The sequence below is a fragment of the Aotus nancymaae genome, unplaced genomic scaffold (assembly GCF_030222135.1).
Source record: "Aotus nancymaae isolate 86718 unplaced genomic scaffold, 86718_ANA_hifiasm-v0.15.2.pri h1tg000108l, whole genome shotgun sequence".
NCBI classification, from domain to species: Eukaryota; Metazoa; Chordata; class Mammalia; order Primates; family Aotidae; genus Aotus; species Aotus nancymaae.
In genome coordinates, this window is record NW_026988523.1 from 35,919,897 (window position 1) to 36,045,476 (window position 125,580).

General features: G+C 48.9%; 5 protein-coding genes and 1 non-coding gene across 11 annotated transcripts; 4 read left to right on the top strand and 2 right to left on the bottom strand.

The window, feature by feature from the left end:
- Positions 1-17,996: 17,996 nt before the first annotated feature.
- Positions 17,997-62,609, bottom strand: IQGAP3 (IQ motif containing GTPase activating protein 3). 3 transcript variants are annotated; one of them, XM_021667349.2, is made up of 38 exons: positions 62,526-62,609; positions 59,508-59,595; positions 56,476-56,632; positions 56,123-56,200; positions 54,711-54,787; positions 53,862-53,929; positions 53,659-53,772; positions 53,240-53,418; positions 52,720-52,798; positions 51,991-52,154; positions 51,087-51,174; positions 48,899-49,062; positions 46,632-46,789; positions 44,504-44,625; positions 44,236-44,399; positions 42,752-42,842; positions 41,093-41,260; positions 40,870-41,009; positions 40,595-40,765; positions 37,067-37,150; positions 36,836-36,907; positions 36,665-36,734; positions 33,392-33,600; positions 32,537-32,689; positions 32,073-32,236; positions 31,508-31,732; positions 30,195-30,335; positions 28,128-28,212; positions 27,463-27,695; positions 26,977-27,109; positions 26,743-26,845; positions 25,952-26,078; positions 24,456-24,543; positions 23,438-23,650; positions 22,105-22,271; positions 21,698-21,799; positions 21,137-21,245; positions 17,997-19,490 (listed from the first exon to the last, which is right to left on the bottom strand). In XM_021667349.2, the coding sequence occupies exons 1-38, from the start codon at positions 62,560-62,562 to the stop codon at positions 19,377-19,379; spliced, it is 4,899 nt and encodes a 1,632-aa protein (XP_021523024.2). In that variant the 5' UTR covers positions 62,563-62,609; the 3' UTR covers positions 17,997-19,376. The 3 variants fall into 3 exon arrangements, with proteins under 3 accessions (XP_021523024.2, XP_021523023.2, XP_021523022.2); XM_021667348.2 differs by having other exon boundaries at positions 40,870-41,006; positions 52,720-52,807; XM_021667347.2 differs by having other exon boundaries at positions 52,720-52,807.
- On the top strand, positions 22,505-22,604 carry LOC135272393 (small nucleolar RNA U13). Its single transcript, XR_010340547.1, has one exon. It is a non-coding gene; the product is annotated as a small nucleolar RNA U13 (small nucleolar RNA).
- Positions 62,610-71,614: 9,005 nt separating the features above from the next.
- On the top strand, positions 71,615-77,308 carry TTC24 (tetratricopeptide repeat domain 24). The gene is made up of 10 exons (XM_012449970.2): positions 71,615-72,320; positions 72,487-72,690; positions 73,424-73,552; positions 73,717-73,829; positions 74,165-74,263; positions 75,266-75,363; positions 75,512-75,622; positions 76,071-76,189; positions 76,304-76,400; positions 77,113-77,308. Exons 1-10 carry the CDS (start codon positions 71,615-71,617, stop codon positions 77,192-77,194), a joined length of 1,758 nt encoding a protein of 585 aa, XP_012305393.2. The 3' UTR covers positions 77,195-77,308.
- Positions 77,309-85,953: 8,645 nt separating this feature from the next.
- NAXE (NAD(P)HX epimerase) lies at positions 85,954-88,503 on the top strand. The gene is made up of 6 exons (XM_012449815.3): positions 85,954-86,165; positions 86,264-86,372; positions 86,528-86,638; positions 86,722-86,835; positions 87,607-87,754; positions 88,086-88,503. Exons 1-6 carry the CDS (start codon positions 85,984-85,986, stop codon positions 88,286-88,288), a joined length of 867 nt encoding a protein of 288 aa, XP_012305238.2. The 5' UTR covers positions 85,954-85,983; the 3' UTR covers positions 88,289-88,503.
- Positions 88,504-88,698: 195 nt separating this feature from the next.
- LOC105715441 (G patch domain-containing protein 4) lies at positions 88,699-95,720 on the bottom strand. Of its 4 annotated transcripts, XM_064370810.1 has the most exons (9): positions 95,629-95,668; positions 94,457-94,591; positions 93,138-93,274; positions 92,623-92,696; positions 92,429-92,521; positions 92,235-92,321; positions 90,618-90,706; positions 90,315-90,365; positions 88,699-90,080 (listed from the first exon to the last, which is right to left on the bottom strand). In XM_064370810.1, the coding sequence occupies exons 3-9, from the start codon at positions 93,271-93,273 to the stop codon at positions 89,189-89,191; spliced, it is 1,422 nt and encodes a 473-aa protein (XP_064226880.1). In that variant the 5' UTR covers position 93,274; positions 94,457-94,591; positions 95,629-95,668; the 3' UTR covers positions 88,699-89,188. The 4 variants fall into 4 exon arrangements, with proteins under 4 accessions (XP_064226880.1, XP_012305236.2, XP_012305237.2 ...); XM_012449813.3 differs by lacking the exon at positions 94,457-94,591 and having other exon boundaries at positions 95,629-95,720; XM_012449814.3 differs by lacking the exon at positions 95,629-95,668 and having other exon boundaries at positions 94,457-94,779.
- An 11,826-nt stretch (positions 95,721-107,546) lies between these two features.
- On the top strand, positions 107,547-113,961 carry HAPLN2 (hyaluronan and proteoglycan link protein 2). The gene is made up of 7 exons (XM_012449812.2): positions 107,547-108,433; positions 108,868-109,048; positions 111,948-112,059; positions 112,292-112,645; positions 112,838-112,954; positions 113,087-113,269; positions 113,596-113,961. The coding sequence occupies exons 3-7, from the start codon at positions 111,972-111,974 to the stop codon at positions 113,877-113,879; spliced, it is 1,026 nt and encodes a 341-aa protein (XP_012305235.1). The 5' UTR covers positions 107,547-108,433; positions 108,868-109,048; positions 111,948-111,971; the 3' UTR covers positions 113,880-113,961.
- Positions 113,962-125,580: the final 11,619 nt, after the last annotated feature.

Below are 125,580 nucleotides of genomic sequence, written 5' to 3' on the forward strand. Positions count from 1 at the left end.
GGACCTTGCCATCTTGATTTATTCCCCAGCATCAAGCTGGGGGATAAAGGCTTATAATTGATGCTTTAAAAATGTTTTTGGAGGCTGGGTGCGGTGGTTCACACCTGTGATCCCAGCAGTTTGGGAGGCTGAGGTGGGTAGATCACGAGGTCAGGAGTTCAAGACCACCCTGGCCAAGATAGTGAAACCCTGTCATTACTAAAAACACAAAAATTAGCCAGGCTTGGTGGCAGGCACCTGTAATTCTAGCTACTTGGGAGACTGAGGCAGAGAATTGATTGAACCTGGGAGGCGGAGGTTTCAGTGAGCCGAGATTGCACCACTGCACTACAGCCTGAGTGACAGAGCAAAAAAAAAAAAAAAAAAAAATGTTTTGGGCCAGGCGCAGTGGCTCACACTTGTAATCCCAACACTTTGGGAAGCCAAGATGGGAGGATCACTTGAGGCCAGGAGTTCAAGACCAGCTTGGTCAACATAGTGAAATTTGGTCTCTATTAAAAAAAAAAGAAAGTTCTAAAAATGAAAGGGTGAGGCTTTTATTTGTCATCCCAGGTTCTCAGGGGCTGAGGCAGGAGGATCTCTTGAGCCCAGGAGTTTGAGACCAGCCTGGGTAACATAGCGAGACATCATCTCTTAAATAAAAATTTAAAAAATTAAAGAATATGTGAACAATTTCAGTATTCCCTGAAATTCGACCTCCAAACTCAGCTCTGAAGTTGTTATCCAAAGGAAGAAAACTTTACAAATACCCCTTTACCACCTCCTGTGCCCCTCCGTGTCCCAGGTTTTAGGGCTCTGTGGTAGTACCTCAAGGTAGAGTTGAGATTAATCTCTGCATTTGAACCAAAAGTACTGTATTATGCAAACAAGCCACAAAGAATTGGTCTGTGATCAAGACCTGCAGGGGTTGGGGTTTCCTGACCTCTCCTCATCCCCAGCTTAGCTACTGAAACCCTGTCCCAAGAAAGCCAGACTAGGCTTCTGCCAAAGACAGAGGACACTAAAAGAGAGCTGGAAGAGGGAACTTTTCATCCAGACACTAACCCACCTTCGAGCTTTTCTTCTCTGGAGCCTCATCTTACCCCGGCCCCCAGCCCATTCCTCTCCTGTCCCTGGCTCTGGCTCCCACTCTCCACCCCAACCTTCATTCCCTCCACAGCTCCCCAGTGGTTATAGTGGAGGGGGACAAGACCTCCTATCACCTGATTCCAGCTCCTTGGCCAGAGGAGCAGTAGCCACCTTGTCCTTGTTCAGCCTGTCTTGCAGCTGCTTATCGATCTGATTTGCAATATCTGTCACCATCTCTGAAGTAGAAAGCCTGACAGACAACAGGAGGGACTTCCTGCCAGGGGGATAGCTATGATCAGAAGGCAGTGAGAGCCCTCTTTTTCCTTGAGGAGGAGGAAGAAGTGGTGAGACCCCCCTCTGGCTGAGAGCAACCTCCTCAACCCAAGGAACCTTAGGGGTGTGGGTGGGTTTCCCCCACAGGAATCTCCCATCAGCCTTGATGCTAGCTCCGCCCCCCCTGCAGCGGTGGGGTGACACCCAGGAGCACTGTGTTCCAGAAAACCCCAAAATAACCTGCCTCACTGTCCGGCTGCTATTTCTGTCCATCTTGTTTAATTATTCAAACCTAAGTTAGGGAGTGAACTATAAAAAGCTCTCCTACTTGGGGACCCAGGAGAGCTGGGAGACTCGCCAGGTTGCAATAGCAGCAGACCACAGCGTTCGGGTGAGGTCGCTTGGTCCGGCCTCCTGCCTGAAAGTTCCATCTGCTGTGTGGCTGCTTCCTCTGCTGGAAGGCAGAACCCAGGCCTCTCTCCCAAATCTTCCTCATGCCCTCACTTCAGCATCCCTCCAGCTCCTATCCTGCCTGGGAGCTGTCCTCCCCACGCTTGACTCTGGCCACACTTACTCTCAGCTGTCCCTTTGCTGACCTGCTCCCTAGTTCAGACTTCTTAACCGACAGATAATATTAGACTCAAGCATCAGCAGTGGAGGGAGGTGGGATGGCAGAGGACTAGTTCGGTGGACACAGAGACAGGGAGATGGCAGCAGGCCCTTGGGTGGCATCACCATCAGCTGGGGGTGGAGAACACTGTTCTGGGTGGAGCAGTTCTCAGCTGTCACCAGTGCTGAGCCTCTTCAGGAGCTTCTCTTGGGAACTCTGACATGGTAGCTGAAGGGATGGAGGTAAGGCAGCAGGAAGGACCTAGTCCTTCTTTTATGGGCCTGGTCCTCTTCTAATTGGACTAGGCTAAAGTCCAACGTCAGTTTCCATTGAAATGGAAACATAGGGCAGGCTAAGTGAGAAAGGCTCGTTTCCCTGAGGGCCACTTCTGTGACCCTTCCTACCGCAGGCCTTTCCTAAAAAGGTAGTAACGGAGGGTTGTAGTCATGGTGGCTCTGGCAATGTGAGATTGTCACAGTGACTGGTCTTTGGGGGTGGGAATGAGAGGATTCTTGCTAGTGAGAGAGAGACTGGCAGTTACACAGCTTGAGCAGGAAGAAGGGCAAGGGAGGCTGTGGCAGCCACAGAGACCCACACGTGAGCAGGAGTTATAGGATGGACAGAAGGACAAGGGGCAGCAAAAGTGACACTTGAGCCCCAAGGAGGGAGAGACCCCAGGAGCAGACCCAAAGACTGAGGGCAGACAGAGGGGCTGACAGCTGAGAGCACAGAAGTGGAGTAAGAGGCCCAGCGTGGGAGGGGGAGCAGCAGCCTGGTAGAGCCGGGACAGGGGAGCATGGCAGTGCTTTCCAAGAGTCAGTGTGGGACCTGAGTATTTAAAAAGAGCCTTGGGTTTCACACTCAGGCCTATTTTGGGGCTTGTTCCCACACATCTCCGTCAGCAGCAGTGGCAGCTCCTGCGAGGTCCAGCCCAGCTCTCCCTTTCACGGCTGCTCCTTGGCTGCTGGGGGAGGTTGCTGAGGTATGGGGAAGAGGTGCGCCGTCGCTAAGCAACAAGAGGCTGTGCACCTGGAGGGCCTAGGAGGGGACCCTGGCACCGTAGGCATGGGGGAGGCAGGGAGACAGTAAAGGATAGACCAAGCTCAAGGCTCCCTCTCCCATCCTCCCCAAGACAGTTGCAGAGGAGGGATGGACCCATTGCTCAGGAAGCCTGTTGAGTTAGCTCTCAGTCCCCTGGGAGGCTGCGATTGTGTGTGCAACCCGTGCGACGCTCCGTGGACTGAGAGTTTTGGAGGGGGTGGGGCTAGGGCATGAAAGACAAGGGTGAGCATCTTTCACACCAGTCTTGGAGGAAGGTCGAGGACTTACTGTCTGCTAAATGGTAGGAACTTCTGTGGAAATCCAAAGGCCTGAGAGCGGAAACTTAGGGAGGTGACAGAATGAGAAGAGAAGCCCGTTGGAACCTGGGCCAGCCTCCCAGTTGCAGAGGCTACCGAGGAGCCTACACAGAAGGGAGGTGGCAGGACAGCAGGGGGCCCCGCACCCATCAGCCATCTGCTGGAAGTCTCAGTGTCCTCGAAGCTGAAGGGCTGCACTGTATGTCATTATGTTTGTTCCCATTTATTATTTTTTTCCCAGTGGACAGGAGTTTGAGTGAGGTAACGATCGAGAGGGAAAGACCCCTCCACTGACCCTGTCACCCGCCTCACTGCATCTCTAACAGGCCTGTGGGCCTGTAAATGTGAGGAGCAGCTAAGGGTGATACAGGACCATTGCCTCCCTTTTACTGTCACCTCCTCCATTGCCTCAACCCCAATCTGGAAGAGTGCACCTTCATTCAAGAAGCAAGGATCGAACACTTGTGACGCGCCAGCCAGGGTGCCGGGGAAGTGCTGAGGGGTGGGTGGCATGGTGGCTGACACCCAGCCCCTCCTCCATGGTGCCCGTCTCCTCGCTGGTATCTTGGCAGGCTCCTGCTCTCCCATCAGACGCTACGCTCACACGTGTTGCACATACTGGCTAATAGCTTCTTGCTGTCCATCCTGGCACGGTCCCCAAATTCCGCAGGGAACAGGGTGTGCTTCAGCCCCCTCCTTCTCTCACTACGGGCTAGGAAGTTTTGAGTCTTCCATCTCGCATGCCCCAGAGGCTGCATTTGCTGAGTAGACACAGGGGGCAATGTGAGGCCTTCTTATTCCTGACCCACGAGAAAGATGTCAAGATGGGGAAAAGAAGGCTACAGGCTTGTTTTGCTTTCATTCCTGCTCTATGCCAGGCACTCTGGAAGGCATTATGTGCACTATTTTCATCATCACACGATAGCCCATAATTCTTTGTCTGACATCTGACAAAGAATGATCAGCCTCATTTTACAGACGATGAAACTGACGCTCAGAGGGGTTAAGGAGCATGTTCATGTTCATACAGCACAAAGTGGCTCTGGGATTTCAACCCGTAGAGTGCAGTTGGGATAATACCCTCCCGAATTCAATGTTGAAAGTGCTACTGAGACAGAAGAGGGCACAGAAAGATCCAGCCACCCAGGGACATCTCAATTGCTCAGATTTGGAGAAGTCAGGGAGAGAAGATTGGGTCAAACAGACCTGAGATCCAGTCCCGGCTCAGTCATTTACAGCTGTGTGATCTTGGGCGAGTCACTCACCCTTTCTGTTTTCTCAGTGGTGGTATGACAGCAATGTTTGTGAGGTGCTGCCAACGTTACCGTAGATCATGTAAAGTATGTGCAACGTACTTCGTTGCCTTACAGCAATGGATGGCGCCTCTCCTTCCGTCCTCCACAGAAAGAGGAAGAGGTAACCAAGAGCAAATTCAAGACGGTGCAAATCTGTTGGTATAGAATCAGGAAGCCCAAAGCCTGGCAGAGGCTTGCGGAATAGGCAAAGGATAGCAAAAGGCCCTTTCTCTCTCTGTGTCTGTCAAGGTGGGAGGTGGGAGGAGGGCACTGGGGGAGGAGAGTCATTTTTGAAGCAAGAGTATCAAGAAAAACCAAAAAAGGGGTCTCTGCTGGAGCACGTAGTGGTGACAGATGACAGAGTGAATTGAACTCCCAACTTCTATTTCCTTCCCATTTCTCTCCAAGACAGATGTTTAAAGTGGAAATAAGACAACTGGAGTTCTGAAAATGTGAGAATCAAACCTACAGCCGCACTCGTTCAGTGACTTCCCATCTCCGCCCTGCGAAGTTCACCGAGGGAGCTTGCCCAGATGGTTTGGTGGCATTGTCCCTGGTGTGTGAGGAATTCTGGATAAGAGGTGTCAAACGACTCTAGACGGAAATAGGAGGTTCTAATCTTTAAGAGGGGAAAAGATATTTTCAAAACTCTGGGATTTCATCCCCACGACTGTTGTGGAAGGTTAGAGAAAAAAAGAGGGGCCATCAGGAGCAAGTTGGGGTTTGCTAATTAACCCCTGACTACTCCAGTGAGAATGGTCGTCACTGGGGAGGTTGTCAGAATGGCAAAGGATCCCGCTCCACTCCGGACCTGCGAATCACAGTTTGTACTTTAACAAGAGGCATAGGTGATTCAAACGTACATTCGAGACTGAGATGCACTGCGTAACCTGTTCTTTTCTTTTATTTTTGGAGACAGAGTTTCACTCTATCGCTCAGGCTGGAGTGCAGTGGCATGATCTTAGCTCACTGCAACCTCCGCCTCTGGGTTCAGGCAATTCTCCTGCCTCAGCCTCCTGAGTAGCTGGAATTACAGGCATGTACCACCATGTCTGGCTAATTTTTGTATTTTTAGTAGAAGTGGGGTTTCACCATGTTGACCAGGCTAGTCTCAAACTCCTGACCTCGTGATTCACCCACCTTGGCCTCCCAAAGTGCTGGGATTACAGGCGTGAGCCACTGTGCCCAGCCCGTAACCTGTTCTTGAACCCTATAAGTAGGTGAGTAATGTTAAAGGTGCCATGGAAAGCTAAGAGTTCCTTCAGGACCCTCTTTCTCCAGGAGAGGAGTGGAGAGGCACTGTGCGAGGCAGGGTTCTGCCTCTTTTGCCCCATGGCTTCGTTCATTTGTTTTACACAGTGGGCTTCCAACTAAGCTTTCCTTTGAAGAGCGGGGCCACAGCCAAAGATGTTTGAAAATCATCTGTACTATGTTATGGAACATCTGTGCTATGGAATGCTGCTCAGCCTTACGAGGCATGAACTGGATCTAGGCCCACTGACAGAATGGTCCCAGAGACAAATTGTTTAGTGAAAAAAGCAAGTCTTGGGCCAGGCATGGTGGCTCACGCCTGTAATCCCAGCAATTTGGGAGGTCAAGGCGGGTGGATCACCTGAGGTCAGGAGTTCGAGACCAGCCTGACCAACATGGTGAAACCCCCTCTCTACTAAAAATGCAAAAATTAGCCGGGCATGGTGGCAGGTGCCTGTAATCCCAGCTACTCAGGAGGCTGAGGCAGGAGATTCGCTTGAACCCAGGAAGCAGAGGTTGCAGTGAGTCGAGATCACATCACTGCATTGCAGCCTGGGTGACAAAGTGAGACTGTGTCTCAAAAAATAAATAAATAAATAAGAAAAAAGAAAAAAGCAATTCTCAGTGCAATCTATAGAATAGGCTACTTACGTAAATAAGCATGAAGAGGTATATGTGTATTCATCGACTACCAACACTCAGTGGCTTAAAACAGCAGTTACTGCTTTTGGTTTTGAGGACTGACTGGGTTCCGGCAGGTGATTCGCCCTTAGGATCTCATGCTGTTGCAGTCTGACAGGGCTCGGATCAGGGTTCTCAAAGTCTTTGCACATGTGCCACGGAGGCTGGGAACACTCAAGCAGGTGGCATCCAGGACAGCTACAGTCTCTTTCTGTCTCTGGTCTCTCCTTGTGGTCTTTGCGGTCTCTCCAGCACGAGGGCTTCAGGGTAGCCAGCCTTCTTACAGCGGGGACTAGGGCTCTGAAGGCATTATCCTGACATAGAGAGCCAAGGGGAATCAATATTGCTTTTTATGACCTAGCCTTGGGTGTCACCCAGCATCGCTGTCATGTATTAGTGGAGGCAGTCACAGAGGCCTGCCCGTGTTCCAGAGTAGAGGACAGAGCCTTCTACCTCATGGGGAGGCTCCAAACTTCAGGGTTTTGGAAGAGCTCGTGAAATGGGAAACGTCGTGGCCATATTTGGAAAATACATTCTGCCACACTACGAGCATATATACGAGGGCAAATGTATAGAAAGAAGGCCTGCCGGGATCTATACCAAATTATCAACAAGGCTTGTTTCTGGGGAAGATGCAGATATATTTTACCTTACTTTTGTATGTATGACTTGGGCCTTTTACATTGAGATGATATATACATTATTTTATTTGTTTAATGAAAAGGGAACTCAGAAAAGGAAAAATTTGCTGTAGGCTTTTTATAATAAAAGGGTTTAATAGATTGGTATTTCTGAGGAGTGTTGCATAATGCATCTGAATTTTATGAAAGCATTTCATTGGGTTGATTATGTTTTTAAAAAGATGCAGGAACGTGGCCAGCATTACGTATTCATTTAACCGATAGTCATTGAATGCCTACTGTGTGTTAATGGAACAGCTATACCCAGAAAATCTTGTTAATAAATCTGAGTCAGCTTGGAGAGATATCGCTGGTAGCTCCATCCATTGCCCTGTGCTGTTTAGCACTTTTGTGTGGAAAGAGAAAAGGCACACTTGGCAAGAAGGTGGCTCATTGGTGCAAAAAGACTTGAATATATGAGATTAAAACAGTGGCAAATGTTCAGACCAACTCTTCCATTTATCTGTTGCTATGTCACAGACCACCTTAAAACTTGGAAGCTTAAAACAACATTCTTTCATTATTATTATGGTCCTGGGCTCTACTGGGCTAAACTAGGCAGTTGTCACTTGACAGGTCTCTTCTGTGGTTGCAGACAGCAGCTGGAGTCATCCCAAAGGCTTCCTCGTGTGTCTGGTTGTCAGCTAGGATCTTGGCTGGGAAGGTCAACAGGAACATCACATAGATGCTGACTTCTCCAGGTGGCCTCAACTTCCTCACAGTATGGCAGTAGGGTTCCCACAGCAAATGGCCCATACGACCAGGTGGACGTTATTTTTTATTTTTTATTTATTTTATTTTATTTTATTTGAGATGGAGTCTTTTTTTTTTTTTTTTTTAAAGACGAGGTTTCACCTTGTTGGTCAGGCTGGTCTTGAACTCCTGACCTCAGGTGATCCACCTGCCTTGGCCTCCAAAGTGCTTGGATTACAGGCATGAGCCACCACACTTGGCCTTTGAGACGGAATCTTGCTCTGTCACCAGGCTGGAGTGCAGTGGTGCAGTCTCGGCTCACTGCAACCTTCGCCTGTTGGGTTCTAGCGAATCTTCCGCCTCAGCCTCCCGAGTAGCTGGGACCACAGGCGCGTGCCAAACGCCTGGCGAATTTTTGTATTTTTAGTAGAGATGGGGTTTCATCATGTTGTCCAGGATGGTCTCGACATCTTGATCTCGCGATCCACCTGCCTCGGCCTCCCAAATTGCTGGGATTACAGGCGTGAGCCACTGCGCCTGGCCAGGACCAGGTGGAAGTTGTAAGTCACATAACCTCACTTTCACTGTAGTTATAGGCCTTCCAAAATTCAAAGGGAGGGACCATGGATGCCACCTCTCAATGGGATGAGGGATAATGCCCCTGTAAGAAGAGCATGAAGGAGCCGAGGCTTTCTTATGGCCATCTTAGAAAATAAAACCTGCTGGATTGGGAGCAGTGGTTTACACCTGTTAATCCCAGCACTTTGGGAGGCCAAGGTGGGTGGATCATGGATCATTTGTGGTCAGGAGTTCGAGACCAGCCTGGCAAACATAGTGACACCTGGCTCTACTAGAAATACAAAAAGTAGCTGGGCATGGTGGCACACAACTGTAGTCCCATCTACTTGGGAGGCTGAGGCAGGAGAATCACTTGAACCCGGGAGGCAGAGGTTGCAGTGAGCCTAGATTGTGCCGCTGCATTCCAGCCTGGGTAACAGAGCGAGACTTCACCTTGATCAATCAATAAATAAAATAAAAAGAAAAGAAAGAAAAGAAAAATAATACCTGCTACATTCGCTAATTATCAAATAAATTAAAACTAATCAATGATGCTTCCCCTTCTTCAAAGTAACAATTGACTCAATTAACACAAAGTAAAAAAATCAAGCCTTTCTATGCTATGGTGGTAACCATCCCCCAAGTCTCAGTAGCTTAACGTAATAAGTGTCAGTGATAGATAGTGGCTGTCTTTCTTTCCAGGTTGCTACCAGCTGGTGACGGCCCATGACACATGTCACACTCAGGTTAGTAGGGGAGGCTCTGCTCCACATAGTCACTCAGGGACCCAGGCTGATGGAGCCTCTACCATCTTCTAGCTGCACCATCTGGAATGCAGATGCCACATCTGGGAAAGAAAGAGCAGAGAATCACATATGGGATTTTTATATTTTTAATTTTTTAATTTTAATTTTTATTTTAAAACAAAATTTTGCTCTTGCTGCCCAGGCTGGAGTGTAATGGCCTGATCTCAGCTTACCGAAACCTCCGTCCCCTGGTTTCAAGCGATTATCCTGCCTTAGCCTCCCGAGTAGCTGGGATTACAGGTGCGCACCACCATGCCTGGATAATTTTGTGTTTTTAGTAGCGACGGGGTTTCACCATGTTGGCCAGGCTGGTCTCGAACTCCTGACCTTAAGCAATCTGTCCACCTTGGCTTCCCAAAGTTCTGGGATTACAGGTGTGAGCCACCATGCCCGGCCACACGTCACTTGTTTCTTCTAACATACTAGAGTATCTGTCGTTTTCTGCTGCAACGTCAGCTCCACTACGTCATTGATCTATGTCTGCTTTGCTCAGGGATGAATTCCAAGTACCTAGGGCAGTGTCTGGCACACAGAGGGCACTTAATAAATAGTTGTTGAAGGATTAGATTAAAAAAAATCTTTGCTGCTGGCAAGGGTGTGGTTACACTAACACTTCCACGCACTTTTCTTGGGACTATACATTGGTGCAATACATTTTTTTTTTCAAGAGCAGTGGCCAGAAAGTACAATACATTTTTTAAACAAAACTTCAAATTTTGTACTAAATTTTAGATTTATGGAAAAGTTGCTAAGATAGTACAGTGAGTTCCTGTGTACTCCTCGAGCCTACCCTCAGCTTAACATCTTACATTACTGTGGTACATTTCTCAAACTCGGAAACCACTATGAACATATTGCTGTTAAATAAACTCCAGAATTTATTTACTTTCACCAATTTTCTATTAATGTCCCCTTTTCTTCTGTGCCAGGATCCAATCCAGGTTACCAAATTGTATTCGACAACACATATTTTTTAAATGTCCATGTTTCTTGCGGAGAAAGGGGCCCTCTTACGCTACCCTAGTGGAAAGGCAACTGAGAGGTTTCAGAAGCCCCAGCAGACACAGATTTGTGTAGATTTGCAGCAAGGTCAGTCTGGGCTTCTTTCTTGACTCCGGAGTACTGGCCCAGTAGTGTGGACCATTTTCTCTCACTTTCTGTCCCTTCTTTCTTTCTGTGGTTTTTTTTTTTTTTTTTTTTTTTGAGACGAAGTTTCGCTCTTGTTACCCAGGCTGGAGTGCAATGGCGCAATCTCGGCTCACCGCAACCTCCGCCTCCCGGGTTCAGGCAATTCTCCTGCCTCAGCCTCCTGAGTAGCTGGGATTACAGGCACGCACCACCATGGCCAGCTAATTTTTTGTATTTTTTAGTAGAGACGGGGTTTCACCATGTTGACCAGGATGGTCTCGATCTCTTGACCTCGTGATCCACCCGCCTCGGCCTCCCAAAGTGCTGGGATTACAGGCTTGAGCCACCGCGCCCGGCCTCTTTCTTTCTGTTAATTGGCACAGATTTTCTTTAGGACGTTAGGCCACATGTAAAAAGATCCTTTATAAAATGCATACACTCTGACTGAGCCACTTCTCTTCTAGACATAGAGTCCAATACAGCATTATTTTATTTATTTTATTTTTTCGAGATGGAGTCTCACTCGATTCCCAGGCTGGAGTGCAGTGGCGTGATCTTGGCTCACTGCAACCTTCATCTTCCAGGTTCAAGCAATTCTCCTGCCTCAGCCTCCCTAGTAGCTGGGACTACAGATGCACGTCACTGGGCACAGCTAACTTTTGTATTTTTAGTAGAGGCAGGGTTTCAAGCTGGTCTCAAACTCCTGGCCTCAAGTGATCCCCCTGCCTCAGCCTCCCAAAGTGTTGGGGTTACAGGCGTGAGCCATTGTGCCCGGCCAATATAGCATTATTATAATAAACTTAAACAATCTAGTTATTTTATAGTGGATGCATTAAGTAGATTATGTTGTATCCCATTTAATATGGGAAAAAGTTTATAATGATAAGTGGAAAAAGCAGGTTACAAAAGATGATGCATAGTGTGGTTCTAATTATAAATATAATTGGAAGAAGATGTTACAAGTGGTCACTGCTTGTTATGGTATCATGAATTATTTTCACCCTTTTAAAAAATATATTTTCTAAATTTCCCACAATATGTATTATAATTAGGAAAAAAACCTTTAATTTTTTTTTTTTGAGATGGGGTCTTGCTGTGTTGCCCAGGCTAGAGTGCAATGGCACAATCTCAGCTCACTGCAAACTCTGCCTCCCGGGTTCAAGTGATTCTCCTCCCTCAGCCTCCCAAGTAGCTAAGATTACAGGCATGCGCCACCATGCTGGCTAATTTTTGTATTTTTAGTAGAGACAGGGTTTCACCATATTGGCTAGGCTTGTCTCAAATTCCTGACCTCGTGATCCGCCCACCGCAGCCTCCCAAAGTGCTGGGATTACAGGTGTGAGCCACTGCACCCAGCCAAAATCCTATAATTTTTTAAAGAAGTGTATACTCTTCTAAATACCTTCTGTTCTAGTGTTCTATTCTAAGGAGTTAATTAGAAATGTAATAGAGAGCTGGGTGCAGTGGCTCATGCTTGTAATCCCAGCACTTTGGGAGGCTGAGGCGGGAGGATCACTTGAGCCCAGGAGTTTGAGACCGGTTCAAGCAACATGGTGAATACCCTGTCTTTAAAAAAAAATAAACATTAGCTGGGAATAGTGGTAAATACCTGTAGTCCCAGCTACTCAGGAGGCTGAAGTGAGAGGATCCCTTGACCCCAGGAGTTGGAGGTGGCAATGAGCCATGATCACGTCACTCCCTCCAGCCTGGGCAACAGAGACCCTGTCTAAAAAAAAAGAAAGAAAGAAATGTAACAAAGACTTATAAATTACTTATACTCGTGAAAATGGAAAATAATTCAATCTTGTAGAAATGTTAAGTACATATGGGCTGTATTACAGGCATTAATATTTTTGAAGAAATTTTAAGGACAGAGGAAAATATTTTTCATGGCTGAGTGAATAAAGCAGAATCTAAAACTGCATATACAATATGCTCTCAGCTACTCTCAACTCAAGTCCCTTTATTTTTTATTGTAAATTGACAAATTATAGTGCTATATAAGTCTCTTTAGTTTGACTCAGCAGTGCTAATGCATTCTTATATCACGTTATTAAAGTATGCCTCCAGAATAGTTCTCAAACTGTCTGTAGCGAAGAATGCATTTTTTAAAATTTCCAATCTTTTATGGAGTAATATTTTTGTGAAATACAGGACAACTAGTTACTAGAAAACTGAAGTTAAAAAGACCTATAAAACATAGGCCTCAATTTTTAAAATTATTACATGCTGATGGAAAATTACTGGCAGTTCCTATAAGCTTCTACGTGCTTGCTCTCAATTATTGCATGTATCTAGCTGTGAGCCAGTAAAGCCTGTGGAGCCCACTTTCAGAAGCACTGCTCTAGAACAAGTGGTATGCCACTCTGTCATGTTGCTCACATCTGGGCAACAGAGGGAGATCCCATCTCTATTTTTTTTTTTGTAAAGAGCAATATAAAAGCTTATTGTATTAATAGTACAAGAAGAGCCTTCCCCTCCTCTCTACTGTCCAAAAGTGACCACTGCCAAGTTTCTTGTGTATCAGTCCAAAATGACAGCTTTCCACACTGGCACACAGAGATCCACTTCTTTTTCCTTTTTTTTTTTTTTTTGAGTTGGAGTCTCCCTCAGTCATCCAGGCTGGAGTGCAATGGTGCAATCTCAGCTCACCGCAACCCCCACCTTCTAGGTTGAAGCAATTCTGCCTCAGCCTCCTGAGTAGCTGGGATTATAGGCACTTGACACCACGCCTGGCTAATTTTTTTTGTATTTTTAGCAGAGATGGGGCTTCACTATGTTGGCCAGGCTGGTCTCAAACTCCTGACCTTGTGATCCACCCTCCTTGGAGTCCCAAAGTGCTGGGATTACAGGTATGAGCCACCACACCCGGCCGATCCACCTCATTTTTTAAGAGACAGAGTCTCACTGTGTTGCCCAGGCTGGTCTTCTTCTTCTTCTTTTTTTTTTTTGTTTATTTTTTTAGGGATGGGGTCTCACTATGTTGCCCAGGCTGGCTGGAGTGCAGTGGCTATTAACAGGTGTGATCCCACTACTGATCAGCACGGGAGATTTGACCTGCTCCGTTTCTGACCTTGGTCGGTTCACCCCTCCTTAGGCAACCTGGTGGTCCCCCGCTCCAGGGAGGTCACCATATTGATGCCGAACTTAGTGCAGACACCTGATCGGCATAGCGCACTACAGCCCAGAACTCCCGGGCTCAAGCGATCCTCCCACCTCAGCCTCCCAAGTAGATGGGACTACATTTTTTTTTTTTTTTTTTAGATGAGTTTCTCTCTTGTTGCCCAGGCTGGAGTGCAATGGCACAATCTCAGCTCACTGCAACCTCCACCTCCCGGATTCAAGTAGTTCTCCTGCCTCAGCCTCCCGAGTAGCTGGGATTACAGGCATGTGCCACCATGCCCAGCTAATTTTGTATTTTTAGTAGAGATGGGGTTTCTCCATGTTGGTCAGGCTGGTCTCGAACTCTGGACCTCAAGTGATCCACCCCCCTCGGCCTCCCAAAGTGCTGGGATGACAGGCGTGAGCCACCATGCCCGTCCTCTTTTTTTTTGAGTCAGAGTCTTGCTCTGTCACCCAGGGTGGAGTGCAGTGGCACAGTCTTGGCTCATTGCAACCTCTGACTCCCAGGTTCAAGTGATTCTCCTGCCTCAGCCTCCTGAGTAACTGGGCTCACAGGCACATGCCACCATACCTGGCTAATTTTTTGTATTTTTAGTAGAGACAGGGTTTCACCATGTTGGCCGGCCTAGTCTTGAACTCCTGACCTCAGGTAATCCTCCTGCCTTGACCTCCCAAAGCGCTGATATTATAGGCCTGAGTCACTGTGTCCAGCCTTCCTGGGCCAGTCTTGAACTCCTGCATTTAAGCTATCCTCTGGCCTTGACCTCCCAAGTGCTGGGATTACAGGCATGATCCACATATTCAGCTTCCAGCTGATAATTTTTATTGGCTGCATAATGTTCCATTGTGTGGCTGCCTACTGAGTTTATTGCCATTGCAAACAATACTGCAACAAATGCTCCAGAACTCTTTGACCACATATCCAAGTACATCCAAAGGAAAAAGTCCTTGCTGGGTATGTGTACTTATATTAAGAAAAACAAACTTTATTGAAATATAATTCACAGACCATACAATTCACCCTTTTAAAGTATATAATTGTGTGATTTTTATTATACTCAGAGTTGTGCAGCTATCACCACTAATTACAGAACATTTTTATCACCCCTAAAAGAAAGCCCATATCCATCAGCAGTCACTCTCCATTCTCCACTTTCTCAGGTCTTTGCAATCACTGATCTACTTTCTGTTCCTATGGATCTGACTCTTCTAGACATTTCACGTAAATAAAAATATACAATATGTGGCATTTTGTGTCTGGCTTCTTTCACTTAGCAGTTGTAGCCTGTGTCAGTACTTCATTCCTTTTGATGGGTGAATAATTGTCCATTGTATGGAGATGCTACCTTTGTTTATCCACTCATCAGTTGATGGCCATTTGAATTGCTTCCATTTTTTGGCTGTTATGAATAGTGCTGCTGTAGATATTCATGTGCAGATTTTTGTGTGGACATATGCTTTCAATTTTCTTGGATAGATATGTAGGAGTGGAACTGTTGGGTCACACGATGACTCTGTGTTTAACATTTTGAGGAGTTGCCAATTGTTTATCAAAGTGGCTCCACCATTTAACCCTTCCAGCAATGTATGAGAGTTATTTCTCCTCACCAACACTGGTCATTGTGTCTGCTTTATTTTAGTCATCCTAATGGGAGTAAAATGGGATCTCATAGTGATTTTGATTTGCATTTCTCTAATGGCTAGTGATGGCTGGGCACAGTGGCCCAGGCCTGCAATCCCAATACTTTGGGAGGCTAATGTGAGCAGATCACTTGGGTCCAGGAGTTCAAGACTAGCCTGGGCAGCATGGTGAATACTTTGTCTCTACAAAAAATACAAAAATTAGCTGGGCATGGTGGCACACGCCTATAGTCCCAGCTACCTGGGAGGCTGAGATGGGAGATCACCTGAGCCCCGGGAGGTTAAGGCTTCAGCAAGCCATTATCATGCCACTGCACTCCAGCATGGGTGACAGAGTGAAACTTGCTTTCAAAAGAAAAAAGGCCATTTGTATGTATACGTTCTTTTGGGAGAAATGTGTATTCCAATCCTTTGCCTATTTCTTAATTGGGTTGTCTTTTTATTGTTATGAGTTCTTTATATAGTCCAGATATAAATCCCTTATCACATATATGATTAGCAACTACTCTCTCCCACTTAGTGGGTTTTTAAATTTTTTTAAAAAATTTTATTTTTATTTTTTGAAATGGAGTCTTGCTCTGTCGCCCAGGCTGGAGTGCAGTGGCACAATCTCAGCTCACTGCAACCTCTGCCTCCTGGGTTCAAGCAAGTCTCCTGCCTTGGCCTCCGAGTAGCTGAGATTACAGGTGCCCACTACCATGCCTGGCTAATTTTTATATTTTTAGTAGAAGCAGGGTTTTGTCATGTTGGTCAGGCTGATCTCCAACTCCTTGACCTCAAGTGATCTGCCTGCTTTGGCCTCCCAAATTGCTGGGACTACAGGTGTGAGCCACCATGCCTGGCTTATTTAAATTTTAAATATATATATATATATATATATATGTAATTTATTTATTTATTTATTTGAGATGGAGTTTCGCTCTTGTTGCCCAGGCTGGAGTGCAGTGGTGCAATCTTGGCTTACTGCAACCTCTGCCTTCCAGGTTCAAGCGATTCTCCTGCCTCAGCCTCCTGATTAGCTGGGATTACAGGCATGTGTCACCACGCCTAGCTAATTTTGCATTTTTAGTAGAGATGAGGTTCTCCATGTTGGTCAGGCTGGTCTCAAACTCCTGACCTCAGGTGATCCATCCACCTCGGCCTCCCGAAGTGCTGGGATTACAGGCATGAACCACCACGCCCGGCCTAAAATACATATATTTTTTAGAGATTAGAATCTCACTATGTTGCCCAGGCTGGTCTTGAACTCCCTGGGCTCAAGCAATCTCCCATTTTGGCCTCCCAAAGTGCTGGGATTGCAGGCGTGAGCCACCATGCCTGGCCTTTTTAAAAAGAGTTTTAGAGTTTTATCTCTTACAATTAGGTTTGTGGTCCATTTTGAGTTTATTTTTGTATATGGTGTGGGGTAGGGGTCCAACTTCCTCCTTTTGCATGTGGATTTCCAGTTGTCCTGACACCATTTGCTGAAAAGACTTTCTCTGTTGAATTATCCTGGCACCCTGCACTTAATTTTTTTTCTGCCACTTTGTCTAAGAAGCACTTACATTTTTGATGTTCCCAAATTGTCCTCCAAAGAGGCTACACTGATAGAGTTGCATCCATAGGAGCTAAGAGACTGTATCTCAGATTGGGCCCCTAAGGTTAGCAAGGACACTGATGAGCTCAAGCTTATCAGGGACACACAGCAGAGTGGAGTGTGGGAGGAGCTTCATAGTGTCATGAAAGGGGAGGTTAAGGAAGCAAAAATGTTTCTCTCAGAGAAGAGAAAAATGCAAGGGAATGTATATTTCTTCTGTGAGTAGATGGGCCTGAGTTTGAAGCCCTGTTCTGCTCCTTTCCAGCTGAGTAGCCTTGGTCAATTATCAGATCCAACTCTCCGAGTCTCACTTTCATCATGTTAAACCAAGATGGTGACCACAACCACCTTTGTAGGGTTGTTGTGAGGAGCAAATGTATGTAAATATCCCAGCCCACAATAGGTTCTCAATAACCGTAGCTATTGTGACATTTCTATATGTGGTATATGTGGCTGAGATCATGTGATTGTGGGGGAGAGTGGCAGCCATTTGGTGAGTGTGAGATTTTTAATCGTGACTGATCACATGTAGAAACTTGGATCTACTGGTAAATGTCACTGTCACCCAGAGCAAGGCAGTACTTGAAGTCTTTGCTGTGACATGTTAAGGGGGGGAGAGGCTGTGACTGAGATTGGATGTGACAGCGAGACAGATCCTGAGTGACAGAATGGAATGGAGTGGAGGGAGGCAGGCTGCACCAGGCAAAGGTGTGTCCCCAACAGGGGCTGCCTGGGAGTTCAGATGTCAGGGCAAGTGTCTGTACTGTCTCCTCCCCAGCAGACTTCCCTCCCTACTTTCTGAAAGCAAGGAGGAGAGGAGGGGGCTTTCTTCTTGGAAAGGAGATTTTGATCAGAGTGTAGAATCTACAATACCTAAGAAGTTAAGGCTTAAGAGCCTTGGTGAGTATCACCACCCAAGGCTCAGGAAAAGAACCTGCTGGTACTGTGTGTGAAACGGGTAGGGTAGAAGTTAGACTGGCTTCTCCTCTCAGCTTTAGTCTTCAGAGTGGCCGATAAAAACAGAATTGAAACCTAAGCATTCCTTCCTCCTCTCTGTCCCTTGGGGGAGGGAAGAGAGAATAAATGCCACATCTCATTAAGCTTTTACGAGCTCAGGCAGGCAGAGTGGACCCACACCGGAGGCAGGCAGGGGCTGGAGGACGCTGCAGAAAGGATTCCCCAGCTCTCTCAGGGAAGATGTGTTCCAGAACTTGGAGGCTGGCTCCACAGAAAATGAAATAAGGGTTAACAGATGTGGGAGTAACAGCTGCTTTTATTAACATCAGAAGGGCAACAGTACAGGAAGTTGAGTAGATGTGGGGACAACAGAGACTGTGACAGAGGCAGGACTGCAGATCTATGGAAATTGCCTGGAAGAGTCAGCTGCAAGGCATGGCAATCCTGAAGGTAAAAGAGAGAAGGGAAAGACTCCTCTTTGATCTTATGGAGCTGAAATAAGGAGATCTTAAACATGAGTGAGAACTCTGTTGCTCCAACCTAAACTGACTTTAAATCCAAGGTATAAAACACTGGCATGGGCCAGGCACAGTGGCTCATGCCTGTAATCCCAGCACTTTGGGAGGACGAGGTGGGCGGATCACTTGAGGTCAGGAGTTCGAGACTAGCCTGGCCAACATGGAGAAACCCCACCTCTCCTAAAAATACAAAATTAGCTGGGTGTGGTGGCGCATGCCTGCAATCCCAGCTACTCGGGAGGCTGAGGCAGGAGAATCGCTTGAACCTGGGAGGTGGAAGTTGTGGTGAGCCAAAATTGCGCCATTGCACTCCAGCCTGGGCAATGAGAGCGAAACTCGGTTTCCAACAACAACAACAACAACAACAACAACAACCCACTGGTATGGATATGAGTTTGAATAGGAAAAATGAGAACTCTCTCTTTGAGCTCAAAAAAAATCAAAGAACTAAAACCCTGATTAAGGCTGCACAATGATCCAGAGTGTAGGGATGGGAGAGAGAATAAATACCCTAGTGACCCACATATAAAACACTCAAACGAGAACAAGACTTGAGGTTAATGGAAGGTCATCTTGCCCATGCTGCCAGGGGGCCAACAGTGCCACAATGGCACGTGGACATTAACGCACACTGCATACCCTCAGTCCCTGCCTGGGTTGGAGGGTACACAGATCACAGCAGCAGAGCTGCCCAGACTCAGGCAGGCAGGGAACACCCGCTGCTGATGCAGTGGGAGGTAGGGATGGGGAGCCTGGCCCTGGCTTTGTAGGAGTGTAGAGAGAAGGAAGGCAGCGGGGAAATCAAGCCACTGGAGCAGTGCCTGTAAGATTGGGGTGACCATGGGAGGGCAGTAGCAGATACAAGAATAGTCGCCTTCCCAGGCCAAGGCCCATGCTCTACCATCTGGCAGGAAAGCCAGGGGTTTATCATGCATGATAAAAGCCACACAGTTGGACTCTGGGCAAGGCCCACTTTGGCCAATTAGAAGATACGCTGTGGCCAGGCAGGCAAGCTCCTCCCAGCTGGGGAAGGGGTGAGAATCCCTGGGCCTTGCCCAGTCCTGAGCTCTATGTGTCTGCAGAGAAGCGCAGTGGTGAGTTAGTGTTAAAGAAAGCATCCAGTGAGGCAAGAGGGGCTTGGGTAGCACCCTTTGCCTCTGTCACTTCCGCAAAAACTTCTTGTTGAGGAGGAAGATGAGAAGGTTGACATTGACTTTGGCCTTGTTGAAAAGTTTCATGACAGCCACACCCTCATACTGGAGCTGCAGGAGGTCCTAGGAGGGAAGAGGCAGGGAGGGGAGTTTAAGGGGTTCTGAATGTGGTCTAGCCAGACAGTGTACAAAACACTCACATCATGGGGGCTTCTGCAGTCACCAGTGGCACTGGCCACTGAAGCAGGGCACTGAAACCCCACTTCACAATGAAGAAACTGAGGCAAGAGAGGTACAGTGACTTGATCAAATGTTAATTCAAGCAGAACCAGGACTTGAAATCATTTTTCTTTTTCTTTTTTTTTTTTTTTTTGAGATGGAGTCTTGCTCTGTTGCCCAGGCTGGAGTGCAGTGGTGTGATCTCAGCTCACTGCAACCTCCGCCTCCTGGGTTCAAGTGATTCTTCTGCCTCAGCCTCCCAAGTAGCTGGGATTACAGGCACCCGCCACCATGCTTGGCTAATTTTTGTATTTTTAGTAGAGACAAATTTCACCATATTGGCCAGGCTGGTCTTGAACTCCTGATCTCAGGTGATCTGCCCGCCTTGGCCTCCCCAAGTACTGGGATCACAGGCGTGAGTCACCGCGCCCGACTGAAATCATTTTTCTTATTCAAAAGACAAAACACCAGAGCAAAAAGATTTGGATTTAAAACCACTGCTCGCCGGGCGCGGTGGCTCAAGCCTGTAATCCCAGCACTTTGGGAGGCCGAGGCGGGTGGATCACGAGGTCAAGAGATCGAGACCATCCTGGTCGACATGGTGAAACCCTGTCTCTACTAATACAAAAAATTAGCTGGGCATGGTGGCGCGTGCCTGTAATCCCAGCTACTCAGGAGGCTGAGGCAGGAGAATTGCCTGAACCCAGGAGGCGGAGGTTGCGGTGAGCCGAGATCGCGCCATTGCACTCCAGCCTGGGTATCAAGAGCGAAACTCCGTCTCAAAAAACAAAAAAAAAACAAAAAAAAAAACCACTGCTCAGCTGGGTGTGGTGGCTCACACCTGTAATCCCAGCACTTTGGGAGGCCAAGGTGGGCGGATCACAAGGTCAGGAGTTCGAGACCAGCCTGACCAACATGGTGAAACCCTGTCCCTACTAAAAATAATTTAAAAAAATTAACTGGGCATGGTGGTGCATGCCTGCAACCCCAGCTACTCGGGAAGCTGATGCAGAATAATTGCTTGAATCTGGGAGGTGGAGGTTGCAGTGAGCCGAGATCACACCACTGAACTCCAGCCTTGGTGACAGAGTGAGACTTCGTTTCAAACACACACACACACACACACACACACACACACACACACACAGAGTTTTCCTGAACACTGGCCTATGACTTAGGCCAGCTTCTTAACCTTTTTGCCTCAGAGCCTGTAAAATAGGGATAATACTTCAGAGCTTTGGAGAGGATTAAAAGAGGTAACATGTAAAGTCCCTGACATGTGATAGGGTTTCAAATATTAATCCTGCTTCTGACACCAGCGGCCTACTCCAGTCTCCCTGATGCTTGGTAGTGGGGTGTCAGGGTATGGGGAAAGGGGGCCTTGGGCTGCACAGACCCCCACCCTTCTCTTCAGGAACAGAAGATACTGATCGGGTGAAGAGCTGAGCTGGTGTCATCTGAGGACTAGGGAAGTGAGGCCAGCTGCTCTCTTCAGGCCAGCACCTAAAGCCCAGCAGGTGTCTTGCAGGTTCATGGAACTGTCCTCTCACCTGATAGTGAAGCTGGAATCGCTCCATGTCCACACCCAGGAACTTGGCATTTACTTCAAACTTTCCTGCCTCATCTCCCGGGGTGATGTCAAAGATGACGTTTCTGAAGCTGTCAGGAACCAGTTTCAAAACAGGAACCCCACTGCCTCTTTCCAGGGCTACAGCCACATTCTTGCACCCACTGCTCCTCATCCCGGGCAGCAGTGTCATCCGGAGCCAGCTTTCCCCTCTGTTACTCCAGAGGGCCCAGCTCGCTGTCTCCTCCCAGTTTTACTTCTGCTCCCGACACCATGTCTTTACCTGCCCCGCCCTACCGAGCTGTTTTTACCTCTCCAAAGCTTTCCCAGTACCCTCTGCCTCAGGGCACCTAGAATTGTGCTTGACCACGCCCATGGCCCTTCACGCTCTGTCTGGGCATGCTCTGTCTCCACCCATTCTAGCAGCTCCTCCAAGGCCCGGACCATGCTCCTCCTTCCCTTCCACCCGGTGTCCAGCCCAGAGTTCCACCCCCAGGTTAGAGGACAGGAAGGCGCTGACATCCTGCCCTCCAAAGACACCTACTGAGAGGCGGGAAGATCTTCAATTTCCACCAAGACACCCTTTTCCAGGAGCTGAGCAGCAGTGTAATGAAGAGAAGGCTGTTTCTTCCCCTTCCCAGAACTCCTGATTAAAAGAAGGCCCCAGAGAATTCATCCCACAAACTCTTTACCACCAAAGACACTCACTCCCTGTGGCTGGAAAGGAAATGAGACCCCGAGGAAGACTTCTCACTGATGGAAGACAGAGGAGGGGGATTGCACTTGAGCCCAGGACTTTGTAAGTGAGGCTCAAAGACCAGACTGAGGAAGGAACTGTGCTGTGCTGGGTGAGATTCCCCTTTCAAAGCTGGGAGATGGTGGCGCAAAGGTGACGTGGGCACAGGTGAGAAGTCACACACAACCTTCTGAGTGCAGGCAAGCAGCACCTACTTGGAGTTGGGGGCCAGGTGGTCCAGGCAGGCCCGGATGTACTGGCTGTAGTAGTCCCCCTGCTCCTCATAGAAGGTGGTCTTAGTGCTCAGGCCCTGTAATGTGGCCTGAAGCTTCACCAGCTCCGCTTTCCGCCTGTGCCTGTGTCTGTGCTGGTTGCGGATGTCCTGGGGTTGGGGAACAGTGGGAGGGATGAGTGGTCCTTCCTGGCAGGAGAGCCTTAGGGCCTAACACAGGCCCAAGAACTACACACTGTGAGGCTCTTCAGAAGAGCAGGCTTCAATGCTGTTTTCCTAGAAGGACAACCTCAAATCCTCAAAGCATGTCCTCAGGGCCTCTTCCCATTGAAGACTAACTGGTTTCAAGGCTCTTTGTTTTTTAGTACAAGAAAGTTGCAAGGATACTTTTGTAGGTCATAAGCAAAGGACTGGGTTTTCACGCTCATGTGTGAGGTCTGCCTCCCTCAAACCTTCTGATCTGGGCACATTACCTGGCTAATGTGGAAAAAAAAAAGAGAGAGAGAGAGTTGCAAGAACACCTCCTCCTTAATTTCAAGATCTTTCCTTCAGGGCAGGTGTGGTGATTCACACCTGTAATCCCAGCACTTTGTAGTAGCCCAAGGCGGGCAGATTACTTGAGGTCAGGAGTTTGAGACCAGCCTGGCCAACATGGTAAAACCCTGTCTCTACTAAAAATACAAAAATTAGCCAGGCATGGTGGTGGGCACCTGTAATCCCAGCTACTCGGGAGGCTGAGGCAGTAGAATTGCTTGAACCCGGGAGGTGAAGGTTGCAGTTAGCCAAGATTGCACCACTGCACTCCAGCCTGGGTGACAGAGCAAGACTCTGTCTCAATTAAAAAAAAAAAATTGGCCAGGCGCGGTGGCTCATGCCTATAATCCCAGCACTTTAGGAGGCTGAGGTGGGCGGATCACAAGGTCAAGAGATCGAGACCATCCTGGCCAACATAGTGAAACCCCATCTCTACTAAAAAAGTACAAAAATTAGCTGGGCGTCGTGGCACGCACCTGCGGTCCCAGCTACTTGGGAGGCTGAGCCTGAAGAATCGCTTGAAGCCAGGAGGCGGAGGTTGCAGTGAACCGAGATTGCGACACTGCACTCCAGCCTGGGGACAGAGCAAGACTCTGTCTCAAAAAAAAAAAAAAAAAAATTAAAAAAGAAATCTTTCCTTAAAAAATGACCCTGGGCCTTCCCCTGGCTGGTGACAATTTTGGGTGGGCACTCATCAGGGAGGGGCCTGCCAACACCATGGATCAACATGTACATGCACGCACATACACATGGGCACACAGAGCCCAGGCCCAGGTCGTCACCTTGGCCAGGTCGTCCACTAGCCCCTGGTAGCCGTTGCTGGCGCTGACCAACCCTAGGCCTTCAAGTCGGCGCAGGTTCCGCAGGACGCGCCGCTGCTTCTCTGCCAGTGGCAGGAGGGAGTGAGCTGTCAGCGAGCGGTGTCGTCGCAGTGGCTCTGGGGTCTGGGCTGCACAGGCCTGGCGTTGGCTCATCAGCTGCTTGTGGGCTGCTTCCTGGGGACACAGAGACGCTAGAGGGGTCTACCAGGCCCTACCTTTCTGTCCCCACACCAGGGAAGTCCCCAAGGGCACCGACAACCAAGGGAGGCCTGAACATTTTTCTGGGTGTCATTAAGAAAGTGCCCTAGAGCCCAGCCTCTGTAGGGTATAGCTGGGCAGGGCATAGCTTAGGAAGACAATAAAGGTATAACATCATAACACACAGTGTCACACATGGGAGGGCCTCATGGATCACCACAGGGGAGGAGTGGCCCAAAGGAAACCCAAACTGAAGCTGGGGCATAAAGGATTCTGGACAGACACCAGCAGTGACTTCCCAACAATGGACCTTTGTGACGGCACGGGGTGTTTGAGGCATTTCCCTTTCTGTTCTGTTTTGGGATATCCCTCTAGTGGCCATCCCCACCTTTTCTCTGGAAGAACCGGGTTCAGTCTTCACTCCAGCTAGCCCAACCTGCCCCTGGCCCCCACGTGTCTACCACCTTCTGCCTCCAGGCCTTCTAGCAGACCACTCTTTTCTGAGTGCAGGCTTTCCAGGGGAGCCTTCCCAGACCGCCTCTCCGCGCCCCCCATGGCCCTAGTGTTGGTGCTGGATTCAGCGTGTACAGTGGGGAGATGGGTGGGTCCCCATGACCCTGCAGCCTGAGGCTTCCCAAAGCCAAGGCTGTGCCCCTCACCCTGTAGGCCTCCAGAGTTCTCATTACTGGTGAACACAGATGTCTGCTTCTGGCCGACTGTGGGTGAGGTTCAGAGGAGGGAAGCAGCGGTGCAGAACCTGTGGGCTGGCCCGGCCACTCACCTGCTCTCTGGAAGCTGAGAAGGACAGGATCTCCTTGAGGGTGTCCCCAGGATGGAACTGTATGATATCCACCAACAGCTGCTTGGTGCTGCACAAGGAGGGCAGGGATGGAGGAGAGGTGAGGGGCAGGGGCAGGGCCCGGACATGGGACTGGCCAGGGTCTGAGAGTGAGTGGACCCTGCTTTATAGCATGGCTGCTAGGAGGTAAGGAGAGAGCATGAGGGATGGGGGATGACGTTGCCTAGAATACCCTCCACACAAACGATCTTCCTTCGAGTCCTTCAGCTGAGAACACATGTCCTCCCTGCCCAGCCATCACTTCTCCCTAGCTCTCAATGCACCTGACACCCATCGCCCTGTTGGTGGTGCTCTGACTGTTCAGCCCTAGCCCAACCCTGCTCTCAGGCCTTTGACGGCAGGACAAAGATGGTACTTGGCTCACTTGTTTATGAGTGAATTAATGGGTGGAAGGGGTTCCCTTGTTGGCAGGGAGCTTCAGCTGGTACTTTGGCTCCTGGTCTGCTCAGATGAGCAGCCCAGCCCTTCTCGCTTTTGCAGAACTGGGGAAGAAAAAGCTCAGGCCTATCTCCTAACCATCACACTCAACAAGAATGTGGAATTATGCCGGGTGTGGTGGCTCACACCTGCAATCCCAGCACTTGGGAGGCCGAGGCAGGCAAACCACTTGATGTCAGAAGTTCAGAACCAGGCTGGCCAACATGGTGAAATCCCATCTCTACTAAAAATACAAAAATTAGCCAGGTGTGGTGGCAGGTGCCTGTACTCCCAGCTACTCGGGAGGCTGAGGTAGGAGAATCACTTGAGCACAGAAGGCGGAAGTTGCAGTGAGCTGAGATTGTGTCACAGCACTCCAGCCTGGGTGACAGAGTGAGACTCCATCTCAAAAAAAAAAAAAAAAAAAAAGAAGGTGGAATTAGAACATGAGCTCTACAACCCACTGGCTGTGAAACTATGGACATAACTCCTGAGTCTTTCCTCAACTATGAAGAGGGGAAGCCACCATCTACCTCATAGCTTGTTCCTGAGAATAAATGATAACATATAACAAGCATTTGGGCCAGGCGCAGTGGCTCAAGCCTGTAATCCTAGCACTTTGGGAGGCTGAGGCAGGTGGATAGCTTTGAGGCCAGGAGTTTGAGACCAGCTTGGACAACATGGCGAGACTCTGTGTCTACTTAAAAAAGAAAAAAAGAAAAAAGCATTCGGTAAACAGTACAATATGCAAACACCTGCTGTTGCCAATATCTTTGCCATTCTTTTACCTTCAGGACAACACAGAGCAAAAAGCTGAGGATGCCAGATGGAAAAGAGCCAAGGCTGTTGCGAGGGGAATAAAGGGAGGCTTCAGGGAGAACTTCCTGGAGGATAAGGGAGCCCAGGAAGAAGGTGGAATGGGCCCCTCAGAGTAAGGCTATTTTACCGGCCTCAGGGCTGGGGAGCTCAGGTAGGGAGGCGCAGAGGCCAGTGTCACCCACCTCAGAAGCAGGCTACGCGTGTTGGAGTCATCAGCGTCTGCCTCTAGTCCTTCAAACTTGTTGGTCAGTGTCAGGGACACTTCTAGTTTGCTCAGGTCTGTGTGTCCACCTGCAGCAATGCTCTCCCCTGAGGTATGGTGAGGAATGAAAGGGAGACAGGCATACACACACACACACGCATACACACACGCACACCCCACCCCACACACACACACACCGAGGGGGGTCACGTTAAATCGGCTGCTCCACGTGTCCCTCTTCCAGGAAGTTTTCCCACACTGGCCTGTGGAACCACCCTGTGCCCGCAACCCTTAGCACTGATGGAAGGGCTGTTAACCAGAATACCCTTGCGTTACTGGGGCTGTGCCACCCCTACACCCTCAGCCCTGGGTGCTCTGAGGGTAGAGGAGCCATGCCCCCTGAGCCTGCAGCTCCTGGCTCTCTCCAGTCACCATCTTCATTCTGTCCTTCTTCCCAGTAAGTCGGCTTCCTCCTATTCCATGGCCTGGAAACCCCCCCTCCTCAGCCAGACCTAATGAGACCCTTATCCCTGTGTCTCCTGCACATCATTTAATTGGCCATTTACATGATGATCATGGGTCCCTCTACTGTCTACCTTCTCCATATCAATCTGTGTTCCTGTGCCCATGTCAGGATCAGAAAGAGAGTGTGGAACTAGCTGCCTGGCACAAGACCTAGACTGCATGGGCATGCTCCCATTTGGTGGCCTGCCTGTCTCTCCCTCCCTGCAGGCCCCCCAGCTGGCCCCAGCTGCCAAGGGGGGCACGCACCAATAAGGTCAGGGATGGTGGGCAGCTCCCCGAGGTCCTCTAGGAGCTCATGCAGAGGGTCTTGGTGATCGGGGGCAATGCAGTCCTGGTGTTCCAGCAGCAGCTGCAGGACGGAGGAAAAAAAAGGAGGTGCAGGGTCTGAGCCAAGCTCCCCCTTGGGCCAGACTACTACACCGTCATGGGCTACCAAACCCCCGCCCACCCAGCCAACACCCTGCAGATCACAGCCCTCACCCTGTGCGTGTTGACCAGCTCCCCCACGGTGATGTACACCACGGGTTTGGCCACAGCCACCATGTCTGAGTACTCGTCTACTGCAAAACGCTCCTCTGGCTCTGGCACCTGGCAGGCTCTATGGATGAACTTCCTGTCCGGAGGGAGGGCATGTGAGAGTGGGGAGGGTCAGCACCCCATACATGTTCTGTCTCCAACATTTCCCCGGCCTTCTCCAGCTACTGCTCAGGCCAATTCAGGCTCTCCAGTCTCAGCTTCTGCCCTCTGTCCTGCCCTACCTCCATCCCAGTGACCCCTCAAGCCAATCTCTCTTAATAGTCTCCCTTTCTCTCCACTGGGGAGTCCTGACAACAACCTATCCTCCACCCTACTCACTCCCCTCTTCTCCTCTATGCCTCTTGTCCTCATGGATTCTGGAGGGGAGAAGTGGGATGTCAAAGATGAGAAGAGGGGAGAAAGGGGACAGAGAGGAAAGGGATCCAAGACCTGAACTTGAGGTGTGTTTCCTCCAGATAGTCGTTCAGGACCCTCAGGTGCTGGCTCTGCCCAGAGAAGGCCTTGCCGGCCGCAGCGTGCTGCAGGAGCTGAGCCACAGCCCCCAGGGCATGGCGCTGGGGGGCAGTCAGGGTGCCACCAGCTGCCATGGCCACTATGTCGAAGGCGTCAGGAGCCACCACAGCTGGGTTCAGGAAGCGGTAATACAGGAGGTTCCCGACCACCTGAGGGCAGAGGAGAGTCTCCCAGAAGCCGCCGTGGGGCCGCCCTGACTGCTGCAGCCCCACATTCCCAGCTTGCTTGGCTGGAAGAAACACCTGGGCCAACTCCCTTACTTCAGAGAAAACAGGCCCGGAGCAGGCGGGCAACTTGCTCAAGGCCACACAGCAAACCGAACAAGAGCTGGGATGTGAACCCAGGTGTCCTGACAAGAAGCCTGGTGTTGCCCACTCTGTTTGCTTATGCCCCAGCTGCCTTTCCACCTGCCACCTGAAGCCCTGCTGGTGAGCCAGGCTCCATTTACAGGGGGTAGCATATTTCCTTCCTTGGATTTTTACGGCATAGGATTTTCTCTGTTTTTGTCTCAGTCTGGGGATCGCAGCTACCAGCAGAGCACAGGAGGGATTGGGAGGTGGGGGTGGGGAGACCACACTTGCCTTATAGACCTCGCTCTCCGTGGCATCAGAGAATTTCTCTACCAGAGTTGTCTTTAGGACTTTGGCCACATATCGCATCCCGTACCTGGGGACAAAGAAATAGGTGCACTGTGCCTGTGCCTCTTCCCATGGCTCTCTGCCAGAGCTCAGGGCTTGAGTGCCTGGCTTTCTCTCCTTCCCCAGGCTCAGCCACTCCAGAGTGAAGCTCAACTCCACTATCCACAGCCGGCCCCCTCCACTATCCACAGCCGGCCCCCTCCACTATCCAGAGCCGGCCCCCTCCACTACCCACAGCCAGCTCCCTGCTGCCTTCCTCCAAACACCTCTGGGCCTTCTCCCTTCTTCCTGCCCTGTGTCAGTAGCCAGGACCAGGGCCCTGTCATTTACTAAATCTCTCACATAGCCTCCAACCTGGCTCAAGAGCCTCTTCTTTGAGAATCTCTGGTCTCCCCTGCAGAGCACCCCTGATCACCATAGCCATCCCCTATTCCCCGAGAGACAGTGTTAGCCTAAAGTTTGGGTATCTGACACTCACAGCCAAAACCCTGTCCTAGGACAGCCCAGGTGGCTCCAAGGTAGTCAACCTTGTCAGCTATCACAGAGCAGGTGTGAGGGGCCTAGTCTGGGCTAGAGGCAGGGCCCCGAGGGGATCAATGAGCCTGAGCCTGGAGAAGCTCCAGTTTTGACTCCACCACCAACCAGAGATATCATCTTAGCCTATTTCCTCCCCCTTTGTAAGACTATCCCCTCGTCTAGAAAATGCAATGGTCGTTCTTGCCCTCTCTTCTCACAGGGTTTTCTGAGGATCAAGTGAAATTATGTCCGTGAGAGTAACGTATAATGGCAGAGTACTATTCAAATAGGCTGGACTTTATTATCATTACTATTCCTATTATGGATGTGCCTCCTACAAATGTAATTAAATTCGTTTAAAAGCAATTTCCGCCCCTAGGGTACCGGAGACAGAAGTTTACAGCTCATTGTGTACTTTCCTTTCTTAAGCCTAGACCAATCTTTTCTTACTCCTAATTGTAAACTCTTAAGCCACTTCTCCAGGTTTGGGGAGCAGGGTTATAAACTCTGTGGGTTCCCCCTTCCAGCATCCTCATCTTGCCCTGGGCATTTCAGCCTGGGCAACGGAGTGAGACCCTGTCTCAAAAATAATAATAATAAATAAAGAAAAATGAGGAAAAAAAAGAAGAATGAAATCTTGTCATTTTTGACAACATAGATGAACCTAGAGGTTCGTGTTAAGCCAAACACAGACAAATACTGCATGATCTCACTCATAGGTGGAATCTAAATAAGGTGATTTCATAGGAGTAGAGAGTAGAGTGGTGGTTACCAGAGCCTGGAGAGGGTGGGTGGGAGAGAGAGGATGGGAGAGGTTGGTCAATGGGCACACAATCAGTCAGGTAGGAAGAGTAAGCTCTGGTGCTCTATTGCACACAGGGTGACTACAGTTGATAAGCATGTATTGTATATCTCAAAATAGCTACAAGAGAGGATTTTGAATGTTCTCAACCACAAAGAAATAAATGTTTGAGGTAACAGATATGTTAATTACCCTGATTTGATCATTCATTGCACAATGTATACATGTATTGAAACATCACACTGTACTCTATGAATATATACAATTATTATGTGTTAAAAAATAAATGTAGAAAACTAAATTTATTGACTACATTTTAAGAAAACAGAGAACTATAAAGTACTTTATGGGCTTAAAATATTTATTTTTGATATTGGGAACTGAAGAGTCCCATTTTCTCCTCATTTGTGCTCAGATAATCAAGTGTCCCTGAGACCACTTTCGGGTCCCTCCTCTGGCTCCACTGACATCCTATCAGGCCACACACAGACCTGCACGCTGTCTTTCAGCTCAGCTCTCTAGCAGGAGCTTCGAGCATTCCCCACATCTCTCTAGGAACCCCTCTGAGTAGCCCTGGCTCCATCTCCCTCCCTGCCTTCCTCCCTGCAGGACTGTCACCCTGCTCTGCTCCCATGGTGGCCTGGCCCTCTTGAAATCTCACGTGTAGGTTGGGGTGGGGCTGTTGTACATACGGAATTTGGTCCACAGATGAGGTGATGGCTACAAGGAACTTATCAGTCATGGTGAGGAGGTTGCGTAGGGAGATGTCCAGTCGTCTCTGGACCTCGGGGTGGCTCAAGGCCTGCTCCGGGGTAACGTCATAGGGGAGATAGCTATGAGCAGAGAGAGACAAGATATAAGCAGAAGTCCCCTCCAATGGCCTCCTTCCCCAAGGCCCTATTCCTTAAACTCCTGTCCAACAGTAAGATTTGATACAGATGTGCTAAGGGGAGCCCAACATCCTAAAGAAGAAAGGGCCAGAATGAGAGAAAGGACTGGAGAGATGCAGCTGGGAGTAAGGAAGACAGTTGGAGTATCTACAGGGAAGCTGGAAGAATGTAGGAAGGAATGGAGAATCTGGAATCTATGGACACTTCTAAGGGGAACAGATGACAAGCAGGGGGCTGTGCTGCAAATAGTCTTTGGCAGTTTGGAACCATGGGGAGGCTGGGCCAGGGCCTTAGAGTTCCCTCACCTAAAGCCTCCTGTGCCATCCAGAGCAGCCACCAGGATTGCCTGCTGGCCTCAGTGGCTAGGTTTCCCTAGTACCTAGGGACCTGAGCAGTGACCCCAGGCTGTAAGGCCAACCTGTTTCTCCCATTATCTTATTTACCTATTCATCTGTAAATAGAGATACTCATCTATACCTCTATCAATAGGAGTCTAGATCCTAACTCCCAGCAAAATTTTTTTTTTTTGAGACAAGAGTCTCGCTCTGTCACCCACAGCTGGAGTGCAATGGCCTGATCTCTGCTCACTGCAACCTCCACCTCCTGGGTTCAAGCGATTCTTCTGCCTCAGCCTCCCAAGTAGCTGGGACTACAGGAGCGTACCACGATGCTCAGCTAATTTTTGTATTTTCAGTAGAGATGGGGTTTCACCATGTTGGCCAGGCTGGTCTCAAACTCCTGACCTCAGGTGATCCTCCTGCCTGGGTCTCCCAAAGTGCTGGGATTACAGGCGTGAGTCACCATGCTTGGCCCTACTCCCAGCAAATCTGACATATCATTTGCAAGCACTGACATAGCAATTAAGCACATTTGCATATTCATCTGTACTAATTTTATGTTAAGCCCACCAGGTCTGGAGTCATTTACATCAGTTTCATGTTAATTATCAGAGGGGGTCTAAAAGACTACCTTATTCATGCCTACAAAGCTGGTGTCATATTTGCATAAATCAGCATGCCCATTTATATGCCACCTTCAAAGTACACCCAAGCTTCCCCAGTAAGGTCCAAGACACAGCTGATCAGAGAGAGCTCTCCCTCTGCCCTTGTGCTCACCTGCGCTGCCCTGTCTGGGCCTCAGTCTGGTTGATCCAATTCTTATAGAGGTGGACAGGGTCTGTGTGGATGCTGAGCACTTTGTCCTCTAGCACGTCCTGGATAACCTTGCTCAGAATCTCCTGCAGGGCACTCTGTCCCCGCCCATTACGGTAGAATCTCACCACCAGCCTCACCACTGTTGGGTTGCCTGTCACCACGTCTTGGGGCTGCTCCACCTTTGACCTGTGGTTCAAGAGGTCATTGAAGCTAGTCTTCTGCCTTTGTGTAAGACAAATCATTGCTTTTCCTTTTTGAGATTTTGGCTCTCAAAGCCTGCTCTGGTGTCCCCCTTTTAAGGAATATCCTGATCTCTCTCTCTCATCCTTTGCGCTAGCATGTCAGCCATATCCTCCCATTGTGCTGTCCCAGGTGTTTTACAGTTTCTCCACAGGAGGTGGAGAAAAGAGGTCTTCTTATTCCATTTCTACCCTTAAACCTCAACAAGCTGTCATCTTATGAAGGAGTCAACAGGGGCATCTCTTAACCCATTCTCTCCCCATTTCTTTGTGTCTGGAGAGCCTACTTGATTTCCTCCTGGAGCGCTGTCTTGAACAGCTGGAGCAGGAGATAGGCCTCTCGGCGGCTGGAGGCATAGTTGTATAGGCTGAAAATCACTGCCTCCATGAACTTGGTGGTTTTGTTCTGTGGCATCTGAAAGATCAGCTTGGCCAGGTAGATGGGCTGAGTCTGCAAGCAAAAGGGGAGACAGGAATGGCTGACCATGCACCTTGAGGACTAGTGATAGGATAAGGAAGGGCTTTCCCCTGATGGAAACCTGGAATGGAGAAAGCACTATCACACTTTCTCTAGGTGCTAGTAACATTTCAGACAAGCAGGGGAAGAGCTGGTCTTTTTTCCTGGGGATAAGGAATTAAGATTACGGGAAAGGACACCTTGCATGGTGCTAAAGGCACAGACAAGAAAGCCTTGAAGTCTCAGACCCTCAGGAGATGGGAGAAACTTCTCCTTGGAAAGTCCTCTGCTAACCTGGAGCAGGTAGAAGAGGTGTTGGTATGCTTCTAGTTTCTGCCGTTTCTCTTTGCTCAGTGACTTTAATCCCTTCTGCTTGTCCAGAACCATCATATCCGACAGCTGCTCCTTATTCCTCTTGGTCAGTTTCTTGCAGTGGGAGACCACTTCCTGCAGGGGTGGAGGAGCGGGTGATACAACCAGCACAGGCCATCCCAGGGCACAGAACATGTGGTCTAGAATCAGTGCCTTGAAGAGCCAGGGTTTTCTGTTGTTCAAGGAATAGGCATAAGCTGGGGAAGAGAAGCAGTTCTAGGGTGAGGAAGGGCCCCTCCTAGTACCCTGAGACTCCATCTGGTTTCTCTCCTGTCATGGGAGTGAGTCTTCAAAGAGAAATGGGTTGCAAGGCTGAGGACTGTGTCTATTTGGCTTTTGCTATCATTTCTTATTAGATTGCTACACACATTTGAGGTGGAGATATCACTATATCACTACTACCCTGACACTGCATATTTGTATGGTAATTTATTATTTAAAGAGCTTTCATATCTATATTTGGCCTGGAGAGGTGGACATTCTCATTATTCCCAGTTTGATAATGAGAAAACAGACTTACAAGTTAAATGACAGCCCCATCCCTAGGAATCAGCAGAGCCAGGCATCCCAATTCTAGGTCTAGTGCTCTTTCTATTCTGTCATGGGTCCCCCAAAATGATTTATTAGAATGGCAGAGGGCCACTGGAACAAGGATCTGAGTCAGGTGATAAAAGCCACACCATTTTGAAAAAAATTGATTAGGAAGCAGAGAATGGTTAGCATCACATTTCCAGAGGCAGGCAGATCTGGGGAGGAGAGGACTGGTGGGCCCCTTACCTGCAGAGTGATGCGGTTCTTCACCAGCAGGCCAATCTTGATGTCCATGATATTGAGGTCCTGCTCCAGCTGCTGATTGGATCGGATCTTCCTAACTACTTCTTCCTGGAGCTTCAGCAGCTCTGCCTCAGCCAAGAAGTCCTGCTGGCTTTGATTCAAGAGATGGGCAAATCTGCGTACCACACTGAGAGGAGGGTGGGGTGCATGCACTGGGAGGAAGGGAGGAGGCATCAGGATTAGGATACCTCATCAGAGGCCTCCTGGCCAGCCCCTGCCCCAGAGTCAGCACATCCTAGTCCCCATTCTGCTTAGGATCAGGAGGTCCCCAACCCCAGTCCTCTTCTAACTGGTTCTGCTTACACTTGGAGGGCAGTGGGTAGCCTCCCAGTCAGGCCTGTCCCTGAGCTCCCTGTCTTATAACTGGAGATGACATAATAGCTGCTCTTCCCCTGCCTCTGATTGACCCCAGCCTGGGTCTATCCCAGGGACCTATGACACCAAAACCAGAGCCACAGCTCCCTCTGATGATCCTCCCAGACCTCCCAAGTCTACCCCAATTGCTACTCATTTCTGCTGGGCCAACCTGCTCCTCTTCCCCCTACCTGCCAGCCACAACTCAGCCCCACTTGCCCTCACAGTGCTCCTCTGTCAGGAGTTTCTGTGCATACCAGGAAGCACAGATGGGATGGACAGTGGGCTTTATAATATAGGGAACGTCAGAGCTAGCTGGTGATTCCCCTTGAATCACCTTTGGAATTGGTATTTGAGAAAAAAAGAAAGAAGCCTCTGAGCTAATTTATTGGAAATAACAACAAAATAGCAACTAATACATATAATGTTTACTATGAGACAGAAACTGTTCTAAGTGCTTTACACTTAAGACCACCTGTGAGGTCAGTATGCTGTAACAATCCTCTCTTACCAATGATAACTCTGAGACTCAGAGAAGGTAAGCAACTTGCCCTACGTTACACAGCTAGTAATAAATGGAGTCAGATATGGAAGATGAATAAAACTAGTCCCTGTCCTTAAAGGCAGTCTAGTAGGGGAACTAGACAAATAAACCACAATTCACTGCAATGTGGTTAGCGCTTTGAGAGAAGCATGGGGATCTTTGGGAAAACAAAAGCGAGTCATCCAATCCCACCTGGGGAGTGAAGAAACACTGCAAGGAGGAGGTAAGATCCCCTGATGCTGGTGAAAAGGAGGAGGAGAGGGTGAATGTAGGGAGTGCTGGAAGTCCACTGTATCTGGAACACAGTGCAGAAGGTGCAGGTAGTGAGGGGCAGGTCAGTGAGGTTAGAGGTACTGGGAAAGGCTAGATCACAGAGAGCCCTAAAGCTGTGGTTAGGAGATTGGACTTTATCCTCAGGGCAACAGGGAATCATGGTAAGTCTTAAGTAGGTGAGTGACAAGATCACATGTACAGGTTTAATGGATTAATCTGGGTATAGTAGGGGAACAATTTTTTTTTTTTTTCCCAGATAGAGTCTCACTCTGTTGCCCAGGCTGAAATTCAGTCCTGCCATCTCGGCTCCCTGCAACCTCTGCCTCCCTAGCTCAAGAGATTCTCCTGCCCCAGCCTCCCAAGTAGCTGGGATTATAGGTGCCAGTCACCACGTCTGGCTACTTTTTGTATTTTTAGTAGAGATGGGGTTTCACCATGTTGGTGATGCTGGTCTTAAACTCCTGACCTCAAGTGATCCTCCTGCCTTGACCTCCCGAAGTGCTGGGATTACTGCTGTGAGCCACCACGCCTGGGCTGCGGACAAATCTTTGAGGAGTGAGGAAGAGTAGAATCCAACACAATTCATGGCATCTTGGATTTGATTAAATACAGCATATTAAGTCATTTTATCCCCAAAACAGCCCTGCAAGATAGGTATTAGCATTATCTCCAGTCTATAAAGGAGAAAAGTGGGCAACAAGGAAGTTCAGTGGCTGGGCGCAGTACCTCATGCCTGTAATCCCAGCACTTTGGGTAGCTAAGGCAAGTGGATCACATGAGCTCAGGAGTTTGAGACCAGCCTGGGCAAAATGGGGAGACCCCCATCTCTGAAAAAGAATCAAAAGTTAGCCAGGTATGGTGGTGTACACCTGCAGTCCCAGTACTCAGGAGGCTGAGGTGGAAGGATCACTTGAGCCTAGAAGGTTGAGGCTGCAGTGAGCTGTGATCATGCCACTGTACTCCAGCCAGGGTGACAGAGTGAGACTCTGTCTCAAATAAATAAATAGACAGACAGATAGATAGACAGACAGACAGATAGATAGACAGAGAGACAGACAGACAGACAGATAGATAAATGTTAAGTAACTTGCCTAGGGCTACCCAGCTAGTAAATGGCAGAGCTCTGAGTAGAGTTTGGGTGCCAGTGAAGTCAGGAGACAGCACTAGGGAAAAACAAGTTCTTCCAGAAAAACCATGAAATGAAGAGAAGAAAAAGATATCAAGAATGGTCAGGACAATGGTATTAGTGTAACCAAAGAGACAAAATAGAAAGGGCTAGGCTGGGGAGAGAGAAGGAGAGAAGGGAGCTTCTTGCCAGGAAGCAGATGGCCTGAGTGTGTATGGCCAGAGAAGGGACAGGCAAAGCCCCTGTGGGCAGGATGGGACAAAGAAGGACTGGGGAGGTGAAGGAGAGGATTCCTAAGCAGGACATTTCACCAGAAGCTCAAAAGTGCAGCCTCAAGGCCAGGAAAGAAAGGGGCCTACTGCTTTAGGAACCCAGGGGGCTAGAGGTGAATGTGGAAATGAACTACTTACCAATTTCACAAAAAAGAAGGGGATGCCATTTGCTGGGCTTCTGAACTTGAAGTTCAAGGGCCAGAAAGGACCTCTTTTAGGCTAACGGGAATATGGAGCAGGAAGATGGCCCTCCCTTGAGTGCCTCTCACATTCCCCACACCACAGAATGGACTCTATGTACCTCACCAGGCCTTGTTTGTGCTGGGCCACAGAGGTTGGAGGGGAGAAGGTTGAACCCTAGGGAAAGAAGCAAGATCCTTTTCTTTTTGCTTTGGTGGTAGCAATAGGTAGATAATCTAAGCCTGGTACACAAAGAGCCTGTTAGAGGAACTTTCGCTGTGACAAGCCTGTGATTGGGACGAGCAGAGCGGCTTTTGTTACAACCCCTGTTCCACGTTTCTGCACAGACAACTTCTGACAACCTTCCCCTTACCTGCTGTGCAGTCCCAGAAGGATGTCTAGACCTGCCTGGCTCTATGGGGTCCTCTCCCTCTCATCAGCTGGGAAGGGTGGATCAGGCAGCTCACCTAATATCCTGTAGTCATCCCGGGCTTTCCTGGCTCGGAAAAATGCCTGGATCTTCACAATGGAGTTAACCTGCCATGAACACGGATGGGAAAAGGCTTGCTGGCTGCCCTTGCTCTAGTCTCGTGGGTAAAGGTTGGGTATGCGGGCAGGGGGAGCAAGGCGACACTCACATTCTTCTGGAAGTAGTGCAGACGCCTCAGGTATTGCCTCCGAGCTGCCCACATCCGGGCCCAGGCCTGGATCTGGGAGGAGAAACATACTGCCTCAGCTCCAGCCTGGGGCCCACCCTCAGTCCCAGGCCAATTCAGCCAAATCAAGAGGTCAAGAGGAGGTGACAGGACTACAAGATTGTTCTCAGAGGGTCCTTCAAGAGAGGAGCCTGCCACAACCACTGTAGCTACCTTGATTATGGCATCCAGGTTTGCTTTAAAATACTGCAGCCGCTGCAGGTAAATCTTCCGCTGTCTATAACCCCGCCAATGAGCCTACACATCAGGAGAGAAAAGGAAGTAACACAAGCAGGTCTCCTTTGGCCAGAGAGGCTTTTAGAAAAATCCTTGTCCTGGGCCCTTCAGGGAATGGAAGGGGGCAGCTAAATAGAAGGGGAAGGGGAAAGTGCCCCTGTTCCCAAAGAACTTCCAGTTTCATGGGGAAGACCAGATGGCTGCACATAGCCAACAATGCCCTCTGCCATACTCCCTGGTCCCAGCACAAACACCCACACACCCACACCCACACATCCCTAACCAACACCTTTTCACAGAAACTCAACTATAAGATATAGGCCGATAAGATAATAAAGCATACACCTACTCACCAACTTCACCAAAGTATGTACCATATCAGCCTAAAATATACTCATACACCCATATGCAGACCACCCACACCCTATCACACACTCCACCCTCCCTCATGTGCACAGAAAGTGGGCAGAGAGCAGTCTGGAAATGCATGCGGTTGTGTGGATGGGAAGTGTGTACAGGCACAGAGCCGTGTGCTCACCATCTTTGCCAGCGGCCACCTGGGCAAGAGGTCACTAATGCTCTCATAACTCACATTCTCTTTACAACACAATCCAGCTCCTGACCCTAGCTCTCAGCAAATCTTCCAAGGTTTCCAGTAATTCAGTTGTCAGGCTGATGGCCTCTCCCCTAGCTGACCTGCTGCAAACAGTCCCACTGACATCTTCACAAATCATGCCTCATTTGGTCTCTAAAACACAAACATCAAGGTCCTCTTCCATTCCGGTCTCCTTCCTAGGAGCCTTTTCCCTTTACTCCGAGTTCTCAACCATCTGACCCCATACTCCCTCTTTGACTTTCTACTGGCCCCCACCTTCTTAAGGATTCTAGATGCATCAGACTTTTCATTTTCTTCTAAACATGCCTTATGGTTTTCTGTCCCTGAAAATTTTACACCCACCCTTGCCCCCAGCCCTATCGCTACCCCCTGAAATCCTTCCCATTTTTTTCTTTTTTTTTGAGACAGGGTCTTGCTGTCACCCAGACTGGAGTGCAGTGGTTCCGTCATGGCTCACTGCAGCCTCAACCTCCTGGGCTCAGTGATCCTTTCTCCTCAGCCTCCTAAGTAGCTGGAATCACAGGCATGTGTCACCATGCCTGATTAATTCTTTATGTTCTGTAGACATGGGGTCTTACTATGCTGTCCAAGCCAATCTTGAACTCTTTGGCTCAAGCTATCCTCCCACCTTGGCCTCCCCAAGTGCTGAGGTTACAGGCGTGAGCCACCATCCTTGGCCCTTCCTGTCTTTTAGGGCCCTCATCTAGCATCCCCTAGTACACAGGCCTTGGGAGACACTCTACCACTGACATTGTCTCAGTTTGGTAAGACTTGGAAGCAACCCGTTTCATTCAGTTGCTCCCAGCCCTTCCTAAAGCCAGTTCTGCCAGCTTTCCTTCCAGGCTTACATGGCCCCTCTGTTGCGATAGGATGTAAAAGAGGATAGCTTGGTCCATGATACCAGTTGTCCATGTTGGAGTCTAGAGGCCAGGAAGCCCCATTTCCATGCCTGCCCTCAGGACTCTTTCTTTTCCTCCTCCAGGTACTACCTGGAAAGTTGCTGTGGGAAAAGGCAGAGTGGTCTGCTCTCTGCTCTTACCCACCACCCAACTTCCACCAGACTCCTTAAGGCCTCTGAATTGGTTAGAATACAGGACCCTGGATGGGGTTCTGGCCAGGGTCAAAGCTTTTAGCAGATAAAGTCTCAGTACACCCAGGCAGTCTCATTTTGGATTCTCATTTCCCCATCGCTGGAGGGCAAGAAGCTCAAGGCTCTGGACTACCTCTCTCTTTCTCTGTCTCCCAGGACCCAGGCCAGAGCTGACACAGCTTTGGTACTAGTGACAAATGTTCCCTCTGATTCCATCTTCTCTTCCACTGTTGGTGTGGTTTTTCATCACCTTAGTGTGAAATTCCAGTCTGGGCTCAGGAGGGAGAAATCCCATGATTCAGACCACTAAATACAGATCACTAAAGTTGTGTATTCAGTTCTGGGACCAATGCCCTGAAAACAAAATCTCATAATGGCTCCCACCAACGGAGCACTTACCATGCTAAGTGCTGCATGTGATTTTCCTACTTAATCCTCCCAATCAGCATATGAGGTGAGTGCCATCATTATGAATGAGGAAACTGAGTGCTAGAGAGGGCTTAAGTAAGGTGCCCAGTGTCATATGACCCAGAAGTGGTAGGACCAGGAGGCAAACTCCAGCCTGAGCTCTCAGTTACCCCCCACACCCTCGGTCATCATCAAGGGCCATTTGCCAGTCCCGGTCTGCACATCCGTCTCCCTTGGGCTTCTCTGGTGTTGTCTTCATGTCCCTCCTATCACAATGTCTAGCATCAAGTATACTCCAATTTCTGTGAGGGGGGAGATGTGATCACTCACCCGTGGGCCTCACATCCATCTCCCACCCCAGTGGCAAGTGGCATGCTCTTGGCATTCAAAGAAGTTTATGAAAACATCTTTACATTGCCAGCACCTCCATGAGGCCCTCCAGATCACATCTGCCTGGGAAGGTCTCTGCTCATCGTTCCTGGCTTGCAGTGCCTCTGGCTATCTTCCCTACCGACCTGATGTCTCAGTTACTTGTGGGTCAGTCTCAGAGGCCACCCATGGGTTGAAAGAATAAAAATGGGAAGGGCTGGTTGGAGAGAAAAGGTAGAAGACTCTTCTTTTCCTAAAGGATACTCCACCCCTTTTCTGTTTAACCACCGCCACCTCTTTGAGCCCTTCTGGTGTCTAAGCCCTGATGTCTTACTAAACACACACACACACACACACACACACACACACACACACACATTTTTAGAGACAGGGTCTTGCTCTGTTGCCCAGGCTGGAGTGCACTGGTGCCATTACAAATCATTTCAGCCTCAAACTCCTGGCCTCATGCAATCCTCTTACCTCAGCCTTCTGAGTGGCTGGAGTCACAGGCGTGACCCACTGTGCCCAGCTAAATCTTATTTCACTCTTCCCTTGGGGAAGCTAAAAAGCAGCTCTGACTCTCTGGTTAGTGATGATGATGATATAACTAGCATGGTAACTTCTACCATGTTCTTACCTACCTCCCAGGCACTGTTTATATAAACACTTGAGATATTACCTAACTTAATCCTCATAACAACTCTATAGGGATCATTATCCCTATTTTTCAGATGAAAAGATTGAGGGACCAGTGAGGAAACCGAGGGAGAGTAAGTAACTTGCCAGGGTCACACAGCTAAGAGGTGGTAGAGTTGGGATTCAAATGTGCATCGTCTGGCTCCAGAACCTATGCTCTTAACCACTACTATTCAGAGACCAAAAGATCATTCCCATGCCCACTCAGTAAAAAGGAAGTAGGGTGGATACCCTGGAGCGCAGATAAGCCTAGGCCCTGAAGACTGAGAAAGCCAGAGATTGCCACCTGGATCTTGATGACTGCTGGGAGCCAGGTCCTCAGAAAGTGGGAATGCTCAGCAAACTTCTGCCGAACTAGGAAGCCACGGAGGCGGGCCTGGAGTTGGATGATAAAGCCGACGTTGGCCTTCCAGAGCTGTTGGCGGTCATAGGCAGCAGTGACCTTGGTGACAGCTGACTGTGGGGGCAGGAGAGAGATGCTGTGGTCTTTTGGGGAGTGGGAGCCTCTTCTTCAGGGCATTCACATCTGAGATTCCCTGTCCTTGCAGGGGCTCTGCCAACCTGGATCTCCTCCCAGGTCAGGTGAGAGGGGTTGAGGCGGCAGCCAGCGGGTTGCTCCCAGGTGCCCTGGAAGGTCTGCAGATGGAAGTAGTAGGCAGTGCCATCCTTCATGTCATGTTGAACCCAGAAAGCTGTGTCTGCTAAGCAGAAACCAAGCAAGCAGAGAAGGTTCAGAGCAGGCAAGGGGCAGGCAGAGAAGAGGAGGGTCAGGCTGGGCCCTTACCTGGACGCTGTTTCTTTGCCATGACACCTTCCAGGGCTCGCTGGTAGCCTTTGGCACAGTCGGGAACTACCCCTCGAAGGGCCACTGCGGGGTTCCTCAACACCCGCTCAGTCTGGGCTGCCTTGCCCTCCTTGATGGCCTGATTGATGGCGGCCACACCAAGAGCCACTGACAGAGAAATCAGGAGAGAGAAGTCAATCCTTCTCCCGAGTCCCTCCCCGGGCCTTGGCCTGTCCACTAGGGACGGATTCAATAAAAGAGGACACAAAATCATCCTGTCTGAAGGAATAGATGGGAACATCCCGGGATGGACAGAGACACATACATGAAAAGCAGTAGCAGGCAAGTGTGCTTGGAAGGAAAGGCAGCAGTCAAGGAAGCGCTCCTGAGGGAGGCAGTGTGGGGCTGGGCTGAGCTGGGGCTTGATAAAAGGAAAATCAGTTTGAACAGAGCGTAAAGGCAGAGGCCCTGAGCAGTGGCTCATGCCTATGATCCCGACACTTTGGGAGGCCGAGGCAGGCACATCACTTGAGCTCAGGAGTTCGAGACTAGCCTGGCCAACATGGCAAAACCTGTCTCTATAAAAAATACAAAAATTGGCAGGGTGTGGTGGCTCACGCTTGTAATCCCAGCACTTTGAGGCTGAGGTGGGCGGATCACCTGAGGTCAGGAGTTTGAGACCGGCCTTGCCACTGTGGTAAAACCCCGTCTCTACTAAAAATACAAAAATTAGCCACAGTAGTGGGCACCTATAATCCCAGCTACTCAGGAGGCTGAGGCATGAGAATTGCTTGAACCTGGGAGGTGGAGATTGCAGTGAGCCAAGACTGCACCACTGCACTCCGTCCTGGATGACAGAGCAAGACTCTGTCTCAAAAAAAAAAAAAAAAAAATTAGCCAGGTGTGGTAATGCATGCCTGTGGTCCCAGCTACTCAGGAGTCTGAGGTGGGAGGATCACTTCAAAGGTTGCAGTGAACCGAGATCATGGTACACTGCCCGCTAGCCTGGGTGACAGAACAAGACCCTGTCTCAGAAAAGAAGCATAAAGGCAGGATATGGGCAGAAGAGCCTGGGACAGTTTCTTAGGAGTAGAGAGCCTAAGATGTGAGAATGGCTGATGTAGCATCTGCCTTCCAGTCACTAGCAGACAGACAGAAAGACAGAGAGACCCCAGCCACTGAGAACTAACACCACCAGCACCACACATCAGCACACCCGTCTATTTGTACTGATTCTCTTATTTTCCTCAAACCGCTGCCAATTCCTCTTCTCTCACTCCAAGTCTAGACATTTTCTAGCCAGAGCTGATTGACTGTTGGAACCCAAACTCAAGCTACCAGCAGAAATGGGATTTCTGGCTACCACGTGATCTCACATGCCCACATTACAGGGAAAGTGCCCACGGGAAGGCATAGAGGAAGGCAGTGGGTGAACTATGGATTCTCACCTCCTGGGAATTTCCTGCCTCACTGACTGCCAGGAACAGCAGCCCACCCTGCAGTCCAAACAGCAGCCCTCCTGCTCTGACTGTGGCCTGCCTCCCCACAGAGGTTGAAGGGAGCAGGAGGTGACCAGTGAGACCACCTGATCATCTGGGCTACTGCTGAGCCCACATCGCTTTCCCTCCCCTCCCAGGGTCCCCTGCCCAGTCCATTTACTTTTCTGAGCTGTATTTGTGTCCTGGTTGGCTCTGACCACTCCCTGGCGGATCTCCTCAAGCCATAGCACAGCTCCAGGATCCCCTGTCACCTGGCAGATTGAGAGAGATAAAAAAGATGAGATCCCAAGCTGGTCTCTCTAGGTTCCCAGGCCAAGATGCCAAGGGAACCAAACTGCAGGCAGGCATTGGGAGCCACAGGGACAGCAATCTCCACTCAGCTCTCCTGGTCTATGTGGGTGTGCGTGGCCTGGGGTTCCCTGGAATTACTGCCCTATGTGGGCATGTGTGGCTGTGGTTCCCTGGGATGCTGCCAGGCTCAGAAGGCTCTTTTCCTACTGGGCTTTCAGGTCTGCTTGGCTTGGCCACAGCACCTCCAGAACCACAGGGGCTCTGCATAGCTCCTCAAACTCTCAGCATCCACCACCTTCTAAACAGCTCAATTCCCTGCCTTTGTGCCTCAGCCATGTCCAGGGATAGCCCACATTGGAGCCTCCACTTACCTGCCCTCACTCCCCACTGCCCTCTGCCTCACTGCATACCTTCTCAGGCCGATCCTGACCCCGACCTTTACCTTCTCCTTCCTTTTCTTGCTCCACCCCCCTCTACCTGACAAGGTAGTGGGAAGATAACATGAGGCCCCAGGTCAAGTAAGCCCATGCCTGCCACAATGTTAGACTGATAACAGCTTCTCCTTTCCCTTGCCTCACACAACCCCAGGTGCTATTCCTTCCCAAATCTCCTCATTAATAATAGACTTTGTAAACTAACATTTATTGAGTACTGACTATGTACCAGGCAGTATTCTAACGCACTTTTTTATGCATTAATACTTGTAAAGCACATAAAATGATGCTTGGCACAGAGTGAGGACTCAATAAACATTAGCCATTACTACTGTCATAGTATCTCACTTACACCCTGTAACTCTGAGATATGCTCATTACTGTCACAAGCTTGTGGGTGAGGAAACAGAGACAAAGAGAGGTTAAGTAACACATGCAGGGTCAGGCTGCCAGGACGTAAGCTCCGGTAGTCTGGCTCAGGAGCCTGAGCTCTCAACCACTCTCTACTGCAATATACTCAGGGCATTTCAGATTCAAAACCCTATCCCATTTGTCAATTTATTTGATTTTCACCCTCATTCTGGGAGCTGGGTAGGACCAGGGTAGGCAGTATTTTACAGATGAGTAAATAGAGATCAGAGATATCAAGGGATTTGCTCAGGGTCACATGGTTACTAAGGGTCAGAGTGGGAAATCCAGCCCAGTTCTCTGGCTCCCAGGCCTGTGCTCTTCCCATGGACTGCCCACTGACCTGGCAATGGGAGGGCCATACTCCTTCACCAGATTGGAACAACCCCCTCACCCTCACCCAAAAGCCATTGTGTCCATCTGACTAGAGCTCTGCCAGACTAGGTACAGTGCTACCCACAGGGAATGTTCTTCCTGCTCTGATGACCAACCCAGCCAGCCCTAACTTCACCTGGGCCTTCTGTCTTTTGGCTGCCACAAGGAGGAGATGGTACCGAGGGGCAACAGGGAGGCTGACATCATCTAGGCCAGCTGCAGGAAGCAGTAGGGCGGACAGAGTCTTCTCAGGGCTGCCTTTGTCCAGAGCCTCATTGATGAGGCTGACTGCGAGGACCCCTAAGGAAGAGAGATGTAGGTGGGTGAGGGGCCCCTAGATTTATGGCTAAGGGACAGGACTGCCTAAGTTGAGCCATCTCTGCCCAGCTCCAGACTATACTCACTATCGATCTCTTCCTGGGCCTGTGCATTGACCTGGCTCACGGTGGCCTGCAGATCATTCCAGCTCAGGAAGTCCTTGTCCATCCCACGCTCCTGTCGCAGTTTCAGCAGGGCATCAAAGTAACTGGCAGCGGGGTGAAAGGCAGAGAGGTGAGCAGCATGTGAATCATCACTCAGAAGTCAGGGAAACATTTGAATGACTTTCCTCACTTGGCCTCCAGGACACCACATTCTTTGAGTTCTCTTCTCGCCTCACAGGCTGTTCTTTCTGAGATACCTCTGCTGCTCCCTGACATCTAGACATTGGAGCATTCCAGTCTTCAGTCTTCAGACCTCTTCTCTCTGCATGCTCACATCGTAGGTGATCTCACCCAATCTCATGACTTTAACACCATCTGCTCCTGAAAGCACACCTCCAGCCCATTCATTTATCCCAGCCAGCTCCTTGTGATTTCCAAGTGAATGTCTAACAAGCAGCTCAAACCCAACAGCTCACATCTGAACTGGTTCCCCTGCTTAACCTGTGTCTCAGGGTCTCTCCCATCTTGCCCCAAATCTTGGAGTCATACCTAATTCCATTGTCTCTTAAATCTCATCTCTATCACATAACCAAATCTTGTCAGTTTACTTTCAAAATGTATCCGAAATCTGACTCCTTTTCCCCATCTCCATTGCTACTGCTCTAGGCCAAGCCCCCAACATCTCTTGCCTAGATTACTCCAATAGCTGTCTAACAGGTCTTCCTGCTTTCTCTCTGTACTCCTGCAGTCAGTTCTCAGCACAGCAGCCAGAATGATCCTGTTAGGTAGATCAGATCGCCAGGCACAGTGGCTCACACCTGTAATCCCAACACTTTGGGAGGCCAAGGTGGGAGGACAGTTTGAGCCCAGGAATTCAAGACCAGCCTGGGCAACATAGAGAGATGTTACAAAAAATTAAAAAATTAGCTGGGCATAGTGGCATGTGCCTGTAGTCCTAGCTACTCAGGAGGCTGAGTTGGGAGGATCACTTGAGCCTGGAGTTCAACGCTGCAGTGAGCTGTGACTGCACCACTACACTCTAGCCTGGGTGACAGAACAAGACCCTGTCTCTAAAAATAAAAAAACAAAGTAGGTCAGATCATCTCCCTCCTGGCTCAAAACTCTTCTGTGGCTTCCTTCCTCACTCAGAGTAAAAACCAGAGTCCTACATGGCCTGGCCTCTGCTACTGTGTCTTCATCTCCCACTCCTCTTTCTTCCTCACTTCACTCCACCACAATGACTTCCCGGTGTTCTTTGAACACACCAGGCAAATTGCTTTCTCAAAGCCTCTGCCCCACATAGCCTCATGGCCATCATTTACGCCCTTTAAATCTCTTTCAAAATGACCTCCTCAGCAAAGAGGCTTTCCATAACCACATTATGTAAAACCGAAAAACTATCCCTACTATGTCTCTACCCGTTACCCCTTTGCCCTGTTTTATTTTTCTCTACACCTCTTCTTCTTTTCTTTTTTATTGAGATGGAGTTTTGCTCTTGTTGCCCAGGCTGGAGTGCAACGGTACGATCTTGGCTCACCGCAACTCTACCTCCCAGGTTCAAGTGATTCTCCTGCCTCAGCCTCCCGAGTAGTTGGGATTACAGGCATGCGCCACCATGCCCAGCTAATTTCGTATTTTTAGTAGAGATGGGGTTTCTCCATGTTGTTCAGGCTGGTCTTGAACTCCCAACCTCAGGTGATCCACCTGCCTTGGCCTCCCAAAGTGCTGGGATTACAGTTGTGAGCCACTGCGCCCAGCCACCTCTTCTTTTCTAATCATCTGTCTCCCTTTAGTAGCATGTAAGTTTGACAAGAGCAGAAGGTGTTTTATTCACTGCTGTTTCCCAGCACCTAGAATAATATCTGGCACATGGGTGGATACTCTAACATCTGCTAGGAAAGAATGAATCAATGAAGAAAAGAGGAATGACTGTGAACCCATCCACTCCCAGGAAGAAACACAGGCCAAGGAACTGTGAACAGACCCAGAGGGTGGGCCTGGGCCCAAGAATGGGACATCATGCACCAGGCAAGTCTCCCACAGAAGAGTGCTGAGTCTTGGCTGCATTTCCCCATTCCTCTCTCCCAATGTGTGGCTAAGACTTTCTCACCGCTGGGCATTTTCTCCTTCCACTTCAGCCAGGCCTGTGGCAGGGTTCGCCAGGCTGCTCCAGAAGCCACTGGCATCCTGGGCCTCCAGGGCCCGGTTAATCAGGACCACAGCTGACAGCATCTCCACCGCCACGAAGAGCTCCTCCTGGCCAAGCTCCTACAATGGGTGGGAGGGCCAATTCCCAAGTGGGCAGGTGAAGGGTCTAAAGGCCTATCCACCATCCTGCCCCCAAGGTTCTCGAATATTCCAGAGTCTTTATCCCAAAACCCCAGTGGCCTGATTCATTCACTAATAATCAATCATATGAAACACTTGAGAATGCTTACTATGTGCTCAGTTATAAGTACTTCACATACTTTATCATTTAATTTTCATAATAAGCCAACAATAGAACCAAAGTACCATTAATATCCCCATTTCACAGATAAGCCCACACTTAACAAGTGAGCTCTACCAGCTCCCTCTGGTCCCTACTGCACATCAAGAACTGTATTAGCCGGGTGCAGTTGCTCACATCTGTAATCCTGGCGCTTTGGAGGCCAAGGTGGGCAGATCACTTGAGCTGAGGAGTTTGAGACCAGCCTGGCCAACATGGCAAAACCCTGTCTCTACTAAAAATACAAATATTAGCTGAGCATGGTGGTGGCATGCGCCTGTCATCCCAGCTACCCAGAAGGCTGAGGCTGATTGCTTAAACCCAGGAGGTGGAGATTGCAATGAGCCGAGATCACACCACTGCACTCTAGCCTGGGTGACAGAGCCAGACTTTGTCTTAAAAAAAAAATTGAACCGGACTAGGTCCCCGGTATACAGAGATGAAGATGGAGTGGTCACTTCCACACTGCATCGCATACCCAATAAGCCCTAGCCCCATTTCCCTGCCCTGTCCTCCTCCTTTTCAAACATCTGCTTATGCTTATGGCCTCTGTCTAGAACACCCTTTCTATCATCATCCCCTCTCCCTACCCCTCCCCCTCCCTCTCCTTCTCCTCCTTCTTCTTGTTCCGAGATGGAGTTTCACTTTGTTGCCCAGGCTGGAGTGCAGTGGTGCAATCTTGGCTCACTGCAACCTCTATCTCCTGGGTTCAAGTAATCTCCTGCCTCAGCCTCTGGAGTAGCTGGGATTACAGGCATGTGCCACTACCATGTCCGGTTAATTTTTGTATTTTTAGTAGAGATGGGGTTTCACCATGTTGGCCAGGCTGGTCTTGAACTCCTGGCCTCAAGTAATTCACCTGCCTCAGCCTCCCAAAGTGCTAGGATTATAGGTGTGAACCCCTGTGCCCAGCCCCCTTCCTATCTTCTACTAACAGAATGTTATGAATGTCAACAACAATAATATTAAAAGCTAAAGCTTACTTTCCAGGTTCTTCTCTAAGCACATATGTTACCTCATTTAATCCCATAGCCTATGAGGCAAATAATTATTATTCCCATTTTATATTAAAGCAATTGAGCAGCAGAGAAAGTTAAGAACTTGCCCAATGTCACATAGCTAAGAACTAGCAGAGCTGGATTTGAACTCACGCAGCCTGGCTCTAAAGTCCCAATTTTAGTCACAGTGCGTTACTTCTTAGTACTTATTTTATGCTTCCTTGTACATAGTCATTCATATGTTGATACTGTGCCTTTCCTGAGGGCTGTGCCTGTGTCCAAGTCATGCTGGCAGTAGACACTCTATAAACACCTGTTGTGGGTATAGTTCTCTATTGGTTCTCTTCCAGGAGGTCTTCCCAGCTCTGCCTCTCCATTTCCTTGGTCTGAAGACTTCTTCCACCTGTCATCTGCTCTTCTCTCCCTGTGTCTCTATGTGGACCCTCAGATGTATTCTAACTCCTCTGACAGACGGAAAGTTCCTAAGTGAGGCCCTGTCACCTCACTGTCAGAGAAGAGGTATGGACTGGGACGAGGTGGGACAGCAAAGTGGTTAAAAGCATGGTCTTCTGCATCTACTCTCAGCACTGGCACTCACAGCTGTGTTGGGCAAGTGACTTAACCTCTGCATCTCAGTTTCCCCATCTCTAAAATAGAACACGTCCCTCATAGGGTTATTTTAAGGATTAAATGAGTATGTAAAGCAGTGTTTGCTCAAGGTATTGGCTATTAAAATATGCTCAGTAAGGCAGGGATGGTAGCTCTTCCCCCCATCCTAATCTCGTGCCAGCATCTCATGTTGCACTCACAAGAGGGTGGCCTGGGCTGCCTGTCCTGATCTCTCCAGCTGCCTGGGGACTGCAGAGCTAGACACGCATTTCTGGAGCTTACCCCCTGCTGCTGCCGCTGGAGCACTGCCAGCTCCTGCTGGTACACAGTCGACGCAACAGGGTACACTGGAGGCAGCAGGGCCTCAGGGCACATCAGCTCCTTCACAGTGTCAGCCGCCACTCCCCTCCGGATGGCTTTGTTGATCCGCTGCACAGCCTGGAGCACTGCAAGGGAGGAGAGCAACAGGTTGCACAGGCTGGACATCAGTGGCATCTCCACTCTCCTGACCAACTAGGCTCTGCCAGGGGATCTTGGTGGGGAAATGGCTTTGTAACTGCTCTCGAAGACCTGCTAGTTTTCTGCTAGGTTTAAAATGCATTTCTAAATGTTCAGGAAGAAAAGGGGCTGGATCACTTTAAGAAGAGACTCTGTAAGAAGCAATTTGTCAGGCCTAGAAATTGAGTAGCTCAGCATGTAACACAGAGTGGCTGTCATGGCAGAGGGTGAGTTCCTAAGGTAGTGAGCACAAGATTGACAGGTGGCTACGGAGCGTAACTAAGATGAGGTTAGTCAGGGGGCTCCAGGGACCAAGGCTTGATGACAGCACAGAAGAATAAGGCACCAACTCCATGGTGGAGCCGTTTGCTGCAAAGGGCAGCAGTAAGCTAAGAGGGGCTGTGGTGCCTCGTTGTAGTCTGAGTTTACAAACTCTGGGGCTTATAAAATGCCAAGCAGATACGGGCACTGGCATCAAGGAAAGCACAATCTACTGGGAAGAACTAATAATACCAAAGTACCTACAGTGCACCCCTGTCATGCCGTGTTAGAAGTCCACCTCCCCACCCCCACACAATGCTATGGCAGTGCAGGGGAGGAGGGATTCCGGCTGGGAGAGAGCAGGAAGACTTCACAGAAGAGGAAGCCTTGGAGATAGCTCTGGAGAATGTTTTCACCTGCTTATCAACAAGTGAGAATGTGGGAGAAATGTAACCCAGAGGACCAGAGGCCCAGTGATGGGAAAGGCTGGAGGGCAATCTAGGAAGAACAGATTGTTTGCTCCACTGAACTGGGTGGAATGTGAACAGAAGAGCTGGGGAAGAACTCTGGAAAGGTCTTATCTGCCAGGACAAGGAGATAGGACCAAAGTGTGGGCTAAATAATGGAAGAACCCATGAAGGTCTGAAGATGTTCATCAAGGGAGATAAGATCAGATTTGTGCTTCAGAGATTACTCTGGCAGCAGCCATCAGGAATGAACTGAGCAGATTAGGCAAGCAGCCAGTCAGGAGTGGCCTGGGGACTACTGCAAGCTAGTGAGTGTCGGAAAGCTCTGTTAGACAAAGGTAAATGGTTACTGAGCAACCTCTAAACCTGACAGCAAGTCCAGACTTAGGCAAGCAACGGTCAACAGGTCTAGTGTCCACAGGCTACTTACTGCATTTTGCCTCAGCACTCTGTTTCTCTTCAGACTTGCAGTGCAGATTGATCTCTTGGAGAAAGACAATTACTAACTCACATTCTTGTAATAAAGAATTCTATTCGTGGCCGGGCGCAGTGACTCATGCCTGTAATCCCAGCACTTTGGGAGGCCAAGAAAGGCAGATTACTTGAGTCCAGGAGTTCGAGACCAGCCTGGCCAACACAAAGAACCCCATCTCTACTAAAAATACAAAAATTAACCTGCCGTGGTGGCAGGCGGCTGTCAACCCAGCTACTTGGGAGGCTGAGGCATGAGAATCCTTTGAACCCAGGAAGTGGAGGTTGCAGTGAGCCAAGATTGCATCACTGCACTCCAGCCTGGGCAACAGAGTGAAGCTCTGTCTCAAACAAAAACTAAAAACAAAAAAGAATTACATTTGTATACAATATTTTTAAGAGAAACTGAGTTAGAAGATGAGTTTCTTGCTCATATTCTGGAAAACTACTACATTTCAGAAGCCAAAGAAATTCAAGCAGGTTAAAACTGTCAAAATTACAGGCAAAGTGCCTGGAAGAAAACTGCCTGCCCCAGGAGACCAGCCCAGTGCAGTATTGGCATGTCATTATCTCTAAGGCCTTAATGAACTTATCCACAGTGTCCCCGCAGGCAGCAGGAATAGAGCAGATGAAGTGAGGGGAGAAGTCCCTAGCCAGGCTGGGAAACAGCAGCAGTGTGTATTGCCCTATACGGAAGCCAGCAAAGAGGTGGGATGCTCTTCTAAGAGTCAGAGATAAGCCCAGAGCAGGCCTCAGACCTGGGGATGACTTACTGGCTTGTTCCTGATCACCCTTTGTGTTGGCTGCAGCCACACCAGCCTGGACTTCCTCCTTTTCCAGAAGCTCCATCAGCCCCAGCTCCTAAGAGAGGGAAGAGATGCAGCAGAATGGAGTCCTCCTGGGGCCATGACCATGCTTTAGGAGCTGCCAGCATGAGCTCCCAGGTCTACCCAGCCACCTACTCTCAATAATACTACCTCTCCCCTTTAGTCAGGCTCACCCATCCCTATTAACCCTTTTTTTTGAGAGGGAGTCTCGCTCTGTCGCCCAGGCTAGAGTGCAGTGGCACAATCTTGGCTCACTGTAACCTCCGCCTCCTAGGTTCAAGTGATTCTCCTGCCTCAGCCTCCCCAGTAGCTGGATTACGAGTACCTGCCACCACAACTGGCTAATTTTTGTATTTTTAGTAGAGACGAGGTTTCACCATATTGGCCAAGTTGGTTTCGAACTCCTAACCTCAAGTGATCCACCCATCTCAGCCTCCCAAAGTGCTGGGATTACAGGCATGAGCCACGGCACCCAGCCCTATTAACTCATCTTTAACCTTTCTTGCTCAGCAAGCATCTAAAATAACAACATAGACAATATGAATAGTATCAGGGGGAAAGTCAACTGGGTTGAAAACAAGATTGCTAAGTGGAGGCACCAGTTCAGCAATGGGGGAGCACATTACTGCCTATGGGACTGTCCTTGGGTTCCTCCTGGTCAGTCTGGGGGACTCTCAGGGACAGAAGCTGATCAGTCTGGTCTACTAGGCCTTGGGGCAATTTAACCATTTAAACACGTAGGTAGCACTTACAGAATAAAATGGACCAATAGTGGTGAGGCCTGAGTAAGAGGCCCTCTCCCATCCTATAGTCACATAGAGCATGTGGCAGGTAATAGACAGAGGCTAACCTGTGCCTTCTGCTCTCTGTCTGAGCTCAACTGCTCCAGGTACCAGTCAGCAAATTCTCTCCTCACTCCTTGCAGGGCCAGGGCGGGGTCTTGAAGGGCCTTGAGCAAGGCTTCAGGACTCTGTCTTTCCAGGGCATCATCAACAACTTCTAGAGCCCCATGGACTGAAAAAAACCAAGACTCCATAATGGACAGTGTGAGAAAGCCACCTCTCATAACCCCCTAGTCCAGCCTTAGGAATTTGCCCTCTTCCTGCCTGCCCAGAGTTACTCCCATCCTTTCCACCTTGGCTCCTGGGCCCATTCAGTTCAGTCCAAATTCTTCAGCTTGGTCTTCACAGCCTTCTCACTTCACCACCCCAGACCCCGAGGATATCCTTACCCAAATAGGCAAATGTCCACCCATCCTGAGCCTTCCCACAGCTCCTACCCAGATTCCCCCATTCCCCCATCCTCATGTATTTTCCACACTGCCCCTCTCGAAGGACCCCAGTCTGCATTAAGAGCTGCTCCTCTCCATGGTTCTCCATTCAGACAGAAGCTTCCCGGACATGGACCACTTCTCAGAAAGCAGCGCACATACTCCTTGGAATCTGATCTTTCCCCGAGGCAAGGGTTGGCCCAAGTGAGACCGTAGGGCTTTCTGGTTTGAGAGAAGCTATCCCCAAACCTCCCAGTGCAGGGGCTTACCCTGAGGGCACCTCCAAACCACTCCTGGTCGATCTCTTACCGTTGACATGGTTGATATTGCCCTGGATTTCAGCCTGAGTTAGGTAGTGATCATAGATGTCCTGGCTTTCTGTGTCATCCTGCAAAAACTACATTGAGAGGGAACCTGGAGAACCCAATTCAATCTTCTTGTCCTGCTCTTCCCTCCCTGGCTACACCTATTTTCTTCTTCTGGGGACCCTCCCAAGGCCAAATTCAGGAAACTGTGGGGTCTAAAGACCTGGCACTGACACAATTAAGCCAAACCAACCTTTGGAACCTCCAGTCCAATCTCATTCTGTTCTATATTCCAGAGCCCCTCTCAGGCTTCCCTGAAGATCATCCCCCAAGAACCTCTTCTCCTCTGAATTCTCATCATTCTCCCAAGTTTCTTTCCTATTTATCTAAAATCACTGACAAGTTATGGTTTCTCTAAGAAGCAATTCTGGATCCTAGAGACATGACAGATAGGAGTGCTGGTTTCACTTGAGACTTTCTGGCCACTCAACTTTTTGGCCCTGCATCCCAAGACTACTCCTTACATGGTTCCTGGCATTGGCTGCCTTCTCCATCTTGGCCTGGGCCAGTATCTCCTGGTAGATGGCGGCCAGAGGCTCTCGGAGATTCCCCAGAAGAGCACTGGGATTCTGCAAGGCAGCCAGGGTGTCCTCCACCACCCCTCGCTCCACTGCTTCATTGATGGCAAGAACAGCTGCATGGACTGGGAGCGGGGCATGGAAACAAGGTCAGGAGACCAGAGTGAACCCCAGATCAGAGCACAACCAGTAGCAGGCCACTCTGACATCACCCTTTTTTCCACCCTCAGGGGCCAGGCAAACCAGGTAGCCTGATGGCCCTACCTGTAGTGAGAGGTGGCCAGAATCCATTCAATGGCTGTGAGGCTTGAAGCCCTCCCACACCCACTGAGCCTACTCTTGGCAGGACAGAGTCCAGTCCTTACCTGCAGCCTCATCCACCGAGAGCTCATTGGCCAGGATGCCCCCGATCTTGCTGAAGGCAGGCAGCTGGAGGCCATATTTGGCCAGTTCAGATGCCATGTTGCTGAGCTCCTCAGCTGCAATGATGCCACAGGTACCCTTCATCAGGCCCAGAACCCCCAAGATTCTGCCCAGGCTGTGTGGTCAGGGAAGGAGCTGGGCTTACCTGTAAATTTCACTTTCCCGTATAGATCATGTATCTGAGGGGCCAATCCCAGCCGGAAGAGGAAGAGACTAGGAGGAAATGGAAGGCATTGGAAGGCACTGGGGCCTATTCATTTCAACACTCTGCCCATGATGGGTTTGAAGGAGATACTATGGGGACCTGGAGATGAAGACCACTCAGCATGTGCCCTCAAGTCACCCCCAACCCACAGAAATATGACCTTAAATCAGCCCAAGGAAAATGCTGCAGAAGGTAAATAAGATGGTGCTGGGGGTCTGGGGGGACTGGAAAGGCTTCACAGAGGCGGCCAAATTGCAGTAGCAGGTCACTCAGTGGAGACAGAGGACAGGAAAGGCACAGCAAGCAGATACCTGCTGAGCTAAGGCACAGGGGCACAAAAGGACATGGGAAGTGAAGTCAGAAAGAGATGACATGGTGAACACAAGGAACTGACAGTCACTTACTGTGATTTAGCCAACTGGTTGCTGATGGCAGGCTCTAAGTAGGACCAAAGAGCCTATGCCATTCACACTAAGTGTCTGGCATGTGCTGCTCTCGACAGGTCCTGTTCTGATTCCTTTATGCCCAGTCACAAACTGAAGGCCCCACCTTGATACCTTCCTGCCTCTGCTATCCTGCCTGCCCTACCCCTTCACCCACACAGGCCATACATAACTGTGCCCACAGACATACACAAAAATCTAAACACAATTCTGTAAATAGGAAAGCTCACTCTCCTGAGCAGTGCTCCCTGTGGTCTACCCTCATCCTTCTTGCTGTGTTTGTTCTGTTGATTGTTGGTCACATCCACCTAGAGGAAGCTGGATGATAAAATTTGAGGTTTCTCACCTGAGAGCATGGATGCAGTAGACCACCCGGGGCATATTCTTTTTGTCATAGATGTCCGTGGTCTCTGGGAAGAAGGTCTAGAGGGGAAACCAGCCAGTTACTGCCATTGGGAACCTTTAAGCAGCACCAGATATGGAGAGGGGGTACCAAGCAACGGGTCTTCCTCTCCAACCTGAGGTGTCTGCTCCCTTGTTACCTGGGGTGTCTAGGTCAGTCTCCCCCAGCCATTTCAAGTCAGCCTAGTATAAAAGAAAGGCACTGGGATGCATACTAAGCCAAGGCTCAGCCACAGACACACAGTCCTAGGGTGCCCTGGATTGACCAAACACCAGATAGGGCTTTCAAGGTTACGGGATATAAGCCATCTCCTCCAAAAACAGTAACTACAAAGCCAGGCCCCCAGCTGTCTTCCAGATGTCTACAGTGAGCCTGCATGCCTCACTTTAGACTCTTGCCAGAAAGGTGGTTTGCTGGAGAGCTGGCCTACTCCCATGGAGGGCCCAATGAAGCATATATTGTCAAGGACCACAAAAGTGTCGGGCTGTTATCCCCGTCTCCAAGCCAGCGGCTTCTGACCAATGAGAGCCCTTTGAAGAACGGAGTGGCACCAGGTATGGCTTCCCGATGCACCTGACAACTGTAATGAGGCCTAACCTCAATATATCTTGGTTACATTTAGGTTCACAATAATGGACCAAATCTAGAGACCTAGAGTGTTCCAGTCCCACTGAAGACACATGACCTCTATTGCTTCTGCCTCCCATGAAAGTGTCTTTTTTTTACTGCTGTTTCCTGTCTTATAGTTCCTTTCTACAGCAAAGAAAAACAAAGCAGAAAGAAACCATACATTGCAGAATCCTATCATGCCTTCATTTGTATAGCTCTTCACAATTCACAAAGTGAGTTCACACAGACCACATGATCCTCCTGGCAACATTGTAAGGTAGACAGGGCAAGGCTCACTATCCCTATTTTACAGATGAGTAGCAAACTGAGGTTCAAAGAGTGAAACCATGTGTCCAGCTTTGGTTTTGGGCCTAGGCTGCTAACTTGAAGTCGTCTACTACCTAGAGATGTGTAGAGATGTGTATACCCTTGCTTCATACTGTGAACTTTGGTGGAGACGGGGCTGGCCAATATGAGCATGACATAGGAGGCCCCCACTGCATAATGGGAACCATGCCACTCAGGCCAGGGAAACTTCACCTCCTTTCGTCCACAGGGAAGAGGAGGCAGAGAAAAAATAACCTGGTTCAAAGACACATAGCCCCAAGGAACTGTTCTCTTAGATTGAGTTAGTTTAAAAGACACATGGAAATAGGCATAAAGGGCCCAGGGAGATAAAGCATGGGATTGTGGGGGGTGGCTGGTAAGGAGTAAAGATGAATTCCAATCTTCAGGCCCAGTATTACCGAAGGCAGACCAATGTGGGCTATTGCAGACAGCCAAAAGTTGATGTTGTCTGTGTGACGGAAATGTAAGCCAGTTGCCTGAAAGGGAAAGAAAAAGAAAATCTATTTCCACAGTTCTCAGCACTCCATATGGGTAAAGCCCAGACCACAGCATAAAGATTCAGGAGAGAAGGGCAGAGGGGAACCAGAGGACCCCATGCTATGGATTTTCCATCCCCACCAGGGCAGAGAAATAACCCCCACTTTTATCCAGATTTGGACAATAAGTTATATGGTCACCCTACCCTCACAGCTTTGAGGAGAAGGGATAGTTTGAGAGAAAGAAGGTAGAAGGTGGGGTCCAATCCTCCCACCTGGTACCGCAGCTGCTCCACATCATAGATTTTCTTCAAGGGAACCACGGAGGGTGCAAAACAGTGGCCCAGCTTGGCCAGCAGCACTCCATTCCGAAGGCTCTCCTCCAGCTCCACTGGGGAAGGAAGCTCCTCCTTCAGGCAGGCCTCCATCCAGCTATGAACATGAGAGCACCTTCTCACAAACTCTGGTAGACCACAGTGATTTATTCTAACTTTAGAACTTCCCTCTCTCCCTCCTTTCAAGTGGTCCCTGACCCTCCTCTGCCTCCTGTTCCGGCCCTACCCCCAACTCCCCTCTCTGCCCATTGCCTGGCTGTTTCCACCTTCTCCCAGGCTACTCCAAATATCTGGATTGTCCAACCCTCAGTCACACTCACCTCAGGAAATCCTCCTTGACAGATCCTGAACCTGCCTATCTTTGGTGAGGCTTAACTGTTACATAGGTTCTCACTCAGTCTAGTTACATCTTTGACTGTTAAACCAAATTGAATCTGCTCACTTCTTTCATTCCGCATCGTTGTCTGAGAACCTGGGTGCAGAAAGGTCATGTCTGCCTGAATGATCTACATGGCTCATAACCCAGCTTTAATGATGATGAGAGTAGTGGGGCTGATGGAAGGGGAGCAGCACAAAGGGACAGAAAGATCACAGCTCTTGGAGCTCGAAGGCCTGCTTTCCACATTATCTCCCCTACTTTACCTCTGTAAGCCTCAGTTGCACAATTTGCAAAATGAGGATAATGCCACCTGTACTTCCTTCAGTGGGCAGCTGCCAGGATCAAATGAGCTAATGAATGTGAAAACACTTTGAATATAAATGTAAAGTATTATTATTGCTGATAGTTGTATGAGGAAGAGGTTAAAGTCTCCTCAGAGAGAATCTCCAAACTTCCCTATATATTGGGGTTTAATTGGAAAGTATCCATTTCCAAACAGAGAGCCAATAACACATTGTTTCATACCTTCCCTGCCTTAGACACCTGATTTTTCCTGATTGTCCCATCTTACCGACTTCCCTTAAGAACACTAAAAGTATCCTGTTGATTAAAAGCAAAGAATTAAGTATGCATCCTGCTTTTCCTGCACGGATTGAATTTTAGGGTAACCAAATAGTCCTAAGATGATGAGAAAAAGTGATTTAGAATTTCAGTTAGTAAATACGGAAGAAATGACAGAACTAGAAAATAGTCATTTTGCACCCTTGGTAAAATAATAAAATCTGATGCGGACCAACAATGAATGAAGAAGGCATTAGATGAAAAGTTAATGGGAAATTTTATGACGTGTAAATCAGGTTGGTTTCACCTAAACTCCCAGATTGAACTTAGCATCACTGAAAGTGGAACAAGCAGACACTGTCTTTCTATAAGATGTGATATGGAACACGTATCTTACATATGTTATATATCACATATTTTAGATACACGCATTGCAGTATAGAGGAGTAAAAGAATGTGAGTGGGGGAAAAAACCCAACACCAACACTAATGAAGACTTGTCAAAAATGTTTTTTTGTTTTTGTTTTTATGAGACGATGTCTCACTTTTTCGACCAGACTGGAGTGTAGTGGCATGATCTCAGCTCACTGCAACCTCTGCCTCCTGGGTTCAAGTGATTCTCCTGCCTCAGCCTCCCGAGTAGCTGGGATTACAGGCATGCACCACGCTGCCCAGCTAATTTTTGTATTTTTTTGTAGAGACGGGGTTTCACCATATTGGCCAGGCTGGGCTCAAACTCCTGACCTCAGGTGATCCGTCTACCTCAGCCTCCCAAAGTGCTGGGATTAAAGGCATGAGCCACTGCACCCATCCAGGTTTTTCTGGCTTTTTTTAAAAAAATCTTTTAATTTAATTAATTAATTTATTTATTTTGAGACAGAGTCTTGCTCTATCGCCAGGTGCCAGGCTGGAGTGCAGTGGCGCAATCTTGGCTCATTGCAGCCTCCCTGACCTCCCAGGTTCAAGCAATCCTTCTTCCTCAGCCTCCCAAGTAGCTGGGACTATGGGTACATGCCACCATGCCTGGCTAATTTTTGTATTTTTTGTAGAGATGGGTTTTTGCCATGTTGCTTGTCAAAAATGTTGAACCTAAATCTAATTAAGCCAACATTCATTTGCAGGAAATACAGAGTATAGAGGAACAAGCTGAATGACATAAAAAAGCAATTAGATAACAATCTCTAAAAAAAAAAAAAGAGAAAAAAGAGACAAAATGTAGGATATTCTTTAGGAAAAATGACACAGTTTTCTTCAGCAAGTCAATAATATAATGAACTGAAAAGGGGAGATGGGCCGCTCTAGATTAAATAAGACTTAAGACACATACAAGCAGATGTAATTAGTGAACTTTTTGGATCATTATTTGAATAAGATAACTGTAAAAACAGTTTTTTTTGTTTTTTTTTTAAGACAAGCAAAAAAATTTGAAAGTGGCCTGGGTATTGATCTTCCAAGGATTAACTAAAGCTATTATAATGGCATTGTGGTTATATAAGCAAATGTCCACATATTTTGGAGATATGTATTGCATATATAGGGGATAAAAGGATGTGACTGAGATTTGCTCAAAAAAAAAAAAAAAAAAAATTAAAGGCCAGGGCACAGTGGCTCACACCTGTAATCCCAGCACTTTGGGAGGCCCAGGCGGGAGGATCGGCTGAGGTCAGGAGTCCAAGATAGCCTGGTCAAAGTGGTGAAATCCTGTCTCTACTAAAAATAAAAAATTAGCCAGGCATGGTGGCATGTGCCTGTAGTCCCAGCTACTCAGGAGGCTGAGGCAGAAGAATCGCTTGTACCTGGGAGGCGGAGGTTGCAGTGAGCCAAGATCACACCACTATACTCCAGCCTGGGCAACAGAGTGAGGCTCCATCTCAAAAAAAAAAAAAAAAAAAAAATTAAAAAGCTATTTCAACTTGCCCTTTCCCATAGCATGGACTCTTGATCTGTTGCATTTACTTTGGGGGCAGATGCCTAGGGTAGGGGTGGTGGAAAGGGAGATCAGAAAGAGTCCATCTTCGTGGACTCTGCTCACCGCTTGGCTTCCTCCAGCCGGCACAGGTATTGATAGGCAACATTCTGCCGCCTCTGCTCATCCATCTCCTCAGCTGTGAGGCGTTCATCTGAGGAGTTAAATGGGATAAGGTCAATGGAGAGAGCATTAGAGGGGCCTTAGCATTGAAGCTTTTTCTTAACAGACTTGCTTAGGCAATCCTGCTCAGAGACCTGAAGCATCTCCCATGTGTCCCTCCTTTTCTTCCGAGGAGATCCTTTAACAGGCGACCTCCTCCTGTAGTGGAGGCGTTTCTCTTTCCTCTGCAGCTATCTTCCTGTCCTCTTCCTCCTCAAGACTACTCATGGCCCTTCCCTCAGTACCTCCCAGCTGGGACATCCAGAGCCTTCCTTGGCTTGAAACTTAACTCCTTTTCTTATCCCTAATTAGACTGACTTCTCCAAGAAGTGGACTGTGTCATCCTCATTGGTTACTCTCTCAGAGGTGAGATACTAGAACCAACCAGGATTGATTGATTGATTGATTCATCAATACCTCCTTTATGTCAGGCACTGGACTAGCAGACCCCCCCCAACTCTTTTTTTTTTTTTTTCCAGGAACACATGCACTTTATTGAACATCATTGTAGAAAAGTGTGTGAGGATAAAGGGCTGATACAGGACTCAGCTCAGGGCAGGGCGAGGAATGGAAGGTGGAGTAGGTGGGAAACAGGAGGAAACCCCTACTCTTAAGAAATGTAGAGATAAAGACCTGCATGGTGGCTCATGCCTGCAATCCCAGCACTTCTGGAGGCTGAGGCAGGTAGATCACTTGAGCCCAGGAGTTTGAGACCACACTGGGCAACATGGTGAGACCCTGTCTTGACAAAAAATACAAAAATTAGCCTGGTGTGATGATGCACGTCTGTAGTCCCAGCTACTTGGGATGGGGCTGAGGTGGGAAGATCACCTGAGCTCAAGAGGTCCAGGCTGCAGTGAGCCATGATCATGCCACTGCACTCCAGCCTGGATAACAGAGTTATTAGTGGGTTTTTGTTTTGTTTTGTTTTTGAAACAGGGTGTTACTCTGTCACCCAGGCTGGAGTGCAGTAGTGCTATCACAGCTCACTGCAGCCTTGACCTCCTGGGCTCAGGTGATCCTCTCACCTCAGCCCCCCATCCCCAAATACCTGGGACCACAGGTGCGCACCACCATGTCTGGCTAATTCTTGTATTTTTTGTTGAGACTGGGTCTCGCCATGTTGCGCAGGCTGGTCTCAAACTCCTGGGCTCAAGTGATCCTCCTGCCTTGGCCTCCTGAAGTGCTGGGATTATAGGTGTGAACCACAGCACCCAGCCAAAGATTATTATTAGAAGAGAAAAACATGTAAATAAATAAATCTAATGTGATAAGTATGATTATGGCCCATGAATAAAATCTATGGAAGCAGCAGAGGAAGCAAAGGATTCTAGTTATGAACTAGATCTTAAGAAATAAATAGGCAGAAATATGGGGGAAAGGCAGTCCAATAGAGGGAAAAATGCCACTCACTTCCAAGTAAGTGGAAGGATAAAAAACATTTTAAAAGATCACAAAGGTACCTTCACTATCCTTTTGGGTATAGGTCACCTGAGGAGGAAAATAATCTTCAAGCTAAATATAAATGCAGACTACTGATTCTCAAACTCAAGAATAGATAATCCCTCAAGTGAGACAGCACTCCTAATTTGCCTTAGTTATAGTCTCCCTTAATTCTCCCTTCTCTCCTCTCTCTCTCTATTCTCCTTGAGAGACACAATACAAAATCAAACAGAAAGAGTAAGAGAAAGCTACACACAGTTAGAAAATGAACTCAGAGGGCTTGAAAAAACGCAGAGCTTAGCCAATCTGACTTTGACTCAGCACTTAATGTCATTCCCAGTCTTTATTCTATTTACTTATATTGCATATTCTGCAATATGATTCAGGGAAGGGCAGGGCTTATTTGAATGAGCAGTTGAGTAAATTAAAACACACGCACACGCACACACACCCCCCTCCAAATACAGATTTGAAAACACTGGCCAACCACAGGAAAGCCATCGGTTCCTCCAGGGGAGTGTACGAGGAACAAGTGTTGGTTGTTAAGCATGGAAAATAAACCAGTAAGTGAATGACATCACCTCAGAGTTATGAGCTGAGGACTGTGGGCGATGGGAGGGATTTTGTACAAATACATGCTGTCTCAAAAAAATAAATAAATAAAAAACAAAAAACAGTTTTCCTGTCCTTCTCAGGTCTGGAACTTGTTTTCCTTTAACAGAAGAGTGGACGTGGACTTTGCTTTTTGAATCCTAATGGAGAGGAAGGGAGGGGTGGAAGAAGGAGCAGGTTGTGACTTTCTTTCGGAAAATCAGATAGAACCTTTCTGCCCCTCCCTTCCTTCCAACTCAAGTCTCTCTCTTTCTAAAACAGTGTTTTTGAAAGTGTGGCCCAGGGACTACTTTCCTCACATTCAGCTGGGGTGAGGGAAGAAGCACAGCGGTGTTTGTTATAAATGCAGATTATGGGCCCCAATCCGGACCTTCTGGAACTGCAGCTCTGGGATAGGTCCCAGGAATCTGCATTCCAAACGAGCTTCCCGGGTAATTTCAGCCCCTAAGTTTGAGAGGCACTGTCTGAAAGCGGCATCACAAAGCCGAAGAGTCCCCCAGATCCCTTTAGGCGTCTTGTGCCGTGGCAGCGCTGGACAAGTATGGTAGCCAGCAGTAACCGCCGAATTTTAAGGATCATTAGGATCACCTACACTCTCCCGACCTCGGAGCTCCAGAACTTAGAAACAGGGAGAACGTTCTTTGTTAGCTTTAAAGCGCAGCACATTCGTCAAGGGGCAATGCGTCACTCATAGTTCCACTCGGGCCCGCGGCGCCCGGGCTGAGGATTCCCGTCCCACTGAGCAGTCCCACCGCCCTCGCCCCTCAGGCTCCACGCCCGACCCACGCCCCAGTCTCTCACGGGACGGCCAAGCCCCCGACCAGCCGCACCACTGCGGAACCCTTCTCTGACCCTTCTGGCACTCACAGGCTGTCCGGCCCGGGACGTCTGCTTTCCTCTCCATGTTCCTCCTTCTTCCAGGTTTGAATCTCCCGCCGTTGGGCCACCGCCCCTCACCGTCGCCACGGCTGGACGGGACACTTCCTGTCCGCACCGCGGAGAACCCTGGGATTTGTAGTTCCAGGCCGCGGAGGCGGGCCACCCAGGTGCTGGAAGAAGAGGAGCCCCGGGCCCGGGACGGGCCGGCTCCCCTTACAGCAGTTCTTCAGCTGGTTCTTCCCAGACTCTTTCTCTGCTAAACAGTCTTATTCTAGCTGCTGCCCCTGCCTTCGCCTCTGTCATTTCCACCAGTATTCCCATTAACCCCTACTCTGCTTCCTGTATTCCCGGGTCCAGCTAACTTGTGGGCCTACTTGGCGCTATGCAATAAGCTAGGTGATGCAAATGCCGAGATGTATAAGCGCAGGTAATCCTCTAAAAAAGTTTGCTATTCTGGCACAAGTGATAGACGTATAGTGAAATAAATTAGAGGCCGGTGATACACAGAGGGAGGGGTCATTGCTTTGATTAAGATCAGCGAAAGGCAGAGAAGACTTCCTAGTGGAGGTAGCAGCTGATTTGGGTTGAGAAGTGAAAGAGAATTCATCAGATTGCAGAAGAGAGGCGGTGCAGTCAGTGGAACCAGAGTGTGCAAGAACAAGGAGGTGAGTTCAGGAAGCTTAATGAGGTTCAGCTTTAGAGAAGAACAAAGCTCAATCAGGGAGAGGCCGGAAGGGAGCCTGGAGGCACAAGGCCAGGTCCAGTAGCTCCTTGAGCACCATGCTAGGGCCCTGGCATGGGGTCTGGTGAGCAGTCACCAGCCAAGGAACACTTTCATAAGTCAGAGTCAGATTTGTCTTTTAAAAAGAGCCATCTTACAGTGGGGAATTGGAAGGGGGTGAGGCTAGGGACAGAGACCAGTTGGAAGGCTACTGCAGTACACAGAAGCGAGATAATAAGAGCCTGAACTAGGCTGGGTGCGGTGGCTCACACCTATAATCTCAGCACTTTGGGAGGCCGAGGCAGGTGGATCACCTGAGGTCAGGAGTTCGAGACCAGCCAGGCCAAAATGGTAAAACCCCATCACTAGTAAAAATACAAATATTAACCAGGCATGGTGGTACACGCCTGTAATCCCAGCTACTCGGGAGGCTGATGCAGGAGAATCACTTGAACCTGGGAGGCAGAGATTGCAGTGAGCTGAGACTGCGCCATTGCACTCCAGCCTGGGTGACAGAGTGAGACTCCATCTCAAAAAAAAGAGCATAAACTAATAAAAAATAATTATGACACTAACAACTATGCTGAAAAAAGTATGATCTGATAGGTTTCCCCATCTTGTATTTCTCCCTTTCCCCTTTCCCCACACTCCATCCAAGCAACCAAATAGTGGGCTAGGCTTATAACTCGGGCAGGTAGGAGAGGAGAATGTGAAGGAACAGAAAACAAATCCATACCTACAGCCTTCAGAGGAACAGAGGAGACTCGGGGGCTGAGACAAAACTGGGAAAAGTGTGGTTTGAAGGGAGTGGTTGGCCCCCTGAAGACCCGGGGGATTCCCCGTACCTCTCACCAGCTGTGGGAAATACAGTCTAGATGTTGGTGGCTCCTGGCAACTGGGGTCCCATTCTCTGCTTCCTGGAAGGGACCCTAGGTGTACAGGACCCTGAGAAAGAACAGTTGCATAATGAGCCAGGCAGATAATAGACAGCTTAGCAGAAATTCCCGACCTAGACAGAAAGGAAGTATCTGAATGGATTACTCCCCTCTTCTGCTTGGTCCCTGGGCTTGAAAGGGCCAGGTAGATGGGAAGAAAGAAGGTGTCAGTGGACACCTTTGTGAACAGATGGCTGAGGAACAGATGAGCCTCAACTTGGCATCACATACCTCCTCCTACTTAGACTCCACCCTGGGGAAAAGGAGGGGGCAAACCCCCAAGCAGATTCACCTTGTTTCCATCATCCCAGTGGAATCAGGGCTTGAAACAGAAGTTGAGTAGAGATGAATTTCCTCCACACCAGAGTTATGGACGAACACAAATATAGTGTTTACTATATGATGGGTACTACATTTAGCATCATCTTACAAGAACTGTCTTATTTAATCTTTACAATACAGATTAGAAACTGAGGCTTAGAAAGGTCACACAGCTAATAACTGGTAAAGACTAGAGTTAAATGCAGGTAGTCCCACTCCAAGCTTGAGTTCTTTTTCTTTTTTTGAGACCAAGTCTCACTCTGTCACCCAGGCTGGAGTGCACTGGCATGATCTCGGCTCACTGCAACCTCCACCTCCTGGGTTCAAGCAATTCTCCTACCTCAGCCTCCCAAGCAGCTGGGATTATAGGTCCCCACCACCACACCTGGCTAATTTTTTTGTTTTTAGTAGAGATGGGGTTTCACCATGTTGGTCAGGCTGGTCTCGAACTCTGGACCTTGGGTGATCCACCTGCCTCAGCCTCCCAAAGTGCTGGATTATAGTCATGAGCCACCAGGCTTGGCCCAAGCTTGAGTTCTTAACCACTATATATTATACCACCTCCAAGGCATGAGACTGCAGTGCAAAGGGTATACTAGAGGAGAATTTCAAAGGTAGAATCAATAGGCTGAGATTGAAAGCCAGAGAAGGAGTCAAGAATGGCTCCTTAGTTTCTGGTTTAGAGACTGGCTTGTTGGCCTACTATTAACACTGAGGCCACAGGCAGGGTAGAGTTAGGGAAATGTGAGTTTCACTTGGAGAAATTACATCTATAGGTATACATTTAGAAATGTAACACTGTTCGTCAGCGGTGAAAATCACAGGAGTGAGTGAAATGTTCTTGGAAGAGTATAGGCAAAGGGCAGCATGTTGGGAGACACTAGTATTTAAAAGGTAGACAGAGGGCCCAACAAAGGAGATGGAAACAGAATTTTCAGAGAAGAAAAGAGAGAGCCAGGAGACAGAACATTATGGAAGCCAAGTGAAAAGAGTGCAAGGATGTGGTGGATACAGAAAGGAGTCAAATAAGAAAATGATTCAGAAATGATCAGTGGATAACTGGGAGGTCACTGGAGCCTTGGTGAGAACGGTTTCAGTCCTTGCCCTCTCCCTAATTCATCCTCCCTCCTTAAGGGAAGCCTGCTGAGTGAAGGACAAACCGAGCTGCGTATTTGGCCCTGACCAGGCTGTGGTAGCATCTCAAAGGCCCAGCTATGGGCAGAAGCTGCAGACAGCTGGGTTAGCCTGCCTTGGGCATGGGCACTGTTGCAACTCAGGACACACCACCCCCAAAATATGACTGTAGAAAACTAGAATATGCCACCTCAAAATACACCTCTTTGGCATATTTGAGCAGGTTATTCTGAGAAACTGCAGACACAGGAGTGGCTCTGAAAAGTTGTCTTTTCATACAAAGAAATTGATATCTGTAAAGGAAATCTACGTTAGTAAAGTATCTGTATCAGGAAGAGGGCTGCTCTGAGATACCTTCTGTTTGTCCTAGCTGGATAACCTCTGTTCACCATGCTCTTCCTTCCCTCACGTTCCGATAACTTGGATCAGCACCACCCCCAAGGTGCCCCAACCCCTATTCCTTTCTGTAGCTTAGGATGCTATATAAACGTGAATCATCTGACCTTTCTTCAAGTCTCATGTGTTGTGGGGCTCCTGTATATCTGCACATACAGTCATGAACCTCATAGCAACATTTTGGTCAACGACAAACCGCATGTACAATGGTGGTCCCATAAGATTTTAATAGGCCTAAAATAGTCCTATCACCTAGTGATGTGGTAGCCACCCAATGTCTTAGTACAACGCATCACTCACATGTTTGTGGTGATGCTAGTGTAAACAGACCTACCATGCTGCCAGTCATATATACATGTACAGTAATGTCCTATCCTGGATGTGGTGGCTCATGCCTGTAATCCTAGCACTTTGGAGGCTGATGCAGGAGGATTATTTGAGCCCAGGAGTTCAAGGCCAACCTGGGCAACATAGTGAGACCCTGTCTCCACAAAAAAGTTTAAAAATTAGCTGGGCTTGGTGGCACACGCTTGTAGTCCCAGCTAGTCAGGAGGCTAAGTTGGGAGGATTACCTGAGCCCGGGAGGTCGAGGCTGCAGTGAGTTGTGATTGCACCACTGTACTCCAGCCTGAGTGACAGAAAGAGACTCTCTCAAAAAACAAAAAACAAAAACATAAAGAAAAAACAGTCATATCCTAGGCCCTCACATTCACTCACCACTCACTCACTCACTTGCCCAGAGCAACTTCCGGTTCTGCAAGCTCCATTCATGGTAAATGCCCATACAGGTGTATCATTTTAAATCTCCCTTTTTTTTTTTTTTTTTGACAGAGTCTCTCTCTGTCACCCAGACTGGAGTGCAGTGGTGTGATCTTGGTTCACTGCAGCCTCCACCTCCTGGGTTCAAGCAGTTCTCCCACCTCAACCTCCCAAGTAGCTGGGATTACAGGTGTGTGCCACCACATATGGCTATTTTTTTTATTTTTTAGTAGAGAGAGGGTTTCCCCATGTTGGCCAGGCTGGTCTTGAACTCCTGGCCTCAAGTGATCCACCTGCCTCAGCTTCCCAAGGTGCTGGGATTACAGGTGTGAGCCACTGTGCCCCACTTAAATCTCCTATACCATATCTTTAGGGTACTTTTTCTGTTTAGATATGTTTAGATACACAAATATTATTGCATGACATTTGGTGACAACTTTCTTTTTCTTTTTCTTTTTTTTTGAGATGGAGTCTTGCTCTGTTGCCCAGGCTGGAGTACAATGGCACAATCTCGGCTCACTGCAATCTCCGCCTTCCGGGTTCAAGCAATTCTCCTGCGTCAGCCTCCTGAGTAGCTGGGATTACAGGTGCCCACCACCGCATCCAGCTAATTTTTGTATTTTTAGTAGAGATGGGGTTTTGACATGTTGGCCAGACTGGTTTCAAACTCCTGACCTCAGGTGATCTGCCTACCTCAGCCTCCCAAAGTGCTGGGTTTACAGGTGTGAGCCACTGCACCCCGCCTTGGTGACAGTTTTCAGGAGAGCAACATGCTGTATAGGTTTGTGGCCTAGGAGCAATAGGCTATACCAGAGAGCCTGGGTGTGTAGCTACACCATCTAAGTTTGTGTAAGTACACTCTATGATGTTTGCACAATGACAAAATTACCCAATAATGCATTTCTCAGAACATATCCCTGTTGCTAAGTGAAATATGACTGTAATTAAAATGGTTTTTCTCCTGCTAATCTGTCTTATGTCAATTTAATTTGTAGCCCAGTCAAAGAATTGAGAAGGGTCGGCCGGGCGCGGTGGCTCACGCCTGTAATCCCAGCACTTTGGGAGGCCGAGGTGGGTGGATCACGAGGTCAAGAGATCGAGACCATCCTGGTCAACATGGTGAGACCCCGTCTCTACTAAAAATACAAAAAATTAGCTGGGCACTGTGGTGCGTGCCTGTAATCCCAGCTACTCAGGAGGCTGAGGCAGGAGAATTGCCTGAACCCGGGAGGCAGAGGTTGCGGTGAGCCGAGATTGCACCATTGCACTCCAGCCTGGGTAACAAGAGCGAAACTCCGTCTCAAAAAATAAATAAGAATCTAGAAGGGTAGAGAGAAGCCATTTTTCACTCCGGCACAGCACCATCTATAGCACCCAGCACTACGCCTGCACATAGTAGGCATTTAGTAAAGGCTGCAGGCCAAATGCAGGTGAGCCCCATCACTTCATAATTTTGTTTCTAGCAAAGGCTTCTTTACTTAAAAGAGGCCTTTCCCTAGTCAATGAGGATATTTGCTTTCTGATGCAGGCCACCCTTGGTGAGTTGGGACATTATATTCCTATCATCCTGGGGCCTGCTGTCTTCTCATTAAGCAGAACCTGTAGGTTGCGGATCAGTGGAGTTGGAAAAAGCAGTCTAGGGCAAGTCTCTACTGATCTCCAGGCCTTTCCTGACTATCAGTCTTTCACCCTGTTCCCAAATGTGAAACCACCACACAGAAGCACAGTATGTAAGAGAGAGAGAGAGTGAGTGAGTGTGTGTGTGTGTGTGTGTGTGTGTGTGTGTGTGTGTGTGTGTGTAGAGAGAAAAGAGAGAAACGGTTCACTTCCAGGACAGCTCAAGCCCCATTAAAGCTTGCAATCACAGGTCAAGGCAGGCGCAGTCTGTAATCCCAGCACTTTGGGATGCCAAGGTAGTAGGAGAATCATTTGAGCTCAGGAGTTTGAGACCATCCTGGGGAACATATCAAAACCCCATCTCTACAAAAATCATCATAATAATAATTAGCCAGGTGTGGTGGCACATACCTATAGTCCCAGCTACTCAGGAGGCTGAGGTGGGAGGATCACCTGAGCCCAGGAGGTAGAGGCTGCAGTGAGCTATGATCATGTTACTGCACTCCAGCCTAGATGACAGAGCAAGACTCTGTCTCAAAAAAAACAAAAACAAAAACTTGCAATCACACAGTGTAGTGGAAGGGACCCTAGGCTAATCACCTGAATCAAAAAACCTAGAGTTGGCCGGGTAGAGTGGCTCATGCCTGTAATCCCAGCACTTTGGGAGGCCAAGGCGGGCAGGTCCCCTGAGGTCAGGAGTTCAAGACCAACCTGGCCAACATGATGAAACTCAGTCTCTACAAAAATGCAAAAATTAGCCAGGTGTGGTGGCGGGTGTCTGTAATCCTAGCTACTCGGAAGGCTGAGGCGGGAGAACCGCTTGAATCCAGGAGGCAGAGGTTGCAGTGAGCTGAGAGCATGCCACTGCACTCCAGTCTGGGCGACACAGCAAGATGTCATCTCAAAAAAAAAAAAAAAAGCCAAGGGCAGTGGCTCACACCTGTAATCCCAGTACTTTAGGAGGCGGAGGCGGGAGGATCACTTGAAGTCAGGAGTTTGAGACCAGCCTGGCAAACATGGTGAAACCCCATCTCTACTAAAAATACAAAAATGAGCCAGGCGTGGTGGCGGGCACCTGTAATCCCAGCTACTCAGGAGGCTGAAGCAGGAGAATGGCTTGAACCCAGGAGGCAGAGGTTGCAGTGAGCCAAGATCGCATCACTGCACTCAAGCCTGGGCGATAGAGTGAGACTCTGTCTCAAAAACAAAAAACAACAACAAAAAAACCTAGAGTCTAACCCCAGTTACTTGACTGCTCTGTGACCTTAGTCAAGTCACGTCTGCTGTCTGAGGCTTGGCCCCCTCCTCTGTGAAATGAGGGGATGGAGTGGATGGTTTCTGAGGGTGTAACTAGTAAGTGCCCCTCTGATGCAAGTGAGGGACTTGAGGAGGTGTGTCTGCAGCACTACTGAGGTTCAGCACTAAGATACGGTGTCTGAGCTGTCACTCAAATAATTCCCTAGGAGTGGAGGGTGGTACCTGGTTGTCTAGTAACCCCCAGGGCTTTGAGCTAACTGCTAGGGAGGTAACCCAAGCCAGAGGGGCCATTCCAGAGAGCCAGCTGCTGCGGAGAAAACCCAAGGAGGTAAGGTGTCCTGCAGTGAGGACCCCCACTCTGGATGGGGTCATCAGGAATGCTCTGGAGTGGAAGGCCTTGAACAGGCAGGATTTCCAGGTGTTCTTAGAAGCAGGGGAATTTCTTTTAAAAGACACTGCTTTTCTTCTGCCTGCCCCTCCTTTTAAAAAAGGGGAAAAAAGGATAAAATGGGAGGGGTCAAGAGTCCAGTGCCTGGGTCTTTTCCACTCTTTTTCCTGTCTCCTGGGAAGAGAGTTCATGAAAAGCCTTTGCCTTTCAAGGGGAAAGATACTACCAGGATATACAAGCTGATGAGATGCTTGTATTCGGGTTTAAGAGGGCTCTGGAGACCAGAGCAGGAGGCTGGGGGCCTGGAACCAGCCAGGAGACAGAAAGCAGAAGAAATGGAGGGAGAGAGCTTCCCCTTGAGTTAGGGAAGGGGCAGTAAATGCATGTTCTGTCCTGCACCACACTCCTTTTCAGAGAATCCGTCTCTCCTGGAGGTTGGCCCCTTGCCAATTCAGTAGCCTCCTCACCCTAGGGTCCCCAGTGCCTAGTGTGGCTCCTGGCACATAGCAGGGACTCACTGAGTGTTTGTTGAACTGAACTATATCTTGAGATTAGATAGCAGGAGTACCTTGATGATGAGTTGGGTGGGTGTCTGTGGAGCCACAATGTGGAGAAGAGGCCCTGCATATGCAGTCTCTTCATCTATTTATTTGTGTGTGTGTGTGTGTGTGTGTGTGTGTGTGTGTGTTTTGAGACAGAGTTTCACTCTTGTTGCCCAGGTCAGAGTGCAATGGCACAATCTCAGCTCACTGCAACCTCCGCCTCCAGATTCAAGCAATTCTTCTGCCTCAGCCTCCCGAGTAGCTGGGATTACAGGCATGTGCCATCACGCCTGGCTAATTTTTGTATTTTTAGTAGAGATGAGGTTTTGCCATGTTGGCCAGGGTGGTCTCGAACTTCTGACCTCAGGTGATCTGCCCGCCTTGGCCTCTCAAAGTGCTGGGATTACAGGTGTGAGCTACTGTGCCCCGCCTATTTGTTCATTCCAAAAACATTTGTTTTGTGGTAATATATACAGAACATACAATTTACCATTTTAACCATGTTAACATGAGCAGTCCGGTGGCATTAGGTACACTCATGTTATTGTGCAATCAACACAACCATCCATCTCCAGAACTTTTTCATCTCCTTCCATAAACATTTACTGATTCTCTACTATGTGCCAGACCCTGCAAGATGCTCCGTGTCTGGTAGTGAGGGGAAAGACAAGTCAGCAACTCTGACCCAGTGTGATAAGTGCTGTAAAAGACACAGGCATCGAGTGCCAGTGGAGTACCCAGTTGGTTGAGAAGAAGGTGCGTTCTGAAGGAAGCTGTTATTTGAGTTGAGTCTTGAAGGCAGACTAAGAATTAGTCAGGACATTAGAGTGAGCATGGATATGGTGCCCAGTGGGACAGAAGAAGCAAAGCGAGGGGTCAGAGAGAAATCCTTGAAACCCTGAGGGTCGTGCTAGGGCAGGGGTAGAGCTGAATTGCCCTAACGGAGTCCTGCTCTAGAGGAAGCCGAGGCTGACATGCTGAGCCCTCTGTTCCCCTTTGTCAGCCCTATGTCTTCCCCCAGCCCTGAGGATGTGCCCCAGAGGCCTGAGCCTGAGCCCTCAAGCTCCAACAAGAAAAAGAAGAAAAGAAAGTGGCTGCAGCAAGAAGCCAGCATCCAAGCCCTCACCAGGGCTGGCCATGGCGCCCTTCAGGCTGGCCGGAACCATGAGGCCTTGACCAACTTCCAGAAGGCCTTCCTTCTGGCCTCCAAGGCCCCACGAACCAAGGACACCCCTGTGCTCCAGGCCTGTGCCTTCAACCTGGGGGCTGCCTATGTGGAAACGGGGGACCCAGCCAGAGGCCTTGAGCTGCTCCTGCAAGCTCAGCCTGAAGAAAAGGCACAGGGCAGGCGTCATGGCGACCAGTGTTTCAATGTGGCTTTGGCCTACCATGCCCTCGGTGAGCTGCCTCAAGCTTTGGCCTGGTACCACAGGGCCGTGGGCCACTACCAGCCACAGGGTGACCAGGGAGAAGCCTGGGCGAAAATGGGAGCCTGCTACCAGGCTCTGGGACAGCCTGAGCTAGCAGCCCACTGCCTGCAGGAAGCAAGCCGGGCCTATGCCCAAGAGAGGCAGCCACGGGCTGCAGCCCTGGCACTGGGGGCTGCGGCAGGATGTATGCTGAAGAGTGGGCGGCACGGGGTAGGGGAAGTTGTGCAGATGCTGGAGAAAAGCCGGAGGCTTGCAGAGACGAGCACTGAGAAGGCACTGCTGGGTGAGACCTTCAGGCAGGGAAGGTGTGGGATCTGGGGAGACCCAGAGCCTGGTGAAACTCTGAGGGCTGGGTTGAGGGGGGCCCTGGAGGAGTGGAGAAGGGCTGGACCAGTACAGCCTTATTTGTATCTGGTCCGGCTGCCAGTGACCCTGGCTATGCCCTCTAGGGCACCTCTATAATGATCTAGGCCTGGGCTACTCCAAGCTCCAGCTGTTCCCGCTGGCTGTGGAGGCCTTCCTGCAGGCCCTGCCCCTGTGCTCGGTGCCAGGAGAGCAGGCCACGGTGCTAAGAAACCTCGGGATGGCCCACAACGCCCTTGGCAACTATCAGGAAGCTCAGGAGTTTCACCAGAAGGCTGCTGACCTGCACGGTGGGTGCCTGGGGCCAGGGAATGGGACTGGAGTTCCAGCAGCAGCCCCAAGGCTTAAGGGTAGATGGCCCTTTGGGACCACTTATGGAGCCTGAAAGCCCAGAAGCAGTGGGGGAGAGCTGGGAGTGCAGGAGATGGGACAGCCAGACAGGACAGAGGGTTGTGGGCCCAGAGGCCAAGGCCTCAGGTTTGAGAAGGCAGCAGTGGGCAGCGGAAGGGTATTGGCTGGGAGAGGAGGCCTGAAGCAGAGTCCAGCCTCTCCGCTGACTGTGTGACATTCAGGAATCACTTTCACTCTCCAAGCTTCAGTTTCCACACTTACAAAAACGAGACCATTAACACCTGCCTTGACAGGTGACATTCAGGAATCACTTTCACTCTCTGAGCCTCAGTTTCCACACTTACAAAAACGGGACCATTAACACCTGCCTTGACAGGTGACATTCAGGAATCACTTTCACTCTCTGAGCCTCAGTTTCCACACTTACAGAAACAGGACCATTAACACCTGCCTTGCCTGCATCTCAGGTTGTTGCCTGACTCAAACGAGCCAGGTGGAGGCGCTCAGACCAGAACCCAGTGCGGAGGGATCAGGCCTCTTGGGTACATCTGGAGGTGTGCTGGGGCTGGGCACCGGGCCTCCTGGGAGCTCTGTCTTGGTTGCTGGGGGGTGGGGTCCTGATGTCCCAACAGCCAGAGTCCCCTCTGAGGATGGGGTGGGCTCTGTCATCAGGCTCTGTGGGGCAACGGTGGGAGCAGGGCCGGAGCTTTGGAAGCCTGGCATTTGCATTGAGCCAGCTGGGGGACCACAAGGCCGCCAGAGACAACTACCTGCATGCCCTGCAGGCTGCCCGCGACTCCGGTAAGGGTGAGGGGGTGGGATGTGACTGGGGCAGTGGGGAAGGCTGAGGGTCCTAGGGGCTGGTGGGGAGGTAGATGGGGGGAAATGAGGGTAGGGAGTGCCTCTGGGGGGCAGGTCAGTGGGGTAGGGAGCCATGAAAGGACCTTCCAGGCTGTCTTTCTCAGGGGACATGAAGGGACAGTGGCAGGCCTGTGAGGGTCTGGGGGCTGCTGCAGCCAGGCTGGGGCAGCACGACCAGGCTGTGAAGTACTATAAGGAAGCACTGGCCCAGTGTCAGGTGAGACCCTCCATCCCGATTCCACCTCTCCCCTGCTATCCCCGGCTGACATTTCTGCCTTCACTCCTTGTCTTCTACCCACCACTCATTCAGTCATCAAACATGCACTGGACTCAGTGTGCTAGGTCCTGGGATACTATTGTGAGAAAGAATCTATCACTGTCCACAATTCTGGGCAGGTGGTGGTAGGACCCTGGGAAAGGCATGGGGATGGGTGGAAGAGGGGAAACAAAGCCTCCCTCCCTCCTCCCTTTCCTGTTTCCTTCTTCCCCAGCCCCCAAAGGACCACAAAGTCCAGGCATTCCCCATTATCCTATTATCCACCCTCTTCCCAGAAGGAGCCAGATTCTGTGCGAGAACGGCTGGTGGCCAAGCTGGCGGACGCCGTGAGGACGCACTTGGCCCAGGTGGGGCTGGTCCAGACTCACACCCTGGTGAGATGATACCTGAGACAAGGAGATGGGGGTGGAGAGAGGCTACCCAGAGAAGGGGTTGGTGGCGAGCAGAGCCGATGTTCCCTGGGATGCTGCGCGCTTGGCCGCTCATCTGTGTTCATCCGCCCTGAGCCTGCGCATGGGATGTATCACTTTCCAGGGGTGGGATGTGGGTGGGGGGTTGTGGCACGTCTTCAACACAAGGGCTGTTCCAGGGCTTTGGCTGAGCGGTAACAAGCCTTTTGGGTGAAGGCTAGGGTGCAATCAAGGATCTTAAGCTTCCTATGTGATACGTAGGTGATTAAAGTTTCAAGTCCTTGACTGCAGTTCCCTAAATGGCCACATGATGGAGATGTGCTCCAAGAAAGTTCCTCTCCCGTCTTTAGGTCTCTGGGGTCATTTCTCTGTGGGTCTCCACCGTGTTCCTCCTTCCCGGTCTCTGCTTTAACCTGTTTCTACCTCCAGGTCTCTTTAAACAATTCGTTGTCTCTCCAACCGCCTCCTCCTTCACATTTTGAGACAACCCCAGAAAACCTCTTCCCACTCCAGGAATTGAAATTATACTTTAATATTTTATGTATTTAATAGGTTTTAGGCCTTTGCATTTTAAAGATCATATTTAAAGACACCATATTTAAAATCTGCAAGCAAAATTAAATTAGCCTGGTATAGGCAGAGGATTGGATTGAGGGGTCAGATTACCTGGGTCCCAGCCAATGTCTGCCACCGACTTTCTGTGACTTTCCCATGTGAGTCCCCAGATGGGATGGTGTGGTCGCCAGACTTTGGCCAGGTCTGCTAGTCCCTAAGTCTGAATCCAAGCTTGAGCGTTACTAGCAGGGACCTTAATAGAACAAAGAGCCTCACTCCAGAATTGTATTCTCAGAGACAAGCGGCACAGCCCGAATTGTCTCTCTCACATAAGTCTCTGGAGGGAGCAACCACATAGTTGGGATGGCCTTTTTTTTCAGACCTATTCCCTTTACTCCCTTTCATTCCCAGATCTCAGCTCCAGGAAGACCCCAGGCTCCAGGTGGGGCTAGCCAAGTGGAGGCAACCCCAGCAAAGGCAGGAAGCAGCGCGGCAGGTGCCCAGCACAGGTGAGGGTGGGGTGTTGCAGCAAGGATGTGTGCAGCCTCTGCAGGGTGTTGGGGGCTTCACAGTGGGGTAGGACCCCATGGGTACCCCCAGGGAGGAGGGGACTGGTGTCTCTCTGCCCAGCTGTGCCCTGGTTCCCTGCCCCTACAGATCTTCCAGTGGATGGGAAGACAGAGAGTTTGAAGAGGGCCACCAGGAGGAAAAAGAGGAGAGGTCAGCAAACGTTCCCACGAGGGCTGGGCCGGGGAGACTGGAGCATGAGTTGATGCAGGCTATTCCTGGCAGTGCCTCTCCTCACTGCAAGTGTGGCAGTCCCATCCACCTGCTTCTTATGCCCGTCCCACCATCCCCCCCTTCCTGTTGTCTTTTCTCTGAGGCCTGGCACCACCCCTGACCCTGGCTGTCCCAGCTCACAACTCCCAAACAGCCCTCCCCTGGTTTCTGCTTGACTCTCAAGGCCCTGGACCATTTTCCCTGAACCTTTCCAGAACTGCCTCTTCCTTCCTGCTCTCACGGCTTTCCTAACTTCTAGAACTTTGCATCTTGGAGCACTAAGGTTTTGTCGAAAGCCTTCTACATGCCCAACACGGCTCCAGGTGCTGTTCTTACTCCAGCCTGCTACTCACTAGTCTCTTTCCCACAGAAACTTGCAATCAGGGAGCAGAGTTCCTGTTGAGCTGACCTGAATTTACCTATGTCTCCTGTTCAGTTGTTTCCTTCCAGGCACGGTGAATCATTCCCACCATGTAGCTTCTACTTGCCCCGTGTTCACCAAGCACACGCCCTGCAGAGGGACAGTGCTTGGCAAAGACTCATGTATAGCGAGCAGTGCATCCCCTGACCCCACCCCAACTCCTGGTTCTTCTCCCAGAGCTTTTTTCCACCATACAGTTCTTGGTGGACAGAGGCCTGTGATGAATGTGTCCGTCCTTCTCCATCTAGGTCCAGGACCCAGGGCCTATCTTCCATTTGTGGGTCCAGGCCCTCCCAAAGTGGAGAACCCTAGCTTCCTGGTACCCAATGGCCCTCAAGCCAATAGGTGGGTCCTTAGGAGAGAGAAGGAGGCCTGGAGAATAGCAAAGAAAGTAGAAGATATGACTTGGGATAATTTTTTTTTTTTTTTGAGATGGAGTCTCGTTCTGTCGCCCAGGCTGGAGTGCAGTGGTGCGATCTTGGCTCACTGCAACCTCTGTCTTCTGGGTTCAAGTGATTCTCCTGCCTCAGTCTCCTGAGTAGCTGGGTTACAAGTGCCCGCCACCACACCGAGCTAATTTTTGTATTTTTAGTAGAGATGGGGTTTCACCATGTTCATCAGGCTGGCCTCAAACTCCTGACCTCGTGATCCACCCGCCTCAGCCTCCCAAAGTGCTGGGATTATAGGCATGAGCCACCGCGCCCGGCTGCCTTGGGATGATTTTAAAGGAATGTGACCACTGTTGGAGTTGGGGGAAGTGGGGATCTCATGCTTGGGATATAGGACCCCGAGCCACACTTTGTCTTTGCCCTTAGCAATGTGAACAACCCTCACCTGGCTCTGAGAGCCCAGGGTATGCCCTGCTTCCCAAATGGCCCAATGTGAAAGACAGGGTGCTGCAGAATGGGGGGATATGAAGCTTAAGCCGACTCCCTCCTCTGGAGCCCACCAGCAGAGGTAAGGGCCAAATAGGGCAGAGGAAAGCTGAAGCCAGGGCAGTCTGCCTCCTGCTGTCTCCCCAGTCACCCCCAGGCAAGCCCCTCCCTATCTCCTTCAGGTCATCCACGTGGCCTACAGAAAGCCTCAGCAGGAGCCACCAGAGGAGACCCACGGAGTCAGGCATCTGCACGATCCTGTGACCTCCCCCTGTGGCCGCAGCCCTCACCTCTGCAGCACCTGCCCACCACACACACACTAGGGGGTCCTGGGGACCGAGCCTTCTCCCAGTTGCTCGACCCTGCAGGGATGTGAAACATAACGCATCCAGTGGACTCCTGAGGAGCCTGGCCAAGGGCTTTGCTGGCTCGGCCCTGAGAGGCTCTGTTTGGGATTTTTGGACTCCATAGGTAAAAGAAGAAAGGAAAATGGATGGCGAATTCCCTTTGTTGGTCTGGACCCAAATCTCATGAGTGCCAGGGGCCTGGCAGTTCTAGAAACTGACTTCGTGGTCAAGTAGCTTTGGAGTCACTGACAGTCTCAAGACCTTCATTTTTGCATATGGGAAATGAGGATATAATACTACAGAGATGCACCTTACCCAGCCGATGCACCCCACTTCCTCTGTGAAACACGGGGGATGCTGGACGCAGGCCTGGACTGTAGCCTGTAGCCTGTAGCCTGTAGCCTGTAGGACAGTTCCTTCCAGAAGCCACAGGAACAGTGATGTGATATACCATTTCCCGAGCACTTAGCTCATGCCCCACCCTATTCTAGGTGCTTCACAAGTGTATTCTCCTCTAATCCTCACAGCAAATATATGACGTGCTATTATCATCCCCTTTCACAAATGAGGAAAAGAGGGCACAAGGCTTCAGTAGTCTGAATTCCCAGGTCACATAACTAGTACGTAGGAAAGCTGGGATTCAAACCTGGGCAGTGAGCGCTTTCTAGAATGCTGTGCAGTTCCACCTCCCCAGCTAAGCCCTCGCTTACTCAGTCAGTTGTTATTTAATACCAAGTGTGTGTATGCCCGTTGTATGTGTTGTTGTGATTCGTAATTTAATTAAATACTATATGCACTGATGAACAGGCCAGGCCAGGTGACTCACCCCTGTAATCCTAGCACTTTGGGAGGCCAAGGTAGGAAGATTGCTTGAGCCCAGGAGTTTGAGACCACCCTGGACAACACGGTAAGACTCCATCTCAGTGTAGAAGAAAATCTATCTGTTTTCCTGAAAAAAAAAGAAAGAAAGAAAGAAAGAAGTTGATGAACTAAGAGTGGGAAAAGAAACACAGTTTCTGTAAAAGCTAAGTTGGATCCTTAGAAGACTGAGCTAAGGTAAATGACTTTTTCTTTATTGTTCTTATTCCTTTTATTCCAGTGATGGAGAAATAAGGGAGTTTGTTTATTTATTTATTGAGACAGGGTCTCACTCTGTTGCTCAGGCTGCTGTGCAGTGGCACAATCACATCTAACTGCAGCCTCAACCCCTGGGATCAAGCAATCCTCTCACCTCAGCCTCCTGCTAGGACTATAGGCGCACCACCATGCTAGGCTAATTAAAAAAAAAAATGTATAGAGCCAGGGTCTCACTATGTTGCCCAGGCTGGTCTCAAACTTCAGGGCTCAAGCCATCTTCCCACCTCAGCATCCCAAAATGTTAGAATTACAGGTTTGAGCCACTGTGCCCAGCCTGTGAGTTACTTTATTTATTTATTTGTTTATTTATTTATTTATTTGAGACGGAATCTTGCTCTGTTGCCCATGTTGGAGTGCAGTGGCATGATCTCAGCTCACTGCAACCTCCGCTTCTCGGGTTCAAGTGATTCTCCTGCCTCAGCCTCTCGAGCAGCTGGGATTACAGGTGCATGCCACCACACCCGGATAATTTTTGTATTTTTAGTAGAGACCCGGTTTCACCATATTGACCAGGCTGGTCTCAAACTCCTGGCATCAGTTGATCTGCCCACCTCAGCCTCCCAAAGTGCTGGATTTACAGGCGTCAGCCACTGTGCCCAGTTTCTGAGAGTTACTTAAAAAGCTGCTGTATGCATTGGAACCGAATTATTTAAAAAAAAGAAAAAAAAAAAAAAGCTGCTGCTGTGGGCTGGGCATGGTAGCTTATGCCTGTAATCCCAGCACTTTGGGAGGTCAAGGTGGGTGGATCACTTGAGGCCAGGAGTTCAAGACAAGCCTGGCCAACATAGTGAAACTCCATCTCTATTAAAAATACAAAAAATTAGCTGGTATGGTGGTGTGTGCCTGTAATCTCAGCTACTCAGGAGGCTGAAGCAGGAGAATTCACTTGAATCCAGGGGGCAGACGTTGCAGTGAGCTGAGATCATGCCTCTACACTCCAGCCTGGGTGACAGAGTGAGACTCTGTCTCAAAAGAAAAGATAAAAGCTGCTATGGAATTAGATGTGAGCAACGAGATTATTACCAATTGGGGGAATAATCATAAAAATGTAAATTCTGCACTCAGGATTGCTTCAAATATGCCATTAATTTTTTAAGTTTTGCTTTAAGGAAGCAAACTGGAAATTGCAGTGATATATAACTGGTGAGGTTTATACCAGAAAGAAGATGAGGAACTCCAATCACTGGCTCCATCCTCAAAGAAAAGACCCTGGCCACATTTTGACAGATGGAAAATTAATGTATATTTTAAAGCTAAAATAAAATAATCCACTCCTGATCATGTCAGATAAGAGAATGTAGGGAAGGCAAAACTTTACCTCCACCCTCTTAGGGTCTCTGGCTGGGACAGAGAATTAAATTGAAATAAAACAGACTAACGCCGGGCGCGGTGGCTCACGCCTGTAATCCCAGCACTTTGGGAGGCCGAGGCGGGTGGATCACGAGGTCAAGAGATCGAGACCATCCTGTTCAACATGGTGAACCCCCTCTCTACTAAAAATACAAAAAATTAGCTGGGCATGGTGGCGCGTGCCTGTAATCCCAGCTACTCAGGAGGCTGAGGCAGGAGAATTGCCTGAACCCAGGAGACGGAGGTCGCAGTGAGCCAAGATTGCACCATTGCACTCCAGCCTGGGTAACAAGAGCGAAACTCCATCTCAAAAACAAAAACAAAACAAAACAAAAAAACAGATTAACAAGAGAAAAGCACACAAATTTACTTAATATAAATTTTATGTGACACAGGAACACTCATAAAGCAATGAAGACCCAAAGACAGAAAACCTAAATGTTTTATACTAGGTTGAACAAAGAGGCAACTGTGGAAAAGCAGCTAAAATATATGGGGAGGCTGGGCTCAGGAGCTCACGCCTATAATCCAAGCACTTTGGGAGGCCAAGGCGGGTGGATCGCTTGAGCCCAGGAGTTTGAGACCAACCTGGGCAACATAGTGAGACCCAGTCTCTACAAAAAGTACAAAAATTAGCCAGGTTTGGTGGCGCACACCTGTAGTCCTAGCTACTAGGGAGGCTGAGGCAGGAGAATCGCTTGAACCCAGGAGGCAGAGGTTGCAGTGAGCCAAGATCATGCCATTGCACTCAAGCCTGGGTGACAGAGTAAGACTGTCTCCAAAAAAATAATTAAAATCAAATATATGGGGAGGCTAAAGGAAGATAAGAGATATTTTAACAAGGTGTGTTTGTACAGACTTCTCTTGGCTTCAACTCCCTGTCTCTGGTGATGAGAATGCTTCTTTCCTCCTGGAGGAAGGCATTGTTCACATGGGAGTTTTGTTTCCTGCTTTCAGGAAGAAAGGGGGAGATTACAGCACTCTTCTTATATTGTTTTTCTTTTTCTTTTTTTTGAGATGGAGTCTGGCTGTGTCACCCAGGCTGGCATGCAGTGACACAATCTCTGCTCACTGCAACCTCTGTCTGCTGGGTTCAAGCAATTCTCCTGCCTCAGCCTCCCAAGTAGCTGGGATTACAGGCGCTCGCCACCATGCCCAGCTAATTTTTGTATTTTCAGTAGGGACAAGATTTCACCATGTTAGTCAGGCTGGTCTTAAACTCCTGACCTCAAGTGATCCGCCTGCCTCAGCCTCACAGGCGTGAGCCACTGCACCCAGCCTACTTACTGTTTCTCAAATGCCTTTATCTCAAATAATTGTTATGCCAAAAGGGCATATTCTACCACCCTTCAAGGGCTTCTACTCTATCATCAACTACTTCACAAGGAGATCTTGAGGATTCATTAAAATATTTGTAGGGGACCTACTATGCCCTAGGCAAGATACCAGGTGGTAGAGACACAACTGATAATCTTCCTTATCTAAATGGAGCTTATTATCTTCTCAGGTCAAAATGTTGTGATTAGGATGTAGGTTCACCAGCCATAACAAAGGCCAATACAACAGTGCCTTTAAACAGAGAACTTTCCTTCTCATATAAGCAGCCCAGGGCTGATATGGTAGCTCCATGAAGCTTGGGTATCTAGACAGGATGCCCTGCCATTCTTAACACAAGATTTCCCTCTTAAATGGCTGCTTTAGATGCTTTCGATGCTTTAGCTCCAGCATCAAACCTTCATTCCAGTCAGTAAGAGGAAAAGAGAAAGTAGGAGGAAACATTTTCTTAAAGGGCATGACCTGGGAATCACATACATCACTTTAGCTTATGTCACATTGGTCAGAATTTAGTTACATGGCCATGTCTAGCTGCTGCAAGGCAAATGTAGTGTTTAGCTGGGCAGCCACATGGCCGGATAAAAGTCAGGGATCTGTTACCTAAGGAAGAAAGGTGAATGGGTTATGAGGGGCCAATAGCAAGCAGCACCTGGCCCACAGGAATATTGCTCTTGGGTCAGGCTAACCCACTATCAACCATCACTGGCTCTACCACCTGACAGCTAACATATCTTAGGAAAATGACTTCATATCTTTGCTACTCAATTTTCTCATCTGTAAGGTGAGGATTAAAATACATAATAGGATTGATGGAATTAAATTAGATAATATATGCAAAGCATCTGGAACTCAGCAGGTGCTCAATCCACATGTCCTTTCTGAATTGGTTTTGAAAGCATTTCTGAAGAAAACTCCAAAGTCTGAATGGCAGGAACAAGATGGACTCTATCCTGGGCACCGCCTTCCTGGTTTGTTTTTTTCACAGTCCCTATTTAGTTGTTTTATAAATTCTAGGGGGGCGTGGTGTTATTTAGAGTTATATAATAACTTTTGTTTTGTTATTTGAGAGTTACATCTCATCATAATGAAGTCATCAGTGACAATACTTTATTTACATTGTATTTCTGCATTGTTGAAGCAGTTCGGTGTAGAATAATGCTTGAATGCAGACCCTAAGTCAGGCTGCTTGGATCCCAACTCCACCAAGAGCTATCACTGTATCACTGGGCATGTCATTCAACATCAAGTTTCAGTTTTCTCATCTGTAAAATGGGAATAACAGTAGCATTGCCATGAGAATTAAATGAAATGATTGATGTTAGCATCTGGCACATATAAGTGCTTAAAAATGTTATCAGTGTCAAAGAAACACTTCACATTGTGTTTTAGAGATGAATTTTCTGAATCGCCAAATTTATTTTCTCAAACAGACCCATAGGGAGTCTTAAATAACATGTAAAAGTGAAGCCACTTACATTCTGGTGAAGTTAATGAAGTCTTAGATAAGATTATCCTATTGTACATGGGTGTGTACATTAGTTTAGTGAACTTAATTTCCCACCATAATCGCGGTCTGACCAATTCAGTTTCCCACAACAAACATATAAAACAAGCACAGCTTGAGGCCAAGAGCACATAGGGTACATCCCATTGGAGATAATAAAGCTCCTATAATTAAAAAGGAGGCTATCAGAAGATTAAAGCAGGAGTTCTTGCTTTTTGCTGTGAACTAACCAGAAATGCATTTCATGATACAGAATAAGAATCAATGTAGCATAAAAAGAAGACCCTGGCTAGGTGTCATGGCTTATGACTGTTATTCAGCACTTTGGGAGGCTGAGGCAAGAGGATAGCTTGAGCCCAGGAGTTCAGGACCAGCCTGGGCAACATAGTGAGACCTCGTTTCTTCTTCTTGGTTTTTTTTTTTTTTTTTTTGAGACAGAGTCTTACTCTGTCGCCCAGGCTGGAGTGCACTTGTGCAATCCCAGCTAACTGCGACCTCCATCTTCCGGGTTCAAGCGATTCTCCTGCATCAGCCTCCCGAGTAGCTGGGACTACAGGTGCCTACAACCATAAAAATTTTTATATTTTTAGTAGAGGTGGCATGTAGGGGGAAGATCCCATTAAAGCCGAGGCAGGAGCAAAAGGCTTCAGCTTATTTCCATATAAATAATGAAGAAGAAAGTAACTAGAAATATAACCAAAGTAGTTATTAGTTATTCACATGTGATCTTAGTTATTCATAGGTGATCTTAATTCTTTTACTAATGCCTCTCAGGTCAGAAGTGTGAACCTGGGGTGACTGTGAAATGAATGACACTAAGGCTGCTGGAGAGCACCTCGGCTGTGTGGCAGCACCAGCACTGTGAAAGGGCCTGCTGTTTAGCCAGCTAGGGAAGGAGATGTCCAAAATGGCCAAGACATCTCCTTCCTAGGGAAGTTTGGAGAAAACTCCATTTCTCCAAACTCTTGTGATAGGCCTGACGGCCGTCAGGTACACCCACAGACATCGGGGGCTTAACTGTCTCTATGTGATGCTGTGTTTCAGTAGTCACGTTCCATGTCTACTCTTATGTTCTACTTCTGAACCTGGTTCCTTTTGTCTTAGAAAAGATAATCAGTAATAGTAATATAAATCTTAATGTTTTAGTTCTTTCTGGATAAGTATGGAAAAAGTGCTGATGCATTATGCTCCTTACCTCAATTTGGGTGCCAGAAATTCGTGAGCCCCTGCCTGAATGACACGTGATATACTTGACCCTGTCACTGCCCCCAGTCACCGACCATCAAGGCCACACCCTACCTACCCTGCCCCCAGATTTGCAACTCAATAAAAGTGAGAGTGTCCTGGCCTTTAGGGCCACTGCTGGTCTCCGAGATTTGGGTAGCAGTGGACCCCTGGGTCCAAACTCTCTTTTCTCTATCTCTGTGTCTTGTGTCTTTTATTTCCACAATTTCTCGTCTCCACACCAGCCCGGAGCAGCTCACAGAACCCTGTAGGGCTGGACCCTACAGTGGTATTTCACCATGTTGGCCAGGCTGGTCTTGAACTCCTGACCTCAAATGATCCATCCACCTTGGCCTCCCAAAGTGCTGGGATTACAGGCATGAGCCACCTCGCCCTGCTGAGACCTCGTTTCTACAAAAAAATACGAAAATTAGTCGGGTGTGGTGGTGTGTGCCTTAGTCCCAGTTACTGGGGAGGCTGAGGCTGGAGATCACTTGGATCACAGAGGTCCAGGCTGCAGTGAGCCATGATCAGGTGGCTGCACTGCAGCCTGAGTGACAGAGCAAGACCCTGTCTAACAAACAAAAAAGACCTTCCCTTTACCTGTGTCTTAGCTTGGGCTGTCATAATAAAATATCATTGGTGATAGCACAAAAAAAAAAAGAAAAAAAAAGATAAAATATCATAGACTGGATGCTCAAACAACAAATTAATTTTCTCACAGTTGTGGGGACTGGAAGTCAGATCAGGGTTCCAGTACGGTGACAGAGAGGAGGGGCGGGGAGAGGTGGGGAGAGGAAGAAAGTCTTATAAGGGCACTAATTCTACCAGACCAGGGCCTACCCCTTACACCCCGACCAATGCTAATCACCTCCCAACCACCCTGTCTCCAAATACCATCACATTGGGGGTTAGGGCTTCAACACATGAATTTGGGAGGGGGGAAGGGGACACAAACATTGAGTCCATAGCAGTCTGGATAATTACCTTTATCTTAGGGCCTTAATGGTGACTGGTTTGTTATTCTCCAACCTTTCCCCCTAACCACGCACAAGTATGTTTGCATTCTCAAAACCTCTCGGATAAACTCTACTCCTCAAGACTTCTAGTGTAACATCGTCGTGACCTGGAGCCTATGGTTTCAATTACATTTTAAACCATAGCTTCCCCAACCTACTTAAGGTTTATAATTTTCTGCTGCCGGGCACGGTGGCTCACGCTTGTAATCCCAGCACTTTGGGAGGCCGAGGCGGGTGGGGTGGATCACGAGGTCAAGAGATCGAGACCATCCTGGTCAACATGGTGAAACCCCGTCTCTACTAAAAAAAAATACAAAAAATTAGCTGGGCATAGTGGCGCTTGCCTGTAATCCCAGCTACTCAGGAGGCTGAGGCAGGAGAATTGCCTGAACCCAGGAGGCAGAGGTTGCGGTGAGCCGAGATCGCGCCATTGCACTCCAGCCTGGGTAACAAGAGCGAAACTCCGTCTCAAAAAAAAAAAAGGTTTATAATTTTCTATTTCCGTAGCTATTATCTCGGTAAAGGAGGTAAATATGACTAGGGAAGTACTGTGTGATTTCCTGGTAAAACAGAGGCAGGGGAAGCTAATGTAGTGGAGAGGGGGTCTAAGTAACACGGAACGCTCGGTGGTGTAAATAAGAACAGTAGCTTAATTTCTGTACCAGGCACCACGCCCTCTGCGACGGCTTTGCAGGCTTTAGCACCTGTGAAGTATGTACTTGTTTCCTGTTGCATACGCGAGAAACTGACACCAACAGTGTCCACATTCACTCAGTCACTAAGCAGTGGGGTAGGCATCCAGGCTAACCGCTACGCCACACAGCTTTCTCAGAGTTACAAAACCAGCACTTATTATCAAAGGGCGGCTGGGAGCAAGGCATTTCAGCGTGTCTGGAAATGTGTGGCAATCTGTAAACGCTCCCGAGGAGACCTGAGATCCCGGCTGTAAGGTAAGCTGGCCCGGGTGGGAACGGTTCCCGGACCCAAGCCCTGCTAGAGCCCGGAGCCTCCAGCCCGGGGATGCTTCCGGAACCCGTGCGTGCTGGCCCAGCCACTCCGGGGGCGGGGCGAGCGCCGCGCATGCGCCGGGGTTGGACCGCGCCGGGCCGGGCTGGGGGCGCGTGCTCTGTGAGCTGGATGTCCGGGCTGCGGGCGCTGCTGGGGCTCGGGCTGCTGGTTGCGGGCTCGCGCCTGCAGCGGATCACAACCCAGATCAGCGCCTGCCGCTCGGGACCGACCTGGTGGGGACCGCAGCGGCTAAACTCGGGTGTCCGCTGGAACTCAGAGGTCATGGCGAGCACGGCGGTGAAATACCTGAGGTAGGCGCGGGTCTCGGGTGGGCGGGACCTGGGACGGCCGGGCCACCTGTGCGACGGAGAACACTAGGGGAGGAACTCAGTCCGCGGGTTTTCCTCAGCCAGGAGGAGGCCCAGGCCGTGGACCAGGAGCTGTTTAACGAGTACCAATTCAGCGTGGACCAACTTATGGAGCTGGCCGGGCTGAGCTGTGCTACAGCCATCGCCAAGGTCAGTGGCACAGCTCTGGACCTTTGGGAGCATCCAGGGAGGAGTCACTGTCCCAGCCCCCGGGCCTAGGCACAAAGCAGTGGGAGAGACAGCTGGGCCAATCTGGTCTGCTACTGCCTGAAACCCCGCTGAACCACCCTTGACTCTGCCTTCAGGCATATCCCCCCACGTCCATGTCCAGGAGCCCCCCTACCGTCCTGGTCATCTGTGGCCCGGGGAATAATGGAGGAGATGGTCTGGTCTGTGCTCGACACCTCAAACTCTTTGTGAGTATGCCGGTCCGGGTTGTGGGGGAGGGTGTGAGGGCTCTGGGATCTGGGTTCGAATTACCATTTTCTTTTCTTCCTAGGGCTACCAGCCAACCATCTATTACCCCAAAAGGCCTAACAAGCCCCTCTTCACTGCGTTGGTGACCCAGTGTCAGAAAATGGACATCCCTTTTCTTGGGGAGATGCCCTCAGAGGTAGGTGGCTCCAGTTGAATACCTCATCCCCCAGTAACCACTGCCTGTGCTCTGCCCTTCCTTCATGTTTCCAGGCTGAGCTCATTTTAGTGCCTGGTACAGAAGATGCCTAAAGGATGCTATTTGGATAAGTGTGTAAGAGCCTTCTTCACGAAGTGTGCTCCATGAGTCTCCCACACCACCTTCTTTTTTTTTCCCCACAAACTCACTGCTTAGTATCACAGAACCACAACACCTTCTCTAAAGCTTCCTTCCCCTTTCATCTCTCTGGTCCCTCCTTCCACTCTAGTCAGATCCTCTTGCCCTAGCATGCAGTCAACACATGATCTGCCCCTCAGGGACTGGAGTGACTGCCCTATCTGAAACTCTTTCTGCAGATGCATGGATTAAGGGATGGGAAATTGAGTAATTTTTTTTCTTAACCCATTTTACAGATGAAGATACTGAGGCACAGAGAAGTGGTTTGCCTAGTTACTGAATTGGATCGTGGCAGAGCTAAAACCAGAATCTGGCTCTCTTGATTCCATCTCAGGCTATCTCACCCTGTAGCCTCCCCAGTGGCAGGCAGGCACCCAGAACAAAAACTGTCTGGACTCAGTTTGGCCTGAATCAGTGACCACCTCACACTTTCTCTAGGCCTCAGGCTACCCTCTTAATGGGATACAATACTCGTGCCTCTGTGAATGGTCTGCAGGTGCAGAGGACAGCCTCTCCAGTTAAGGCTGTTTGTGCAGCTGCTGGCTCTGACATCCTTTTTCTGCTCCACCACAGCCCATGGTGATTGATGAACTGTATGAGCTGGTGGTGGATGCCATCTTTGGCTTCAGCTTCAAAGGTGATGTTCGGGAACCGTTCCACAGCATCCTGAGTGTCCTGAAGGGACTCACTGTGCCCATTGCCAGCATCGACATTCCCTCAGGTGCTGGGACCCAGAAGGTGGGGTGGGAATGGGTGGAGATTGGGGCCCTACCCTCCTGATTTTTGCCCAGACAGGTCTAAAATAATACGAGTATAGAGGGACAGAACATAGCTTCCTGGACCCCCATCAGGGATGGGGAATGGCATTCAGAAGTCCCCTTTACACATTGGGCCCATGAAGAGACCACAGCCCAAGGGTACGTGGAGCCTGTAGGATGAGAGCTCCTTAGGTGGAAACTGAGAGGACTTCCCACTTCTCTGGGACTAGGGCAAAATAAGGTGTAGAAGGGGATAGGACATCTGGCCTCTTCCTGACCACCACCCTTTTTCAGGATGGGACGTGGAGAAGGGAAACCCTGCAGGGATCCAGCCAGACTTGCTCATCTCCCTTACGGCACCCAAAAAATCTGCAACCCAGTTTACCGGTCGCTACCATTACCTGGGGGGTCGTTTTGTGCCACCTGCTCTGGAAAAGAAGTACCAGCTGAACCTGCCACCCTACCCTGACACCGAGTGTGTCTCTCGTCTGCAGTGAGGGAAGGTGGGTGGGTATTCTTCCCAATAAAGACTTAGAGCCCCTCTCTTCTGGAACTGTAGAGTCCTGGGAGCTCCTCTGGCAATAAAGGTCAGTGAGTGGTGGAAGTCAGAGAGCAACCCTGGGGACTGGGTGCCATCTCTCTAGGGGTAACACAACAGGCAAGAGATTGCTATGGTATTTGGAAACAATGAAGGTTGACTGTCAGATGCCAAGTGAGTTGTGCTTTCCTTTACACAATTCTTATTCATTTGGGAAACAGATAGGGAGCTACTTCCACTTATCAGTGTAGCAAGACTACAAGGAGGTTAACAGAAGGAATTTCTTCAAAGGCCTCCAAGGAGTATCTTCTAATTTGTATTCAGGACCTTCCCATGCTGGGAACAGAAATGCCAGTCGAGATTTATCTCTAGGCTAGGAACCCAAGTTGATGTTTATTCATTCATTTGGTAGTGCTAGAAACTGGCAACTGTGGGCTAAATCTAGCCCATAGACCTAAATTTGTTTTTCTTAACCTTCACAATATTTAGAATCAGAGCACTTCACATTAAGTCTACATTTTCAGCTTATTTTAAGAGGAAAGCTCCTTGAAAGGGTATCTGCATTCCTGTTCCCACAGCCCCCAGCATTCCTTGTCCCTTAGCTGCCTGACTTCTCTAGGCACCTGAGTTCATGATCCTGGGTTACAAGCTACAGAGGGGACTATGCTGGTTCCCTCAACTAAGGTATAATATTACTGCTGGCTCCTCTCAGCAGTGGACGTCCTGGAGATCAGTTTCCTTTTTGGAAGGGACTCCTCATTGAGGGGGGTGCAGAAGACCTGCAGATCTGCATTGACCCTGTTCTTTGAACCTTCAGCTCCTGAAAATGAATCGATTGAACCCTACCTTGGCTAGACCTTTAGTCTCTCTCCTTCTGTTTCTTCTTTTTGGCTCTCTGGCCAGTGCTGACTCCAGCTCTTTCCTCCTCGGGATGCTGCTGCCTCCTCCTCTTACCTCTGCTGCTTGAGCCTGTACGTGCTCTGCTCTCTGCTTCCCTAGCCCCGCCATCCTCCTCATCCCTTACATCCAAGATATCCTCCCCCTCTTGATGCTGCTGTGTTTTCTTCTTGCTTCGCCTGCTTCTTCCATCACTGCATGCTCTGCTCTCTGCTTCCCTGGTCTCACCACCTAAAACAGTTTCCTCACCTCCATCCTCTAGGTGCAAGTCCTCCTCCTCCTGTTGCTGCCTGTTCTTTCTCCGGCTGCATGGGTCAGCGTATGCCCTGCTCTCTACCTCCTCCGTCCTGACACTGCCCGCTGCCTCCTTGCCTTTTCCTCTTTCTTCCAAGACCCCCATCTTCTCCTCTTCATGGTGCCACCTCTTCTTTTTCTTCCTTTTCCTGAGGGACTGATTGGTTTGCTCTCTGCTATTCAATTCCCCAAGCCCACTTGTTCCTGCAGCATCCTCCTCCTCCTCCTCATTCACTTCAGTTGTATCTTCTCTTTCTTCTGAGACCTTTCCTTGATGTCGCCTTTTCTTCTTCTTGCTTTTTCTGATGCTCTGGTCAGCATGTTCTGGGTGCTTCTCATCTGTATCATTCCTTTCAGATGCTGTAGCTTCTTCCTCCTCTTTCTGCTTCTTTTTCTTTTTCTTTTTTTTGGGGGCCGTGCTCACTGACTGTGATTGAGGGGCCTCTGACTGTGATTGAGGGGCCCCAGGGTCCTGGCCTTTGAGACGAGCCAGGAAGGCCTGCTCCTGGGCCTCTAGGCGAGCAAGCTTTGCCTTCATTGTGATCCCAAGACGGGCAGCCCTGAAACAGACAGGGTCCAAGTCAGAGCGAGGGTATCGGGGGAAATGGGCCTAGTCCTTAAGCCTACAGGGAAAGTTGGTGGAGGGCAGGAATGGGGAGCTGCTTATCTTCAGGCAATAGATGGGTAAGTAGCAGGAATCATTTCCCTGGGGTAAAAAGAACCAAGAAGTGGCACAGGCCATGCTCAAAGGTGGGGAGAAAAGAAGGGAGCTCAAGGAGCTGACCACTACTTACTTATGTGCTGTTCGCCCCTCACAGGCTTGGAGCAGCATCTCATCAGTCAGACTGTTAGGGGAGATTGGCAGTTACAAACAGACCTGGTGGAAAGGCTTAACCTCGCCTCCCTCTAAAACATTCCTTCAACACTGAGTTCTTATTTAGGACCTGGCACTTTTTGAGGTACTAGGGATACAAAGATGAGCACAACACAGTTCCACACACCCCCAGGAAGCCCGCAGTAAAGCATTAGACTTAGCCCTTTCTCTTGTGATCTGAGGACATCTCCCACATTCCCCAAGAGCTAAAATGAAGTCTCACATCTTTGGGGACTTGGGCCCCTGGTTGTCATCACTGCGGCTCTCCAAGTCTTTGTGCGGCTTATCTCCACCTGAAGTCAACGTGGCCGTCTAGGAGGGGGTCATGGGGGTGGACAAGGCCTTCTCAACACCACCGACCATCCCTATTCCCCTGTGGAAGCCCCCTAAGAATTCATAGCTCCAGGCAGGAGTTTGCCAGCCCCCACCACTGCTCCTTGAGGAGCCACGGGGAGGTGTGCCATCCTGCGTACTTGAACATGGATAGCAGACAGGCTGCTGCTGTTGGGATGTGCAGTAGCTTTGCCCTCTCTGGCCCACAGCTGGCTGGTGGGCAGAACAAGAAAAGGAAATGCTCTGGTCATCAGGTCTTCACAGTGGGACAAGTGCCCGTGATTGACAGTAAAGATGCCCTGCTCCACCCCCACACCACAGTACCTGTTCATAGTACCTTCACTTAATCAGATTAACTGAGAGTCTACTGTGGGCCAAGGAGTTGGGGATTCAGAGTGGATGAAGAATGACATGGGTCCAGCCCAGGTGGAATTTACACAGGCAATTATGATGGAAGTGCTGCCTGTGATAGAGGAAGGGCACTCAATTCAGACTTCAGAGAATGGCTTTAAAAATAACTCATGTATACACTGAGCTCTGGAGGATAAGAAATAGCAGGTAGAGGGGGAAAGGGAAAGAATGTCCCAAGCAGAGGGAGTGACATGGGCAATAACCCGAGGAAGGAAGAATGCAGTAGCAAAGAAACGGGTTGGACTGTCAGGCTAGTGTTAGGCTGAAGTGTAGTGGTCCTGGAGAGAAGCAGCAAGAGATGAGGCTGGCGATGGCAGGAACAGGCATGCAGGGCCATGTAAGCCAGTCCGGTAAATCTGGACTATGTCAACCTAGATCAAAGAAGACCCAGTGACTTGATGACATTTATGTTTTAGAACACTCTGGATGCTTTGTGAAGGATGGACTGCTTGGGTTGGGGAGTGAGACTAGAGGTGTCCTTAGGAGGCTGGTGGAGAAAGTAATTAGGCAAGAAATGATGATGGCCCGAAATGGGGTAGTAGATGGCAACAGAGAGGTAGAGAAATGGGATAGATTTGCCAGATAACATGTATAGCCCTTAGCACATAATGACCATTATGTTAGCTTCCTTCTACTGGTGTAGTAGAAAGGGGAGGTCTTGAGACCTGGGTTCCAGTCCTGTTTGCCATTACTAGCCTGCTGTGGACTCTTCAGCAAACCACTTTTTACCCTTTTAGCCACATCTGCAAAGCAGGGATGGTTCAGATAATCTCTCAGGTCTCCTCTGGCTTCTAAGTCCTTTGAATTAGATGTCCCCTGGCTCCCCCAAGATTGGCAGCTCCTGACTTAAGAGACTGTACCCTACCTCCCATTCCCTATTACTGCTCCCTTAACAGATGGCAGGATCCATGGAACCTGAAGATCTCACTTCCTGCTGTCAGGGCCTGGATAGTCTTAAGTAAGAGCAAGGCTGGCCACAGGATCCCACTATGTTAGGAAAGTCCTGAGAATTGATAACCATATAAGGCAACTGTTCAGGCCCCAGGGAGACCAGGGAAGAGAAAAGGATGGACTCTGTCACCACAGCCTCTAATACCTTCACAAACTTCTGATACAGCAAGTTGGGCTTGGGATGATTATAACGGGTGGTGTCCTTAGAAAGGCTCCTTATCTGTACTCCATCCTGTAGAGAATGATCAGTACCAGTGAGTGGGTGACATACTGTGACTGCCCGCCCACCCCACAGGTCCCAGGCCCTGTTTCATGTGCCCATCTATCAAGAGCTCATACCTGTCCAGTTTCCACTACCAAGTTGGCTGCAGTCTTGTTGAAGAGCTCATTCCACCAGTGGTTTGTGAACTCCTTGGCAGGGTCATGTCCTACCTGCCAGGGGAATATGTTTGAGCTCTGAGTGCCTGCCTCACCTGCCCTCAAGGGTACCCTCTCTCACGCATGCTAACCTCCCTCAGCCTACCCAATCTTACCCCATGAGTGTCTTGCTTCAGCGTCACCCTGAGGGCCTGGGTGATACCATTTTCCTTCCGGCCGAGGCCTTTGCCTGTGGAGGACAGTGAGCAACTTGGCTTATTCTCCTGCCTGCCGTCAGCCCTCACATGTGCCTCTTGCCGTTCCAGACACCTGACACTGGGGTATACTCTGTACCACTCAGCAGCCCTCCCAGCTCCTTTCTTTCTAGTACCACTCCATATAGTTCCCTGCCTTTGTGTGAGTCTGAACTATCTCTTCCTTCATACTTCTTTTGGGAGAGAGGCCATGTCTCTTCTTCCCTCTCCTAGTCCTTCTAACTACTTATTATCCACTGTCAAATTTCTTCGATTCTTCCCTTTTCTGGGAAAGTCAGAAATTTTCTTCTGCAAATTTTCCTTTTCCTCCTTTAATTAAATGGACCACATGGGAGGTAATCCAGGACGATGCCTCTTCCCTGTGCAGAAGGTAGGCAGGGAGTTGGGGGATGTGGAAGAGGCCCCATGGGGATCACCTTGAGTCCATCCATGCTTTAGCAGCTGCTCCTCAGCAAACTTCATCCCACGACTCTTGACCTCTGGGGTGACATTCATGGTGAGAAAAAAGTCTCTATCCTCAAACTCTAACCAGAGAAGAAGAGGTGGTATCATCCTTTTAAGAAGAAAGGAGAATGTGCCCAATCAGCCATCAGTTCCATCCTGACTGCTTAAGAATTCTCTGCCAGTCGGGTGCAGTGGCACACACCTGTAGTCCTAGCTATGTGGGAGGTAGCTGGGACTGAGGTGGGATTGCTCGAGTCCAGCCTGGGCAGTCGAGCAAGACCCTCTCTTATAAAAAGAAGAAAGCAGCTAGGTGCAGTGGTTCACGTTTGTAATCCCAGCACTTTGGAAGCCCAAAGTAGGAGGATCACTTGAGCCTGGCAATTCCAGATCAGTGTGGGCAACATAGTGAGACCCTGTCTCTAGGAAAAATTAAAAATTAAAAAAAGAATTATCTTTCTTGAGCGCTGGGGAGAGACAGAGGAAGGAGGTGGCCTAGTCTTTGAGGAGCTCTCTATCTGGCTACAGAGACAGCAACATATGGAGAAGTCAAGGAGGAATGGCGTCTCAGTTCTGATACCTACATTTATGGTGTGCCCACCACATGTCAGGATGTGCTAAGACTTTACAAAGATTATTTCATTTAATCTTCCCAGCCCATTCAGGGAAATATTAGCCTATTTTACAAATGAGTAAAGTAAGGCTTAAAGAGGTTAGGTGACTTCAAGTTACAGAGGTAACATGTAGAATTCAAGCCCAGGCAGCTTGTCTGCAGAATCTATACTCTACACAGTAAATCTATACTCTTTACACAGTATCTCCCAAAATATATTACCTTGTAAACACAAACCTAATGAGGTGCTTATTAACCTGAGTCATAAGATAATGGTACTTGGTTGAGACCAGATCCTGTACTTATGCTTCAACATTTACACTGTTGTCTTGGTATGGGGGATACACACTTCTCCGACACCACTGCTGTATTTCAGTCTGGCTGGAGTTTCCCTTTTGAAAGTGTCCAGATTAAGAAGGGCATTCTTATTGAGCACTTACTGCATAAGAGGTAGATTACATATATTGACACATTGTCATATTAACTCAGTCAATCTTTTTTTTTTTTTTTTGAGACAGGGTCGCTCTGTCACTCAGGCTGGATGGAGTGCAGTAGTACAATCATGGCTCACTGCAGCCTCAAACTCCGGGGCTCAAGCAATCCTCCCACCTCAGCCTCCCGAGTAGCTGGGACCACAGGCACATGCCACCACACCTGGCTAATTTTTGCTTTTGTACATACAGGATTTTGCCATGTTGTCCCGACTGCTCTCTAACTCCTGGGCTCAAGCAATCTGCCCACCTCTGCTTTCCAAAATGCTGGAATTACAGCTGTGAGCCACTATGCCTGGGCTTAACTCATTTAATCTTGATAGTCCTGTGAGATAGATATTATTATTATTTTACAAATGAGGAAAACAAGGCCTGCGTTTCTTGCCTAAGGTTACATGGCTAGTAAGTTACATGGCTAGTAAATAATGGAGCTGGAATTAAACGATGGAGCTAGAATATAAGCCCACGTCGCCTGACTCCAAAGTGGTCCTCTTTCTTTCTTTCCTTTCTTTTCTCTCTTTCTCTCTTCTTTCTCTCTCTCTCTCCCTTCCTCCATCCCTCCCTCCTTCCCTCCTTCCTTTTGGAGTCCCAGTCTGTCACCCAGGCTGGAGTGCAATGGTGTGATCTTGGCTCACTGCAACCTCTGCGTTCCAGCTTGAAGCGATTCTCCTGCCTCAGCCTCCCGAATAGCTGTGACTACAGACGTGTGCCACCATGCCCGGCTAATTTTTGTATTTTTAGTAGAGATGGGGTTTCACCATGTTGGCCATGCTGGTCTTGAACTCCTGACCTCCGGTGATCCACCCGACTGAACCTCCCAAAGTGCTGGGATTACAGGCGTGAGCCACGGTGCCCGGGCAAGAACTAATGTTCTTCATCACTACACTCTTCAGTCTCAAGCTTTTTGTGCTTACTCCTGTAAGAACACAGCCTAACACTTGTCGCAGTAATTCAAAACTACATGCCCTGGAAGTAAGAGACCAGCTTTATTCCGCAACTCCAGAGCACGTAACGCAGCGTGCATTCAGTCGTTATTTGTTGAACTGAATGAGTGGGAATGGCTTTAACGGATTTTCAATGGAACAGGACAGAAGCTGTGCACCCCAGTGTTTCTGAAAGCTATGATCAGACTTTGGGCACTGTTCCCTCTACAGTCTGCGTTTTCAGAAGTGGCCCCAGGTCCACTCGTCTTACAGCAGTCCGAAAGAGCCGGCTGCACTTTCCCTAGGCTTCCTTGCTCTTGGTGTCTAAATTCTAGCCCTCCTACCACAGTGCTACCAGTATAAAAATACTCCGCTCCTCTTATATTTGCTACTAAGCCCGGGCTCCGACTACCACCGTTCGGAGAAGGGAGCCCCTTACCGTCATTGCCGGGTCCTCTCCGCGGAAACATGTGTCAAACGTGACTTGTGCGCCGCCATCTTCCCGGAAATGCCATGTTGTTCCTTCTAGGCTGTAGAAACCATAGAGACGTCCGCGGGAACGAAAATCACGGTCCTCCCAAGAGAAACCGTTGCTTAGGCCGACTTGCCGGTATGGTTGCCATAGAAACTGAGACATGGAGCGTGCCCATTTCGGAGGTTCCGAGGCTCAAGGATTTGCCTCATGCCTGCAATCCTTGACCAGCCAAGGGACTTCAGTACTAGCTAGCCCTCCAGGATGCCAAGAACTGCTGTGTGTCCTACACTGAGCTAGTCCCTGGTACAAGTATCAGGAAGCAAAACTCTAGGGAAGCATCAAGAGTAACTTGAGAAATTCGTGGAGGCAGAATAGGTGATGGCTATTCTGTCCCCTGATAGCTGTGTCCTGATTTTGCAGGGTTGAATATTCATGAATACTCAGCCTTCACAGGAACAGTTATTTATAAAAGCCTAGAGACTAGACATCTCAATAGGTTCATCAAGCACTTTTTTTTTCCCTCGAGACAGGGTCTCTCTCTGTCGCCCATACTTGAGTGCAGTGGCGCAATCTCGGCTCACTGCCACCTCTGCCTCCTGGGCTCAAGTGATCCTCCCACCTCAGCCTCCTGAGTAGCTGGGACCACAGGCATGCACCACCACTCCTGGCTAAGTTTTGTATTTTTTGTAGAGAAGGGGTCTTACCACGTTGCCCAAGCTGGTCTCCAACTCCTGGCCTCAAATAATACACACGCCTCGGCCTCCCAAAATGGTAGGGTTACAGGCATAAGCCACCATGATTGGCCTCATCAAACACCTTTTGACTTACCACTGTGTTGAGAAACATTAAGTTTGCCCTGCCCCGTGGCTCCTCTATGAAGGATACCTTTTCGTTTGTAATTAGTGGTAGGCGTGTAATAGCTGCCTCCTTGGTATATTTTTGTTATGTGTAAATGTAGAGCACCTGTGTATTAATAAGAATCTCCTGTCAAAGAGCAAATAAATGCGTGGATGAGAATCTGCTCAGGGCCTTTAGTCTGGAGAGCTGTCAGCCCAGCAGGCTTTCAGGCTGTTGGTCCCCAGGATAGATCACTCTGTTGTGCTATCTGGGTGTCTGCCTCTCAGATACCTCCAGCGCTGCCTGGATGGGTGTCTCCCGACCGAGCTGGTTCTCGGTACCACTGTGTGCCAGAACTTGTCCCTTTGGTAGTGGGGGATACAAAGATGCATAAGTCACAGGTCTTGATTTTGGGTAACACCCAGTCTAGCCTGGGAAAGTTGGGACCTTGAGTGGGATTGGATGGAGGACATGGCTGGTGAGACTTGGAGAAAGATGCAGGATGGGTGAGGCGTGGTGGCTCATGCCTGTAATCCCAGTGCTTTGGGAAACCAAGACAGGCAGATAGCTTGAGCCCAGGAGTTCGAGACCAGCCTGCCTGGGTGACATGGTGAGACACCAATTCTATGGGCAAACTTGAGTTTTGCTGTAGTGTCTTGCAGTCACTGAGAAAATTCCACAGGCAGGGCTTCAATTTCCACCCCCCGCCCCACCTCTCCATCTCTTCTATTCCTTCTATCTAAAATATATGTGTCTGTATTATATACAAAATAGTATGTTACATAGAATATTTCATACATATGTATATGTATGTACATGCATATATACATAGTCATGTGTGTGTGTGTGTATATATATATGTAATATATAAGAGTTTTTAAAATTCTGAATGAGATAACCCTCAAGGTCCCTTTCCAACCTAGAGTTTTTGTGTGACACACTTTGCCAGCCACTCCCAAGACTTAGTGGCCATAAATCTTTGAATGAAGATTCCTAGTCTGGCCTAAGTCTTTGAGCTTACTGTTCTGCCTGACTTGATGAGGGATTGCAAGAGAAATGGGTCTCAAAGAGTTCACAGTTTAATGGGGTCTCATACCTCCTTACAAGGGTAGAAATAAAGGCCATTATTAGAAAACAAGAATACAAAAATACTTATAAAGAAATGACCTGAAATGCCGATAACAAGATGCACAGAAATATTTATTACAGTAATATTTATAAAATGGAAAAATTGGCAAGAATCAAAATTATCTCATGACAGGAGGAAGGCAAAATAAATTACAGTGTAAACATACAAAGGACTAATGTGTAGTCTTTAAAAATTATGTTGAATAATTTTTTTTTTTTTGAGATGAAGTCTTGCTCTGCCACCAGGCTGGAGTGCAGTGTTGTGATCTCAGCTCACTGCAACCTCCACCTCCTGGCTTCAAGCAATTCTCCTGCCTCAGCCTCCTGAGTAGCTGGGACTACAGGTGCTCACCACCATGCCCAGCTAATTTTTGTATTTTAGTAGAGACAGGGTTTCACCATGTTGGCCAGGACAGTCTCGATTTCTTGACCTTGGCCAGGATGGTCTCAATCTCTTGACCTTGTGATCCGCCTCCCTCAGCCTCCCAAAGCGTTGGGATTAAAGGCATGAGCCCCTGCACCCGGCTCAAGAATTCTTAATAGCTTGGGTACATGTCTGTGATACAATTGAAATGAAAAAGATACAAAATGTTACCTACAGCAAGAATCTATCTATGTTAAAAATTCAAAGGCAATAGGATCAAAGTAATAAAATACTTAGGAATAAATTTAACAAAACAAGTACAAGCTTTATACATTGAAGCTACAAAACCTCATTGAGGCCAGGCATGGTGGCTCATGCCTGTAATCCAAGCACTTTGGAGGCCAAGGCGGGCGGATCACCTGAGGTCGGGAGTTCAAGACCAGCCTGATCAACATGGTGAAACCCCATCTTTAAAAAAAAACAAAAACAAAAAAAACCTCATTGAAAGAAACTAAGAAGAGCTAAGTAAATGGAAAGATATCCTGTGTTCATGAAATGGAAGACAATTTTGTTAAGATGACAATACTCTCTAAATTGATCTATAATTTCAACACAATCTCTATCAAAAGCCTAGCTGGCTGTTTTTTTTGCATAAATCAACAAGCTCATCCTAGAATTCATATAGAAATACAAAGGGCCGGCTAGGCCCAGTGACTAACACCTGTAATCCCAGCACTTTGGGAGGCAGAAGCAGGAGGATCACTTGAGGTCAGGAGTTCAAGACCAGCCTGGACAATATGGTGAAACCCCATCTCTACTAAAAATACAAAGATTAGCCATGGGTGGTGGCACAAGTCTGTAATCCTAGCTATTTGGGAGGCACGAGAATCGCTTGAACCTGGGAGGTGGAAATTGCAGTGAGCTGAGATCATGCCATTGCACTCCAGCCTGGGTGACAGGGTGAGACTCTGTCTCAAAAAAAAAAAAAAAAAAAAGAGAGAGAAAAGAAAAGAAATGCAAAGGGCCCAGAATAGCCATAACAGTCTTTAAAAGGAACAAAGTTGTAGGACTTACACTTCCTGATTTCAAAACTTACTACAAAGCTACAGACTTTGTGGTTTTCAAAGAGGACAGACATATAGATCACTGGAATGGAATTGAGAATCCAGAAATAAACCCATACATTTATGGGCAATTGATTTTGAACAAAAGCGCCAAAACAGTTCAATGGAGAAAGAATAGTCTTTTCAACAAGTGGTATTGGCTGCGCACAGTGACTCATGCCTATAATCCCAGCGCTTTGGGAGGCCAAGGCAGGAGGATCACTTGAGCTCAGGAGTTTGAGACTAGCCTGGGCAACATAGTTAGACATCGTCTCTACTAAAATAAAAATTAGCTGGGTGTGGTGGCTCACGCACACCTGTAATCCTAGCACTTTGGGAGGCCAGGGTGGGTGGATCACCTGAGGTCAGGAGTTTGAGACCAGCCTGGCCAACATGGCGAAATCCTGTCTCTACTAAAAATACAAAAATTAGCTGGCATAGTGGCCGGTGCCTATAATCCCAGCTACTTGGGAGGCTGAGGCAGGAGAATTGCTTGAACCCAGGAGGCAGAAATTGCAGTGAGCTGAGACCACGCCACTTCACTCCAGCCTGGGCAAAAGAGCAAAACTCTGTCTCAAAAAAAAAAAAAATAGATAATTAAAATCTAAAAAGTAACTGAGTGTGGTGGCTCACACCCATAGTCCCAGCTACTTGGGAGGTGGGAGAACTGCTTGAGCCTGAGAAGTCAAGGCTGCAGTGAGCTGTGATTGTGCCACTGTACTCCAGCCTAGGTGACAAGAGGGAGACTGTCTCAAAAAAAAAAAAAAAAAAAAAGGAAAGAATCCTGTTAAGTCAATTTAGCATGAAGCCCCCCGATTCTGTTTTGTTTTGTTTTTGGGATGGGGTCTTTCTCTGTTGCCCAGGCTGGAGTGCAGTGGCGAGATCATGGCTTCCTGCAGCCTCGACCTGCTGGACTTAAGTAATCTTTCCACTTCAGCCTCCTGAGTAGCTGGGACCACAGGTATAGCCCACCACACCTGGCTAATTTTTGTATTTTTGTGGAGATGGGGTTTCACCATGTTGCTCAGACTGGTCTCCAACTCCTGGGCTCAAGCGTTCCTCCTGCCTCGGCCTCCCAAAGTGCTGGGATTACAGGAGTGAGCCACTGCGCCCATCCTAAGCCCCCTACTCTTGATACCTGATCACCCTTGATATCTGATCAGGTTCCTCATCCTTCACCAGCCATCCGGTGATATCTGATTACCCAAGCCTGTCCTCGGCAAGAATCTTGTAAGGTTTTAGCACAAATCCCCTTTACCCCTGGTGTTTTCTCTTAATAATTTCCCATCTACTGACCACCACCCTGCACCTTGCTTATAAATTCCCACTTCCCATGCTGTATTGAGAGTTGAGCCCAATTTCTCGTTCTCTCCCACTGCAAAATCCCATTGCCGTGGTCCCTATACCTATCTCAATGGTCCTGAATAAAGTCGTCTTACCATGCTTTAACAAGTGTCATTGAATAATTTTTTTCTTTTTTTTTTTTGAGAGTGAGCCTCACTCTGTCTCCTGGGCTGGAGTGCAGTTGCTCAAGGCTCACTGCAACCTCTGCCCAGGTTCAAATGCTTCTTCTGCCTCAACCTCCCAAGCAACTGGGATTACAGGCACCTGCCACCACATCCAGCTAATTTTTGTGTTTTTAATAGAGATTGGGTTTCACCATGTTTGCCAGGCTGGTCTTGAACTCCTGACCTCAAGGGATCTGCCCACCTCAGCCTCCCAAAGTGCTGGGTTTTTTGTTTGTTTCTTTGTTTTGTTTTTTTAGGGTCTCACTCTGGCCCAGGCTGGAATTCAGTGGTGTAATCATAGCTCACTGCAGCCTCGACCTCTCTAGGCTCACGTGATCCTCCTGTCTCAGCCTCCCAAGTTGCTGGGATTACAGGCGTGTGCCACCATGCCCAGCTAATTTTTCTATTTTTTTTTTTGTAGAGATGGGGTTTCACCAAGTTGCCCAGGCTGGTCTCAAACTCCTAGGCTCAAGAGATCCACCCATCTCAGCCCCCCAAAGTGCTGGGATTACAGGTGTGTGCCACTGGGCTCGGCCACCTAATTTTTTTTTTTTTTTTTTTTTTTGAGACGGAGTTTCGCTCGTTACCCAGGCTGGAGTGCAATGGCGCGATCTCGGCTCACCGCAACCTCCGCCTCCTGGGTTCAGGCAATTCTCCTGCCTCAGCCTCCTGAGTAGCTGGGATTACAGGCACGTGCCACCATGCCCAGCTAATTTTTTGTATTAGTAGAGATGGGGTTTCACCATGTTGACCAGGATGGTCTTGATCTCTTGACCTCGTGATCCACCCGCCTCGGCCTCCTAAAGTGCTGGGATTACAGGCTTGAGCCATCGCGTCCGGCCCAGCCACCTAATTTTTAAGAGGACATAAAATCCATACGCACATGAAAGTCACATTCCACTCAATTAACGATTTTTATCTGTTTCTAATGAAACAAAACTAATACCTTTACATATTGAAAAATAATCTGTACACCAAACCCCCACGACACCTGGTGATCCCTCAAACGTGCACAAGACCTGAGCCAGGTGCAGCGCCCAGAACGCTACTGGGGCCCTCAGCGGTGGAGATGCAGCCTTCTTGCCCCACCTGCTGGCTGTCTGCCTTATTACATGTTACCATTTCTCCTGCCTCAGCCTCCGGAGTAGCTGGGAACACAAGCACCTGTCAATGTGCCTGGCTGCTGCTTCTTGCTTTTGTTAAGGAAAGCTTCCCCGGAGGAAGCACAAATGGGTGCACCTAAAGTGTCTTTGATGTTGCTAGTGGGACTGAGGAGCAGAAAATGGTGGCCCACAGGAGCAGCAAAGAGCAAAGGATATCCTTAGCTACGAGAAGGCCTTGCAGAGGAGTCTTGCTGATAATGGCCCCTTCCTCTTGGAGTCCATAGCTGGAGATACAAAGTGGTCCTATCCTTCCAAGAGTTTTAGCTCCCTAGGAACTCTCGCAGTAGTTCTGCCAGTGGATTTATTAAAGGGAAGCGGAGGGTGCTAGTGTGTTGCCCTCAATAAAGGGAAGTTGAGAAGTGGAAAAACACAATTCTCAAGCTTTTTTGTTATTTGTTAACTCATGTCATCATTTTATTTAACTCATTAATGAGGGAACCAATAAGGAGATAAAAGAGCTGCTTTGAGGAGCATTTTAGAAACAGGATTTTTTTTTTTTTTTTTTTTTTTTTTTTTTTTGACACGGAGTCTTGCTCTGTTGCCAGGCTGGAGTGCAGTGGCATGATCTCAGCTCACTGCAACCTCCACCTCCCTGGTTCAAACGATTCCCCTGCCTCAGCCTCCTGAGTAGCTGTGTGCCACCACACCTGGGTAGTTTTTTGTATTGTTTAGTAGAGACAGGGTTTCACCATGTTTGCCAGAATTGTCTCGATCTCCTGTCCTTGTGATCCACCCGCATCAGCCTCCCAAAGTGCTGGGATTATAGGGGTGAGCCACTGCGCCTGGCCCAAGAAACAGGAATTTAAACAGTCAATAAGAAAATAATTGTCAGGCTGGGAGTGGTGGCTCAGACCTGTAATCCCAGCACTTTGGGATGCCAAGGCGGGTGGATCACCAGGTCAGGAGTTCGAGACCAGCCTGGCTAACATGGTGAAACCGCCCCCCCCCCCCCCGCCCGCCAACTGGAAGTACAAAAAAATTAGCGGGATGTGGTGGTGGGCTCCTGTATTCCCAGCTGCTCGGGAGGCTGAGGCAAGAGATTCTTGATGCATGATCCCAAGATCATGCCACTGCACTCCGGTCTGGGCAACAGAGCGAGACTCTGTCTCAAAAAAAAAAGAAAAGAATTGTCAAAATTAGGTTGGTAATTTAGATATAGGACTGGTTAACTTTCTAGGACAGTAAAACCAAAACCCCTTTGCGGTTAACTTCCCAATTGGGCAATAAAACCCTATCATTTTATCAAGTTCTGCAGGTTAGCTTTTACCCAACACAACTATAAATGTCTGTGCATTTGTAAGTTGTAGATTATTTATCAAATGTACTGTGACAACAAAGTCACATTCCCTGGGAGAGTCATACGAGTGTCAAGCAAGCTTATTAGAAAAGGCTCTAGGCCAGGTGCAGTGGGTCATGCCTGTAATCCCAACACTTTGAGAGGCTGAGGTGGGTGGATCACTTGAAGTCAGGAGTTTGAGATCAGCCTGGCCAACATGGTGAAGCCCAGTCTCTACTAAAAATACAAAAAAATGGCTGGGTGCGGTGGCTCATGCCTGTAATCTCAGCACTTTGGGAGGTCGAGGCAGGTGGATCACGAGGTCAGGAGTTCAAGACCAGGCTGGCCAAGATGATGAGACCTTGTCTTTACTAAAAATGCAAAAATTAGCTGGGCGTGATGTCGGATGTCTGTAATCCCAGCTACTTGGGAGGTTAAGGCAGAGAATTGCTTGAACCTGGGAGGCAGAGGTTGCAGTGAGCCAAGATCGCACCACTGCACTCCAGCCTGGCTGACACAGTGAGACTCCGTCTCAAAATGAATAAATAAATAAATAAAAAAAAATTTTCAAAAAATTAGCTGGATGTGGTGGCGCATGCTGGTAATCCTAGCTACTTGGGAGGCTGAGATAGGAGAATTGCTTGAACCCAGGAGGCGGAGGTTGCAGTGAGCCAAGATCGCACCATTGCACTTTAGCCTGGGTGACAGAGCAAGACTCCATCTCAAATAGATAAATAAATAAATAAATAAAAGAAGAAGAAAAGAAAATGCTTTAATGTGATATCAAAAAAACAAAAACAAGAAACCAAAAAAATCCTCATTTTACCTTTTCCAAGTTTCCAGAAGTTATTCTTTCACAGCAAAGAAGAACTCAGCTAGCTTTGGAGATAAGCTATCTGGGTTACTTAGTGTATGAACTGGGACAAGATACTAACTTACCCTTTCTGGGCATCTGTTTCCTGGTCTATAAAATGGAAATAATAATACTGTGATAGAATTTATTTCTCCCACATGAAATAATATAAAGCTATAAGACAGGGTTCACTTTTTAAAATTATTCTAATCCTGGTCTAAGAATGGTTGATTAATACTTGTAGATCTTCTTACTTCTGGGTTTGTTTGACCAATATGAGATTGGGAGTGAGAATCTGTACAAACTGAAGTCAGACCCCGCCTAGACTGGCCAGAATGAGAAGAGAAGCAGGGACTTGAGACAGCAAGCTTTGGGGCCTGGGAGAATAAGATGGGCTAAGAAAATAAAGAGTCAAGATCTTGAGACATTTGCAGGGGTAGTTGAGCAAAAACACAGTTTAAATGGACTGACGGTTATAAACAGAGTGAAAAATGACATGATTATTAATAAGTAAAATCTAATTTTATATCTTGGTAACTTTGCAAACAGTTTCTTGACTTTTAAAACAGTTCTTTGTGCTTTCCGTTATTTTCCCTTACCCTCATCTACCTCAAGATGGGCAGAAAAGGTACTGTTCCATTTGACCGAGAACTTCATACAGTCAGGAGCTTCATAAGGTCATTTGCTTCTGTGTCTCTGCACACTGAGGCCCTTCAGAAAATAATTTAAGTGGAATTCAGTTTCCATTGTGCAGATGGAGAAACAGGCCCAGTGGCGAAGCCCGTACCTAAGGTGACACAGTGGTAGAACTGTAAGTAGACCCCGAGCCTCCTGTCCTCTAATAGAAGCTCTCCTCTGCCCAGTCTCTGTAGAGGTTTGTACTGTAGCGTCTACCTCGCATGCTCTGGGCAATGTGTCTCACATACCCCAGGCCTCTGTATGTGGCCAGGAGTAGCATCTAGGTGAGAGCCCAAATAAAGCACCAGGCTGACTTCAATGTTCCTGCCTTTTGGCCCTGGAGAAATGCTGGAGAGCCAGGCATGGAGTGCCTGCCTGTAGTCACAGCTAATCAGGAGGGTGAGGCAGGAGAATCACTTGAACCCAGATGTTTGAGGCTGCAGTGAGCAATGATCATGCCACCGTACTAAAGTTTTGGGCTACAGAGGCAGATCACATCTCTTTAAAAAATTTTTAGAGATGCTGTCTCTTAAAAAAAAAGTTTTATTTAAAAAATGTAAGAAAGAGAAAGACCAGAGACAGCCATGCCTTTTAAAGTCCTCCCTAAAGCGTGTCGTCTTGCCAACCCTTTCAGCCATTCACACAACAATCCTAGTCATAAACTGGGACCACACTTGCCATCACCTGGGGTCAGGAAAACTGGCCAGCTGAACCCGCTTGGAGGGAAGAAGCTGAGTGTGGGTGTTAGAGAAGGAGAAGTCGGTCAGCCAGTATAGGCCTGAGAAAAAAGAAAAAAAAATTATTAAAAAAAAAAGAAGGAGATTTCGGGATTCCATGCTTGTCTGGAATCACTGCACCATACCCTGGTCAGTAGGTACAGGACTGTCAAAGCCCTCCGCAGAGATGCTGGGTCAGTGAGGAGACCCCAGATGTCTCAGTCATCTCACTCCACTCCTGTTTTAGCGTCTGGGGGGAAACAGAGAATGAAAGTGATCTTGAGTAAACTAAACACTGTTTAGCTATTCATTATATGTATTCCTTCCTGTTCCTTTCTCATTCTCTCCTTAATGGGTTGTTTTCGCATCTATCAAATAGTTCTAGGCTTTCCTCCCCGACCAGCCTTTTATGGATTTACATACCAGAGACTTCCAAGCCACAGTTCAGAAGTGATTTGTGGAGAAAGCAGCAGTAAAGAATGAGCCTGGGAATCAACGCAGCGGCCCCCAGGCTGTGGAGCCATTTATATCTACTCCTCCCTCTGCCGGAGGCTGTTTGTTTGAGTTGGGAGGAAGCCAATCAGATGCACTGGATCAGGGTGTCCTGTCCAAGGAGACAGGGGGCTATTTGTCTTCTCCCATGAGAGAGACAGTCGTGGGAGGAGGAGGGAAGCGCTTAAGAACAGGGACGGAGTAGATAGGGAAAAGAGAGTCAATCAGATCTCTCAAGAGTATAGTCGGCCGGGTGCAGTGGCTCACGCCTGTAATCCCAGCACTTTGGGAGGCCAAGGGGGAAAGGTCACTTGAGTCCAGGGGTTCGAGAGCAGCCTGGGCAAGATAGGGAGGCCCTGTCTTTACAAATAATTTTTAAAAGTTGGCCAGGTGTGGTGTTGCACATTGTGCACTAGGCTACTCGAGAGGCTGAGGTGGGAGGGATCATTTGCGCCTGCGAGGTCGAGGCTGCAGTCCGCTGTGACCACATCACTGCACTCCAGCCTGGGTGACAGAATGAGACCCAGTCTCAAAAAAAGAAAATATATATATATTCAGGGTGGGCTTCCTCTTATTAGATATGGCCCAAGTGAAAACCTGGAACTTGTCTGAACTGGACAGCCAAGGAGAGAGGCAGAAGAAGATTAGTGGGAAAAGCGGAAACTTCTAGGTTTGACTCAACGACTGTGTGTGATTTGGGGCAAGCCACCTTCCTCTCCATCTCCTCTGTCTCCTCCTCTAGTAAATGTTCAGCATCCTGAGGTCTCCTCCAGTTCTGAAAGGGGATGGTTCTTTTTTTTTTTTTTTTTTGACATAGAGTCTCACTCTGTTTCACTCTGTTGCCCAGGCTGGAGTGCAGTGGCGGCGCCATCTTAGCTCACTGCAACCTCTGTCTCCCGGATTCAAGTGATTCTCCCACCTCAGGCCTCCTGAGGAGCTGGGATTACAGGTGTGCACCACCACACCTGGCTAATTTTTGTATTTTTAGTAGTGGCAGAGTTTCACCATGCTGGCCAGGCTGGTCTCGAACTCCTGACCTCAGGTGATCCACCCACTTTGGCCTCCCAAAGTGATGGGATTACAGGCATGAGTCATAGTGCCTGGACTCTTTTTCTTTTTTTTTAATTTTTTGACTTACAGAACATGAAATTACATGTTTTTAATAATGCAAAGGTACTTCCATGGGGCTGCTCAACAGAGAGAAAATAAGGCTAAAATGCAACTTAAAGCTCAAAACATTTCTAAATGGCTGTTTACAGGGGCAGGTGGAGGGAATTCTCCCTCTGCATTGATAGAAAACAAAATACAATCAGGCCTATTAGGCCTTGTTGGAAATGTTCTGTATCTTGATCTGGTGGGTTTTTACCTGTGTACATCACATGCACACAGATAAAAATTCATTTACCTGTACACATAATTTCCATGCACTTTTTGTGTCTAAATTATGCCTCAATGGGAAAGTTTTTAAAATGGACTTCATTAGGCCGGTCACAGTGGCTTATGCCTGTAATCCCAGCACTTTGGGAGGCCGAGGCAGGCAGATTGCTCGAGCCCAGGAGTTCAAGACTAGCCTGGGCAACTTGGTGAAATCCCATCTCTACAAAAATTAGATGGGCGTGGTGGCACACACCTGTAGTCCCAGCTACTCAAAAGGCTGAGGTGAGAGGCGGATGGCTTGGACCCGGGAGGCAGAGGTAGCAGTGAGCCGAGACTGCACCACTGCACTCCAGCCTGGGTGACAAAGCCAGACTCTGTCTCAAAAAAAAAAAAAAAAAAAAATTAATTAGCCGGATGTGGTGGTGCACACCTGTAGTCCTAGCTAATTTTAAGGCGAAGGTGGGAAGATCACTTGAGCCCAGGTGTTTGAGGCTGCAGTGAGCTGTGATTGGGCCACTGCTCTCCTGCTTGGGCAACAGGTGGAGACCCCTGTCTCTTTAAATGAATTTCCATCTAGGAAGATTAAGGACGTCCTTCTGAGTACTTTAAAAAGGTTTTCTATTTGTGCTGAGGGAAGAGGCAGAAAATTAGGGAAGCAACAAGATAACCTCGGTTTTGGAGAGATTTCCAAAGTCCTGCTAGCCTCAGAAATTCTCATGTTCCTCCCCAAGGACAGAAAACTCCTCCTTCCTGTCTGATCTCCATCTCTTCTATTACAGTGCTAGCCACTCCCTCTGTCCTCATGGAGCCCAGCCTTTCCCCTGGCTGCAGACAAAATCTCTTTAGAGCCCTGTAGTTTGAAGTATTGAGAGAGATTCCATTTCAACCTTTCCACCATCCGTTGTCTGCCCCTCACCCTATTCTCTTCTCTGGGAGATGTCAATTCCTGTTCTGATCCCGCCCCCCACCCAGGCCCTTTTCCGGTGGTATGTGCCAGCCGGTCCTGCATCCCACATCCCCAGCTGTTGACATTTCATTGCCATTACCCACAGAATAAAGAAAGGGGCCCTGTTATTCAACAATAGGGGAAAAGACAGAGACAATGGGAAATTGTGCTTCCGATGGGGTGGGGACTGAGAAGGAAAGGATAGACAGACAGACAGGGGGCTGTACAGAAGAGGTCAGGTTTCCTGAAGCAGCTGAAAGTCCTGGATGGTTCCCACCTGAGAGTCCGTTCGCAAAGGCAATGCGAACTCAGGCACCAGAGGGCAGAGGTGAGTACTCTGTTGTGGGGCGAGGGGAGATGGGGATGCTGCTTAGATGAGGTGCATATGGAAAAGGAGGCAGCTGGAGCTTGGCAGTTATAGATCTTTGAGCCACGTTTAGAGTTCATCCCCATCCCCATCAGTCCAACACCTTCATATCCACCGATCAATCCACCCCTCTCTGGTCTAAAGGCATCGAGAAACAATGAAGCACCTCACTTTCTGCACTCTTCCAGGTCATCATGCCTGGGTTGCCCCCTTTATTCCATTCCCCTTCATGGGTTCCCAGCCCTCGTCCCAAGCCCAGCATCTTCCCCTGGTTCCAGAATAGTGCTTTTCACAGATATAGTCACAGGGCTGGACACAGGTCACTTAACAGGGCTGAGTGGACTGGTGGGGGTGGGGGGTCATTCTTAGCACCTTGGCTGCTTCTTTGAGCACAGGACAGAAGCTTTTGCTCAAAGGTGCAAAAGGAGAAACTGTGTTGATCAGGTACTCAAGTCCCAGAATTTTAAGGTGCTTGGAACTCCCAGGAGCCTGGCAACAGCTTCTTCCAGAACCTCTTCCTCAAGCAAGGCAAAAAGCTGCTAAGCACTGCTCCCTCCATCTCTGTGAAGAGACCAGGTAGGCAATGGAGCCACTGACTACTCTCTCATTTTCTGTTGGGGGTATGAAGAGCATGTGCACCTGTTTTGAAATACAGAAATACAGATCAGTGATTAAGTGCTCGAGCCTCATTGTCAGATCTGGATTCAAGTCCCGGCAAACCCTTCCTCTTACTAGCTGTGTGACCTCATTTCCTAAAATGTGTGAACCTTTGTTTCAGCAGGTGTACAATGGGATTTATAATTGTTTCTGCCTCAGAGAATTGCTGGGAGGAGTAAATATAAAAATATACATGTGGCCAAGTGCGGTGGCTCATGCCTGTAATTCTAGCGCTTTGGGAGGCTGAGGTGGGCAGATCACCTGAGGTCAGGAGGTCAAGACCAGCCTGGCCAAAATGGTGAAACTCCATCTCTACTAAAAATGCAAAAATTAGCCAGGCATGGTGGCAGGGACCTGTAATCCCAGCTCCTTGGGAGGCTGAGGCAGGAGAATGGCTTGAACCTGGGAGGCAGAGGTTGCAGTGAGCTGAGATCGTGCCATTGCACTCCAGCCTGGGGGACAGAGTGAGACTTTGGGTACTTCCTCCCTCTCTCCATTCCCCATCCTGTCTTCCCATGAGTCTTTAATGTAAGTTCATTCATTAAACCACACACACTTATTTAGCACCTACTATGTGCCAGAAACTATGCTGGGAACTGGAGATAACAGCTAACACATACAGAGCACTTATTACTTTCCAGACACTATTTCAGGCATTTTGCATATCTCACTTCATTTACAACTACTCAGTGAAGTAGGTGTGCCATTATTCCCCACATTTCACTGATGAGGACCCTGAGGCAGAGAGGGGTTAAGTAACTTATGCATGATAAGCAACTTATGCATAGTCATGCAATTAGGAAATAGAGGAGCCAGATTTGGAAAACAAATGCAGTGAAGTCAAGAAGTCTTCAGTCAACTTTTTTATTCTCTTGGAGACAGGGTCTTGTGCTACCCCCCAGGCTGGAATGCAGTGGGATGATCTCGGCTCACTGCGGCCTCCGCCTCCTGGGTTCAAACGATTCTCCTGCCTCAGCCTCCTGAGTAGCTGTGATTACAGGTGTGTGCCACCAAACCAAGCTACAGTTTTTATTTTTAGTAGAGATGGGGTTTCACTGTTTTGGCCACGCTGGTCTTGAACTCCTGACCTCAAGTGATCCACCCGCCTCGGCCTTCCAAAGTGTTGGGATTACAGTGGTGAGCCACTGTGCCCAACCCAGTTCATTTTTTTTTAAAGGTCAAGGTTTGATAAGAATGATACAATAAAGAAGGAGCTGGATGCAGTGACTCAGACCTGTAGTTCCAGCTACTTGGGAGGCTGAGGTGGGAGGATTGCTTGAGCCCAGGAGTTGGAGGCCAATCTGGGCAACATAGTAAGATCCTGTCTCTAAAAAAAAATAAAAATAAATAAAAAAAGAGGAGGGGTGTCAACTACTGTACTGAAATAGATAATTGCATTTAAAGTAGTTTTTTAAAAAAACTTTATAATTTTATATTTTTTAACTTCATAGTTTCTGGAAAACCTCCTTGATATAGTCTATATATGCATATGCATATAGTTCAAATTCACACTGTTAAATTTAGGTGCTAGTAAGAGTACTTGTAAGACAAGAAGTGCTGTCTGGGTGCAGTGGCTCAGGCTTGTAATCCCAGCGTTCTGGGAGGCCAAGGCAGAAGGATTACTTGAGCCCAGGAGTTAAGACCAGCCTGGGCAACATGTCAAAACTCCATCTCTACAAAAAATACAAAAGAAAAAAATTTAGTGGGGCATGGTGTTGTGTGCCAGTAGTCCCAGCTACTCGGGAGGCTGAGGTGGGAGGATGGCTTGAGCCTGGGAGGGGGAGGCTGCAGTAAGCCATGATCATGCCACTGCATTCCAGTCTGGGTGACAGAGTGAAATCCTGTCTCAAAAAAAAAAAGTCCCCAGTTCAGCAGATGACAGTGCACTACAGTGTAGCAAACTGGGGGTGAGGAAAGGTTTCCCAAAGGAGGTGAGGCCTGTGTAACCAAGACGGGCACAAAGGAAAGGAAGTGAGTACAAACTTGGACTGTGTGGGAAACTGCCAGAAGTCCAGCACGTCTGGGGCACAGTGCAGAGGCCAACGTGGTAAGAGGCGAGGCGAGGCTGGAGGTGCACGGAGCAACTAGATTATAGGTAGCCTTGGAAGCTGTGGTTATGAGACTGGATTTCATCCTCAGGGCAATCAGAAGTCACTTTCAAACAGGAGAATGACAAGGCCAGGCACAGTGGCTCACACCTGCTGTAATCCTAGCACCAGCCTTACCAACACAGCAGGACCTTGTCTGTACTAAAAACTTGAAAAGAAAAAATTAGCTGGGTGTGGTTGCGCATGTCTGTATTCCCAGCTACTCAGGAGGCTGAGGTGGGAGGATCACCTGGGCCTAGAAGTTAGGGGCTGCAGTGAGCCATGATCATGCCACTACACTCCAGCCTGGACCATGGAGCGAAACTCGATCTCAAAAAAAAAAAAAAAAAAGGCAGGAGAGTGACAAGATCATTTTGACTCTGGCTTCAAGATGGAGAATGGGTGCTGGGAGAGGATAGAGACGAGCTGGCAGTCCAGATGGCAAGCTTGGGAAGTAGCACTTGTGATGAGGGGGACAGGTAGAGGAGATGCTAAATTAGTACCTGCAGGCTGAGAGGATGTGAGAGAGGAAGAGAGGGAGAGAAAGGGGGTTGCTGCTGCCTTCCTCCCCTCATCACCGTCCTTTTGTCACTAACCCCTTTTCTCTGCCCCAGTGGCTTCCAGCTGGACAGTCCCTTCTAGGAATCTCTGATGGGAGTTCACCCCCAACCCTGCTCTTCCCCACCCTTTTGCCTCAGTCCTGAGAACTTCCCATCCTTCCTGCCCTGCAGGCAGTTCCCGGCTAACTCTCCATCATGCCAGGCTGGCTCACCCTCCCCGCGCTCTGCTGTTTTCTGCTCCTTTGGGCCTTCACCATCTTCCATAAAGCCCAAGGAGACCCAGGTAAGACCCCAGCCCAGGCCAGACTCTGAGGAAGGCTTGCGGAGACTGCAAGGGTGGGGAAAGGGGAAAGGGCAGCTGTTGCAGGTACCCAGGGAGTGAAAGTCATTGCTGAGAAGGCAATGGAGGAGAGGGTTGGGGGGCTCTGGAGAAAGCATTTGGGGAGCAGGGTCTGATGGGCACTTGGGGCAGTGAGGATCAAGGGGTTCCTGCCACTGTGGCCCCCTCTGCTCAGCATCCCACCCGGGCCCCCACTACCTCCTACCCCCCATCCACGAGGTCATTCACTCTCATCGTGGGGCCACGGCCACGCTGCCCTGCGTCCTGGGCACCTCGCCTCCCAGCTACAAGGTGCGCTGGAGCAAGGTGGAGCCCGGGGAGCTCCGGGAAACGCTGATCCTCGTCACCAACGGACCGCACGCCCGGGGGTACGGGCCCCTGGGAGGGCGCGCCAGGATGAGGAGGGGGCATCGGCTAGACGCCTCCCTGGTCATCGCGGGCGTGCGCCTGGAGGACGAGGGCCGGTACCGCTGCGAGCTCATCAACGGCATTGAGGACGAGAGCGTGGCGTTGACCCTGAGCCTGGAGGGTGAGGCCCTTCTGCTCCTGCCCCATTCCTCTCTAGCAGGCGGGGCTGCCTCGCCTGGGGTCTCCCAGGGCGCCTTCCCAGTATCTCCCTCTCACCCCAGGGAACCCCAGCTCCCTCTCCCAGGCCGCACCGCCCTTCCTCCCCCTCCACCATCGTCTACTGGCCCTCCCCAGCCTCCCCGCCACCCCCTAGGTGTGGTGTTTCCGTACCAACCCAGCCGGGGCCGGTACCAGTTCAATTACTACGAGGCGAAGCAGGCGTGCGAGGAGCAGGACGGACGCCTGGCCACCTACTCCCAGCTCTACCAGGGTGAGCGGCCAAACCCAGCACCGCCCAGGCCCCGCCGAGCTGTCGCAGGGGCCCGACAGAGGGCGCCAGGCGAGCTCAGTCTGGCTCCTGCCTGGAACGCCTCTCATCCCGACCCCCGCCGTCTCCCGCCAGCGTGGACCGAGGGTCTGGACTGGTGTAACGCCGGCTGGCTGCTCGAGGGCTCCGTGCGCTACCCTGTGCTCACCGCGCGCCCCCCGTGCGGCGGCCGAGGCAGGCCCGGGATCCGCAGCTACGGGCCCCGCGACCTGATGCGCGACCGCTACGACGCCTTCTGCTTCACCTCGGTGCTGGCGGGTGAGGGGAGGGGCGAAGACAGGGTCTTGGGGCGGGGTCTGAAAAGTGTGGGAGGCGGGGAGTGGACCTCAGTGTGAGATTAGGGAAGGGTCTCCGGGTCCCTCCAAGGCACCGCCCCTCCATCAGCCCGCGCTCCCGCCCAGGCTCCAGACCACCTCTCCAAACGCTCCCAGCACTTCTGCCTTGATCCCCCAACTCCTGGTACCCAAGTCCGATCCCGCCCCTCTGCGGTCGGCGCCCCAACTCCGCCGCCTGGGAGTCAGCCTCCCTGCCCTGCCCCGCCCCGCCCACCCTGCTTTCGGTCGGTGACCCGCTGTGGTCCCTAGGCCAAGTGTTCTTCGTGCCCGGGCGGCTGACGCTGTCTGAAGCCCACGCGGCGTGCCGGCGACGCGGCGCCGTGGTGGCCAAGGTCGGGCACCTCTACGCAGCCTGGAAGTTCTCGGGGCTAGACCAGTGCGACGGCGGCTGGCTGGCTGACGGCAGCGTGCGCTTCCCCATCACCACGCCGCGGCCGCGCTGCGGGGGGCTCCCGGATCCCGGAGTGCGCAGCTTCGGCTTCCCCAGGCCCCAGCAGGCAGCCTACGGGACCTACTGCTACGCCGAGAATTAGTGTCACCGTGTCCTCTCCAGCGCGCGCGACAAAGCGTGGGAGTCGTAGCGGGGTTCGCTCGCCACCCCTTTCCGGAGCTCCAGACCGGGAGCGGCCTCTCCAGACCTGCCTTTCCAGCGGGTGCTGCGGGTCCCGGACCCCGGCTGGCCAGGCAATGGGGAGGGGAGGCGGGTGCGCCCCCGGCGGCGAGGTGCGGCGGAGACCCTCGGACCTGCTGAGGTTCGCGAGCCCCCGCATTGGGCTCAGCCGCCGGTGGGCGGGAGGGGAGGCCGAGGGTATTAACGGCAATAAAATAACCTGGGGACCTTTTGTGTTGGACGGAGCTGTAAGCGCTGCGAGGCGTGGATGTGTGTGTGAGTGTGCGTGTGTGCGTGTCTGAGCTGATGACCCGGGACCCTGCGTGGCCACTGAGCGCCTAAGACAGAGTGAGGGACAGGGCTGTTGCCGTTACGGGGAGGGTTAGTGGAAGAGCGGGAGTGCGGCCGGAGGTCACCCATAGGCCAAGGGAGAGGGAGAGGTGGAGACGTCGTGGGCGCCTGGCCGGGACCCACGCGGGAGAAGACAGGATGTTGTTGCGCCAGGCGCCACGCGGGGGCGCTGCACACTCACCTAAGATTTGTTCAAATCTGCCAGGGGCGCCCCATGCCCCTAGGCCTACCCTGTGTGCCCCAGATAACAAATAGACAACTTAAACATATTTCAAAATGTGCAGCAGACTGCAGACCTTCCTGAAGCGTTTGCGGGGACTACTATTAAAAATAGAAAAGTGATACTGTTGTTAGAATTGACAGGAAATTAACCCTGCAGAAGGAGGAGGCAAACACCAAACACCAGGACCACCAAGGCAAAGGGGGAACTGGACAAGTCACATTCTCCATCGTGGCTACAGGAAACATACTAGCAATTCAAGAGACAAGTTCTAATGTTATTAGTTCACTTTTCACATATATATTGGTGTGTATATACATTGGTTTCTAACTATACTACAAAAAGCCTGAGCTAGATAATAGTAATGAACGGGGCAAAGGGTATGAACACTCTAATGGTGTTTGGTATATGTTGCAAAATTGATTTCCAAGGGGGTTCTTGCTATAATTGCTAAAGAGAATTCTTGCTATAATTGCTAAAGAGACCAGCCTGGCCAATACAGTGAAACCCCTTCTCTACAGAGAATGATAGAATGAACACCATCTTCAATAACCATCATGCAGCAAATGAGGTATTTGTGCCATTTCCTAAACCTTGGTTTTCTCATCTTGGTGTGGGATAATAATTTTTGTCTTTTGTGATTGCAATCAGTTGAGGCATTGCATGTACTGGGCAGTACATGCCTGGTACACATAATGGGCACTCAAGTGGTACCTATAATAATTAATAATTATTGTGATGACAGTAATTTGGCAACAACAGTAATTTTTCAGCTTCTTACCAGGCAGCCTGGAGGGCTGGTTGTTGTTTGGCACTATATTAGTCAAGATCAGATAGATTATGCTGTGATAACAAACAACTCCCAAATCTCAGATAACAAATGTAAGATGACCTAAACATTTCAAAATGTGCAGACTGCAGACCTCCCAGAAGGGTTTGCAGGGACTACTATCAAAGATAGGAAAGTCAGGTGGGCAGAGTGGCTTACACCTGTAATTCCAACACTGTGGGAGGCTGAAGTGGGTGGATCATTTGAGGTCAGGAGTTCGAGACCAGCCTGGCCAACATGGTGAAACCCCGTCTGTACTTTAAAAATACAAAAATTAGCTGGACGTGGTGACAGGTACCTGTAATCCCAGCTACTCAGGAGGCTGAGGCAGGAGAATTGCTTGAACCCAGGAGGTGGAGGTTGCAGTGAACTGAGATCACACCATACACTCCAGCCTGGACAACAGGGCTAGAGTCTGTCTCTAAATAAATAAATAAGGTTTATTTCTCACTCAGGCTACATGTGCATCGTGGTCTAGAAGGGAGTTCTTATTTTTGTGATTCAGGAACACAGGCTGATAGAACAGCCACCATCTCGAATACCGTCAATCACCACATCAGAAGGAAAAAATAAAAAAGAGCTCTGCAGGGTTTCACAAACGCAATTAATAGCTCCCACCCAGAAGTGATACCTGTCCCTTCGGTTTACAACTCATTCGCCAGAACTAATCACATGGCTCCACCCAACCACAAGGGGGCAAGAAAGAGCAATGCTTCTTTGGCCTAGAAATAGAGAAACTGGAAATATTTGATAACAGCATCAGTGTCCACCACAAGCACCAAGGAGAGCGGTCTAGACTCTGGGACATATTGGTAGTCACCCATCCATCTACCCCTTTCCAGGGTTTTCTAAGCTATGGCCTATGATGAAGTCAGAGCCCCAGAAAGCCAAGATACCGGACCCCAGCAGCTCAGCCAGCAGGAGGATGGCTTTTCTTCAGTGTAATGTCTTCAGCCCAAGGGCAATAGACCATACGAGAAATGGCCATAGGGCAAGCACGGTGGCTCACACCTGTGATCCCAGCACTTTGGGAGGCCAAGGCGGGTGGATCACTTTAGCCCAGGAGTTTGGGACCAGCCTAGGCAACATGGCAAAACCTCACCTCTACAAAAAATACAAAAATTAACTGAGCTTGGTGGCACACGCCTGTTGTCCCAGCTACTCGGGAGGCTGAGGTGGGAGGATCGCTTGAGCCAGGGAGGTTGGTCAAGGCTGCAGTAAGCCGCGATCACACCACTGCACTCCAGCCTGGTGACCCTGTGAAAAAAAAAAAAAGTCAAAAAGGCCAGGAGAGGAGCTTTCCATTTGCTGCAAAACTCCATTTCTTCAACTACAAAACTGCAACACCACTCATTCCTACAACTATTCTGCATGTTGCTATCACCACTCTTTCTTATTATAGAAAACTTCAAACATACACGAAAGTAGTGAGAATAGTGTGATGAACTACTCCATCACCTGGCTGACCATCATCAAAATTCTGCCCTTCTTTTTTCCTGGGTCCTCTCAGTCATGTTGGGTTTTGCTGGAGTATTTGAAAGTAAATCCCAGATATTCTATCATTTCACCTGTAAGACTCAATATGCGTTTCTAACAATGACTTCTAAAAATAACCATAATTCCATTATCACACTTCCTCCCAAAAATTAAACTAATTTTTATTTAAATGATTATTTTTCTCTGAATGGCCAAACAATAAAATTTTATAGTTGATTTGCTCAAACTAGAATCCAGCTAAGGTCTACAACATTGCAACATTGCAATTGGTTAATTTGGGGGATGAGGCGGTTTATTGATGCTTTTTTCTTTTCTTTTTTTTTGGGGGGAGACTGAGTCTCTCTTTGTCACCAGGCTGGAGTGCAGTAGCACCATCTTGGCTCACCACAACCTCCACTTTCTGGGTTCAAGTGATTCTCCTCCCTGCCTCAGCGTTCCAAGTAGCTGGAATTACAGGCATCCACCACCATGCCTGGCTAATTGTTGTATTTTTAGTAGAGAAAAGGTTTCACAATATTGGCCAGGTGGGTCTTGAACTCCTAACCTTGTGATCCACCCATCTCAGCCTCCCAAAGTGCTGGGATTACAGGCGTGAGCCACCATGCCTGGCCTGATGCTTTTTTTTTTTTTTTAAGACAAGGTTTCACTATGTTGCCCAGGCTAGACTTTAATTCCTGCATTCAAGTTATCCTCCTGAGTAATTTCTTTCTGTCTCTGTTAAGCTATAATACTTCTGTCCCCTTCATTTTATCTATGCCATATTGTTTGTTTAAGAAACTAGGTCATTTTTTTCCTGTCAAGTTTCCCACATTCTGGGTTTGGCTGAGTGTATCTTTGCAAATATCATTTATCATGTTCCTTTGTCCCCTGTGATTATATTTAGAAGTTTGATTAAATTCAAGCCAGACACAGTGGCTCACGCCTGTAATCCCAGCACTTTGAGAGGCCAAGGTAGGCAGATCACCTGAGGTCAGGAGTTCAAGATCAGCCTGGCCAACATAGTGAAACCCCATCTCTACTGAAAATTCAAAAAATTAGCCAGGCATAGTGGTGGGGGTCCTGTAATGCCAGCTACTTGGGGGACTGACGCAGGAAAATCGCTGGAACCCAGGAGGCAGACATTTCAGTAAGCTGCGATTGCACCACTGTACTCTAGCCTGGGCATCTGAGTGAGATTCCATTTCTAAATAAATAAACAAATTCACACTCACTGTTTTCTAGGAACAGTCCGTAAGTGATAGTGTATACTTTCTCTCGTCACATCAGGAGGCACCTGGTGACTATTTGTTCTACTTTCTTTTGTTTGTTTGTTTTTTGAGACGGAGTCTTGCTCTGTCACCCATGCTGGAGTGCAGTGGCACAATCTCAGTTCACTGCAACCTTTGCCTCCCGGGCTCGTGTGATCCTCCTGCTTCAGCCTCCTGAGTAGCTGGGATGACAGGCGTGCACCACCACACCCAGCTAGTTTTTGTAATTTTTTTGTAGAGACGAGGTTTCGCCATGTTGCCCTGGCTGTTCTCAAGCTCCTGGCCTCAAAAGATCTTCCCGCCTTGGCCTCCCAAAATTTTGGGATTACAAGTGTGAGCCACCACGCCCCGCCCTTGATCTATGTTCAATAATGTTGAGATTAATTAACAGATTCAGAGACTGTCAGTCCATTCATTATAAGGTTCTCCATTGTATTAGTTTCTGCTGTAACAAATTACGATAAATTTTGTGTTTAAAACAACAGATATTCATTCTCTTACCATAGAGACATTTATTCTCTACCGGCCAGAAGTCCCATATTAGGTTTTCAATAGCACCGTGGTAAAGAACAGCGGCAACAAAGCCTCGGTGTCGGCAGGCCGCCCTCCCTCTGGAGGTGGCGGGCAGAACCCTTCCTTGCCTCTCCAGCTTCTGGTGGCTTCTGCTCCTTGGCTTCCTCAGCTGCATCGCTGCAATCTCTGCCTTTGTGGTCATGTTGCCTCCTCCTCTTAATGCATCTGTGTCTTTTCCTCCTCTACCTCTCATAAAGACACCTGTCAGTCATAGGATTTACCCCACCCAGCTAATCCAGGGTGAACGCATTTCATGATCCTTAACTGAAGGTAAGGAATGAATCCATGTAATGACTTACATCTGCAAAGATCCTTTCCTCAAACGAGGTAACATTCACAGTTTTCAGGGATTAGGCCATGGACATATTTTCTTGTGGCCACTATTCAACTCCCTACACCCATCAACCTTTTATCTGATGACACTGATAATCATTGTTTAGATTCATTAATTCATTAGGAGTTGCAAAATGGAGATTGTCTAATTTTATCATTCCGCCTTCTTTTTTTTTTTTTTTTTTTTTGAGATGGAGTCTTGTTCTGTCACCCAGGCTGGAGGTGCAGTGGCGTGATCTCAGCTCACTGCAACCTCTGCCTCCTGGGTTCAAGTGATTCTCCTGCCTCAGCCTCCATAGTAGCTGGAATTACAGGTGCACACCACCATGCCCAGCTAATTTTTGTATTTTTAGTAGAGAAGGGATTTCATCATGTTGGTCAGGCCGCTCTCGAACTCCTGACCTCAAGTGATCTGCCTGCCTCAGCCTCCCAAAGTGTTTGGGATTACAGGCATGACCCACTGTGCCAGGCCCACCTTCTTGTATTAGCTGTGACTCATCTGTGAGAAAAACTGCTCTCGATATCTGTTTTGTTACTCTGACATTTCACCCATCAGGAAAGGTAGAATTAATGCTTGATTCTCTCCAATTTGTCTTAGGTGGGGTTTCCTAAAAGCAGATCTTGAGTCAGGAACATGAGCATAAGTAGTTTATTTGGGGAGTGATGCTAACAGGCAGTGGGAGAGGAGTGGAGAAGTGGGACAGGGAAGGGAAGGGAGCCGGTTAGAGGCGTGTAATAGGGCCGGTGGGCAAATGGGACTCAACCCTGCTGAGGAAGCTGGCGGAAGTGTAGAAGCTGCCTCAGAGAATCCCACCCAAGGGGCAAAGAAATAGGATATAATGTCAACTCCCTGTCTGTTGGTTGAGATCTTCCAGGAGCATTAACTCTCTAGCATTCCTGGCTTGCCCTGAGCACAAATGTGCTCCCACAGCCAGAACAAATGCCTCCGGGCAGAGTCACAGATGTTCACAAAGAAGCCTTCTCCTTCAGAGGTGAATGCTGAAGGATATGGGTCACAGCTACCATCTACCCTTTGCACTGCTCGGATCCATTTTGTGCTTCTCATTTCATGAGTTCACTCTGTCCTGTCACTGATGCTTTAAGGTGGTGGCTGACTGCAATTTCCAATTCTAAAAGAAAGTCTTAACAATAGGCTGGGTGTGGTGACTCATGCCTGTGATCCCAACACTTTGGGAGGCCTTGAAGCTAGGAGTTCGAGACCAGTCTGAGCAACAAAGCAAGACCTCCGTCTCTAAAAAATAATTTAAAAATCCACCAGGTGTGGTGGCATGCATCTGTAGTCCCAGCTGCTAGGGAGGCTGATATGGAAGGATTTCTTGAGCCTGGTAGTTCAAGGCTGCAGTGAGCCATAATCATGCCACTGCACTCCAGCCTGGGTGATAGAGTGAGATCCCATACCGTTTTTTAAAAAAATTGTACAATGGGAGGTTTAGTGGGACAAACTGTAACCATGGGTGCAGTTGGTTTCAAGGCTGAAATCAACATTCAACAGTTCCCGCCTCTACAGTTCATTCTGTAGAGGGCTGCAGGGCTTTCTCAATGGAAAATCCAGACTTTCATGCCTGAAGTTCGCCTTACATTACCATGCCTTTGCCAGCCAGGTCATCATTGATACAACTGCCTGTTCATGGGTTTATAGGATAATGAAGATCAAATATCTCTGCTTGTATAATTCCTTTTTTTTTTTTTTTTTTGAGACGAAGTTTTGCTCTTGTTGCCCAGGTTGGAGTGCAATGGCACGATCTCGGCTCACTGCAACCTCTGCCTCCTGGGTTCAAGCAATTCTTCTGCCTCAGCCTTTCGAGTAGCTGGGATTACAGGTTGGTGCCACCACACCCAGCTAAGTTTTGTATTTTTAGTAGGGACGGGGTTTCACCATGTCAGCCAGGCTGGTCTCGAACTCCTCACCTCAGGTGATCTACCCACTTTTGCCTCCCAAAGTGCTGGCATTATAGGCGTAAGCCACAGCGTCCGGCCCATATAATTCCTTTCTTTGTGGACTGGCCAATTGGTATGAGACGCCCCAAACCCAGTGGCTGCTGTAGCCTTGGGTTTAGTAGTATCTTCACTGTGACCTCTGGTAGCTGCCTCTGCCACTCCAGGAACCAGGGCTTCTAGTCCTGCAAACCTTAAATGTATAAAGATAGGAGGCACCAATTCCCCGAAGTGAGTCACCAGGACTGATGGTGAGAGGGGTGCTCCTTCTTCCATACCTTGGTTCCCGTACCCCTGATTTCCAGCTGTCTGGGATAAGGCAGTATATAATGGCCATTAGCTCAAAATATGTACTGCATTTTAATCCCAGAGGATCTTTTCCCCAAGCTGGCTTCAGATGTGCTATAAAGAGGCCATACTAGGGCCGGGCGCGGTGGTTCACGCCTGTAATCCCAGCACTTTGGGAGGCTGAGGCGGGCGGATCACCTGAAGTCAGGAGTTCAAGACCAGCCTGACCAACATGGTGAAACCCTGTCTCTGGTCAGGCGTGGTGGCTCACACCTGTAATCCTAGCACTTTGGGAGGTGAGGTGGGTGGATCACCTGAGGTCAGGAGTTCAAGACCAGCCTGGCCATCATGGTGAAACCTCATCTTTAAAAAAAAAAAAAAAAGAAAGAAAGAAACCCTGTCTCTAAAAAAAAGAGGCCATACTAATGGACTACCAGGCTGGCAGTTTCAAGGTGATGTGACATAGTATAGCATAGAACCACTGGATCCTGTGGCTGTGTGTCCATTGTCACATTTCCTTCACTATGAAGTGGAGACCCTTGGTTAGAGGTAAGATTCTAAGGGGTCTTATAAGGACAAATCGTTTGGACCCTTGGATATTTGGTGTTGGCCAAGGCATTTTTGGTCAGGAAAGACAACTCCATATCCAGAATATGCACTAATCCCAGTGAGGACATATTGCTCCTCCCCCAGATTGAAAGAGATACATTGCAACCGACATACCATTGGGCAGGCACGGTGGCCCATGCCTGTAATCCCAGCACTCTGGGAGGCCAAGGCAAGCACTCACGTGAGGTCAGGAGTTTCAAACCAGCCTGGGCAATATAGCAAAACCCCATATCTTTTAAAAATTGCTGGGCACAGTGGCTCATGCTGGTAATCCCAACTTTTTGGGAAGCCAAGGCAGGCAGATCACGAGATCAGGAGATTGAGACCATCTTTGCTAACACGGTGAAACCCCGTCTCTACTAAAAATACAAAAAATTAGCCAGGTGTGGTGGTGTGCACCTGTAGTCCCAGCTACTCAGGAGACTGAGGCTTGAACCCGGGAGGTGGAGGTTGCAGTGAGCTGAGATCACGTCACTGCACGCCAGTCTGGACAACAGACAAGACTCCGTCTCAAAAAAAAATTAATAAATAAATAAAAATAAAAATACAGGTGCTGGGCACAGTGGCTCACACCTGTAATCCCAGCACTTTGGGAGACCGAGGCAGGCAGATCACCTGAGGTCAGGAGTTCAAGACCAGCCTGACCAACATGCAGAAACCCCGTCTTAATACAAAATTAACAGGACATGGTGGTGCATGCCTGTAATTCCAGCTACTTGGCAGGAGAATCGCTTGAACCCAGGAGGCAGAGATTGCGGTGAGCCGAGATTGCACCACTGCACTCCAGCTTGGGCAACAAGAGCAAAACTTGGCCAGGTGCGGTGGCTCACGCCTATAATCCCAGCATTTTGGGAGGCCGAGGCGGGCGGATCACGAGGTCAAGAGATCGAGACCATCCTGGCCAACATGGTGAAACCCTGTCTCTACTAAAAATACAAAAATTAGCTGGGCGTGGTGGCGCGCGCCTGTAGTCCCAGCTACTAGGGAGGCTGAGGCAGGAGAATTGCTCGAACCCAGGAGGTGGAGGTTGCGGTGAGCCGAGATTGCGCCATTGTACTCCAGCCTGGGTAACGAGCAAAACTCAGTCAAAAAAACAAAACAAAAAAAAAAAACGAGCAAAATTCCGTCTCAAAAAATAAAATAAAAATAAAACAAACAAACAAAAAAAAATTGCCAGACGTAGTGGTGCACACCTATAATCCCAGCTACCCAGGAGGCTGAGGTGGGAGAATCACCTGAGCCTGAGAGGGCGAGGCCACAGTGAGCCAAGATCACACCACTGCACTCCAGCCTGGGCAACCAGAGTGAGACCCTGTTTCAAAAGCAAACAAACAGAAAACATACTATCAAGTGGCTGGTTGATCTCCTTGAGGGCTGGTACCATGGTGAGGGGTCAGCATCTGTCTCTGCTGCAGACAGGGCAAACGTTCCGCAGTGGCAGTAGCTAGCTGAGCCTTGCTGAGAGGCCGCCCGTGCTGGGGGCCCTCGCATAGACTCCAGAACCACTGCCACAAAACTCCATTCATGGGCCCACCATGGAAGCCCTGGCATGACAAAGGCTGGTTTATTTGCTGGAGTCCTTCTGTCCCCTGAGCTGTTCAATGCCCCCTGTGCAGTGAATGTTCTTGAACGGTACTGACATAAGACACAAACATTTGTCACTTTGTGGTCACTCCTGTACATCCATTCATATACCTCTTCCCTGGACTGCTTTATCTCCAGATTTCCAACCTTGCTCTCTTCTGGCCCCTGGCCCACCAAGCCACTGCTGCTGCTCAAGAATCCACGTGGATAGACTTTCCTCAAGTCACCTCTCTTACTGCAGAGTAGACCATCAGTGTGCTGCCGTAAACCTCCTCCCTGGAGGGTTTCCCTTCCCGTTGTCTTTCAAGGCCAGCCCTGAGTGGGGCTGTAGTGTGGCAGCATCCAAGTTTAGCTCACATCAATGGATCAGACACACCCATCCGTACACCAGGCCTGCGTTTTTCCCTCCTCTAAAGCCTGGTTATAGAGAAATTCCCACAAGACTATAGGGTGAGCTGAGAGAGGTACAGAGAGAGCCACAGAGACACGTAGAGTGGGGTCTGGACCCTGCACTTGTAGTTTATTCGTGCCCTCTGGACATACTCACATCTAATCCTAAATGTACCACTGTGGCTGCCACTGTGCCCACGTGTCCTCATGACTTGGTGGGTCTGAAAAGTCCCAGATCTTGATGGCAAGCAGAGACAAGAAAGGGAAGGAATCCAATAAAGGGTGCGTAATGGAATAGGCCGTGGCCATGGACAAATGAAATGCTGGGGCACGCTGGGAGCCAGTGTAGAACTTGCCACAGTTTTCCCACCTGAGAGATGAGGAGACTGGAGTTTTAATTTACCAATTCCGGCCGTGTGCGGCGGCTCATGCCTGTGATCTCAACACTTTGGGAGGCCGAGGTGGGCAGACCACCTGAGGTCAGGAGTTCAAGACTAGCCTGGCCAACATGGTGAAACCCCATATCTACTAAAAATATAAAAATTAGCCAGGTGTGGTGACATGCGCCTGTAATCCCAGCTACTGGGGAGGCTGAGGTAGGAGAATCGCTTGAACCTGGGAGGCTGAGGTTGCAGAGCCAAGGTCATGCCACTGTACTCCAGCTAGGCAACAGAGTGAGACTCTCTCTCAAAATAATAATAATAATAATAATAATAATAATAATAATTCACCAACTCCTCATCTGTCACTTGTTGAGAGCTGGTCCCAGGAGCATTAACCCTCTGGCGCTGTGCACTTAGGCCAGGCATTCTTCCACAGACAAAAACGTCCTCAGGCAGCAAGCAGTCTTTGGCTTGTTGAGTGCTAAGGGAATATGGGTCAGAGCACCAACAAGGTCTGCTATCCCCTATTAACTTTCAAAACCTGGAATTGGTGCCCTATCGATGTCCAAAAGTGACCAGTGATTTATTTTTCGGTATCATTATGAACTCACGGGCTTTTCATGTGGTTGATGTGTTCCCATCTCCTACAGTCATTAGTCATTTTAATGCTGAAACTGTTTCATCTTTGGCCAGTGGGAGTCTCTCAAGTTGGTTACTGGGTCTTTTTTAAATGCCCCTGACCTGACCTGAGTTTTATAACTGTAACTTCCTTATTCTCTCTCTCTCTTTTTCTTCTTCTTCTTCTTCTTTTTTTTTTTTTCACAGAGACAAGGTCTTGCTCTGTCACTCAGGCTAGAGTGCAGTGTCACTGTCCCAGCTCACTGTAGCCTCATACTCCGGGCTCAAGTGATCCTCCTGCCTCAGTCTTTCAAGAAGTTAGAACTACAGACATCTGACACCATGCCCAACTGACCAATCCTTTTTCCTTCCCTCCCTCCCTCCCTCTCTCCCTCCCTCTCTCTCTCTCTTTCTTTTTCTTTCTTTCCTTAATTATCAACGGTAGAGACCAAGTCTTGCTGTGTGCCCAGGCTGGTGTACCAGCAGCAAAAACCCCCTGGGTTCCAGCAAACCCCCTGGGTTCCAGCAAACCTCCTGCCTTGGCCTTCCAAAGTGTTGGGATTACAAATGTGAACCACTGTATCCAGCCAAAGTTCCTTATTCTCTAGTCTGACAAGCTATCCTGGCCCAGACCTGGAATGTCTCCAAAGAGTCCTTGTTCCTTTTAGTAGGAAGTGCTATGTAGAGATCACAATTGGGACACATAAGGGATTCATTGCTATTGGGTTGTCACTGCTTCTGAGCCT

Excerpts from the sequence above, each read along its gene's own strand:
- NAXE (XM_012449815.3), top strand. The coding sequence starts at position 85,984 with ATGTCCGGGCTGCGGGCGCTGCTGGGGCTCGGGCTGCTGGTTGCGGGC. Across the intron at positions 86,166-86,263 it reads ACGGCGGTGAAATACCTGAG|CCAGGAGGAGGCCCAGGCCG; the intron begins GTAGGCGCGGGT and ends GGTTTTCCTCAG. Across the intron at positions 86,373-86,527 it reads GTGCTACAGCCATCGCCAAG|GCATATCCCCCCACGTCCAT; the intron begins GTCAGTGGCACA and ends CTCTGCCTTCAG.
- IQGAP3 (XM_021667347.2), bottom strand. The coding sequence starts at position 62,562 with ATGGAGAGGAAAGCAGACGTCCCGGGCCGGACAGCCT. Across the intron at positions 56,201-56,475 it reads TGGAGCAGCTGCGGTACCAG|GCAACTGGCTTACATTTCCG; the intron begins GTGGGAGGATTG and ends TTTCCCTTTCAG. Across the intron at positions 19,491-21,136 it reads GATTCCAGCTTCACTATCAG|GACCTCCTGCAGCTCCAGTA; the intron begins GTGAGAGGACAG and ends CTTCCCTCCTAG.
- LOC105715441 (XM_012449813.3), bottom strand. The coding sequence starts at position 93,273 with ATGATACCACCTCTTCTTCTCTGGTTAGAGTTTGAGGATAGAGACTTT. Across the intron at positions 92,522-92,622 it reads TGAAGCAAGACACTCATGGG|GTAGGACATGACCCTGCCAA; the intron begins GTAAGATTGGGT and ends TTCCCCTGGCAG. Across the intron at positions 90,081-90,314 it reads GAGGGGCGAACAGCACATAA|GGCTGCCCGTCTTGGGATCA; the intron begins GTAAGTAGTGGT and ends TGTCTGTTTCAG.
- HAPLN2 (XM_012449812.2), top strand. The coding sequence starts at position 111,972 with ATGCCAGGCTGGCTCACCCTCCCCGCGCTCTGCTGTTTTCTGCTCCTT. Across the intron at positions 112,060-112,291 it reads TAAAGCCCAAGGAGACCCAG|CATCCCACCCGGGCCCCCAC; the intron begins GTAAGACCCCAG and ends CCCTCTGCTCAG. Across the intron at positions 113,270-113,595 it reads CTTCACCTCGGTGCTGGCGG|GCCAAGTGTTCTTCGTGCCC; the intron begins GTGAGGGGAGGG and ends TGTGGTCCCTAG.
- TTC24 (XM_012449970.2), top strand. The coding sequence starts at position 71,615 with ATGTCTTCCCCCAGCCCTGAGGATGTGCCCCAGAGGCCTGAGCCTGAG. Across the intron at positions 72,321-72,486 it reads CACTGAGAAGGCACTGCTGG|GGCACCTCTATAATGATCTA; the intron begins GTGAGACCTTCA and ends TATGCCCTCTAG. Across the intron at positions 72,691-73,423 it reads GAAGGCTGCTGACCTGCACG|GCTCTGTGGGGCAACGGTGG; the intron begins GTGGGTGCCTGG and ends CTCTGTCATCAG.